The 121896-nt window shown below is 46.7% G+C and overlaps 5 protein-coding genes and 1 pseudogene across 5 annotated transcripts; 3 read left to right on the top strand and 3 right to left on the bottom strand.

Annotated features, from left to right (window-relative positions):
- Window positions 1-68473: 68473 nt before the first annotated feature.
- Eid2 (EP300 interacting inhibitor of differentiation 2) lies at window positions 68474-70929 on the top strand. The gene has a single exon (XM_041653279.1). The coding sequence runs from the start codon at window positions 68751-68753 to the stop codon at window positions 69438-69440; it is 690 nt and encodes a 229-aa protein (XP_041509213.1). The 5' UTR covers window positions 68474-68750; the 3' UTR covers window positions 69441-70929.
- A 6290-nt stretch (window positions 70930-77219) lies between these two features.
- LOC121450006 lies at window positions 77220-77684 on the top strand (annotated as a pseudogene).
- Window positions 77685-85763: 8079 nt separating this feature from the next.
- On the top strand, window positions 85764-87567 carry Eid2b (EP300 interacting inhibitor of differentiation 2B). Its single transcript, XM_041653917.1, has one exon. The coding sequence runs from the start codon at window positions 85838-85840 to the stop codon at window positions 86291-86293; it is 456 nt and encodes a 151-aa protein (XP_041509851.1). The 5' UTR covers window positions 85764-85837; the 3' UTR covers window positions 86294-87567.
- A 5448-nt stretch (window positions 87568-93015) lies between these two features.
- Window positions 93016-96236, bottom strand: Selenov (selenoprotein V). Its single transcript, XM_041653258.1, has 5 exons — window positions 95265-96236; window positions 93634-93658; window positions 93466-93519; window positions 93191-93265; window positions 93016-93093 (listed from the first exon to the last, which is right to left on the bottom strand). Exons 1-5 carry the CDS (start codon window positions 96062-96064, stop codon window positions 93016-93018), a joined length of 1032 nt encoding a protein of 343 aa, XP_041509192.1. The 5' UTR covers window positions 96065-96236.
- A 2853-nt stretch (window positions 96237-99089) lies between these two features.
- Dll3 (delta like canonical Notch ligand 3) lies at window positions 99090-107739 on the bottom strand. The gene is made up of 9 exons (XM_041654398.1): window positions 107623-107739; window positions 107206-107484; window positions 106148-106205; window positions 104400-104642; window positions 104009-104226; window positions 101968-102190; window positions 99801-100386; window positions 99500-99581; window positions 99090-99390 (listed from the first exon to the last, which is right to left on the bottom strand). Exons 1-9 carry the CDS (start codon window positions 107683-107685, stop codon window positions 99385-99387), a joined length of 1758 nt encoding a protein of 585 aa, XP_041510332.1. The 5' UTR covers window positions 107686-107739; the 3' UTR covers window positions 99090-99384.
- A 5416-nt stretch (window positions 107740-113155) lies between these two features.
- Timm50 (translocase of inner mitochondrial membrane 50) lies at window positions 113156-121178 on the bottom strand. The gene is made up of 11 exons (XM_041653984.1): window positions 121027-121178; window positions 120058-120208; window positions 119356-119387; window positions 119137-119158; window positions 116349-116407; window positions 116136-116255; window positions 115759-115863; window positions 115579-115677; window positions 114840-114996; window positions 114430-114536; window positions 113156-113775 (listed from the first exon to the last, which is right to left on the bottom strand). The coding sequence occupies exons 1-11, from the start codon at window positions 121132-121134 to the stop codon at window positions 113674-113676; spliced, it is 1062 nt and encodes a 353-aa protein (XP_041509918.1). The 5' UTR covers window positions 121135-121178; the 3' UTR covers window positions 113156-113673.
- Between the last annotated feature and the right edge of the window lie 718 nt (window positions 121179-121896).

A 121896-nucleotide genomic window follows, 5' to 3' on the forward strand; every position in this document is an offset into this window, starting at 1 on the left:
GGGACCAAGATCTCATCATCTTTCAAGGATTTTGCCTGCTTACATGGTGGTCTTCTCACTGGTTTGGATTGTTTAGATGATGCACTTCTCACTCTCTTGACCTGGTGGGATGATGCACTTATATCTCTCGTTGCAAGGTTGGATGATGGATCCATTTCTATCAATGCCTGGTTGGATGATGCTCTTCTTCTCACTCTCTTGGGCTGGTTAGATGAGGCTCTCCTAACTCTCTTGGTGTGGTTGGATGCTGCACCCATCTCTATCATAGCCTGATTGACTGGTGCATCCATCTCTATCATAGCCTGATTGGATGCTGCATCCATCTCTATCATAGCCTGGTTGGATGATGCACTCATCTCTATTGTAGCCTGATTGGATGCTGCACCCATCTCTATCGTAGCCTGATTGACTGGTGCACCCAGCTCTATCATAGCCTGATTGGATGATGCACCCATCTCTATTGTAGCCTGATTGGATGCTGCACCCATCTCTATGGTAGCCTGATTGACTGGTGCACCCATCTCTATCATAGCCTGATTGGATGATGCACCCATCTCTATTGTAGCCTGATTGGATGCTGCACCCATCTCTATCATAGCCTGATTGGATGATGCACCCATCTCTATCAATGCCTGATTGGATGATGCACCCATCTCTATCAATGCCTGGTTGGATGATGCTCTTTTTCTCACTCTCTTGGGCTGGTTAGATGAGGCTCTCCTCACTTTCTTGGTGTGGTTGGATGCTGTACCCATCTCTGTGGTAGCCTGGTTGATTGATGCATCCATCTCTATCATAGTCTGGTTGGATGATGCACCAATCCCTTTAAGTGCCTGGTTGAATATTACACACATCTCTTCTACTGCCTGGTTGAATATTGCATCCATCCTTCTCAAATCCTCATTGGATGGTATACCCATCACTACTGTTGCCTTGTTTGATGATGCGTCCATCTCTATCATAGCCTGGTTGGATGATGCACCCATCTCTACTGTAGCCTGGTTGGTTGATGCACCCATCTCTCTTGTTGTCTGGTTCGATGATGCACAAATCTCTTCCATTACCTGGTAAAATATTACACGCATCTCTTTTATTGCCTGATTGAATGTTGCATCCATCCATTTCATTTCACTGTCGGATGATGCATGCATCTCTACTGTTGCCTTGTTTGATGACATATCCATCTCTGTCGTAGCTTGGTTGGATGATGCACGCATCTCTATTGTTTCCTGGTTCAGTGATGCATCAATCTCCTCCAGTGCCTGGGTTAATATCACACGCATCTCTTTCATTGCTTGATTGAATTTTGCATTCATCCTTTTTATTTCATTGTTGGATGATGCACCCATCTCTATCAATGCCTGGTTAGACGATGCTCTTCTTTTCACTTTCTTGGACTGGTTGGATGGGGCTCTCCTAACTCTCTTGGTATGGTTGGATGGTGCACTGTTCTCTATCGTGGCCTGGTTGGATGATGCACCCATCTCTATCAATGCCTGGTTGGATGATGCACCCATCTCTATCAATGCCTGGTTGGATGATGCACCCATCTCTATCAATGCCTGGTTGGATGATGCTCTTCTTACTTTCTTGGACTGGTTGGATGAGGCTCTCCTTATCTTGGTGTGGTTGGATGATGCACCCATCTCTATTATAGCCTGGTTGGATGATGCATGCATCTCTACTGTTGCCTTGTTTGATGACATATCCATCTCTGTCATAGCCTGGTTGGATGATGTACCCATCCCTATTACAGCCTGGTTGGATGATGCTCTTCTCATTACCTTCACTTCACATTTGGATGTTGCCAAATGTGAACTCCACTGATGGTTTCTATGCTGTGTCTGAAGTTTGTCTCGCTGACTTTTAAACCATATCTGAGAACAAGAAAGGATGGATTGGGATCTTTATCTAAGAGCAACTCATCTTTTTTGAAGATACTATAATATATAATATATGTCTTAATAATATATATCTGGGTTTTTTAAAACAGGGTTCCTCTCTTTTTCCTTGAAGACCACAATGTTTTGAAATACACAGAGATATTATGCAGGAGAATTGTCTGTATTCTGTCAATCATGTTTTGAATAAATGCTGACTGACCAGGTAGAAAGTATAGGCGGGTCAACCAGACAGGAAGTAGAGGTGGGGTGATGAGAACAGAATGCTGGGAAGAAGGAAGCCCATACCTCCGGAGTCCAGCCCAGACTACTGAAGAAGCAACATGTGAACTGCCCTGCTGTGAAAGGTACTGAGCCACATGGCTAATATAGATAAGAATAATGGGTTAATATAAGCTACCAGAGCTAATAAGAAGCCTGAGCTAATGGGCCAATCAGTTTGTAAGTAATGCAGACACTCTGTATGATTTCTTTGGGGCTGAATGGCTGCGGGAACTGGGCAGGACAGAAATCCCGATAAGCAGGCCCTCGTGTTACAGAGATCCGCCTGCCTCTGCCTCCTGTGTGCTAGTATTAAAGTGTACACCAACATGCCTGGGCTTTTTGTTATTACTTTAATTATTTAATTATGTTTCTGTGCACATGAATTAGTGTTCATGGTGACCAGAAGAGGTCTTTAGATCCCATCAACTTGAAATTACAGGTGGCAGCGAGCCACCATATAGTGCCAGGAATTAAACCCAAATCTCCTACAACAACAGCCAGCGAGTACTCTTAACCACTGAGCCCTGTCTCCAGCCCCAGCAATTCTTCTCTTAATTATTTTTTGAGGCAGGGTGAGTTGATCCTTGCCACGGTAGGACTTAAGAATTTGCGCATTCGAAGCAATCACTCTGCTGACTGAACCTATCACCATTAACCTGAGTACACATTAATGAAGGGACCAGGGGAGAAATGCACGATCCTCAGGAATGGGGTGTGGGTGTGAGAAGGCTAGTTCCTAATCTCCTCATGTTTATCTAAATATGCTCTTTCTAGTCTCCCGTGTCCTGGATCCCGGAAGGTAGGTGTTGTGGGACTCTCAGTGGCTGAAACAGGAAGCCTCACAGACAGTAAGGAAAGACAGTTCAGATGTCAGGGACAATATTCTGGGTTATATGTGGTTGACACACAACTGTGAGATCACCACTTGGAAGGTAGACACAGAAAGGTCAAAAGTTCAAGTTAATCTTCAGTTGTGTTTGTTTGAGGTCAGCCGGGGTTAAACATGACCTTGAAATAGTGAAAACTAACCCAATCTGCAGTGCATTGTCTGCAAACACAGCACAAGAGGATGTGAGACCCAACCCCTCCAGAAAGGGTATTCTTCAGATCTGTGCACTGGAGTCAGAAAGATGTGGTTTGGAATTGCATATTCTGTATTTATAATCTTCTTCTATGGAGACTTAGTGTACCTAAATGAAATGAATGGTCATGAAAACAAAACCACTGAGTACATAGCATCATTGACTGGACAATATCATTGTCAATAAACAGGAACTATTAAAAAAAATTAAAGGACATGGGCAGTGGTGTTGTGTGACTATTCCCAGCTCTAGAGAGGCAAAGGCAGGTAGATCTCTTTGAGTTCAAGGCTAGCCTGGTCTACAAATCAATTTCTAGGATGGCAAGGACTACATAGAAAACCTAGTCTCAAAAAAAAAAGTCTGGAGTGATGGCTCAGTGGTTTAGAGCACTGGCTACTCTTACGTAAGACCCAGGTTCAGTTCCCAGCATGAGTCTCAAAAAAAAAAAAAAAAGAAAGAAAGAAAGAAACCCAAACAAAAACTGGATAGAAAGAGGGTGGAACTGGAGAGAGGCTCAGCTTTAAGAGCACGTGCTGCTCTTGCAGAGGATTCAGGTCCACTCCCAGCACCCAGCACATATAACTCTTTCTCCATGGGACAGGATGTCCTCTGCTGGACTCCTCAGTCACCAGGCATACACGTGGTGCACACACAGAAAAGAAAGCACAAACATAAATAAATAATATTAAAGCTTTAAATGACAGCGACAACGCTCACAGAAGCCTTTCCTAGTTGGCTACTGTGAGCCACGATCCACACACAAACCTTCACCGCTGTGTCCTTAAGCTGGAGCCTTGAAGCCAGTTCCTGGGTTTCCTGCTCTGTGGGGAACTTGTTGAGGTGAAAGGCCTCTTGCAAGACCCTGATTTGCTCCAGACTGAACATGGTGCAGTACTGATGATCTTGCTGGGGCTGTCCTGCTAAGGGAAGAGACAAGAGGACTTCCATTTTAAAACATTTAGTTTGGTTGGTTTTTGCTTGCTGGTTTGCTGTTTTGTTTTTCAAGACTCAGTTTCTCTGTATCGCCCTGACTGTGCTAGAACTCCCTCTGCAGACCAGGCTGGCCTTGAACTCATAGAGATCTGTTTGTCTCAGTCTCCCATGCACCACCACCACCAGGCACATTTTAAAACTTCTTAAATTACATTCATTTCTTTATTCTCTGTGTGTGCATACACATACCACAGCACACATGTTGCGGTCAGAAGACAATGGGGAGGAGTTGGTTCTCTTCTTCTACCATGTGAATACCAAGGACTGACCTCAGGTCACCAAGCTTGGTGGCTGCACACTTACTCACAAGCTATCCTGCCTCTTTTATTTTTAAATATCCCAATGTGGGCAGAGCATGGCGCTACATGCCAGTAACCACAGCACTTGGGAGGCTGAGGCAGGCACAGCAGTATATGATTGATAATCAAATGGAAAAGTATTCAACATCTCCAGCTATTAGGAAAATATAAATAAAACAACAACAATAGGAGAGATGGGTCACAGGTTAACAATACTTACTTGCCCTTGTAGAGGCCCAGGATTTAGGTCCCAGCCCTGATTGGGTGACTCATACTGCTGGCCTTTATCCAGCCTCCATGGGCACCTGTGACTCACATGCACACTTATGCACAGATATGCATATTAACACGGTCTGAAAATTGGGGCTAGAGAGAGGCAAGTACTCTACTAACTGAGCTACTTCTGCTCTTGCAGAGGTCCCTAATTTTGTTCCCAGCACCAACATGGCGGCTCACAACCATTCATATCGAGTTGCAGAGGATCTGATGGCTCCTTCTGATCTCCTTGGCACTTCACATATGCAGTGCACAAAGAAGCAGGCAAACACTCTTTTCAGGAATGTGACTGGTGATCTTCGTGTTCAATCTTACTACATCTGGAATTACCTGAATCTCAGGCAGCTGGGTACATTTGTGAGGTATATTTACTTTAAAACCAAGATTATCAGAGGTACAAGACCCACCCTAAATCCAATTTATTTGAGGGTAGAAAATCTACTCTGGCCAACCCACAATAGTACACAGCTTTAATTCCAGCACTTGGAGAGAGGCAGGTGGATCTCTGTGAGTTTGAGACCAGCCTGGCCTACATACATAGTAAGTTCCAGGGCAATCTGAGAAACACAGAGAAACCCTGTTAGAAAGAAAGAAAGAAAGAAAGAAAGAAAGAAAGAAAGAAAGAGGAAGCTACTAGCTCCATCCTGCCCCCAAACTTGTCTATGCTCCTGCAACCTTGGTGGAACTCTGAAACACAGCTTTTACAATATAGAGAGGACCAAGAGGTGAGCGACCAGACAGATGGCAGAACACCCTAGCCACTAGGCCCTCCACAGCGGGCCAAATTCCCGGGCCCGCCCCCACCTGTCATAACTTATCTAGTCAGACTCAAGAGAGTTTCCTGCCCAGAGGACCAAGAGAGAGGACCAAGAGAGCACAAGCTGTGACTGCATAGAGTGGACCAAGACACTGAAAAGGAGAGAAGACAAAGAGAGCAGGTTAAGGGAAACCTCAGAGGCTCCCCGAGACAGACATTGACAGTACAGACCAGACCAAGAACTGTTCCCAAATATGAAGGCAGCCACTGCAAGGATTGGACCATGACGCAAAGAAACTGCCAGCATCAATTAAAAGAAGAGATGGGTAGGCACCAAGGCAAGAATTCATCCAACAACTAAAAAAGCAGCATGGTAACACCAGAACCCAGTGATCACACAACAGGAAAACTTCCCATCTAGACCCAGAAGAAGCAGAAGAAAATAATTTTAAATATAACTTTATGAAGATGATGGACACCTTTAAAGAGAAAATGAAAAACTCCCTTAAATAAATGGAGGAATAGACAAATAAAAAATTGGAAAAGAAATTAATAAATCCCTCAAAGGAAGCCAAGAAAACCAAGAACAAGCAATAAGGTGAAGCAAACAGTTCAAGACTTGAAGACTGAAATAGAGAAAATAAAGAAAACACAAACCAAGGGAACTCTGGATATGGAAAATCTGGTTGAAAAAACAGGATCTACAGAGGCAAGTATAATCAACAGAATACAAAAGATGGAACAGAGAACTTCAGATATTGAAGACACTGTAGAGGAAATTGATTCACTGGTAAAGAAAACACTAAATCCAACAAATTCTTATTACAAAACATCCAGGAAATCTGGGAAACCATGAAAAGACCAAACTTAACAATAATAGAAGTAGAAGGAAGAGAACTCCAGCTCAAAGGCACAGAAAATATATATAACAAAATCATAGAAGAAAACTTTCCCAAACTAAAGAAGGATATCCCTATGAAGCTATAAGAAGTATGAAGCTATAAGAAGCTTACAGAACACCAAAAAGATTGGATAAAAAAATCCCCTTAGCATATAGTAATCAAAACACAAGGCATACAGAATAAAGAAAGAATATTAAGAGTTGCAAAGGGAAAAGGTCAAATAACATACAATGGTAGACCTATCAGAATTACACCCAACTTCTCAGTGGAAACCATGAAAGCCAGAAGGTCCTAGGCAGATGTACTGCAGACACTAGGAGACCATGAATGCAAGCCCAGACTACTATTCCCAGCAAAGCTTTCAGTCACCATCGATGGAGAAAACAAGACATTCCATGACAAAATCAGATTTAAACAATATGTATCCACAAATCCAGTCCTACTGAAAGTATTAGAAGGAAAACCCCAACCCAAGGAAGCTAACTGCATCCACAAAAACACAGGCAACAAATAACCTTCCACCAGCAAAACCCAAAAAATAGAAACACACAACCACTACCACCAAAAAAATAGCAGGAATATCTCTTAATATCAATAGACTCAATTCACCTATAAAAAGGCACAGGCTAGGGGGCTGGAGAGATGGCTCAGAGGTTAAGAGCACTGATTGCTCTTCCAGAGGTCCTGAGTTCAATTCCCAGCAACCACATGGTGGCTCACAACCATCTATAATGAGATCTGGTGCCCTCTTCTGGCATACAAACATACATGGAAGGAATGTTGTATACATAATAAATAAATAAATCTTTAGAAAAAAAAAAAGGCACAGGCTAAAGGAATGGATACAAAAACAGGACCCAGCATTCTGCTGTATACAAGAAACACACCTCAACCTCAAAGACAGATACTACCTCAGAGTAAAGGGTTGAGAAAAGATTTTTCCAATCAAATGGACCTAAGAAACAAGCAGGTGTGGCTATCCTAATATCTAACAAAATTGATTTCAAACTAAAATACATCAGAAGAGATGGGAAAGGACACATCATACTCATAACAGAAACAACCATCAAGATGAAGTCTCAAACCTGAACATATATGCCCCTAATACAAAAGCACCCACATATGTAAAAGAAACATTACTAAAGCTTGCATCGCACATCAAACCTCACACATTAATAGTAGGAGACTTTAACACTTCACTCTCCTCGCCAATGGACAGGTCCACCAGACAGAAACTTAACAGAGAAGTAAGAGAACTAACAGATGTCATGACTCAAACGGACTTAACAGACATCTATAGAATATTCCATCCAAACGCAAAAGAATATACCTTCTTCTCAGCACTGCATGGAACCTTCTTTTTTTTTTTTTTTTAATATTTATTTATTATGTATACAATATTCTGTCTGTGTGTATGACCGCAGGCCAGAAGAGGGCACCAGACCCCATTACAGATGGTTGTGAGCCACCATGTGGTTGCTGGGAATTGAACTCAGGACCTTTGGAAGAGCAGGCAATGCTCTTAACCTCTGAGCCATCTCTCCAGCCCCCTGGAACCTTCTCTAAAGTTGACCACATACTCAGTAACAAAGCAAACCTCCACAGACACACACACACAAAGGAGTAACCCTCTATATCTTATCAGATCACCATGGATTAAAGTTAAAATTTAACAACACTATTCTCAGAAAGCCTACAAACGCATGGAAATTGAACAGTGAACTATTGAACCACCCCGGGTCAAGGAAGAAATAAAAAAAGAAATTCAAGACTTCCTAAAATTCAATGAAAATGAAGGCACAACATACCCCAACCTATGATACACCATGAAAGCAGTGCTAAGAGGAAAGTTCATAGCACTAAGTGTTGCCCACATAAAGAAAGTGGAGAAAACTTATGCTACTGACTTAACAGCACACCTGGAGGCTCTAGAACAAAAAGGAGTCTCACCCAGAAGGATTAGAAGACAGAAAAATAGCAACTCCAGGGCTGAAATCAATCAAATAGAAACAAAGAAAACAATATAAAGAATCAATGAGACAAAGAGCTGGTTCTTTGAAAAAAAATCAACAAGATAGACAAACCCTTATCCAAACTAATCAAAAGGCAGAGAGAGAATATTCAAATTAACAAAATCAGAAATGAAAAGGGGGACATAACAACAGACACTGAAGAAACCCAGAGAATCATTATATCACACTACAAAAACCTGTACTCCACAAAATTGGACAATATAAAAGAAATGAACAATTTTCAGTATAGATACCATATAGCAAAATTAAATCAAGACTACATGAGCAGTTTAAGTAGACCTATAAACTTCAAGGAAATAGAAGCTGTTATCAAAAGCCTCCCAACCAAAAAAAAGCCCATGAACAGACGGTTTTAGTGAAGAGTTCCACTAGAACTTTCTAGGAGAGCTAAGCTAACACCTACACTCTTCAAAGTGTTCCATATAATAGAAATAGAAGGAACAGTGACAAACTCTTTTTATGAGGCTACAGTTACCCTGATACCAAAACCACAAAAAGACTCAACCAAGAAAAAGAATTACAGACCAATCTCACTCACAAACATAGATGCAAAAATCACAAAGAACAAAGAAGCAGAGAGGGAAATCAGAGAGACATCACCTTTCACGATAGCCAAAAATAGCATAATGTATCTTGGGATAACTCGAACCAAGGAAGAGAAAGATCTATTTGACAAGAACTTTAAGTCTTTGAAGAAAGAAATTGAAGAGGATACCAGAAAATGGAAGGATCTCCCATGCTCTTGGATTGGGAGGATCAACATAGTACAAATGGCAATTCTACCAAAAGCAATCTATCGATTCAATGCAATCCCCAGCAAAATCCCAACAAAATTCTTCACAGACCTTGAGAGAACAATAATCAACTTTATATGGAAAAACAAAAAACCCAGAATAGCTAAAACAATCCTATACAATAAAAGTATCTCTGGAGGCATTACCATCCCTGACTTCAAACTCTATTACAGAGCTACAGTAATGAAAACAGCTTGGTATTGGCACAAAAACAGAGATGTTGACCAATGGAATCAAATCGAAGATCCAGATATTAAACCACAAACTTATGAACACCTGATTTTCGACAAAGGAGCTAAAAGTATACAATGGAAGAAAGAAAGCATCTTTAACAAATGGTGCTGGCATAACTGGATGTCAACCTGTAGAAGAATGAAAATAGATCCATATCTATCACCATGCACAAAACTCAAGTCCAAATGGATTAAAGACCTCAATATTAATCTGACCACACTGAACCTGATAGAAGAGAAAGTTGGAAGTAGTCTACAACACATGGGCACAGGAGACCACTTCCTACGTAGAACCCCAGTAGCACAGACATTAAGGGCAACAATGAATAAATGGGGCCTCCTGAAACTGAGAAGCTTCTGTAGGGCAAAGGACACTGTCATTATGACAAAAAGGCATGCTACTGATTGGGAGAAGATCTTCACCAACCCCACATCAGACAAAGATCTGATCTCCAAAATATATAAAGAACTCAAGAAACTAGACTTTAAAACTCTAATTAACCCAATTAAAAAATGGGTTACTGAACTGAACAGAGAATTCTCAACAGAAGAAATTCAAATGGCCAAAAGACACTTAAGGTCATGTTCAACCTCCTTAGCAATCAGGGGAATGCAAATCAAAACAACTCTGAGATACCATCTTACACCTGTCAGAATAGCTAAAATAAAAAGCACCAATGATAGCCTATGCTGGAGTGGAGTAAGGGGAACACTCATCCATTGTTGGTGGGAATACAAACTTGTGCAACCACTTTGGAAATCAGTGTGGCGGTTTCTCAGGAAACTGGGAGTCAACCTACCTCAGGACCCAGCAATTCCACTCTTGGGAATATACCCGAGATGCCTAATCATACTACAAAAGCATTTGTTCAACCATGTTCATAGCAGCACTATTTGTAATAGCCAGAACCTGGAAACAACCTAGGTGCCCCTCAATAGAAGAATGGATAAAGAAGGTGTGGCACATATGCACTTTAGAGTTCTACTCAGCAGTAAAAAACAATGACATCTTGATTTTGCATGCAAATGGATGGAAATAGAAAACACTATCCTTAGTGAGGTAACCCAGACCCAAAAAGATGAATATGGTATGTGCTCACTCATAAGTGGATTCTAGCCATAATAAAGGACATTGATCCTAGAATTCGTGATCCTAGAGAAGCTAAATAAGAAGGTGAATCCAAAGAATAACATATAGTTATCCTTCTGGATATTGGAAGTGGACAAGACTGCCGGGCAGGGGTCGGGAGCACGAGGGTGGGGGGTGGGGTGAGGATAAGGGGAGATGGGGAAAGAGAAGGGAGAAAAGGAGGATAGGGAGAGCTTGAGGGAATGGGATGGTTGAGATGGAGGAGGGGTAGATGTGGGAGCAGGGAAGTAGATATCTTAATTAAGGGAGCCATTTTAGGGTTGGCAAGAGACTTGACTCTGGAGCAGTTCCCAGGTGTCCAAGGAGATGTCCCCAGCTTGTTTCTTGGGCAGCAGAGGAGAGGTGCCTGAATTGGCCTTATTCTATAGCCACACTGATGAATATCTTGCATATCACCATAGAACCTTCATCTTGCGATGGATGGAGATAGAGACAGAGGCCCACATTGGAGCACTGGACTAAGCTCCCAAGGTCCATATGATGAGCAGAAGGAGGGAGAACACGAGCAAGGAAGTCAGGACTGTGAGAGGTTCATCCACCCATGGAGACGGTGGGACTGATCTAATGGGAGATCACCAAGGCCAGTTGGACTGGGACTGATGGAGCATGTGATAAAACCGGACTCTCTGAATGTGGCTGATGGTGGAGGCTGACTGAGAAGCCAAGGACAATGGCGCTGGGTTTTGATTCTACTGCGTGGACTGGCTTTGTGGGAGCCTAGTCTATTTGGATGCTCACCTTCCTGGGCCTGGGGGGAGCAGGGAGGACCTTGGACTTCCCATAGGGTAGGGGACCCTGACTGCTCCTTGGACTGGAGAGGGTGGGAGAGGGGAAATGCGGGGAGGGAAGTGGAAGGAGGGGAGGAGGTGGAAATTTTCAATAATAAATAAATAAATAAATAAAAAATACTCGATAAAAAACTGGCAAACCGAATCCAAGAACTAATTGAAAAAATTATCCACCATGATCAAGTCAGATTCATCCCAGAGATGCAGGGCTGGTTCATCATACAAAAATCTATCAATGTGCCGGGCGAGGGTGGCGCACGCCTTTAATCCCAGCACTCGGGAGGCAGAGGCAGGCGGATCTCTGTGAGTTTGAGACCAGCCTGGTCTACAGAGCTAGTTCCAGGACGAGCTCCAAAGCCACAGAGAAACCCTGTCTCGAAAAACCAAAAAAAAAAAAATCTATCAATGTAATCCATAATAAATAAATGAACTGAAAGAAAAAAAATGTATGATCATATCATTAGACATTGAAAAAGCATTCAAGAAAATGTAATACCCCTTCAGGATAAAGGTCTTGGAGAGATCAGGGATACAAGAAAAATGCATAAATATAATAACAGCAATGTACAGCAAGCCAAAAGCTAACATCAAATTACATGGAGAGAAACTCAAAACGATTCCACTAAAATCAGGAACAAGACAAGACTGACAAAAGGAGATCAAAGGGATTCAAATTAAAAAGGAAGTCAAACTTTTCATTATTTGCAGATGATATGATAGTGCATATAAGTAACCTCTAAAACTCTACTAGGGCACTCCCCTACAGATGATAAATACCTTCAGTAATGTGGCAGGATACAAGATTAATGCAAAAAAATCAGTCGCCCTCCTATACACAAAGGATAAGGAAACTGAGGAAGAAATCAGAGAAACATTACCTTGCACACTAGCCACAAATAACATATCTTGGGGTAACACTCATCAAAGAAGTGAAAGACCTGTCCAACAAGAACTTTAAGTCTTTGAAGAATGAAACTGAACAAGATACCAGAAAATGGAAAGCTCCCCAAGCTCTTGAATAGGTAGGATCAACATAATATAAATGGCAATTCTACCAAAAGCATCCATAGATTCAATGCAATCCCCATCAAAACCCCAACACAATTATTCACAGACCTTAAAAAACAATAATCAACTTCATACTGAACAATATAAAACCCGGGAGGACAAAACAATCCTGTACAATAGAGGAACGTCCAGAGGCATCACCATCTCTGATATTTTTATTACAGAGCTACAGTAATGAAAAATAGCTTGGTATTGGTATAAAATCAGAGAGGTTGACCAATGGAATTGAATTGAAGACCCAGATAGTAATCTACACACCTAGGAACACCTGGTTTTTGACAAAGAAGCTAAAATTATACAATAGCAAAAAAGCATTTTCAACAAATGGGGCAGGCGTAACTGGATATCAACATGTAGAAGAATGAAGATAGATCCATATCTATCCCCATGCACAAAAATCAAATCCAAATGGATTAAAGACCTCAATATAAATCCAACAGCCCTAAACTTGATAGAATAGAAAGAGGGAAGTAACCTTCAATGCATGGGCACAGGAGACTACTTTCTAAATACACCCCAGTACCACAGACATTGAGAGCAACAATAAAAACATGAGACCTCCTGAAACTGAGAAGCTTCTGTAAGGTAAAAGACACAGTAAATGAGACAAAAAGACAGCCTACAGAATGGGAAAAGAATTTCACCAACCCCACATCAGTCAAAGGACTGATCTCCAAAATATATAAAGAACTCAAGAAATTAGACATAAGGTGAGCATCCAAACTGCCTAGGCTTCCACAAAGCCAGTATGTGCAGTATTGCTCTTCGAGCAGATGAGGGAGGGGGACTTGATTGGGGGAGGGGGAGGGAAATGGGAAGCGGTTGCGGGGACGAGGCAGAAATCCTTAATAAATAAATAAATTTAAAAAAATAAATAAATAAATAAAAGAAATTAGACATAAAAACACCAAATAACCCAATTAAAAATGGGGTACAGCAGCCACAGAAGAAGCAAGATGTCACTGCCTCACCAAATAAGGTACCAAGCCATGTGGCTAACATAGACAAGAATAATGGGGTAACATGTTATAAGATTTAATAAAAAGTCTGAGCTACTAGGCCAATCAGTTTATAACTAAAAATAAAATGGGGTACAGAACTAAGAAGAGAATTCTCTACTGAAGAATCTCAAATGGCTGAGAGACACTTAAGGAAATGTTTAACGCCCTTAGCTATCAGGAAAATGCAAATAAAGACAACTCTGAGATACCATCTTACACCAGTAAGAAAGGCTAAGATCAAAAACACCAATGATAGCTCATGCTGGAGAATGGAGTAAGGGGAACACTCATCCATTGCTGATGGGAAATGCAAACTTGTACAACCACTTCAGAAATCAATATGGTGGTTTCTCCAAAAATTGGGAATCAAATTACCTCAGGATCCAGCAATACCACTCTTGGGCATATACCCAATCATATTACCAAGACATTTATTCAACTATGTTTATAACAGCATTATTTGTAATAGCCAGAACCTGGAGAAAACCTAGATGCCTGTCAACCAAAGAATGGATGAAGGAAATATGGTACATTTACACAGTGGAGTACTGCGCAGCAGTGAAAAGCAATGACATCTTGAATTTTGCATGTGAATGGATGAAACTAGAAAATACCATCCTGAGTGAGGTAACCCAGACCCAAAAGATTAGTATGGTATGTCATCACTCATAAGTGGATACTACTCGCTATAAACAAAGGATATTGAGTCTATAGTTCTGACCCTAGAAAACCTAAATAATATGGTGAACCCAAAGAAAGACATATATAGAGCCACCTGGAAAGTCAAAATAGACAAGATCACCTGACAAAATTGGGAACAGAGTGGTGGGGGGAGAAGGGAGGGTGGAAGAAGAATAGAAGGGGAGAAGGGGAGAGGAACTTGAGGGAATGGGATAGTCGAGATGGAGGAAGGACAGAGATGAGAGCAAGGAACGAGATATCTAGATTGATGGAGCCATTATGTCTCAAAAACCAAAAAAAAAAAAAGACAAAGGAAGAAAGAGAACAGGGAGCACCATAGGAAAGAGTGGAAGACCAGAGTGGGAGTAATATGATCCAATGTGTACAAAAATATGAGAGTCGGAAGGGTGGTGGTGGCGCACGCCTTTAATCCCAGCACTCAGGAGGCAAAGGCAGGTGGGTCTCTGTGAGTTTAAGGCCAGCCTGGGCTATAAGAACTAGTTACGGAGAGAGAGGACTGTGACACAGAGAATCACTGGAAACACTGTCTCAAAAAACTAAAACAGAAAAAGAAAAAACATGTAGGCAGACAAGGAAAATTATATATGTTCTGTTTTTCCAGACAGGGTTTCTCTGTGGCTTTGGAGCCTGTCTTGGAACTAACTCTGTAGACCAGGTTGGCCTCGAACTCACAGAGATTTGCTTGCCTCTGCCTCCTGAGTGTTGGGAATAAATGTGTGTGCCACCCACGCCCAGCAATAAAAAAATACTTTTAAATAGATGGGCATTTCTAATAAATGTTTTATAGGACTGTAGAGATGGACCTGTGGTTAAGAGCACTTGCTAGTCTCAAAAAGGATCCAGTTCTGTTCCCAGCACCCAAATCAGCCGGTGCACAACTGCCTTTATAACTCTAAGGGTACCAGCAAAGATAAACTTGAAATCACCCCTACAGACACATACTTATAATTAAGATGTTTGAACTGACAGCTGGGGCATGGCTCTGCAGTAGAACCCTGGCTTAGCACATGCAGCTCCATGGGTTCTAGCCTCAGAAGGCAAAGGAAGTAAAAGGAGACAACAGGGTACCAGAGGTTATGGAACACGGAGAAACAGGACTCCGAGGCCCTGATGGGCTACCTCTCCCCAAATTAGACATCTCCCATTTACAGAAGCTGACAGCCATCCGCACCCCAACCCGTGCTCCCACCCTTAGCTCACCTGACATCGAATCGCTCTTCCGGTTGCAGATTCTGTCCAAGACTGTGTCCACGGCTATGCAGAGCTTGGAGATTTAAACAAAACCGTCTTCTCAACCCCTCTCTGAACCAGGATGGATAATCTTTTCCGGAGCAAGTTTTGTAGAACTGGCTTTGACTTGGGTTGTTCTGGGGGATGCAGGTCAAAAAAATATAAAGTCTAGAGTCATTCGAAGGGTGCAAGAACCCAGAAAGGTAGTCACATGAGCAAAGAAAGCTACAGTCCTGCCTGGTGGCCTATCATTGCTGTTCTGGGGACGTCGAGGGAAGAAGCATAAGGTCAAGACCCAACTGAGTTACGCAGTGAGGTAGCCTGGGTTCTTACGTCGTGAGGTTGTGAGCGCGTCTCAAAGTAATTTTCTTAAATAAGAGCTGGGGGCGGGGCTACACGCGCCTTTAATCCCAATATCCGGGAGCAGAGGCGAGTGGATCTGTTTGAGCCAGCAGTTGCATGAAGAAACCCTTTCCAAGATGATGACTGGTTAAAAGCAGAAAAATAGTGTTTCAAAAATATTTAAACTTCACTGGCGTCAGGGACTCACTACATAGCCCTCTCTTACCTGAAACTCTCCTCGGATGTCAGGCTGGCCTCAAATTCACAGAGATTCGCCTGCCTCTGCCTCCAGGCATTAAAGGTGTGTTTCACAATGCCTGGTGTGAAGCACGTGTTTATTTTTTCACGCCCAGTTTGTCTGGGTTTTGTTTGTTTGTTTTCCCTTGTTTCCAGGGTACTTAGGTGTCTTTATGGTTTTTGTTTTGTTTTCCAGACAGGGTTTCTCTCGCTCTGTAGCCCTGGTTGTCCTGGAACTTGCTCGGTCATTCAAATTGGCCTTGAGAGCTCACCACTCTCTGCCTCGTGGTGCAGGGACTCAGGCGTGCACCCCCAGTGCCACACCCCATGCCTGGAGCTTAGTGATTAAGAAGCCACACCCAGTTCCAGACTGCAAAAAGCCACTGGGCAGCTAATGTTATAGTGATGGCTAACGTTGTTTAGAGTTAAAAATTACTGTTCTTAAGAGAACTATAAAGTACTGGGCACTTGTGGGGCTCGCCTTTTAACCAGCACTGGGGAGGCAGAGGCAGGTGGATTTCTGAGTTAGAGGCCAACCTGATCTACAAAGTGAGTGCCAGGACAGCCAAGGATACACAGAAAAACCCTGTCTCAAAAAACACAAAACAGGCTCGAAAGATGACTCAGAGGTTAGGAGCACTGGCTGCTCTTCTACAGGACCCAGGTTCAACTCCCAGCACCCACATGGCTGCTTACAACTGTCTATAACACCAGTTCAGGGGATCAAGCACCCTCACAAGACATACATGCCAGCAAAACACCAATGCCCATAAAGCAAAAAAATAAATAAATTATAAAAAACAAAAACAAGAGAATGAGAAAGTCTTTTTTTTTTTTTTTTTGGTTTTTTGAGACAGGGTTTCTCTGTGGCTTTGGAGCCTGTCCTGGAACTAGCTCTGTAGACCTCACAGAGATCCGCCTGCCTCTGCCTCCTGAGTGCTGGGATTAAAGGCGTGCGCCACCATCGCCTGGCCGAGAGAAAGTCTTAAAGCAAAAACGGACGCACTGAAAGTAAAGGACTACCCAGACAGTGGTGGTAAACGCCTTTAATCCCAGCACTTGGGAGGCAGAGCCAGGTGAAATCAGTGAGTTTACGGCCAACCTGGTCTACAGAGTGAGTTCCAGGACAGTCAGAGCCGTTACACAGAGAAAACCTGTCTTCAAAAACCAAAAAATGAATCCATACATACATACACACATTCAAAATACACAAATACATTTATAAATAGGAGTAAAGACTAATGAGGGTTGTTTCTGAAACTGCCCCATCTTTTACAACTGCAAGACAGCTGTTGTTTATGCCAGATAATAGGCCACAGGATTAACTGTTGTTTTTAATTCTATAAAAAAAAAAAAAAGCTTTTTCCTAGAGATGAGCAGGACCCTTGCAAGACATCTATTTGCAAAACAGAATGTAACTGTATGTTGTTTGCCTTTAAAAAGCCCAGAGTATTGCGGTTAGAGCTACACTTGAGAATTCCCCAGTCTGAGTCTCATTGTAAACCTTGCTCCAGTATCTGAAGAATTCTCGTCTTTGTTAAAATATATTCATGGAAACCAGGTGGAGGTGATGCACCCCTTTAACTCCAGCACTTGGGATGCAGACCTCAGTGAGTTCGAGGCCAGCCCAGTCTACAGAGTGAGTTCAGGACAGCCGTGACTTTACACAGAGAAACCCTCTCTCACAAAACCAATATATATAGAATAATAGGAGATAACCAATAGTTCTGATTTTGTAAAAGAAAAAAAAATGTTTACTTGGGCAAAATAACTGAGGGGCATCTGCAAACATCTATTTCAACGTCAAGTCCTCCCTACACAAACAGGAGTTAATGCTGTGGGCTAGCCCTTCTGCACACTGTGAACACACACTGCTCTCATTGGTTGGTAACCAAAGCTGATTTGACTTATACCAAGGCAGAATAAGGCAAGGCAAGAAAACCAAACATAGATACACAGAGAAGATGGGCAGAAGGAATCAAGGGAGACAGAAGCCAGCTACCCAAGAGTATCTCCAGGGACACTTGAAATCACCCCCACACTGACACATATTTATAATTAAGATGTTTGAACTGACAGCTGGGGCATGGCTCTGCAGTAGAACCCTGGTTTAGCACATGCAGCTCCATGGGTTCTAGCCTCAGAAGGCAAAGGAAGTAAAATGAGACAACAGGGTACCAGAGGTTATGGAACACGGAGAAACAGGACTCCGAGGCCCTGATGGGCTACCTCTCCCCAAATTAGACATCTCCCATTTACAGAAGCTGACAGCCATCTGCACCCCAACCCGTGCTCCCACCCTTAGCTCACCTGACATTGAATCCCTCCTCCGGGTTGCAGATTCTGCCCAAGGCTGTGTCCACGGCTATGCAGGGTTTGGAGATTTAAACAAAACCGCCTTCTCAAACCCTCTCTGACCCGGGAGGGGTAATCTTTCCTTGTGCAATCTCTGCAGAACTCGCCTTCTCAAATCCTCTCTGACCCGGGAGGGGTAATTTTTCCTGGTGCAATCTCTGCAGAACTTGCTTTGACTTGGGTTGTTCTGGACGATGCAGGCCAAAATTTGTAAACTGGGCAAGAAGTAGCTACAGTCCTGCGTGGTGGCCTGTCATCGCTGTCCTGGGGACGCCGAGGCAAGAAATCAGTGAGGTTGCCTGGGCTCTTATGTCGTGATGACGTCTCAAAGTAATTTTCTTAAATAAGAGCTGGGGGGGGGGCAGGGCTACTCACGCTTTTAATCGCATCTGGGAGGCAGAGAAGAGTGGGTCTCTGCTCGATCCAGCAGTTACATGGAGAAATCCTTTCCAAACAAAATGATTGGTTAAATGAAAAAAATGTTTAAAAGTAAATAATATTTAAAAAAAACAATTAAACTTTCCTAGGGTCAAGGACTCACTGTGTAGCCCTGTTTGACCTGAAACTCCCCTTGGAGCCCATGCTGGCCTCAGATTCAGAGATCCGCCTGCCTCTGCCTCTAGAGTATGGGATTAAATGGATTAAAGGCGCGTGTTACAGAAATGTCACGTGTGATGCACATTTAAAAAAAAATTATTTGAGGCCCAGTTTGCTTGTTTTCTCTTGTTTTCATTGTGCTTAGTGATGTGTCTTTTTGTTTTGTTTCTGTTTTATTATCTAGACAGTTTCTCTGTGTAGCCCTGGCTGTCCTGGAACTCGCTCTGAAGTTCAGGTTGGCCTCAAACTCACAGAGATCCACTTACGTCTGCCTCTCTCTCGGTGCTGGCATTATGGCAGGCACCACCACTACCACATGCCATGCCCAGAGTCCAGTGATGTACCTAAGGAAGCACACTGAGTTCCAGGCCATGAAAAGCCACAGTGGTGGCTAATGTTATTTTGATGGCTATCTTTATGTTTAAAAGTTTAAAATTACTGTATTTAAGAGAACTATAAAGAGCTGGGCAATATGGCACACACCTTTAATTCCAGCACTCGGGATGCAGAGACAGGTGAGTTCGAGGCCAGCTTAATTTACAGAGTGAGTTCTAGGACAGTCAGGACTGTTAACAGAGAAACACTGTCTCCAAAAACTAAAACTAAAACAAGCAAACTAACAAACAAAATAATGGGCCGGGTGGTGGTGGCGCACGCCTTTAATCCTAGCACTCGGGAGGCAGAGGCAGGCGGATCTCTGTGAGTTCGAGACCAGCCTGGTCTACAGAGCTAGTTCTAGGACAGGCTCCAAAGCCACAGAGAAACCCTGTCTCGAAAAACCAAAAAAAACAAAACAAAACAAAACAAAACAGAATAATGGCCTGGAGAGATGACTCAGCATTAGAAACACTGGCTATTCTTCCAAAGGACCGGGGTTCAATTCCCATCATCCACATGGCAGCTCACAGCTGTCTATAATCCTGTTCCAGGGATCACACAGTCGATCTGGTAGGCAAAACACCAGTGAACACAAAGGGAAAATAATCAAAAAGCAAAAAAGAAAGAGTGAAAATTATAAATCAAAAGTGGACTTACTAATAATTTAAGGGTGTTAAGGGTTGTTTCTGTAATTGCCTGGTCTTTTTTTTTAGGTTTTTTTAATTTGTTTTATGTATATGGCTGTTTTGCCTGCATGTGGGTCTGTGTAAATATGTCAGATCCCCTGGAACTGCAGATACAGGCAGACAGTTGTGTACGGACATGTGGGTGCTGGGAATTGAACCCTGGTCTTTTGGAAGAACAGCCAGTGCTCTATGACCCTGGTCTTTTACAACTTTAACAAAACCATTGTTTATGCAAGATTATAGGTCATAAATTTAGCCTTTTTTTTTTTTTTTTTTTTTGGTTTTTCAAGACAGGGTTTCTCTGTGGCTTTGGAGCCTGTCCTGGAACTAGCTCTGTAGACCAGGCTGGTCTCGAACTCACAGAGATCCGCCTGTCTCTGCCTCCCGAGTGCTGGGATTAAAGGCGTGCGCCACCATCGCCCGGCTAACCATTTTTTCTTATTCTATAAAAAAAGGTTTGGACCGGGATCTCTGTGAGTTCGAGGCCAGCCTGGTCTACAAGAGCTAGTTCCAGGATAGGAACCAAAAGCTACGGAGAAACCCTGTCTCGAAAATCCAAAAAAAAAAAGTTTGTTTGTTTGTTTATTTATTTATTTGAGGTGACCAGGAACTGACAACCCCACCCCCCAAGGTGTCTGTTTACAAACCAGAATGTAACTTTATATTTTTTTGCCTTTATAAACCACTGAGGAATATAACTGGGAGCTACACTTGGGAATTCCCCAGTCTGAATCTCCAGTGTAGACCTGGCCCCAGCATCTGAATAATCCTCTTTGTTAAAATGTATTCATGGTCAGACTGGTACATATCTGAAAGATCCCAGATTCATAACACCAATACTGTTTCATTCTAAAAATTTTTACTTAAACCGGGTGGTGGTGGTACACACCTTTCATCCCAGCTCTTGGGAGGGAGAGGCAGGCAGATGTCTGTGTGTTCCAGGCCAGACTGGCACAGAGTGAGTTCCAGGACAGGCTCCAAAGCTGTATGTAGAGAAGCCCTGTTTCCGAACACAAACAACAAACAAGATCTTTACATCCTGAGGCCATTTTATGGAGATTTTCGTGTAGAGTGCTGGAGAAAGGTCACGCTCTCTTTCCTGAGTTGCTGTGTGCTAAGGAGTAAGGTCTCCTTCCCAGGGAGACGCTGTGACACTAACGTTACATTTAAGGTTCTAATCTCTGTCCTTTCATGGATTGGTATCGGTCCAGGACACCCCCAGACCAAGTTCTCAGCACAAAGGAGATTTATTTGTCCCAGAGGAACATAGGGCAGGGGCGAGGAGACAAAGGCAAGAGACAGAGGAAGAGGGATATTTGTTCCCCAATGGAGGACAAAGGGACTGGCTCTGGATAGAGAGGAGACAGACCTGGCACATAGGGAAGATGTGAAACCCGTGCAAGGATGAGATGTTTATTTTTAATTGGGCAATTTAATTAGATGAGCCAACAGGGGCTTCCGAGTGCTGAATTTCAATATTTTTAGCGCTGGACCTTGGTAGTCAGTCTCAGGAAGAGGCAGTGGTCAAATAAGGGACTAGACCTTGGTGGCTAGCTTTAGGAATGTAATCTAATGGTTTTTAGCAAGGCAGAGGGGATGGGCAGAAGGACACAGCTGTCAGAGTCATGTTTGCCATGTTTGGTATTTTCATAAAACGGGGCAACCATAAGCCAGTAGCAGGTGCCCTCTGGCGGGTAGCCTGAGGCCATGAAGGAGAGAGACAGGTATGCCATGCAGAGAGAGCTTGGGTATAGAGTTTATTTAACAGGTTATGGAGGGGGTGGGGGAAGGGAAAAGAAAGGAAGGGGAAAAGAGACAGAGACAGAGTGCCTCTCCAAAAGATGGGCAAACAGAGGACAGAGAGAGAGAGCACACAGGTGCTTGCCTTGGCAGTGGGATGCAGGGATTGAGAGTGGGCGGGGCTTGTCTCTTAAAGGGACAGGGTACCCAGGTGACAGGCCAGCAGATTACAACACTTGGACTGGCTGGAGTCCCTTCGATATTTATAATAAAACAAAAATGACGCTAGTGCGTAAGCCCGAGCTTGTGCAAGCTGTACCCTGTCAGTCAAATTCCTCTTTCCTGGAAGAGTTGGACTATTCTTAAATACTGCTCAGTCTAGGAAAACGCTTTACTGCTTCAGTATTCTTACAAGATAGAGGATCATGGGAGAGAACCGATTCTTCCGAGTGTGTAAAGACTGATGGCTTGCTCGAGATAACTGAGGGCATCTGCAAGCATCTACTGAGAAGTCAACCTCTGCTTACACAGCAGGACGTGAGCTGACCCAAGCCCAAAGCTGTGATTTGTCGAGTTCTGCATTTATAAACTGCTAAGTGACATAGCTGGTGTCTTCATTGTGGGAGCACTCTCCGGTGCAGTCCAGGAGCCAGGCCAGTCAGCATGGTGCCAGTATCGAAATAAAAGCCTCTTGTCTGTTAAAATTTATTCATGGTCAAACTGGTAAATCTCTAAGTGACCCCCCTACCCATAACATTGCAACAATTTCTACCCCCTCCTTATAAAATGGAAGAAAAAGATCAGCCCTCATTGGCTCAGGCAAAGGAGCTGACCCATAGTTACCCTTCAAGGTTAGGAGGAGAAAGGACCTCAAGACCACGGCTGGGTCTTGAACTGGGAGATCATGAGAAAGAAAAGAACAGTGGGATTTCAAAAGGGTCAATATGACTCAGAGAGAGGAGAGGCTTCCTTAAAAGCCTGGAGACGAACCTCATTTGGATTGACAATAAAGGGCTGGAGAGATGGCTCAGCTGCTAAGAGCTCTTGCTGACAATCAGAGTTCAGATCCCAGCACCCACATCAGAGGCTCACAACCATCTGTGACTCAGCTCCAGGGGATGCAATGCCTTCTTGGGGCCCTTGTGGGCACCTACATGCATGTAGCCAACATAAATACATTCATGCACACACACATACATAAACACACAAAACTTCAAAGCAAATATAATTTAGAATACTTTATTTTTATTTTTTGTGTGTATGGACAAACCCAATTGTTGTAATCCTGGAGTTGGAGTTACAGACAGGTATAAGCTGCCTGAACAACATCTGTATTCTTTTTATTTTTCAAAACAGGGTTTCTCTGTGACCTGGAACTCACTCTGGAGACCACTACCTGGAACCCGGAGATCTTCCTGCCTCTGTCTCCCAAGTGCTAGGATTAAAGTCATGTGCCACCACCACCCAGCAGGAGGTTGCTTCTTTATTCTGGCCCAGTGATGTCTGGGTGGGGTCTGATGTCATGAGGCTGTGAGTTCCTTTTTTTTTTTTTTTTTTTTTGGTTTTTCGAGACAGGGTTTCTCTGTGGTTTTGGAGCCTGTCCTGGAACTAGCTCCTGTAGACCAGGCTGGTCTCGAACTCACAGAGATCCGCCTGCCTCTGCCTCCTGAGTGCTAGGATTAAAGGCATGCGCCACCACCGCCCGGCGAGGCTGTGAGTTCTGATTGCTCCCCATTATGGTCTACCACCTTCAAGGTCCCAGTGACAAACACAATCAACTCCCACAAGATTCAACCTGGGGAGCCCATGAACATATTGGGATTATTTACAGAGCATGGTGAGGGGCCACTTACAAGATCCTGGGCATCCCAAAGCTGCATCATGGCAAAGTCTCACCTAGCTGGATGGTGACTGCCCCCCATCCCCATGGATGGAGTTCACTTCCACTAAGTTCACACTGGATGCCTCAGAACTGCTGAGACACAGATGACCACAATTAGGGCAGAATGGCAGACAGCTGTATGGAGGGCATCAGGTGCCATCTCAGGAGACTGTCCAGTGACTTTCCCTAAGCCCTCGTCCTCTGAGGGAGCCTCAGCATCCTCAACAGGTCCACTCTGATGGGCTCCAGTCATGGTGGTCTCCTGCAAGCCGGCAAGGCTGATCTGATGAAGACACTCGGAAGACTGACTTCTGTCCCTCACGTGGACATCCAGTTGAAGAACCCTTTGTACATCAGACCATCCCTTCTCCCACTGAAGGTCTTAGTACCTTCTCAAGGTCAGGTGACAAGGAGCTGGATGATGGCTCCACAGAACACCCTAATTGCTGCAACAACTGGACCCTGTCCCCACCCTATAGAGTAAAAAGCCGAAGATCTGGACTTGAAATCCCACCAATCTCCTCCCTGGAATTTTCACCCTGAAAAGATCCATCGCCCCTCTCCAGAAAACTTTATATAACTTCTACTCAGTTCTCTGTTCTTTCTTACCCGAGCAGAGGCAGCCAAACCTCCTTGGCTTTTCCCTCCCTATAAATCTTTTGTTTCAGATTTGGTGTGCAGTGTTACTGTGTGGTATTCCTTGCCTCCCAATTGCCAGGTCACCTTTCTAACCAAGCTCTAATGCCTATATTAACTCCTTTCAGAGCTAGGTCTAGGATTCAGTCTCTCAGATAGAAGCCATGAATGTCAGGACACTCAGAAACAAACTCCTTCCAGGAATATGAATTGGTATGAGAGTCATGACTCAGTGGCAGAGAACTTGCCTAGATCCCCCAGTAAAGGAGGGATGGGGGTCTGACTCAGTGGGCAGAGCCCCTGCCTAGAATCCCAGGGAGGGGGTGGGGGGAGATCTAGTGGTAGGGCCCCTGACTAGAATTCCCAAGTGAGGAGGGGCTGGGGGTGGGGTTCAGTTAGTAAGGTCCCTCACTAGAATCCCCTAGAGGGCCTGGGGTGTTTATATCTCTATAGTAGTATCCCCATGTATGGCACTCTAGAAGCCCTGAATTTTAGCCTCGGTACAGGAGAAAAATAAACAGAAGGCAAGAGTTTTGGTTATTGTTCTATTGTTATGAAGAGACACCATGACCAAGACAACTTTGATGACAATAAGCACTTATCTGGGACTTGCTTACAGTTTCATAGAGTTAGTCCATAATCCTCATGGTGGAAGCAGACAGGCTTAGCGCTGGGGCAGGAGCTGAGAGCTTTACATCCTCATCCTCAGGCAGCAGGCAGACAGAGGCTAGGGCCTGTCAAGGGTTTTGGCAAACTCAAATCCCGCCTTCAGTTACACACTTCCTACCCAGCCACACCCCTCCCGCTCCAACAGTTCTACTAACTGGAGACCAAGCACTCAAACATAGGAGCCTGTGGGGGTCATTTTCATTCAACCACAGCAGGTTTAATCAGTGCACCATTTTCTATGTATGAGTTAGCCAGGGAGGAAATTCTAGGAATTGTCCAGCTCTTGCTTGGGTCTGTGGGACCTCTACTGCCCCTGTCCAGCACAGCTGTGAATTTCCAGATCTTTCTTCAAAGCTACGGATGGGTTTCTAGGTTGTCTCAACCCTCTGTCTCAGTCCAGTCACCCTGTGTAGAGTTACTATTCAAAGTTATGGGGTCATCATCCCCAGGCAAGGCATAAATTTTTGCTAAAGTGTCTACATCAAAGGGCATGGTTTCCCAGGGAATCTGTACCAAGCCCAGGCTGGTTTGGTAAATGTATAAAAGCTCAGAATGCTCCAGGAACCTCCCAAAAGAGTCCCAGGCATCTTCAGGCTACTGTATTCCACAATTCTCCCATGATTCCTGTTGGCTGTTGTCTGAACTCCAGGTACTCAGTAGATGAGCATAGTCAGGCTTTGATGCTGACATCTGATCATTATTCAGGGAATTCACCCACTTGCAAGGTGCTTCTCCATCTGCCTCGGACTGGTTGGATGCTGCATCCATCTCTCATTACCTGGGTAGACGGTGCACCAATCTCTCTTGTTGACTGCTTCAATGATGGTGCTCCCATCTCTATCATTGCTCCATTGGATGATGCATGCATGTCTCTCAATGCCTGATTGGATGATGCACCCATCTCCATTATTGAGTGGTTGTATGGGACACTACTACCTTTCTCAGCAAGGTTCGATGATGCACACATCTCTGTCATTGGCTGATTGGATGATGCACATGCCTCTCTCTTTACCTGGGTGGATGATGCACACGTCTCTCTCTTTACCTGGTTGGATGATGCACCCATCTCTCTCTTTACGTGGTTGGATGATGCCCCCATCTTTCTCGTTGCCTGTTTAAATATTGCACCCATCTCTTTCACTGCCTGATTAAATATTGCATCAATCTTTTTCATTTCCTTGTTGGATGAGGTGACCATCTCCATCACTGCTTTGCTGGATGAGGCTCTTCTAACTCTCTTGGCCTGGTTAGATGGTGCCCTTTCCACACTCTTAGACTGAATGGAAGATGCATCCACCTTTATCATTTCCTGGTTGGGTGGTGCACTTGTCTCCATCACTGCATGATTGGGTGAGGCTCTTCTACCTCTCTTGGCCTGAGTGGATGATGTACTTCTCACTCTTGTTGCCTGGAAGCAAGATGTGCTCATCTCTATCATTGCCAGGTTGGATGGTGAACCCATCTCTCTTGTTGCACCTGTATCAATCATTGCCTGATTAGATGATGCTTTTCCTGCTGCCCTGAACTGGCTGGATGCAGCTGAAGGTGAAATCCAGTGATAGTTCCCCTGCTGTGTCTGAAGTTTGTCTTGTTGACTTTTAAACCACATCTGAGAAGAAAGAAATGATGGTTTGGGATCTTTGTTAAAAGAGATTCATCTTTTTTTAAAGGTACTTTAATATATTTTATATTATGTCCTATATATCATAATATAATTTATGATCATATTTTAGGGTCTTTTGAGACAGGCTTTGTCTCTACTGTCCTGGAACCCTGCAGACAAGACTGTTCTGGAATTCACATGGATCTGCCTGCCTCTACCTACTGAGTGCTAGGGTTGAAGTTGTCACCATTATGTTTGGCTATTTCATTTTAATTTTTAATAATGTTTTTGTCTGCATGAATTCAGAATCCATGAAGACAACAAGAAGGCATTGGATCCCATCAGCCTGGAATTACAGGTGGCAGTGAGCCACCATATGGTGCTAGGAATTAAACCCAAATCTCCTACAACAACAGCCAACGAGTACTCTTAACCACTGAGCTCTTTCTCCAGCCCCAGCAATTCTCTTAATCAATTATTTTTTGAGACAGGGTGAGTTGATTCTGTACCATGGTAGAACTCAAGACTTTCACAGACATTAAAAAAAGAAGTTCAGATGTCAGGGACAATATTCTGGGCCATAGGTGGTAGCACACACCTGTGAGGCCATCACTTGGGAGGTAGAGGCAGGAAGGTCAGTAGTTCAAAGTCATCCTCAGATATGTAAGTCTAAGGCCAGCCTTGGCTAAACAAGACATAGTTTGAAAAATAAAATAAAATAATAAACAGTGAAAAATAACTCAATCTGAAGCACACTGTTTTCTCAACACAACACAGAGCCTAGGATCTGCACCCTCTAAGAAAGGGTCTTCATTAGCCCTGTGTGCTGGAGGCAGAAAGAGTTGGGGTCGAAATGCAGATCTTGTATTTATTATCTTCTAGAGGAGCCTTAGTGCAACTAAATAAAATGAGTGGTCATATAAATAAAACCACCCACAGTCTAGCATCCTTGCTTAGGCAATACCACTGTCAATAAACAGGAACTGTTAAAAACACTGAGGTAAGCCAGGCAGTGGTGGCTCCGATTTTTAAACCCAGAACTTGAGAGGCAGAGGGAAGAGGACCTCTGTGAGTTCAAGACCAGCCTGGTGTACAAAGTGAGTTCTATGGACAGCTAGGACTGTTACACAGAAGAACTCTGTCTCAAAAACAAGAAATCGGGCTGGAGAGATGGCTCAGCAGTTAAGAGCACTGCCTGCTCTTCCAGAGGTCCTGAGTTCAATTCCCAGCAACCACATGGTGGCTCACAACCATCTGTAATGAGATCTGGTGCCCTCTTCTGCATGCATGGTCTCATGCATGCAGACAGAACACTGTATGTATAATAAATAAATGTTTAAAAACAACAAGAAATAAAAATAAAAACAAAATATTGAAGGTGAGACATGGGGGCTGTCATCTCTAATCTCAGTACTCAGGAGGCAGAGACAGAGGTAACTCTTTAAATTCAGGAACAACCTGATCTGCACAGCAAGTGCCAGGCCAGCCAATGAGACCCTGTCTCAAGAATAATGTAATATCAACGCATGCTTGTAAATCAGGCATGGGGGACATGTGCCCACAATCCCAGCAGTGCTGGAGGTGGACGATCTGAAGTTCTAGTCCAGTCTCAGACACAAGACGTGTTCTGTCATCAGATCAAAAAGCCAGGTGGTGATAACATACGCCTTTAATCCCAGTACCAGAGAGACAGAAACAGGTAGATCTCTTAGAGGTCAAGGCTAGCCACGTCTACAGAGCAAGTTCCAGGACAACGAAGACCACAGTAAAACCCTGTCTCAAAAAATAAAAACAAAAACCTGGACAGAAAGAGGGTGGAACTGGAGAGAGGCTCAGCTTTGAGAGCACGTGCTGCTCTTGCAGAGGACTCAGGTCCACTCCCAGCACCCAGCACATATAACTCTTTCTCCATGGGACAGGACGCCCTCTGCTGGACTCCTCAGTCACCAGGCATACACAGAAAAGCAGGCACAAACATAAATAAAATAATATCAAAGCTTTAAATGACAGCGACAACGCTCACAGAAGCCTTTCCTAGTTGGCTACTGTGAGCCACGATCCACACACAAACCTTCACCGCTGTGTCCTTAAGCTGGAGCCTTGAAGCCAATTCCTGGGTTTCCTGCTCTGTGGGGAACTTGTTGAGGTGAAAGGCCTCTTGCAAGACCCTGATTTGCTCCAGACTGAACACGGTGCAGTACTGGTGATCTTGCTGGGGCTGTCCTGCTGAGGGAAGAGACAAGAGGACTTCCATTTTAAAACATTTAGTTTGGTTGGTTTTTGCTTGCTGGTTTGCTATTTTGTTTTTCAAGACTCAGTTTCTCTGTATCGCCCTGGCTGTGCTAGAACTCCCTCTGCAGACCAGGCTGGCCTTGAACTCAGAGATCTGCTTGTCTCAGTCTCCCAAGTGCTGCAATTAAAGGTGTGCACCACCACCACCATCAGGCACATTTTAAAACTTCTTAATTTACATTCATTTCTTTATTCTCTGTGTGTGCATACACATATCACAGCACACATGTAGCAGTCAGAAGACAATGTGGAGGATTTGGTTCTCTTCTTCTACCATGTGAATACCAAGGACTGACCTCAGGTCTCCAAGCTTGGTGGCTGCCCATTTACTCAAAAGCTATCTTGATTGTTCTTATTTAAATATCCCAACTGTGGGCAGAGCATGGCGCTACATGCCAGTAACCACAGTACTTGAGAGGCTGAGGCAGGCACAGCAGTATATGATTGATAATCAAATGGGAAAGTACTCAACATCTCTAGCTATTAGGAAAATGCAAATAAAATCGACCACAAAGGGATGGAGAGATTTATGTGGGAAGTCCTTCTGTAACAGTCTAAAGTTGGGGCTAGAGAGAGGCCAACACTCTTCAACTGAGCTACTTCTGCTCTTGCTAATTTGCTTCCCAGCACCAACATGGCAACTCACAACCATTCACTTCCAGTTGCAGAGGCTCTGATAGCTCCTTCTGATCTCCTTGGCACTTCACACGCAGTGCACAGACACAGGTGCCGGCAAACACTCTATTCAGGAATGTGACTGATGATCTTCGTGTTCAACCTGGCTACATCTGGAATTAACTGAATCGCATGCAGTTGGGCACACCTGTGACAGATTTTTCTAGAACAACTAGAACATTAGAGATCAAGACGCACCCTAGGGGCTGGAGAGATGGCACTGACTGCTCTTCCTAGATGACCTGAATGCAATTCCCAGCAACCACATGGTGGCTCACAACCATCTGTAATGGGACCTGGTGCCCTCTTCTGGAATGCAGGCAGAACAATGTATACACAATAAATAAATAAATATAAAAAAAAGACCCACCTTAAACCAAATCATCTGAGATTAGAAAACCCACCCTGTCCATGCACTGATAGTGCACACCTTTAATTCCAGCACTTGGGAGGCAGAGGTGAGTGGATCTCTGTGAGTTCAAGGCCAGTCTGGTATAAAGTGAGTTCCAGGTCAGCAAAGTTACACACTGAGACTGTCTTTTTGTTTTGTTTTTTGAGACAGACCCACTATAGTGCTCTTTGACCTGGAACTCAGAGATCCTCCTGCCTCTGCCTCCCAAGCACTAGGATAAAAGGTGTGTGCCACCAGGACCAGCAACTGCTGGTGAGGACGGGAAAGGGCTCACTCTATACTATCAGAGGAAATGTAAAATAGTGTGACAACTGTAGAAACCAGCAGGGAAGTTCCTCAGAACACGAGAATTAGAATTACTGTATGATCCAGCTGAACTATTCCCCATAATAGCCAAAGCCATCTATGTCGGAATCCAGCGGGTTACCTGGACATCCTGTTGACTGTGGTCTTACTCACAGTATCCAAGAGATGGGATCAGCTTAGATGTGTCTCAGTGAGCCAGTGGATGAAGAAAATCAGGCTAGGATTGCTGCTTGATCACATTGACTAAAACTGGGATGTTTTATTTGAGGACAAGGGATAAGGAACTGTCATGTGCAGAAAACAGTAGAACCGGAGACTATTCGCTTAGCTAAATAAGCCAGGCTCACAGAACACCATTGCTCTGAGATCTAAATGAAAATAATGATAACTAAGTGGAACAGTGGCCAACTTTAATCACAGCCCTCAGAAAGCAGAATTAGACAGATCTCTGAGTCTGAGCCCAGCCTGATCTACACAGCGAGCTCCAGAACAGCCACTGTTAACTACAAACCCTGTCTCAAAACAAAAAAAGAAGACAGGGGCTGGAGAGATGGCTCAGTGGTTAAGAGCATTGCCTGCTCTTCCAAAGGTCCTGAGTTCAATTCCCAGCAACCACATGGTGGCTCACAACCATCTGTAATAATGTCTGGTGCCCTCTTCTGGCCTGCAGGAATACATGTAGATAAAATACTGTATACATAATAAATAAATAAATATTTAAAAAAAAGAAGACAGGAAGACAAAAAAGATGGACATAGAGAAAGAGAAAGGCAGAGAGAGACAGAAAGAGAGAGAGAAGGGAGGGACGAAGGGAAGGAGGGAGAGAGCAAGGGAGGGAGGAAGTAAAAAGAGAAAGAAAAGGGACTTGGCAGTGGGGGCACAAGCCTTTGATCCCAGCACTCAGGAAGCAGAAACAGAGTGATCTCTATGAGTTGGAGTCCAGTCTGGTCTACAGAGTAAGTTCCAGAGGAGTCAGGACTACACAGAGAAACCATGTGTTTATTGGGGGGGGAGGGTAAAGAAAGGAGAGCACCATAGGAAAAAGGTGGAAGGTATTTTGGAGATAAGAGTGGAAGAGTAAATATAATACAAAAATAAAAGACTCATTATTTCGTACAATTAATAGGTAGTAATTGATATTACAATTTTTTTAAACTGTAGTGCAAGAGATAGAAAAATAAATACTTTTGGGGCAAGAAGGTTCGAGACGAGGTTTCTCTGTGTAACTTTGGAGCCTGTCCTGGAACTTGATCTGTAGACCAGGTTGGCCTCGAAATCACAGAGTTCCACCTGCCTCTGCCTCTTCCTTCTGAGGGCTGGGATGACCTGTGCCTCTGCTGCCTGGGGAGAGCAGGCACTGTGGGCTTACCCTGCAGATGAGTAGCTAATAAATTTGCGGACGGTGAAAAAAAATACATGCACACATACATACACCCATACAAACATACATATTTTTAAATAAATGTGGGTTTTCTTTATTTTTAAACTGGCTGTATAGATGGCCCTGTGGTTAGGGAGCACTTGCTCCTCTGATAGAGGACCCAGTTCTGGTCCCAGAGCACACATCAGCAAGCCAACTGTCAACATCAAATTAAATGAAGAGAAACTCACGCGATTCCACTAAAATCAGGACTCCGAGGCCCTGATGGGCTACCTTTCCCCAATTAGACACCTCCCATTTACAGAAGCTACAGCCATCCGCACCCCAACCCGGGCTCCCACCCTTAGCTCACCTGACATCGAATCCTCCTCCGGGTTGCAGATTCTGTCCAAGACTGTGTCCACGGCTATGCAGAGCTTGGAGATTTAAACAAAACCATCTTCTCAACCCCTCTCTTTTTCCGGAGCAAGTCCTGTAGAACTCATTTGACTTGGGTTGTTCTGGGGGATGCAGGTCAAAAAAATATAAAGTCTAGAGTCATTCGAAGGGTGCAAGAACCCAGAAAGGTAGTCACATGAGCAAAGAAAGCTACAGTCCTGCCTGGTGGCCTATCATTGCTGTTCTGGGGACGTCGAGGGAAGAAGCATAAGGTCAAGACCCAACTGAGTTACACAATGAGGTAGCCTGGGCTCTTCTGTCGTGACGATGTCTCAAAGTAATTTTCTTAAATAAGAGCTGGGGGCGGGGCTACACGCGCCTTTAATCCCAGTATCCGGGAGCAGAGGCGAGTGGATCTGCTTGAGCCAGCAGCTGCGTGAAGAAACCCTTTCCAAGACGATGACTGGTTAAAAGCAGAAAATGTTAAAAAAAAAATAGTATTTCAAAAATATTTAAACTTCACTGGCATCAGGGACTCACTACATAGCCCTCTCTTACCTGAAACTCTCCTCGGATGTCAGGCTGGCCTCAAATTCACAGAGATTCGCCTGCCTCTGCCTCCAGGCATTAAAGGTGTGTTTCACAATGCCTGGTGTGAAGCACGTGTTTATTTTTTCACGCCCAGTTTGTCTGGGTTTTGTTTGTTTGTTTTCCCTTGTTTCCAGGGTACTTAGGTGTCTTTATGGTTTTTGTTTTGTTTTCCAGACAGGGTTTCTCTCGCTCTGTAGCCCTGGTTGTCCTGGAACTTGCTCGATCATTCAAATTGGCCTTGAGAGCTCACCACTCTCTGCCTCCTGGTGCAGGGACTCAGGCGTGCACCCCCAGTGCCACACCCCATGCCTGGAGCTTAGTGATTAAGAAGCCACATCCAGTTCCAGACTGCAAAAAGCCACTGTGCAGCTAATGTTATAGTGATAGCTAACGTTGTTTAGAGTTAAAAATTACTGTTCTTAAGAGAACTATAAAGTACTGGGCAGTTGTGGGGCTCGCCTTTTAACCAGCACTGGGGAGGCAGAGGCAGGTGGATTTCTGAGTTAGAGGCCATACATACATACATACAAAAAATACAGAATACACAATTACATAAAATAATAGGAGCTAAGGCTTGTTTCTAAAACTGTCTGGTCTTTTACAAATCTAAGACAACTGGGTTTTTTTATAGTTGATTTTTATTGATCTCTATATCTTTCTCTGATTTCCTCCCTGCTTCTCCCCTCCCTCCTTCAACCCACCCTCAAGGTTCCCATGCTCCCAATTTACTCAGGAGATCTCGTCTTTTTCTACTTCCCATGTAGATTAGGTCCATGTATGTCTCTCTTAGTGTCTTCATTGTTGTCTAAATTCTCTGGGATTGTGGTTTGTAGGCTGGCTTTCTTTGCTTTATGTTTAAAACCCACTTATGAGTGAGTACATGTAAAAGCGTAAGTCACAAAACAATTCCACACCAGTTTGGAATTATGATTAATAAAAGAGTTATTTATTTAAGGGGAAAACTTACAGATCACTGTCCTAGACAACAGCCCTCTGAACAACAAGAACAGATTCTAGCATCCAGAAGCAGGAGCTGGAAGCAAGAGAGAGAGAGCAAGGCTATGGCTGCTTTCTAAAGCAAAAGAGACCACATCCAATTAGGTTGAGTTGATCTTGTACCCTGCCACATCAATGAAGATATTTATCAGCTGTAGGAGTTCTCTGGTAGAGGTTTTCGGATAACTTATAAACACTACCATATCAAACCGGTCTGATCCAGTCTAAATCAGTCTTGTCCAGTCAGAAGGGGTCTAAATCAGTCTGGTCCGGTCTGGTCCAGTCTAAACCGGTCTGGCCTGGTTGGAATTCCCACCCCACTGTGAAATTTGCTTACAGTGGGGGAAGAGCTAAGCCCCTTTAGCAGTAGCTCCGTCCTTATCTCCACTGATAGACTGTAATAGTGTAGGGATTGCTGCCTGTAATACTGACCTGGATGTATGGTAGGTCATGTTGTATCCATAAGAGACCTCCATCCTTGATGTCCCTCAGGATGAGGAAGGTCATTTTGGTATATCGTACTTATCTAAAAAAATGTCCATTTCTTTCACATTTTCCAATTTTGTGGCATACAGGCTTTTGTAGTAAGATCTAATGATTCTCTGAATTTCCTCTGTGTCTGTGGTTATGTCCCCCTTTTCATTTCTGATCTTAATTTGCGTGTTCTCTCTCTGCCGTTTGATTAGTTTGGATACGGGTTTGTCAATTTTGTTGATTTTCTCCAGGAACCAGCTTTTAGTTTCATTGATTCTTTTTTTTTTTTGTAATTTTTTTTATTAAAAATTTCAGCCTCCTCCCTGCCTCCCTTTCCCCTCCCCCTCCCCCCACTTCCTACCCCCCCCCACTCCCCTTCTCCTTCCTCTCCGGTCCGAAGAGCAGTCAGGGTTCCCTGCCCTGTGGGCAGTCCAAGGTCCTCCCCCCTCCATCCAGGTCTAGGAAGGTGAGCATCCAAATAGACTAGGCTCCCACAAAGCCAGTACATGCAGTAGGATCAAAACCCAGTGCCATTGTCCTTGCCTTCTCAGCAGCCCTCGTTGTCCACCATATTCAGAGAGTCTGGTTTTATCCCATGCTTTTTCAGTCCCAGTCCATCTGGCCTTGGCGAGCTCCCAATAGATCAGCCCCCACTGTCTCAGTGGGTGAGTGCCCCCTCGTGGTCTTGACTTCCTTGCTCATGTTCTCCATCCTTCTGTTCCTCATTTGGACCTTGGGAGCTCAGTCCATTGCTCCAGTGTGGGTGTCTGTCTCTTATCTCCATCCATCACCAGATGAAGGTTCTATGGTGATATGCAAGATATTCATTAGTATGGCTATAGGATCGGGCCATTTCAGGCTCTCTCTCCTCAGCTGCCCAAGGACCTAGTTGAGGACATCTCTCTGGACCCCTGGGAACCCCTCTAGAGTCAAGGCTCTTGCCAACCCTAAAATGGCTCCCTTAATTAAGATATCTACTTCCCTGCTTCCATATCCATCCTTCCATTATCCCAACCATCCCATTCCCCCAAGCTCTCTCAATCCTCCCCTTCTGACTTGTCTTTCCCCATCTCCCCTTTCCCCCATCCCACCCCACCCCCAGTTCCCAATTTTTGCCCAGCAACCTTGTCTACTTCCATCATCCAGGAGGATAACTATATGTTTTGCTTTGGGTTCACCTTCTTATTTAGCTTCTCTAGGATCGCGAATTATAGGCTCAATGTCCTTTATTTATGGCTAAAAACCAATTATGAGTGAGTACATCCCATGTTCATCTTTTTGGATCTGGGTTACCTCACTCAGGATAGTATTTTTCTATTTCCATACACTTGCATGCAAAATTCAAGAAGTCATTGTTTTTTACTGCTGAGTAGTACTCTAATATGTATATATTCCATACTTTCTTCATCCATTCTTCCATTGAAGGGCATCTAGGTTGTTTCCAGGTTCTGGCTATTACAAATAATGATGCTATGAACATAGTTGAACAAATACTTTAGTGGTATGATAGGGCATCTCTTGGGTATATTCCCAAGAGTGGTATTGCTGGGTCCTGAAGTAGGTTGATCCCAAATTTCCTGAGAAACTGCCACACTGCTTTCCATAGTGGTTGCACAAGTTTGCATTCCCACCAGCAATGGATGAGTGTTCCCCTTACTCCACATCCTCTCCAGCAAAGGCTATCATTGGTGTTTTTGATTTTAGCCATTCTGACAGGTGTAAGATGGTATCTCAAAGTTGTTTTGATTTGCATTTCCCTGATTGCTAAGGAGCTTGAGCATGCCCTTAAGTGTCTTTTGGCCATTTGAACTTCTTCTGTTGAGAGTTCTCTGTTCAGTTCAGTGCCCCATTTTTTAATTGGGTTAATTAGCATTTTAAAGTCTAGTTTCTTGAGTTCTTTATTTTGGAGATCAGACCTTTGTCTGATGCCCATCAAGATTCACTATCAGTGATGTTGAATGTGTTTTTCTACATCAGTTAGCCACTCCTAGATCTTCTTTGAAGAAATATCTATTTGAGTCCTTTGCACATTTTAAAGAACAATTGTTTTATTTTCTCTTGGTGTTCAGTTATTGGAGTTCCTCACATATTTCATGAATTAACCCTTCATCTGAAGATGGTTGGCACACGTTTTCATCATTCCACATTGCCTTCTCATTAATCATTGTCTTTGCTGTGAAGAAGCCTTTTGTCATCCCATTTGCTCAGGTTTTTCTTCTTACCCACACTTCCGGTGTCATGTGCGAAAACAAGGCCAGTGTCAAGAAATTTCTCCCTGCGTCTTCTTCTATAAAGTTTGCAATTTTAGTCTTATTGTCAGTCTTTCAATCATTTTGAGTCAATTTTATGTACTATTTAGGAGAGAGGGGCAATTTCACTTTAACTGTTCAATTTATGTAGCATCTTTATGCCAGTACCATACTGTTTATATCCCTTCAGTTTTTGTGAGAAATTCTGAGATAAAAAGTTGAGTAACTTTCAGCTTTGATCATGTAGCTGGTCGATATCCTTTGAGAGTGCATAGGGATTTTAAGATGGGATGAGCTCAAAAGTAGATTGCTTATTTAACCCAAGGAAGTTACTTAGTTTGACCCCTAGCAATGCACACACACACACACACACACACACACACACACACACACACAGCTAACGCCATTGGAATTTTGACAGGGATTACATTAAATTTTTGAATTAATTCAGTAGTATTGATGTCTCAACAGTATTAAGTCTTCCAATCCACAAAGGAAGGATTTCTACTTATTTGAGTCTTTAATTTCTTCCAGCAATATTTTGTATTTTCTATTGTATTATTCTGTCATTTTAAGAATGCCACAGGTATGGAGGTCATCTAGTACATAACTTTTTATAATTAACTTTCAAAATACAGCTAGTTCTTTTGGAGAGAGTTGTGTTACTCACAAGGGTTTGGTTGTTTACATTGCTGAGTCGTCCTTCCTGGAATGAAAGTACCACATTGTAACTGTTACCTGTTGGAGGTATTTGATTTGCTTCTGTTTGGGGCTCAGATCTAAGCTTTTCCCCACTTTCAAGCCGGATTGTTTCCAGGTCTACAAAATCTAGAGCTACCCGGTGTAAATATCCACCGACTGGGCGTGTGAAACATCTGGCAACATCAGCTGTTTAACACAGACTTCATTTATGCCCCACCCCCATATCCCCCACTTGGTGTATAAATGATACTTCTTTGCCTCCATCTGGTGACAACTCTGACAGCAACTGTTCTGGGTTCGCTTTGATTGACTATGGCAGGAGCGCCAACTCTGCATGGTTCCCTTGCTGGAAACATGCTCATCTCTGATTTCCCATGGAGATTCGACCTAATGTGCACCTTTCCTTCCGGTCCCTGAAGTCTGTAAGGAGTACCCCAAATTTCTCACCTCAGGGAATCATTTCCTCTAAAAACCACACCGCTCTCAAATGAGGGCATCAATTCTCTAGGTTTTGTTTTGGTTTTTTGCCAGTGCTGCTTAAAATCTATTGTGTTAAGTACTTTCTATGCAAACCACCATAGATGACAGCAGATGCTGTCAGAGGAAGCTCCTGAAATAGTCAAGATGCTTTTGGGTTTTTATTTCTACACAGACTTAGTTTGAGAGGCCTGGTGTGCTGTTTTGACATGTGTATGTGCGTGGAACTGCTGAGTCTATCACCTATTGTTTCTTTGTGCTGAGACCATTTAAAATCCCCCCTTTTTGCTCTTTTTTCTACTGCATATTCCAGGCAAAACTATGGGAGATTTGGGTTAAGGCAGAGCTATAAAGAACTAATCAATCAGCATCATGCAACAGTTAGAAATGGCAGGATTTGGTATTGACAGAACAGGGGGTGGGTAAAGAAAGACACAAAAAGACTCTGAATTTCTGCTTCGTGCGTTCACCGAGCCAGAGATCCCTATAGAAGGAACAGATTACTTATTATGTGGAGACTTAGTGGGAGGACTTGGAGCTCCATTCAGCAGATAGGAGAAAATGTCAGTCAACAGTTGCATATACATTTTCAACCTTTAGAAGAAAGGTCAGGCCAGCAGATAAAAATTTTACCTTTAACAATGGTTTCCAGGGCCATGAGAATCATAATTAGGAGGAACAGAATGATTAGAGTTGTTTACGTTAAACCTAAAAGTTAAAGGTCGGTTAGGTGGTGAATCAGAAACAATGCTTTTAGTTATATATAATTAGGGAAACCCAGACTTATTTGAAACAAAAGGTGATGTAGTAGGAACTGGAGGATGCCTCCGTTGGTAAAGCATTTGCCTTGCAAACGTGAGGATCTAGGTTCAACTACAGAACCCATTTTTTTAAAAAAGCCAGGCATGGTGGCACATTCTTAAAATCCCAGTTCTAGGGAGGTAGACCCTGGAACTCGATAGGCAAGCAGTATAGTCTGCTCGGTTGGTTCCAGGCAGTGAGAGACCCCGTATCAAATAAAGATGCCCGAGGAATGACACTTATGAGATGGGCCAGCCCAAAGGGAGGTAGGCTTCCGGGTTGATTAGATGCAGTAGTTGAGCAATGCCATCGATTTCCACATTCCTTTCCACATCCGGGTACTGTTTTTATGTGGTACAAGTTTCCTTTCAGGCCGACTCCGTTATGAAGTTGCAGGGTGGCCGTCTTTACTCTCCATGATACATAGAACAAAAAAAGAATGTGTTTGTTATTTCCTCAGAAACTGTTTTATTTTTCCTTAAACGTTCCCAGAAAAGCCTGCCTTTCTTTCTCTCTTTCTTTCTTTCTTTCTTTCCTTCCTTCTTTCTTTCTTTCTTTCTTCTTTTTTTGTTGGGTAAAATTGGGTCACTTACTCATATCTGATCCCAATTTTGTTATCCTCAGAATGAGATTATATTGACTGACACATATTGAGAGAGGAGTCTAGTTCCTTATTGCTCATTGGTTGTGGCAGTGAATCTCGAGGCCTGCAGATTTGAACAACATCAGTTGAAATGTATCAAAATAAGGTAGCCTGAATTTGGGAGAAACAATTGCAACTGACCTATCAGAACCAAGAAGAAAGATGGATGGAGAGGCTGACGGTCAAGAACAAATGAAGACAGCCCCACATCATCTTCATGTTCAGAATGGGAGCCGTGGTTGACTGGGAGTTCCTACTGACTGGCCGGGCAAAAGGAGAGAAAGGGAGCTTTAGCTAGGATTGCTGGTTCCGAGGGGCCACAGTGCAGAGCAGAGGCAAATAAGGAGACAGGGTTTAAGCATCCTTTTGAGAAATGAGGATGGGAGAGATGCAATCTGCGGTAGAGAAAGTATTTGCTTGAATGCTGCTGTGTTCGCTTTGAGTATAAAAATTGGTGTATCTAGCGGGGCGGTGGTGGCGCATGCCTTTAATCCCAGCACTCAGGAGGCAGAAGCAGGAGGATCTCTGGGAGTTCGAGGCCAGCCTGGTCTACAAGAGCTAGTTCCGGGACAGGCACCAAAGCTACAGAGAAGCCCTGTCTCGAAAAACAAAAAAAAACAACAACAACAACAACAACAACAAAAAAGAAATTGGTGTATCTAAGTTATTATTAGAAGACTCTACTACAGAGAGGTCGTCTCTTCATGAGTAGGAGAACAGCACACGTGTGCATATATCCCAGTACATACTGTGTTGCTGGACCAGCATCCCTTGATAAACTGTCTAGGATGACAGGGGGCTCCTTGGTTGTGAGAAGGATTATTAGGCAGTGTTGCCTTCCTAGAGATGCCCTGCAGTACTGGTTTTCCTGTTTATACAACTTTCTTCAATAAGAGTCAGTTTCCTGCAGTGCAGTAAGGTGACTGGAGTTCACCACACTTGGTCACTTATTTTATAAAACAACTCAGACTTTGAAGCTTCCCAAATCAAAGAACTAATTGATCATCATCATCATCATCATTAGTGTGTGTGTGTGTGTGTGTGTGTGTGTGTGTGTGTGTGTGTGTATGTGTGTGTAGCTGACTGTGGAGGCCAGAACAGGGAGTCAGTTTCTTGGGGCTGGAATCACAGGTATACATGAGCCACCTGATGTGGGTAGTGGGATCCTAGTAAGTCTGGTCTACATGACAGAGCAGCAGGCTCACAGCTGATATGCCATTTCTCCAGCCACAGAAAATGATGCGTATTTAGGAAAGAAATACCAATGTCCCTAAATTTTTCATTACATATTAAATACACATTAATTATCCTACCATAACCTATAAATATATAAAATGATTATAAGTCAGTTAAAAATGGTTGGGACCGGTCTGGCAATAAACATGGCTCTGGCAGGTACCTCTGCCATGAGCCTGGAATCTCAGAAAGCTAAGGAATGGGCTGGATCCAGCTGTCAAAGCCACGACTTTAATCCTACGCATATTGCTTAGCAAATTAAAGACTCATGTGATCAGAAAAAGAGAGAGAGATACAGTAAAGAGAGATTCAAAGATGAAAAAAAAAACCTCTAAATGGTTTACAGTGTGTTAAAAACTAAATGCAGCCGGGCGGTGGTGGCGCACGCCTTTAATCCCAGCACTCGGGAGGCAGAGGCAGGCAGATCTCTGGGAGTTCGAGACCAGCCTGGTCTACAAGAGCTAGTTCCAGGACAGGCTCCAAAACCACAGAGAAACCCTGTCTCGAAAAACCAAAAAAAAAATAATAATAATAATAATAAATAAAATAAAATAAAATAAAAACTAAATGCAGGCTTAGGAGGAAAAAAAAGGTTAAAGTCTGATCCCCAAAATATATAAAGAACTCTAGAAACTGGACATGAAATTTCTAATTAACCCAATTAAAAAATGGGGCTCTGAACTGAACAGAGAATTCTCAACAGAAGAAGTTCAAATGGTCAAAAGACACCTAAGGTCATGCTCAACCTCCTTAGCAATCAGGGAAATGCAAATCAAAACAACTTTGAGATACCATCTTACACCTGTCAGAATGGCTAAAATCAAAAACACCAATGATAGCCTTTGCTGGAGAGGATGTGGAGTAAGGGGTACCCTCATCCATTGCTGGTGGGAATGCAAACTTGTGCAACCACTATGGAAAGCAGTGTGGCAGTTTCTCAGGAAATTGGGAATCAATCTACTTCAGGATCCAGCAATACCTCTCTTGGGAATATACCCAAGAGATGCCCAATCATACTACAAAAGCATTTGTTGAACTATGTTCATAGCAGCATTATTTGTAATTGCCAGATCCTGGAAACAACCTAGATGCCCCTCATTGGAAAAATGGATTAAAAAAAGTGTGGAATATATACACATTAGAGTACTACTCAGCGGTAAAAAAATAATGACATTTCGAATTTTGCATGCAAATGGATGGAAATAGAAAACACTATCCTGAGTGAGATAACCCAGACCCAAAAAGATGAATATGGTATGTACTCACTCATTAGTGGACTCTAGCCATAAACAAAGGACATTAAGCCTATAGTTCACAAGGCTAGAGAAGCCAAATAACAAGGTGAACCCAAAGAAAAACGTATGTAGATCGTCCTGGAAATTGAAAGCAAACAAGATTGCAGGGCAAAAGTTGGGAGCATGGAGTTCGGGGTAGGGATGGGGGTGAGGTTGGGGGAAGGGGAGAGGGGGAGAGAGAAGGGAGAAGAGAAAGACTGGAGAGAGCTTGGGGGAGTGGGAGGGTAGAGATGGAGGAAGGGCGGATATAGGAGCAGGAAAGAAGATATCTACATTAAGGGAGCATTTTAGGGTTGGCAAGAGACTTGGCTCTAGAGGGGATCCCAGGTGTCCACGGGGATGTCCCCAGCTAGGTCCTTGGGCAACAGAGGAGAGGGTGCCTGAACTGGCCTTCCCCCACCATCACACTGATGATTATCTCGAATACCACCATAGAATATTTGCCCAGCGACAGATGGAGATATAGACAGAGACCTTCATCAGAGCAATGGACTGAGCCCCCAAGGTCCAGTTGAAGAGCAGAAGGAGGGAGAAGATAAGCAAGGAAGTCTGGACCACGAGGGGTTGGTCCACCCGCTGAGACAGTATGCCTGTTCTAATGGGAGTACACCATATCCAGCTGGACCGGGACTGAATGAGCATGAGATCAAACTGGACTCTTTGAATGTAGCTGACAATGGGGGCTGACTGAGAAGCCATTGATAAAGGCACTGGGACTTGTTTCTACTGCAAATACTGGCTTTTTGGGACCCTAGTCTATTTGGATGCAAATCTTCCTAGGCCTGGAGGTAGGGGGGAGGGCCTTGGACTTCCCACAGGGCAGGGTTCCCTGCCCTCTCTTAAGGAGGGAGGGGGAGGGAAAAGGGTGAGTGGGGGAGCAGGAGGGGAATGGGAGGAGGGGAGGAAGTGAAAATTTTTGAATGGAAAAATAAATAAATTTAAAAAGAAAAAAAAAGGTTAAAGTCCTTAAAATAAAAAGGAAAGATGGAGAGTAGTTGGGTTTAGTGGTACACACCTTTAATCCCCAACACTTGGGAGACAGAGGTAGACTGACCTCTGTGAATTCAAGGTGTGGTGGCACACGCCTTTAATGCCAATGTTTGGAAGGCAGAGGCAGGTAGATCTCTGTGAATTCAAGGTGTAGTGGTACACACCTTTAATCCCAGCACTTGGGAGGCAGAGACAGCTGGATCTCTGTGAGTTCAAGGACAGCCTGGTCTACAGAGAGAGTTCCAGGACAAAGATACATAGAAAACCTGTCTCAAAAAGCCAAAAATTAAAAGTAAAAATAAAATAGAGGTTAAAATAAAGCCATGTAAAGATGAAAAATACACAGAGTCTGGATACTGTATGTTATTATGATCTCTTTGAATTGTTTGAATAATGAGGAAGGAGCAACAGCTGCTTAAAGATATTTGTTTATAAATGCTGCTAAATTAATCCAATATAAGTATTTTGAAAATACCTTGACTTCAAAATTGAAGTCAAAAGGTATGTTACTTTGGAGAAGACGATTTGCTTTTGTTTTCACAGGAAATGAAAGGCTATGGATTTATTCTGAGTTAAGAAAAATCAGGTTTTCCGGGCGGTGGTGGCACACGCCTTTAATCCCAGCACTCGGGAGGCAAAGACAGGCGGATCTCTGTGAGTTTGAGGCCAGCCTGGTCTACAAGAGCTAGTTCCAGGACAGGAACCAAAAAGCTACGGAGAAACCCTGTCTCAATAAAAAAAAGAAAAAAAAGAAAAATCAGGTTTAATCAAGGAAGACCACCTGAGAAATGACCAGTAGGAACAGATGTCCCGCATGTCTGATTTCTACATCCAGAACAGAGTCAAGACTGCTGCCTGAGATGATCAAGACTCACAGGATACTCCCTGTGAGGAAGTCCCTAGAGGGCTGGGGTGTTTACATCTCATGTATCCCCATGTATGGCACTCTAGAAGCACTGAATTTTAGCCTCGGCACAGGAGAAAAATAAATAGAAGGCAAGAGTTTGTTACTGCGGGCTGAGGAGGGAGGGGGACTTGATTGGGGGAGGGGGAGGGAAATGGGAGGCGGTGGCAGGGAAGAGACAGAAATCTTTAATAAATAAATAAATAAATAAATAAATAAATAAATAAGAATACACGATGAGCCCTTTCCATTCAGAAGCAGAAGCCAAACAAATCAATAATGCATGAGAAAAGACTCAAACAAAACAATTTCCAAAGAGATGTGCGAATGGTTAATAAACACATAAAGAGGAGAAAAAAAGAGTTTGTTACTGTTCTATTGCTATGAAGAGACACCATGACCGAGACAACTTTGATGAAAATAAGAACTTAGCTGGAACTTGCTTACAGTTTCATAGAGTTAGTCCATAATCTTCATGGTGGAAGCAGACAGGCTTAGCGCTGGGGCAGGAGCTGAGAGCTTTACATCCTCATCCTCAGGCAGCAGGCAGACAGAGGCTAGGCCTGTCAAGGGTTTTGGCAAACTCAAATCCCGCCTTCAGTTACACACTTCCTACCCGGCCACACCCCTCCCACTCCAACAGTTCTACTAACTGGAGACCAAGCACTCAAACATAGGAGCCTGTGGGGGTCATTTTCATTCAACCACAGCAGGTTTAATCAATACATCATTTTCTATGTATGAGTTAGCCAGGGAGGAAATTCTAGGAATTGTCCCGCTCCTGCTTGGGTCTGTGGGACCTCTACTGCCCCTGTCCAGTTAACTCCCTGAGGAGGCAGTTTGGGAACTCAGCCAGGAAAAGAGTGTGAGTTCAGCATCCTGGTAATCTCCCTCTGAAAAGATCACAGCTGTGAATTTCCAGATCTTTCTTCAAAGCTACAGATGGGTTTCTAGGTTGTCTCAACCCTCTGTCTCAGTCCAGTCACCCTGTGTAGAGTTACTATTCAAAGTTATGGGGTCATCATCCCCAGGCAAGGCATAAATTTTTGCTAAAGTGTCTACGTCAAAGGGCATGGTTTCCCAGGGAATCTGTACCAAGCCCAGGCTGGTTTGGTAAATGTACAAAAGCTCAGAATGCTCCAGGAACCTCCCAGAAGAGTCCCAGGCATCTTCGGGTTGCTGTATTCCAAAATTCTCCCATGATTCCTGTTGGCTGTTGTCTGAACTCCAGGTACTCAGTAGATGAGCATAGTCAGGCTTTGGTTCTAAGATCTTATCATCTTTCAGGAAATTCACCTGCTTGCAAGGTGCTTCTCCATCTGCCTCAGACTGGTTGGATGCTGCATCCATCTCTCTTGTTACCTGGTTGGATGATGCACCCATCTCTCTCACTGACTGCTTCGATGATGTACCCATCTTGCTTGTTGCCAGGTTGGATGATGCACCCATCTCTATCATTGCCTGGGTGAATGGGACACTTCTACCTTTCTTGACCTGGTTGGATGATGCACCCATCTCTCTTGCTGTCTGGTTGGATGATGCACCCATCTCTCTTATTGCCTGGTTGGATGATGCACCCATCTCTCTTATTGCCTGGTTGGGTGATGCACCCATCTCTCTTATTGCCTGGTTGGGTGATGCACCCATCTCTCTTATTGCCTGGTTGGATGATGCACCCATCTCTCTTGCTGTCTGGTTGGATGATGCACCCATCTCTCTTATTGCCTGGTTGGGTGATGCACCCATCTCTCTTGCTGTCTGGTTGGATGATGCACCCATCTCTCTTATTGCCTGGTTGGGTGATGCACTCATCTCTCTTGTTGTCTGGTTGGATGATGCACCCATCTCTCGTGCTGTCTGGCTGGATGATGCAGCCATCTTTATCGTTGCCTCAATGGATGATGCACTCATGTATCTTGATGACTGATTGGATGATGTACCCATTTCTATTGTTGCCTGACTTGAAGATGCACCCATCTCTCCTGCTGTCTGGTTGGATGATGCACACAACTCCATTGTTGAGTGGTTGAATGGGACGCTTATACCTTCCTTAGCAGGATTGGATGATGCACACATCTCTATCATTTCCTGGTTGGATGATGCACTCATCTCTGTCATTGGCTGATTGGATGATGCAGTCATCTCTGTCATTGGCTGATTGGACGATGCACCCATCTCTGCCATTGGCTGATTGGATGATACAATTTTTACTCTTATTGTCTTTTTGGATAATGCACTCATCTCTCTTGTTGCCTGGTTGGAAGAGTCTCTTCTCACTCTCTTGTCCTGGACGGGTGATGCAGCCTTCTCTATCACTGCCTGGGTAGATGGTGCACTCACCTCTACCACTGACTGGTTGGATGATGTACCCATCTCTCTCTTTACCTGGGTGGATGGTGCTTCCATCCCTTTCATTGCCTGTTTAAATGTTGCACACATGTCTATTATTGCCTGGTTGAATCTCACAGACATCTTACTCATTTCATTATAAAATGACGCATCCATCTCTATAGTTTCCTGGTTGGATGATGCCCCCATCTTTCTTGTTGCCTGTTCAAATGTTGCACACATCTCTTTCACTGCCTGATTGAATATTGCATCAATCTTTCTTATTTCCTTGTTGGATGAGGTGACCATCTCCATCACTGCCTTGCTGGATGAGGCTCTTCTAACTCTCTTGGCCTGGTTAGAGGGTGCCCTTTCCACACTCCTAGACTGAATGGATGACACACCCATCTCTGTCATTTCCTGGTTGAATGAGGTTCTTCTCACTCTCTTCGCCTGATTGGATGATGCACTTGTCCCTCTTGTTGCCTGGTCATAAGATGTGCTCATCTCTATCATTGCCAGGTTGGATGATGAACCCATCTCTCTTGTTGCACCCGTATCAATCATTGCCTGATTAGATGATGCTTTTCCTGCTGCCCTGAACTGGCTGGATGCTGCTGAAGGTGAAATCCAGTGATAGTTCCCCTGCTGTGTCTGAAGTTTGTCTTGTTGACTTTTAAACCACATCTGAGAAGAAAGAAATGATGGTTTGGGATCTTTGTTAAAAGAGATTCATCTTTTTTAAAGGTACTTTAATATATTTTATATTATGTCCTATATATCATAATATAATTTATGATCATATTTTAGGGTCTTTTGAGACAGGCTTTGTCTCTACTGTCCTGGATCTCTGCAGACCAGACTGTTCTGGAATTCACAGGGATCTGCTTGTCTCTACCACCATCAGACCTGGCTATTTTATTGTTATATTAATTATGTTTCTAAGCACATGAGTTCAGATTCCATGGACACTAGAAAAAAGCATTACTTCCCATCAGTCGGGAATTACAAGTGGCTGTAAGCCACCATACGGGTGCTAGGAATTAAACCCACATATATTGCAGCAACAGCCAGCGAGTTCTCTTAACCACTGAGCCCTAGGCCAGCCTGGTCTACAAGAGCTAGTTCCAGGACAGGCTCCAAAGCCACAGAGAAACCCTGTCTCGAAAAACCAAAAAAAAAAAAAAAAAAAAACCACTGAGCCCTGTCTCCAGCCCCAGCAATTCATCTCTTAATCAATTATTTTTTGAGACAGGGTGAGTCAATTCTGTGCCAGGGAGGGAACTCAGGACTTGTGTTCAAGGCTGACTGAACCCATCACCATTAGCCTGAGAGCACATTAATTAAGGGTCCAGTACAGTGGAGAAATACACGATCCTCAGGAATGGGGTGTGGGTGTGAGAAGGCTAGTTCCTAATCTCCTCATGTTTATCTAAATATGCTCTTTCTATGCTTTGTCCTGGATCCCAGAAGGGAGGTGTTGGGGGACTCTCAGTGGCTGAAACAGGCAGCCTTATACAATCCTAGGTCACAGACATTAAAAAAAATAAGTTCAGATGTCAGGGACAATATTCTGGGCAATAGGTGGTAGCACACACCTGTGAGGCCATCACTTGGGAGGTGGAGGCAGGAAGGTCAATAGTTCAAAGTCATCCTCAGATATGTAAGTCTAAGGCCAGCCTTGGCTAAACAAGACATAGTTTGAAAAATAAAATAAAATAATAAACAGTGAAAAATAACCCAATCCTAAGCACACTGTTTTCTCAACACAACACAGAGCCTAGGATCTGCACCCTCTAAGAAAGGGTCTTCATTAGCCCTGTGTGCTGGAGGCAGAAAGAGTTGGGGTCGAAATGCAGATCTTGTATTTATTATCTTCTAGAGGAGCCTTAATGCAACTAAATAAAATGAGTGGTCATATAAATAAAACCACCCACAGTCTAGCATCCTTGCTTGGGCAATACCACTGTCAATAAACAGGAACTGTTAAAAACACTGAAGGTATCCCAGACAGTGTTGGTTCAGATATTAAAGAACTTGGGAGGCAGATCTCTGTGAGTCCAAGACCAGTCTGGTCTACAAAGTGAGTTCCATGGACAGCTAGGACTGTTACTAGAGAAACCGTGTCTCAAGGAAAGAAATAAAAATAAAAACAAAAAAATTAAAGGTGTGGCATGGGGCCGTCATCTCTAATCTCAGTACTCAGGAGGCAGAGACAGAAGTAACTCTTTAAATTCAGGAACAACCTGATCTGCACAGCAAGTGCCAGGCCAGCCAATGAGACCCTGTCTCAAGAATAATGTAATATCAACGCATCCTTGTAAATCAGGCATGGGGGACATGTGCCCACAATCCCAGCACTGCTGGAGGTGGACGATCTGAAGTTCTAGTCCAGTCTCAGACACAAGACGTGTTCTGTCATCAGATCAAAAAGCCAGGTGGTGATAACATACGCCTTTAATCCCAGTACCAGAGAGACAGAAACAGGTAGATCTCTTAGAGGTCAAGGCTAGCCACGTCTACAGAGCAAGTTCCAGGACAACGAAGACTACACAGTAAAACCCTGTCTCAAAAAATAAAAACAAAAACCTGGACAGAAAGAGGGTGGAACTGGAGAGAGGCTCAGCTTTAAGAGCACGTGCTGCTCTTGCAGAGGATTCAGGTCCACTCCCAGCACCCAGCACATATAACTCTTTCTCCATGGGACAGGACGCCCTCTGCTGGACTCCTCAGTCACCAGGCATACACGTGGTGCACACACAGAAAAGCAGGCACAAACATAAATAAAATAATATCAAAGCTTTAAATGACAGTGACAACACTCACAGAAGCCTTTCCTAGTTGGCTACTGTGAGCCACGATCCACACACAAACCTTCACCGCTGTGTCCTTAAGCTGGAGCCTTGAAGCCAGTTCCTGGGTTTCCTGCTCTGTGGGGAACTTGTTGAGGTGAAAGGCCTCTTGCAAGACCATGATTTGCTCCAGACTGAACACGGTGCAGTACTGGTGATCTTGCTGGGGCTGTCCTGCTGAGGGAAGAGACAAGAAGGCTTTCATTTTAAAAGTTTTTGTTTGGTTAGTATTTGCTTGCTGGTTTGCTATTTTGTTTTTCAAGACTCAGTTTCTCTGTATCGCCCTGACTGTGCTAGAACTCCCTCTGCAGACCAGGCTGGCCTTGAACTCACAGAGATCTGCTTGTCTCAGTCTCCCATGCACCACCACCACCAGGCACATTTTAAAACTTCTTAAATTACATTCATTTCTTTATTCTCTGTGTGTGCATACACATACCACAGCACACATGTTGCGGTCAGAAGACAATATGGAGGAGTTGGTTCTCTTCTTCTACCATGTGAATACCAAGGACTGACCTCAGGTCACCAAGCTTGGTGGCTTCACACTTACTCACAAGCTATCCTGCCTCTTTTATTTTTAAATATCCCAATATGGGCAGAGCGTGGCACTACATGCCAGTAACCACAGCACTTGGGAGGCTGAGGCAGGCATACCAGTATATAACTGATAATCAAATGGAAAAGTATTCAACATCTCTAGCTATTAGGAAAACGCAAATAAAATTGACCACAAAGGGATGGAGAGATTGATGTGGGAAGTCCTTCTGTATATGTGTTGCTTTTACTGGTTAATGAATAAAGACATTTCTTTGGCCTCTTATAGGACAGAATAGAGCTAGATAGGAAACCTAAACTGAATGCTGGGAGAAAGTCGGCAGATTCATGGAGAAGCTATGGAGACAGAAGCTGGAAACTTGCCAGTAGGCCATGACATTATGGTCATGCACAGATTAATAGATATGGATTGATTAAAGATGTTAGAGTGATCTAGAAATGCACACACACTATTGAACAAACAGTATTGTAATTGATACAGATTTCTGTGTGATTATTTAGGGAGTGTGAGCCGCCCGGAAACAAACGAATGCCCTCCACCTGTAACTCACACACACACTTGTGCACAGATATTCATATTAACACGGTCTGAAAATTGGGGCTAGAGAGAGGCCAACACTCTTCAACTGAGCTACTTCTGCTCTTGCTAATTTGCTTCCCAGCACCAACATGGCAGCTCACAACCATTCACTTCCAGTTGCAGAGGCTCTGATGGCTCCTTCTGATCTCCTTGGCACTTCACACGCAGTGCACAGACACAGGTGCCGGCAAACACTCTATTCAGGAATGTGACTGGTGATCTTCGTGTTCAACCTGGCTACATCTGGAATTAACTGAATCGCATGCAGTTGGGCACACCTGTGACAGATTTTTCTTAACTAGAACATTAGAGATCAAGACGCACCCTAAATCCAAATCCAAATCATCTGAGATTAGAAAACTCACCCTGTCCAGGCACTGATAGCGTACACCTTTAATTCCAGCACTCAGGAGGCAGAGGTGAGCAGAACTCTGTGAGTTTGAGGCCAGCCTGGTATACAAAGTGAGTTCCAGGTCATCAAAGTTACACACTGAGACTGTCTTTTTGTTTTGTTTTTTTGAGATAGACCCACTATAGTGCTCTTTGACCTGGAACTCAGAAATCCTCCTGCCTCTGCCTCCCAAGCACTAGGATTAAAGGTGTGTGCCACCAGGACCAGCTAATAATCAAAAGAGAGCGTGCAAAATGCTGGTGAGGACGGGAAAGGGCTCACTCTATACTATCAGAGGAAATGTAAAATAGTGTGACAACTGTAGAAACCAGCAGGGAAGTTCCTCAGAACACGAGAATTAGAATTACTGTATGATCCAGCTGAACTATTCCCCATAATAGCCAAAGCCATCTATGTCGGAATCCAGCGGGTTACCTGGACATCCTGTTGACTGTGGTCTTACTCACAGTATCCAAGAGATGGGATCAGCTTAGATGTGTCTCAGTGAGCCAGTGGATGAAGAAAATCAGGCTAGGATTGCTGCTTGATAACATTGACTAAAACTGGGATGTTTTATTTGAGGACAAGGGAGAGGGAACTGTCATGTGCAGAAAACAGTAGACTCGGAGACCATTCGCTTAGCTAAATAAGCCAGGCTCACAGAACACCATTGCTCTGCGATCTAAATGAAAATAATGATAACTAAGTGGAACAGTGGCCAACTTTAATCACAGCCCTCAGAAAGCAGAATTAGACAGATCTCTGAGTCTGAGCCCAGCCTGATCTACACAGCGAGCTCCAGAACAGCCACTGTTAACTACAAACCCTGTCTCAAAACAAAAAAAGGAAGAAAGACAGGAAGACAAGAAAGACGGACATAGAGAAAGAGAAAGGCCGAAAGAAGGAGAGAGAGAAGAAAAGGAGGGAGAGAGAGAAGAAAAGGAGGGAGGGAGGGAGGGAGGGAGGGAGGGAGGGAGGGAAGGAGGAGGAAGGAAGGAAGGAAGGAAGGAAGGAAGGATAAAATAAGAAAGAAAAGGGACTGGGCGGTGGGGGCACAAACCTTTAATCCCAGTACTCGGGAAACAGAAGCAGAGTGATTTCTATGAGCTGGAGTCTAGCCTGGTCTACAGAGTGAGTTCCAGAGGTGTCAGGACTACACAGAGAAACCATGGCAGGGGCAAGGGGTGGAGATGGGAAGGAAGAAAGAAAGGGGAGCACCATAGGAAAGAGATGGAAGATATTTTGGAAACAAGAGTGGGGGAGTAAATATGATCCAATGTGTACAGAAATAAAAGACTCATTACTTCATACAATTAATACGTACTAATAAATGTTACAATTGTTTAAAAAAACTGTACTGCAAGAGATAGAAAAATAAATACTTTTGGGGGTAGAGGGTTTGAGACAGGGCTTCTCTGTGTAACTTTTGAAGCCTATCCTGGAACTCACTCTGTAGACCAGGTTGTCCTGGAAATCACAGAGTTTCACCTGCTTCTGCCTCCTGAGTGCTGGGATTAAAGATGTTCACCTCTCTCTCACCTGGGGAGAGCGGGCACTGTGCGCTTACCCTGTGGAAGAGCTGCTAATAAAGTTGCAGTACGTGAAAAAAAAGTACATACAGGGCTGGAGAGATGGCTCAGTGGTTAAGAGCATTGCCTGCTCTTCCAAAGGTCCTGAGTTCAATTCCCAGCAACCACATGGTGGCTCAGAACCATCTGTATAGTGTACATAAGCGACCCCAAAAATTCTACCAAAGAACTCCTACAGCTGATAAACAGCTTTAGTAATGTGGCAGGATACAAGATCAACTCCAAAAAATCAGTTGCCTTCCTATACACTAAGGATAAGGAAGCAGAGAGGGAAATCAGAGAAGCATCACCTTTCACGATAGCCACAAATAGCATAAAATACCTTGGGGTAACCCTGACCAAAGAAGTGAAAGATCTACTTGACAAGAACTATAAGTCTTTGAAGAAAGAAATTGAAGAAGACACCAGAAAATGGAAAGACCTCCCTTGCTCTTGGATTGGGAGGATCAACATAGTAAAAATGGCAATTCTACCAAAAGCAATCTATAGATTCAATGCAATCCCCATCAAAATCCCATCAAAATTCTTCACAGATCTGGAGAAGACAATAATCAACTTTATATGGAAAAACAAAAAACCCAGGATAGCCAAAACAATCTTATACAATAAAGGATTGTCTGGAGGCATTACCATCCCTGACTTCAAACTCTATTACAGAGCTACAGTATTGAAAACAGCTTGGTATTGGCATAAAAACAGAGAAGTCGACCAATGGAATCGAATAGAAGACCCTGACATTAACCCACAAACCTATGAACACCTGATCTTCAATAAAGGAGCTAAAAGTATACAATGGAAAAAAGAGAGCATCTTCAACAAATGGTGCTGGCAAAACTGGATGTCAATCTGTAGAAGAATGAAAATAGATCCATATCTATCACCATGCACAAAACTCAAATCCAAATGGATTAAAGACCTCAATATCAGTCCGAACACACTGAACCTGATAGAAGAGAAAGTGGGAAGTACTCTACAGCACATGGGCACAGGAGACCACTTCCTATGTATAACCCCAGCAGCACAGACACTAAGGGCATCATTGAATAAATGGGACTTCCTGAGGCTGAGAAGCTTCTGTAAAGCAAAGGACACTGTCACTAAGACAAAAAGACAACCCACTGACTGGGAGAAGATCTTCACCAACCCTGCAACTGACAAAGGTTTGATCTCCAAAATATATAAAGAACTCAAGAAACTAGACCGTAAAAGGCTAATCAACCCAATTATAAAATGGGGCACTGATCTGAACAGAGAATTCTCAACAGAAGAACTTCAAATGGCCAAAAGACACTTAAGGTCATGCTCAACTTCCTTAGCGATCAGGGAAATGCAAATCAAGACAACTTTAAGATACCACCTTACACCTGTCAGAATGGCTAAAATAAAAAACACCAATGATAGCCTTTGCTGGAGAGGTTGTGGAGAAAGGGGTACACTCACCCATTGCTGGTGGGAATGCAAACTTGTGCAACCACTCTGGAAAGCAGTGTTTCGGTTTCTCAGGAAATTCGGGATCAACCTACCCCTGGATCCAGCAATACCACTCTTGGGAATATACCCAAGAGAGGCCCTATCATACAACAAAAGTATATGCTCAACTATGTTCATGGCAGCATTGTTTGTAATAGCCAGAACCTGGAAACAACCTAGATGCCCTTCAACGGAAGAATGGATGAAGAAAGTATGGAATATATACATATTAGAGTATTACTCAGCAGTAAAAAACAAGGACTTCTTGAATTTTGCATACAAATGGATGGAAATAGAAAACACTATCCTGAGTGAGGTAAGCCAGACCCAAAAAGAGGAACATGGGATGTACTCACTCATATTTGGTTTCTAGCCATAAATAAAGGACATTGAGCTTATAATTCATGTTCCTAGAGAAGCTAAATAAGGTGAATCCAAAGACAAACACATAGGCATCCTCAGGAATATTAACCTTCATCAGGCGATGAAAGGAGACAGAGACAGAGACCCACACGGGAGCACCGGACAGAAATCTCAAGGTCCAAATCAGGAGCAGAAGGAGACGGAGCACGAGCAAGGAACTCAGGACCACGAGGGGTGCACCCACACACTAAGACAATGGGGATGTTCTATTGGGATCTCACCAAGGCCAGCTGGCCTAGGTCTGAAAAAGCATGGGATAAATCCGGACTAGCTGAACATAGCAGACAATGAGGAATACTGAGAATTCAAGAACAATTGCAGTGGGTTTTTGATCCTACTGCACGTACTGGCTTTGTGGGAGCCTAGGCAGTTTGAATGCTCACCTTACGAGACCTGGATAGAGGTGGGCGGTCCTTGGGCTTCCCACAGGTCAGGGAACCCTGATTGCTCTTCGAGCAGATGAGGGAGGGGGACTTAATCGGGGGAGGGGGAGGGAAATGGGAAGCGGTTGTGGGGACGAGGCAGAAATCCTTAATAAATAAATAAATTAAAAAAAAAAAAGAACCATCTGTAAAGAGGTCTGGCGCCCTCTTCTGGCCTTCAGGCATACAGACAGAATATTGTATACATAATAAGTAAATAAATAAATATTTTTTAAAAAGTACATACATACATACATTTTTTAAATAAATGTGGGTTTTTAAATTTTTTTTAAAGATTTACTTACTTATTATGTATGCAGGGTTCTGTATGGCTGCAAACCAGAAGAGGGCACCAGGTCTCATTATAGATGGTTGTGAGCCACCATGTGGTTGCTAGGAATTGAACTCAGGACCTCTGGAAGAGCAGCCAGTGCTCTTAACTGCTGAGCCATCTCTCCAGCCCCCAGGGTTTTTTTTTTTAATGGGGATATATAGATGGCCCAGTGGTTAAGAGCATTTGCTCTTCTCACAGAGGACCCAGTTCTGTTCCCAACGCCCACACCAGCCAGTTCACCACTGCCTTGAACTCTAACAGTACCAAATTAGATAACATTTTACTCTGGCAAATGAGTCCCAGCACCCAGTACCTCTGGCTCATAAGGGATCCCTTGCATGTTTCTGGTCTCCAGGGACACTCGAAATCACCCCCCCCACACACACACACACTGACACATACTTATAATTAATTAAGATGTTTGAACAGACAGCTGGGGCATGGCTCTGCAGTAGAACCCTGGCTTAGCACATGCAGCTCCATGGGTTCTAGCCTCAGAAGGCAAAGGAAGTAAAAGGAGACAACACGGTGCCAGAGATTGTGGAAAATGTGGAGGAACAGGAATCAAGGGCCCTGTTGGGCTGTACCTGTGAACCCCAAATTAGACACCTCCCATTTACAGAAGCTACAGCCATCCGCACCCCAACCCGGGCTCCCACCCTTAGCTCACCTGACATCGAATCCTCCTCCGGGTTGCAGATTCTGTCCAAGACTGTGTCCACGGCTATGCAGAGCTTGGAGATTTAAACAAAACCGTCTTCTCAACCCCTCTCTGAACCAGGATGGATAATCTTTTCCGGAGCAAGTTCTGTAGAACTGGCTTTGACTTGGGTTGTTCTGGAGGATGCAGGTCAAAAAAACGTAAAGTCTAGAGTCATTCGAACGGTGCAAGAACCCAGAAAGGTTCTTGCAAAGAACATGAGCAAAGAAAGCTACAGTCCTGCCTGGTGGCCTATCATTGCTGTTCTGGGGACGTCGAGGGAAGAAGCATAAGGTCAAGACCCAACTGAGTTACACAGTGAGGTAGCCTGGGTTCTTACGTCGTGAGGTTGTGAGCGCGTCTCAAAGTAATTTTCTTAAATAAGAGCTGGGGGCGGGGCTACACGCGCCTTTAATCCCAGTATCCGGGAGCAGAGGCGAGTGGATCTGCTTGAGCCAGCAGTTGCGTGAAGAAACCCTTTCCAAGACGGTGACTGGTTAAAAGCAGAAAAATAGTGTTTCAAAAATATTTAAACTTCACTGGTGTCAGGGACTCACTACATAGCCCTCTCTTACCTGAAACTCTCCTCGGATGTCAGGCTGGCCTCAAATTCACAGAGATTCGCCTGCCTCTGCCTCCAGGCATTAAAGGTGTGTGTCACAATGCCTGGTGTGAAGCATGTGTTTTTTTAATTCTTTAATGCCCAGCTTGTCTGGGTTTTGTTTTGTTTTCCCTTGTTTCCAGTGTGCTTAGCAATGTGTCTTTTTGTTTTTTGTTTTGTTTTCCAGACAGGGTTTCCCTCTGTGCCCTGACTACCCTGGAACACGCTCTGTTCAATTGGCCTCGAGAAATAGCCACTCTCGGCCTAGGTGTGTGGGGGGGGGCATGACTAAGGCAACACCCCCACAGCCACACCCCATGCCTGGAGTTTAGTGATTAAGAAACCACACCCATAGCCAGGTGGTGGTGGTGCATGCCTTTAATCCTAACACTCAGGAGGCAGAGGCAGGCAGATTCCTGTGAGTTTGAGGACAGCCTGATCTACAAGAGCTAGTTGCAGGATAGGATCCAAAGCTACAGAGAAACCCTGTCTCAAGAACATAAAGAAAAAAGAAAGAAAGAGAAAGAAACCACACCCAGTTTCAGACTGCGAAAAAACCACAGTGGTGGCTAATGTTATGTTGATGGCTAACGTTATGTTTAGAGTTAAAAATTACTGTTCTTAAGAGAACTATAAAGTACTGGGCCGTGGTGGGGCTCGCCTTTTAACCAGCACTGGGGAGGCAGAGGCAGGTGGATTTCTCAGTTAGAGATCAGCCTGATCTACAAAGTGAGTGCCAGGACAGCCAAGAATACACAGAAAAACCCTGTCTCAAAAAACACAAAACATGGGCTGGAGTGATGGCTCACTGGTTAAGAGCATTGCCTACTCTGCCAAAGGTCCTGAGTTCAATTCCCAGCAACAACATGGTGGCTCACAACCATCTGTAATGAGGTCTGGTGTCCTCTTCTGGCCTGCAGGCATACACACAGACAGAATATTGTATACATAATAAATAAAAAATATTTTTAAAAAGAACACAAAACAGGCTGGAGAGATGACTCAGAGGTTAGAAGCACAGGCTGCTCTTCTAGAGGACCCAGGTTCAACTCCCAGCACCCACATGACAGAAAAAAACTGTTATAACACCAGTTCAGGGGATCAAGCACCCTCACAAGAAATACACGCAGGCAAAACACCAATGCCCATAAAGCAAAAAATAAATAAATCATAAAAAACAAAAACAAGAGAATGAGAGAGAAAGTCTTAAAGCAAAAATGGACACACTGAAAGTAAAGGACTAGCCTGCGGTGGTGGCCAACACCTTTAATCTGTCTGAGTTTGAAGCCAGCATAGTTTACAGAGGGAGTTCCAAGACAGCCAAGAGAACCTAGAGAAATCCTGTCTCTAAACAAAGCAAAATGCTACAAGCCGCAACATTATATAGCAATTGCTCAGCCTTTTTTGTTTTTAGGTGACTTATCAAAAACAAGGGATCTGATAAAGGTTAAACCAGAAAGCAAGGCTTTGGGCACTATTGCTTTGTGAATAAAGGGGCTGCCCTTTGCTGTAGCTAACTCTCTTTCTCTTACATGTTTGGGGATTAATTTCCACAGTTAAGAACTGTTTTGTGAATACAGTTTCCCACTGCCAGGCCTCCGTTCCTCTCCCCTAGGTAAGCGCAGAGATCTGTCTTCCTGCAATTATTTTTATTAGCAGGTGTTTGGTCAGTATTCAGGCAAAGAGCATCCCATTTAAGATCTCCAAGGAGAGGCCGGGCGGTGATGGCGCACGCCTTTAATCCCAGCACTCGGGAGGCAGAGGCAGGAGGATCTCTGTGAGTTCGAGACCAGCCTGGTCTACAAGAGCTAGTTCCAGGACAGGCTCCAAAACCACAGAGAAACCTTGTCTCGAAAAACAAAAAAAAAAAAAAAAAAAAAAAAAGATCTCCAAGGAGATAGAATTACTTCCCGTCCAAGCTGCTACTCTGGTTTTACCTCATGACCAGAACCACTGATAACAGCACAGCCCAGGACTGATAATAATAATAGTAATATTATTTTAAAGTGAAAATAGGAGAGTCTGTGCCACCATGAGATGAACTTGGGGGAGGGTGCTCAGAAAGATCCCCAAAGGAAACACCTGACTTTTTAAGCTTTGGGGCCTGGTGGGTGATTTTTCACCATGTAATTTAGTTCAACATAGTATGCACAACAGAAAGCATGGAGGAACTAGGGACCACAATTCAGAGATGTTAGCCACAGAAGGTTACATTTTGAGGGGAGGATTTTCAAGACAGAGTTTCTCTGTATCCTGGAACTTACTATGTAGACCACTATCTCGAATCCGGAGAGTATGCCTGTCTCTGCCTCGCAAGTGCTAGGATTAAAGTCATGTGCCACCACCACCCAGCAGAAGGTTGCTTCTTTATTCTGTCCAAGAGAGAGTGGCAAAAGGTGGGGCCTGATGTCATGAGTTCTGACTGCTCCCCATTATGGTCTACCACCTTCAAGGTCCCAGTGACAAACACAATCAACTCCCACAAGATTCAACCTGGGGAGCCCATGAACATATTGGGATTGTTTACAGAGCATGGTGAGGGGCCGCTTACAAGATCCTGATCATCCCAAAGCTGCAGCATGGCAAAGTCTCACCTAGCTGGATGGTGACTGCCCCCCATCCCCATGGATGGAGTTCACTTCCACTAAGTTCACACTGGATGCCTCAGAACTGCTGAGACACAGACGACCACAATTAGGGCAGAATGGCAGACAGCTGTATGGAGGGCATCAGGTGCCATCTCAGGAGACTGTCCAGTGACTCTCCCTAAGCCCTCGTCCTCTGAGGGAGCCTCAGCATCCTCAACAGGTCCACTCTGATGGGCTCCAGTCATGGTGGTCTCCTGCAAGCCTGCAAGGCTGATCTGATGAAGACACTCGGAAGACTGACTTCTGTCCCTCATGTGGACATCCAGTTGAAGAATCCTTTGTACATCAGACCATCCCTTCTCCCACTGAAGGTCTTAGTACCTTCTCAAGGTCAGGTGACAAGGAGCCGGACGATGGCTCAGTGAATAGAGCACGGTAGCTCCTGCTCCAGGAGTTCTAGTACCTTCTTCTGGAGTCCGTGGCCATTCCCAGCCACGAGCACAAACCAACACAGAGATACACACACACAATGCAGCCTTTCAAAGGGGGACCAGTGAGATGACTCAGAGAGTAAAGGACCTTGCTGCCAAGCCTGACCTGGTGCTGGGACCAGACCTATTCCTTATATGTATCTTTCCTGTTTTTTTTTCTGCTGTTGATATTCAAAAATTATATTTCAGATTTAAAAAAAAAAAGTCTGAAAAGCCAGATGTAGTGATGCCCTCTTTGAATTCCAGTACATGAGAGGCAGAGGCAGTCCTATCTCTGAGTTTGAGGCAAGCCTTTTTAACAGTGTGTGTTCCAGGAAAATGCAGGGCTAGTAGAGAAACCCTGTCTCAAAAACAACAAAGAAGTCTGAACTTCTGACTTAAGCATCCAGTATTCAGGAGTGAGTGCGAGCGTGCACACATATGACGTTCAGAGAACAGCCTGAGTATAATCTGCTGTGCGACAATATGCTGTGCTTGCCTCCCGCTCTCGCAAGCCAGGCGCCCTCCGTGGCGCTGTCCATGGTGCTGACTGGCACTGCCGCTGGTCCTCTGCTTCCAAGGACTAGGCAAGGCCTGGAGCGACGACCCTGTAGTTAAGAGATGCTGGAAGCTAGCCAAGCAGCGTGACGCATGCCTTTAATCCCAGCACTCAGGAGGCAGAGACAGGAGGATCAATGTAAGTTTGAGACCAGCCTGGTCTACAGAGCAAGTACCAGGACAGTCAGGGCTACACAGAAAAACCCTGTCTTGACAAAGAGACAGACAGACAGACAGATAGATAGACGGACAGAGATACTGGAGTCATGCTCTGGCAAAGGGCCCAGGTTCAGTTCCAGCCAACTCATGAGTTGTCCCACAACCACTTCTGCCTCCAGGATATCCAATGATAGATAGATAGATAGATAGATAGATGATAGAGATAGATAGATGATTGATAGATGATAGATGGATAGATAGATGATAGATGGATGGATAGATAGATGATAGATGGATGGATAGATAGATGATAGATAGATAGATAGATAGATAGATAGATAGATAGATAGATGATAGATAGATAGATAAAAGGGGTTTCCATTTATAAAGGTCATCTGCTACATAAGGAGTCTCTACTCTAGAGCAGTCTCCTTCACTTTATAGAGGTCTCCCCACCCCCATCGAGATCCCCCATAAATGTCTCCCTGGTTTTATTTTTTCCAGTGGTAAGAATAGAACTCATGGCCTCATACATTCTAAGCAAGAGCTGTACTACTGTGCCACACCCCAGTCCCTCACTAGGGGACACTATTGCTCTGTTGTGTGGCAATGCTTTTCCTGGGGGGATGCTACATGAAGGAGACCACTACACAGTGGGGGCCCCCTCTCTGACCCTGGATTAGACACAAACCACACCCACCTTGGTGGCTAGCTTTAGGAATGTAATCTAACGGTTTTCAGCAAGGCAATGAGAATTGGGGGGAAGAGCAAGGCCTGCCAGAGCCAGCTGCTCAGGTGCGACAGTGTCTCTTCATTCCCATATTTGTTTTATTATTGGGTGCCTGGGTATTGGGTAAATGGGTGTCGTCTAGCTGGCTGCTTCCTGTTGACATTGGGGCACAGTTTTTAGGGGACCCAAGGAAGCTGGATTGTTGGTCAAAGTCTGGAAGAGCAGGCTGTGTCAGTCGACATCCAAGTTCTGCAGGGTCACCTGAGGCTAGGGACGTGCAGTCTGTGAGGCTAGATCAGCGTACAGATTTCAAGGATGGGGCCAGCACTGGAGCTGTCAGTAGTTGATCTGAAATCTGTCGGCACAGACAGACTAGGGACAGAGGTGAAGTTAAAAAGTTTAGGAAAAAAGATCTTATATGTACATTTGAAACTGTTGGATTCACCATTAGGTAGTTGGGAAGAGGAGACCCAAGACCATGGAAAGGAGGAGAGATCCCATCCTTAGTAATACACAGAAGGCAGGAAACCTTAGGCTGTTGGTTGGCAGGAGTACTTATCTGGAGTCTGTTGTCCTGGAGAGGAGCCAGGACAATTTAGATTGGCAATATAAGGCTAATTGGGGAACAGCTGTTATCTGAAGCAGGGTCTGGCTGTGTTGGGGAGAATACAATTGGAGAGGCAGAACTGTCTTTCCTTGGCTGTGCAGGTGGGTTCTGAAATTGGAATATTTTGGGAACATGGGTGACTGTGGAGATTTTTGCCAAAAGGTGAGAGGGACATTCTATAGCAGATTTTGGGGATTGGATAGAGAGGCTAAAAGAATTCATCTTTGACTCCCACAGGGACTTCAGATGGCAGAGATAAGTGATCATTGGAGGGGGTTGAGACTTGGCGACTGGAGCATCACCAGCAAGAGGAACTGTGGCCAGGGAGGGCATTGGGGAGAGGAACAGAAAACGCACTGGGAGACTCTGAAGAAAGTAGAGGGCAAGGGACATTTCAGGATATTTGAGGAAAGGAAGAAAAGAGACTCAGGAGTGTCCTGGAAACTATTGTGAAGGTGGGGCAAATTCCTTCTCAGACAGACAACTGCAAAGAAGACTCTTAGACCAGACCCAGAAACCAGCTGAGTCACTTGGAAAGGCCTCTCTCCAACCTGTTGAGCTGCCGGCGGGCTGTGCAGTGGGCTCCAGATTCCCAGGTTTGTGAGCTGTCACCATGCTGGGGTGGGTTGTGTTGATGAAGCTGTCTGGGTCATTTTTGTTCCTGTAGTAACTCCAATAAAACTCATATGTTCACCAAGTGGTCTTTGGTAATGTGGTGGTTTGAAGGGAAATGGCACTCATAGGAAGCAGCACTACTAGGAGGTGTGGCTTTGTTGGAAAGGGTGTGGCCTTGTTGGAGGAAGTGTGTCACCGTGGAGGCCTGCTTTAAAGTCTCATATTAGTTCAAGTCACACCCAGTGTCTCAGTTCACTTCCTGTTGCCTTTGGATCAAGATGTAGAATTATTTTTTTTTAGAAGAAGGTGGAGGCTTCTTTTTAAAAAATATTTATTTATTATGTATACAATATTCTGTCTGTGTGTATGCCTGTAGGCCGAAAGAGGGCACCAGACCTCATTACAGATGGTTCTGAACAACCATGTCGTTGCTGGGAATTGAACTCAGGACCTTTGGAAGAGCAGGTGATGTTCTTAACCGCTGAACCATCTCTCCAGCCCAAGATGTAGAATTCTTGTCTTAGGGTTTTTGTTGCTGTGAAGAGACACCATGACCACAGCAACTCTTAAAAGGAAAATACTTTTTAAAATTGTATTTGCTTATTTATTTTTTACTTACTAATCCCAGTTCCCCCTCACTCATCTCCCGCTTCCCCTGCTTTCCCCTACACTCCCCCCCCACCGTCTGCTTCTCAAAGAGGGTAAGACCTTCCCTGTGAAGTCAACTTAGTCTATCCCATTACCTTCGTGAGGCAGGACCAAGGCCCCACCCACCCGTGTCTAGGTTGAGCAAGGTATCTCTCCACAGGGAATGGGCTCCAGAAAGTCAGCTCATGTACCAGAGTTAGATTCTGGTCCCACTCCCAATGGCTCCATATACTGCCCAAGCCACACCACTGCCACCTGTATTCAGGGGTCTACTTCAGTCCTACGCAGGTTCCCCAGTTGTCATCTGGAGTCAGTGATCTCCCACCAGCTCGAGTCAGCTGATTCTGTGGGTTTTCCATCATGGTCTCGACCCCTTTGTTCATATGACAGCTCTGCCCTCATTTTGATTGTACTCCAGGAACTTGACCCAGTGGTTAGTTCTTCTGGAAGAGGGTCCTAGCTTTTCTGGGGTTGGGTATTGTAAGCTGCTTGTCCTTTGCTTTATGTCTGGTATCCACTTATGAGTGTCTTTCTGGGTCTGGGTTACCTCACTCAGGAAGTTTTTTTCTAGTTTTGTCCATTTGCCTGCAAATATAAAGATGTCATTGTTTTTTACCACTGAGTAGTGCTCCATTATATAAATGTACCACCTTTTCTTTATCTGCTCTTTGGTTGAGGGGCATCTAGGTTGTTTCCAGGTTCTGGCTATTACAAATAATGTTGCTATGAACATAGTTGAGCACATGTCCTTGTGATGTAAGTGTGCCTCCTCTGGGGATTTGCCCAAAAGTGGCATTACTGGGTCCTGAGGTGGACTGATTCCCAGTTTTCTGAGAAATAGCCATACTGATTTCCACAGTGGCCGTACAAGTTTGCATTCCCACCAGCAATGGAGGAGCACTCCCCTTACTCCCCATTCTCTTCAGCATAAGCCATTATCAGTGTGTTTGATCTTGGCCATTCTTACAGGTGTAAGATGGAATCTCAGAGTTGTTTTGATTTGCATTTCCCTGATGACTAAGGATGTTGAGCATTTCCTTTAGTGTCCTTTGGCCATTTGAGATTCTTCTGTTGAGAATTCTCTGTTTAGAACTGCATCCCATTTTTAATTAGATTATTTGGTAGTCTGATGTCTAGTTTCTTGAGTTCTTTGTATATTTTGGAGATAAGCCTTCTGTCTGATGTGGGGTTGATGAAGATCTTTTCCCATTCTATAGGTTGCCATTTTGTCTTGTTGACCGTGTCCTTTGCCTTACAGAAACTGCTCAGTTTCAGGAGGTCCCATTTATTAATTGTTTCTCTCAGTGTCTGTACTGCTGGGGTTTATTTAGGAAGTGATCTCCTGTGCCAATGCGTTCAAGTGTACTTCCCACTTTTTCTTCTATGAGGGTCAGTGTGGCTGGCTTTATGCTGAGGTCTTTGATCCATTTGGACTTGAGTTTTGTGCATGGTAATAGATGTGGATCTATTTGCATTCTTGTACATATCAACATCCAGTTATACCAGCACCATTTGTTGAAGATGCTTTCTTTTTTCCATTTTTTATTTTTAGCTTCTTTGTCAGAGATCAGTAGTTCATAGGTGTGTGGGTTAGTATCCGGGTCTTCTATTCGGTTCCATTGATACACCTGTGTGTTTTATGCCAATACCAAGCTGTTTTCATTACTGTAGCTCTGTAATAGAGCTTGAAGTCGAGGGTGGTGTTGCTTCCAGATGTTCCTTTACTGTACAAGGTGGTTTTGACTATCCTGGCTTTTTTGTTTCTCCATATGAAACTTAGTATTGTTCTTTTGAGGTTAGCAAAGAATTGTGCTGGGGTTTTGATGAGTACTGCATTGAATTTGTAGATTGTTTTTGTAAGATTGCCATTTTTACTACCCATGAGCACGGGAGGTCTTTCCATATTCTGATGTCCTCTTCAATTTCGTTCTTCAAAGAATAAAAGTTCTAGTCATACAGGTCTTTCACCTGTTTGGTTAGAGTTACCCCAAGATATTTTATGTTGTTTGTGGTTATTGTGAAGGGTAATGTTGCTCTGATTTATTTCTCGGCCTGCTTATTATCTGTATACAGGAGGGCTACATTTTGTTTTAGTTAATCTTGCATCCTGTCACATTACTGAAGGAGTTCCCTGGTAGAATTTTTGGGGTCATATTTCTATACTATCATATCACCAGCAAATAGCAAAAGTTTGACCTCTTCCTTTTCAATTTGTATCCCTCTGATCTCCTTTTGTTGTCTTGTTGCTCCAGCTAGAACTTCGAGTACTATATTGAATAGATATGGAGAGAGTGGACATATAAGGAAAATATTTAATGAGGGGGCTCACTTACAGTTTTAGAGGTTCAGTCCAGTGTCATCATAGCGGGAAATATGGCAGCAGGCAGGCAGATGTGGTACTGAAGAAACAGCCAAGAGTCCTACATCCTTTTTTATACATTTTTTATTGATATTTATTGAGCTCTACATTTTTCTCTGCTCCTCTCCCCCCTCTCCCCTCCCCCCTTCAACCTTCCCCCAAGGTCTCCATGCTCCCAATTTGCTCAGGAGATCTTGTCTTTTTCTACTTTCTACTTGCCATGTAGATTATATCTATGTAAGTCTCTCTTAGTGTCCGCATTGTTGTCTGAGTTCTCTGGGATCATGGTTTGTAGGCTGGCTTTCTTTGCTTTATATTTAAAAACCACCTATGAGTGAGTACATGTGATAATTGTCTTTCTGTGTCTGGGTTACCTCACTCAAAATAATGTTTTCTAGCTCCACCCATTTTCCTGAAAAATTCAAGCTGTCATTTTTTTCTGCTGTGTAGTACTCCCTTGTGTAAAAGTACCACATTTTCTTTATCCATTCTTCCATCGAGGGGCATTTAGGCTGTTTCCAGGTTCTGGCTATGACAAACAATGCTGCTATGAACATAGTTGAGCACATGTCCTTGTGATACAATTGAGCATCCTTTGGATATATACCCAAAAGTGGTATTACTGGGTCTTGAGGAAGGTTGTTTCCTAATTTTCTGAGAAATCACCACACTGACATCCAGTGGGGTTGTGTCAGCTTGCATTCCCACAAGCAATACAGAAGTGTTCCCTTTTCCCCACAACCTCTCCAGCATAAGTTATCATCAGTGTTTTTGATCTTGGCCATTCTTACAGGTGTTATATGAAATCTCAGAGTTGTTTTGATTTGCATTTCTCTGATGACTAAGGATGTTGAACATTTCCTTAAGTGTCTTTCAGCCATTTTAGATTCCTCTGTTGAGGGTTCTCTGTTTAGGTCTGTACTCCATTTTTTATTGGATTATGTGATCTTTTGGTGTCCAATTTCTTGAGTTCTTTGTATATTTTGGAGATCAGACCTCTGTCTGATGTGGGGTTGGTGAAGATCTTTTCCCATTCTGTAGGCTGTCATTTTGTCTTGTTGACCATGTCCTTTGCTTTACAGAAGCTTTTCAGTTTCAGGAGGTCCCGTTTATTAGTTGTTTCTCTTAGTGTCTGTGCTACTGGGGTTCTATTTAGGAAGTGGTCTCCTGTGCCAATGCGTTCAAGTGTACTTCTCACTTTCTCTTCTATAAGGTTCAGTGTGGCTGGTTTTATGTTGAGGTCTTTGATCCATTTGGATTTGAGTTTTGTGCATGGTGATAGATATGGGTCTGTTTTCATTTTTCTGAATGTTGATATCCAGTTATACCAGCACCACTTGTTAAATATGCTTTCTTTTTTCCATTTGATATTTTTGCTTCTTTATCAAAGATCAGGTGTTCGAAGATGTGTTGATTGATATCCGGGTCTTCTATTCGGTTCCATTGGTCCTCCTTTCTGTTTTGCCAATACCAGGCTGTTTTCAGTACTGTAGCTCTGTAGTAGAGTTTGAAGTCAGGGATTGTGATGCCTCCCGAAGTTCTTTTATTGTACAGGATGAGTCTTACATTTTGAAGGCAAGGGGAAGTCACCTGAGACACAGGGTGGTACCCTGAGAATAGGAAACCGCAAAGTCCATCCCCACAGTGACATTCTTCCTCCAACAAGGCCACACCAACCCACTCCAACAAAGTCACACACCTTCTAATAGTGTCACTCCCTGTGAGATTATGGGGGCTAATTACATTCAAACTACCACAGTTCTCCAGCACCATATCTGTCTGCATGCCGCCATTCACCCAGCTGCCTTGCTCCCCATCATGATGTTAATGGACTAAACTTTTGAAACCATAAAGCGCCACCTCAATTAAATGTTTCCTTCATAAGAGTTGCCATGGTGACGGCATCTCTTCACAGCAATAGAAACTCTAACTAAGACAGGTGATATCTGTTCTGGGGGAAGTTCTGCCCCAAGCCCCCTCCCCCAACTCTCTCCAAACCCTGCCATATCTCAGAAAGCCTGCCAAATGGTGACCACTCCCCCAGAGATGCTCAAGATCACTCCCACAGTGTATTTAAACTGCCCACCAGAAAACAGACATGTGGTTTTCCGGTCTCTCTTTCCTGTCTCCTATGGGGGGTGGGGGGGGGGAATGGAAAATCATCTCGGAGCATTTTACGCATTAAACCTGGGCTTTTTCTAATTTGGTTTGATTTGGTCTGATTTGGATTGCTGGGTCTATTGTGTGCTCTCCTTATCTGGGATAAGGAGATGTGTATGTACTGAAGGGAGTCTAGCCCACTCCAGCATGTGGCTCTGGCAGGCCTTGCCCTTTTCCCCATTCCCCCTGCCTTGCTAATAAAAACCATTAGATTACATTCCTAAAGCTAGCCACCAATGTCTAGTCCCTTATTTGGCCACTGCCTCTTCCTGAGACTGACTACCAAGGTCCAGCTATCAAAGTACTGAGTCCAGCACTCAAAAACCCCCATTTGGTTCGTCAAATTAACATGCCCAATCAAAATATACCAAGTGCTAGTACATTCTAATGTAGACCTCCCTTTTTTCTCCTCTTAAAATTACACCTGCAGCCGGGCGGTGGTGGCGCACGCCTTTAATCCCAGCACTTGGGAGGCAGAGGCAGGCGGATCTCTGTGAGTTCGAGACCAGCCTGGTCTACAAGAGCTAGTTCCAGGACAGGCTCCAAAACCACAGAGAAACCCTGTCTCGAAAAAAACCAAAAAAAAAAAAAATTACACCTGCAAGGTTATTTGGGGCTGTTTTTCTGCCCGAGTCTGAAAGCAGCCACTTTTAATTTTTCTTCCCTGTTTAATAATGAATCTCTGTGAAACAGGTGTTTGGGTGTGGTTTGTGTCTAGCTGGGGGTCTGAGGGGGAGCCCTGCTGTATAAAGGGGTAGATACAAACAGAACTACCAAAGCCCCCAAGTGATAACACCCCCTTCTGTCTTGACAGCCTTCCTGTGTTGTGGGAGAAACAGACGCAGTTTGTCACCCTGCTTGAGCAGCCTGCTCTAATCCCGTCTTTCCCGTCTGCGTCAGACCCTGAATTGTGCAATCTCAGCTAGACATAGCCATTAAAGTACCACATGGCCAGCATCAGTCAGTCTGGAGGTCAGAAAACCCTGCAGTTTCCAAAGGTGATTTCTCAACTTGGGATCTGATTTCGGGGAAGAGTATTTAAAGGAGTCCACAAAGAAAAATGGGTAATTGACTAAGAGAAAATGGTGACGCCAAAGAAGGGAAAGGCTTCAGCCTTGGCTGCCAGTACATGCCAAGCCGTTTGTTCCCACAGCTTCACCAGAGTTCAGCGCAACGTGTGGGCAGCGAACTCTCAGCAGACATCGGCTCTCTTTTAATGTTCAGTTTGTTGGTTTTTCTTTGTTTTTTTTTTTCTAGACAGGTTTCTCTGTGTAGCCTTTGTTGTCCTTGTACTCACTTTGTAGACCAGACTGACCTCAAACTCACAGAGTTTGCCTGTTTCTGCCTCCCGAGTGCTGGGATTAAAGTGTGAGCCACTACTGACTGGCTCGGTTCTTTTTTTGTTTGTTTGTTTGTTTGTTTGAGACAGGGTTTCTCTATATTATAGCTTTAGTGCTGTCCTGGAACTTGCTCTGTAGCCCAGGCTGGCCTCGAACTCACAGAGATCCACCTATCTCTGCCTTCCAAGTGCTGGAATTAAAGGCGTGTGCCACTACAACAGGGCTTTTTTGTTGTTATTGTTTTGGTTCTTTTCTTTACAATTATTTTGTGCTTGCACACAGGAAGAATTCAGAGAACTTCTTTTGGGAGTCAGTTTTCTCCTTCAAGGTCATCCTTGGCTGTCTGGGCTTGGTGACAAACTCTTTCAAAAACAGAACCTAGGGGTAAAGACGTGGCTCCAAAGTTAAGAGCACTGGCTACTCTGGTAAAGGTTCAGCAGAGGATCTCTCTTCCGACTTCTTCCGGCATTATATGCATACGGCGGACTTACAAACATGCAAGCAAAACACTCATACACATAAAATACAAATAAACAAGTCTTTAAAGACTAATTGAAACTAAAGCTGAAACTAGAAACAGATTGGTAGGAATATAAAACAGAGCCCCACCCTCAACCGAAAGGGTGCAACGGCTCTTCTGACCGCTAGGTGGCAATCTCAAGGCTCACCCCTAAGCGCCCGGACGAGACGCACGCGCACTGCTCCTCCGCTTCGCTGTTGGAGCTACGCCTGCGCGGGCGGCGGGGCACGCGCCGTTTTCCCGTTGCGCACTGCGCTCGTGTACGCGCCCTCGCGTGCACGCCCCGCGTCTCGTCGTCCCGTTATTCCCGGGTCTCCGCGAGCGGCAGTGCTGACCCCGCGGTCCGACATGTCCCAGCTGCCCGCAGTCAGCAGCGCCCAGCAGACGGGCGCAGCGAGCGGCGACCGTGGGCTCCCGCAGGCCGAGGTAGGCGGCGGGCGGCGTGCGCTCCCGGGCCCGGCGCGACCGGAGGAGATCCGGGGAGGCCCGATGGCAGCGGCCCGGGAAGGCCCCGCAGCCCCGGGAGTGGCGGCCAGGGGATGCCGGGTGGCTGCAGCTCGAGAAGGCCGGGCGGCGGAGGCCCGGGGAGCCCCCGCGGCGGCGGCCCGCGAAGGCCCGATGGCGCCGGCGTCCAGGGAAGCCCGGATGGCGGAGGTGGCCCGGCTGCTGGGCGAGCCGCTGGAGGAGGAGGCGCCTGAGGGCAGGCCCCGGTCCAGGGCGGGCGGTTTGGCGGCGATGCCGTACCTGCGCCTCCGCCACCCCCTCAGCGTCTTAGGCATCAATTACCAGCAGTTCCTGCGCCACTACCTGGAGAACTACCCGATCGCCCCGGGCCGGATCCAGGAGCTGGAGGAGCGCCGGCGGCGCTTCGTGGAGGCCTGCAGAGCCCGGGAGGCAGCCTTCGACATAGAGTACCTGCGCAACCCTCAGAGGGTGGATTTTGACATTTTAACGTTTACCATAGCCCTGACTGCGTCGGAGGTGATCAATCCTCTCATAGAAGAACTGGGTTGCGATAAGTTCATCCATAGAGAGTGAGGAGGCAGGCGAGGGTGGGCACGGCATCAAGAAGGCCTCGGCATCCAAGACAAACCCCATCCTACAACTTGGTTTTCGGAAGTCAAAAGGATCTTAAGAATAGTCAGCGTGCATCGTTGGAGGGAGGAAAAAGGCGTCAGAAATTTGGGGTGGGGGTGGGGGGGAATGTCCAAAGCATCTTTAGACTCCTGTGACGTTTCTTGAGTTAGGAAAAACATCCATCCATGTGGCTTCGGTAATGAGCAAAGGATGGTTTTGTAAAATTTTGAGACTGAAAGAAAATTGCCAGTAAAAGAGCCCACGATGAAGAAAGAGAGAGTTTAAACTGGTTTCAGGACCAAGTTTATGTCAAGTACTTGACCTTTGTTAGCACTCCTCTCATGTCCGAGGCAATGAGACTGAAGAGTTAAGACTCACTTTGTGTTTCTGAGACATTGGGAATGGCAAGCAACATAAATATTGTATATAGTATGTGATAAGTAGTGTTTTCAGACATATCAAATTTCTGGAATTTGGATTCCATTTTCCAAAAGTTTTTCTTTTTCTTGTTTTTTTTTTTGTAAGTCATCTATTCATAAGCACCAAGAATATGAAGACTGAAGTCTTTTGTCCTTCCCTTCTTGTCCCCATACCTAATGCTGCCCCCAACGTCAGTTTCCTTCCTACTTTTATTATATATACACATATATTTTTTTTATTTCGTCACAAAGTTGACGTATTTTGGTTTACATGTTGTGATTTTATTGAGGAAATATCTTGAAGAACCTTCCCAGCCAGTATATTTACTCCTTAAAGCTGTGTTTGCATTCTGTGGCTATGCTGTGATCAACCAGAAGGATGCTGGACGCTTGGGCCGTTTCCCATCCTCTTCCCCTCTGCCGGGCATCTCCAGTGTTTATCACCCGGTGCTGCTTTGGTTCTGAACTCATTTCTCATGTTTACCTTCTCAAGTTGGAATACGTCTTATACTTGATGGTGATAGAGACCACATTTTTCTTATTTTTCCTTTAAATCTCCATAAAATCGATGGTTCATCTCACTAGCTTCTTAGGCTTTTTGCTCTTGGTAATGTCTATACTCTGATTTCTAGAAGTGACTGTCCTGGGCCAAAAGGTTGCCTTTGTAACTTTACAGATACAACTGATTGATCTCTGTACACTCCCACCAGTGGTTGGTAAATGGATATTTTCTGATTGTCTCACCAATGTGTTCAACTGTCAGACATTTAGTGATTACCAGCCTGGAAAAGGGTGTATCAGTTTCAAGGATTTAACGTAAGCTATATTTTCATTTAAGAATCAAAAGGGGGCTTTCTTGGTGATAGCACACTCGCCTAGAATAACCTAATGATAGCACACTAACCCCACTGAGGGGCTGGGGACATGGCTCAGTGGTAGAGCCCCTGCCTAGAATCCCCCAGTGAGGGGCTGGGGTGTGGCTCAGTGGTAGAGCCCCTGCCTAGAATCCCCCAGTAAGGGGCTGGGGTGTGGCTCAGTGGTAGAGCCCCTGCCTAGAATCCCCCAGTGAGGGGCTGGGGTGTGGCTCAGTGGTAGAGCCCCTGCCTAGAATCCCCCAGTGAGGGGCTGGGGTGTGGCTCAGTGGTAGAGCCCCTGCCTAGAATCCCCCAGTGAGGGGCTGGGGTGTGGCTCAGTGGTAGAGCCCCTGCCTAGAATCCCCCAGTGAGGGGCTGGAGTGTGGCTCAGTGGTAGAGCCCCTGCCTAGAATCCCCCAGTGAGGGGCTGGGGTATGGCTCAGTGGTTGAGCCCTTGCCTAGAATGCTAAAGTAAGTCTCTAGGCCTGGTTCCCAGCACCACAAAAATCTGACTTTTCCTCTCTCATGACTGTCCACATATTTTGTTTGTTTGTTTGATTGATTGGTTTTGTTGTTTTTTGAAGCAGGGTTTCTCTGTATAGCCCTGGCTGTCCTGGAACTCACTCTGCAGTTGACTGGCCTCTGACTCTGAGATCCACCTGCCTCTGCCCTCTGCTTCCTGAAGGCTGACCCTGGCGGTCCTGGAACTTGCTCTGTAGACTAGGCTGTTCTCCAACTCTGAAATCTGCCTGCCTCTGCTTCCGGAATGCTGGGATTAAAGGTGTGTGTCACCACCACCCGGCTGACTGTCCACATTCTCTATCCATTTCTCCCCTCGATTTGTTTTTACTGACTCTAGTTGTTGATTTGTATTAGTGGCGTTAGGTATGACAATAGTTTGTGATATGAGTTGCAGATATATTTTTCCAGCTATTTGGCTGGCTTTTCTGAAAGATTTTTATCCTTGATGTGGGTTCAGGGGATCAAACTCAGGTCACCAGGCTTGTGTGGTACCCACAGAGTCAACACAACTGCCTGGATTGTTTACCCTGCTTTCCCTAGATTGTGCAATATTTTGAATCCCAAAGTTTCCTTAGAGTATGTGAAAGATGTCATTTTTTGTTTTTGTTTTGGGTTTTTTTGTTGTTGTAGTTTTAGGTTTTTCAAGACAGGTTTTCTCTGTAGCTTTGGAGCCTATCCTGAAACTAGCTCTTGTAGACCAGGCTGGCCTCGAATTCACAGAGATCCATCTGCCTTTGCCTCCCGAGTGCTGGGATTAAAGGCATGTGCCACCACTGCCCGGCAAAATGTCATTTTTTTCACTTGGACCGTTTGGGATTTATTCAGAGGCGTAATAGTCTGAGGGAAGGACCCACTTTTCACTTAGCAAACCAGCTCCTCTAACGAGCTCTAAGTTTTCTGATGCTGAACCCACCCATGCTCTCAGAGTTCCTGCTTGTTTTGCTCATGTTTACTTTGGGGGGGCATTGAAACGTTTCTCTGTGTAACTCTGGCTGTCCTGGAAATGATTCTGTAGACCAGGCTGGTCTTGAACTCAGAAATTCACCTGCCTCTGCCCATGTTTGTTGGGATTAAAGGCGTGAACCACCACATCCATTATTACTTTTATGTATTACTATTATTACTACTATAGTACTATTATTTCAGACAAAACTTTTTATTGGAATCATATTTCTTATAGCCAGGGGATAACTTCTGTCTTTAAGGTACTGAGTCTTATGTTGTTTTTTTTTTAAAATATTTATTTATTTATTATGTATACAATGTTCTGTCTGTGTGTATGTCGGCAGGCCAGAAGAGGGCACCAGACCTCATTACAGATGGTTGTGAGCCACCATGTGGTTGCTGGGAATTGAACTCAGGACCTTTGGAAGAGCAGGCAATGCTCTTAACCTCTGAGCCATCTCTCCAGCTCCCTGAGTCTTATGTTTTAAAGATTTTATTTATCTTCAATATGTATGAGCTGTTGTTTGCATTTAGGTATGTTTACCATGTATGTGCAGTGCCTCAGAAGGCCAGAAGAGGGCACTGGATCCTTTGGAAGTAAAACTATAGATGGTTATGAGTCACCGAGTGGGTGTTAGAAACCAAACCTTTGTCTTTTACAAGAGCACAACCTCTGAGCATCTCCAACCACTGACTCTTAGGGTGTGTTTTGTCTTGTTTGATTTAAGACAGAATCTCACTGTTAATTCACACTGGCATGAAACTTAAGGACTCGCCTGTCTCGGTCTCCAAACTCTGGGTTACAGGTACGAGCATCCTCATCTAGCAAGGAAAGAGGCTCTTCTAGCCAGGTGATGGCAAAGCCCTTTAATCCCAGCAGAGGACGGTGAGTCTCTGAGGCCGGTTGGTCTACAGCATGAGTTTCAGGCTTCGCAGAGAAACCCTGTCTCGGAAGAAAACATAAAGAGATGGAACTCTTCCTATGCAAATAAACTGTTTTTATACTTTTTACTTATTTATTTTGGCTTTTCAAGACAGTTTCTCTGTGTATCCCTGGCTGTCTCTGAACTCACTATGTAGACCAGGCTGGCTTCCAACTCAGAAGTCCGCCTGCCTCTGCCTCTGGAGTGCACGGATTAAAGGTGTGTGCTATTTCATAGTTTTTAAAGACTGCCTGAACCAGGTGGTGGTGGCTCATGCCTGTAATCCCAGAATGTGGAGGATGAGGCAGGAGGATCACTAGAAGTTTGGGATCAGCTTTGGCTAAATCTCCTGGCTCAAAAAAATTAGGGTTGGGAGGCAGCACAGCCTGTAAAATGTTTGCTTTTAAAGAATGGTGACCCAGGTTTGTCCCCAAAACCCAATGGAAACCTGCATGAGGTGTCATGTGCTTGTAGTCCCAGCACTGCTGACGTAAAGGGAGGATTCCTGAGGTTCACTGAGGACCCAGCAGCCCTGGGTCCCAGTGAGAGGCCTGTCTCTGACCTCCAGGCACACACACAAATTTTTAAAACTTCATTGTAGCCTTAAGTTGAGTATAAATGTTTATTTGGAGAGCACTAATACTGTTAAATGAATTTCCCTATTCATGGGTCTAGCCTTTTCATCTTTTGTCTGCATATATGTCTGTGTCCTTGAATGCCTGGTGCTCAAGGAGACCAGGAGAGGATTCAGATCCCCTGGAGCTGGAGATACAGATGGCTGTGAGCCACCATGTGGGTGCTGGGACTCAAACCTGGGTCCTGTGGAAGAGCAGCCAGTGCTCTCAACCACTGAGGTTATTCCTATTACGTTTACTGAAAGCTTCCATATCTCTTCAAGATGATTAGTTCCTGCTCGTTCTCAGATAGCCTGTCAGTGTACTCTGATATGTGTCTGCGGTGCACACACATGGGTATGTGTGTGCATATGCATATACACAGAGGCCAGAGCAGGACGTCACGTGTCTTCTATCACTTGCCAAGACAGTCTCTCACTGAACCTGGAGCTAGGCTGGTAGCCTCCCGTCTCTACCTTCCACAGTGATAGGGCCATAGGCATGTGACCATGCTCAGCTTTTTACATGGATGCTAAGATTTGCATTTCAGGCCCTCATGGGTGCAGAGTGTGATGGCCAATCTTGATTGCCAACTTGATTTATCTGGAGAGAATACCTCTAGCATATTGGCCTATGGGTAAGTCTATGAGGCATTTTCTTCATTGCCGATTAATGTAGCAAGACCCAGCCCACATGGGCAGTGCCATCTCTAGGAAAAGTAGCTGACCAAGCCAGAAGAGAAAGCCACTAAACAGCACTCATCCATGGCCTCTGCTTCCGTTCCTGCCTCCAGATACCTGCCTCGAGTTCCTGCCCTGACTTCCCTCCAAGATGGACTGTGACTATAGAGGGATAAACTGAAATAAACCCTTTCTTCCCGAGTCTGTTTTGATCTGTCTTTTATCACATCAGCTAGAACACAGAGTATGTGCTCTCACCCCTGAGCTGTCTGTCTGGCCCTCTCTCATCTCTACTGGCTCCTTGACCACTACATTCTATATAATAATCGCAATTCATGAGAATTCTTTCCATAGCCCCCCCTCGTGTGTGTAAGAATGGATGTTAGAAGTTGGGCAATGGTGGCATGTCGTGGTCCAGGTACCAGCCCAGGCCATAAATTATTTCTCAGACCAGCAGAGAGGCATGGGAATAAAGACAAAACTCACATGACTTTATCAGGAGGGAGTTTTTAGGGATCCCTCATGAAATCCTGAGTTCACATTCTGAAACACTCGCCTGCAGTTTTCCTCCAAACAGCTTTTATACCAAAACATAGACTGAGGGGGAAGTTCATTAGCATTCTGTTTCCTAGGTAACCAGGAGAATGACTGTGGTCACATCCATAAATTTCTATGCCCATTTTGTCGTCTTCCTATCTATGCCTGCTCTGTCACGTAAACTGAATTAACACTTCTTTCCCAGGCGAACTCCCAAATTACAAAGGAGCAGAGCGACAGTAACATATCCTGATCCTTTATTTAGGGTGGCATCAGTTTGTCTGGAAAGGCTAGGTGACCACCTTCTGTGTGGCCAGGCGCACACTGGCCTGAGAGTCTGGCTGCCGTACACTGTAGAAATATGGACCTGTAAGATGCCCTACAATCCACTCACCTCTTACTAATTTTAATAAAGTCTGCTTCTGCAACAAGACAGATTATCAAGTGTGCATTAGGCAAAGACTTCTCCATATGCCCAAATTTACCCATCCTTGGAACAGGCATTCCATTCATGCAAGCTCCTGTCTTAGGCACCTGGGGAGAAGAAGCTTCAAACCCGTCTCTGACTGCCAACCTCTGTGAACAAAAGAGATTAGGGGAGAGAGATACCTTTGGGCTCTGTGTCTCGGAGCCATACTTTCTAGTCAGGAGAGATCATAATGTTTTATGAACATTCATGCTCCTAAAGACTACAGTCTCCTCCTTAAAAGAGAGGAGGATCACATGAGTTGAAAATGTTCCTTCAGCTGGTCTAGAGCACCTCTTAAATTTTTTACATTGTTATCAAAATCTAAAATTCTGAACACATGCATTAAACCCAAACATTTACAGGGCTTGTCAAACTTTTCTCAACATCTTATAAGCAGCTACAAACATCACCAGGTCAATACCATAATTCTAGAATGGGGATTAACAATAAATCCACAATTAACATATCACAATCTTCTTAAATCCATATTAATCAAAAGACAAGAAAAGCTCTTCTGATGGGTGGGAACAATGACATTGGTGCTGTCAGATACCAGTTCCAGGCTGCGCAGCAGTTAAACCCCCAGGCTGCCTCCTCTAAGTGAAGAGGGCTTCAGCCATTCCTTATTGAGTCTTTCTTTCCCTGAGGGGAGAGCTTAGGTCTTAGTTCTCAGGTCCAATATTTCAATCAAAATGAGTTCTGTGTCGCAGAGACTAAAACAGTCAAATGTTCAGTCTGCCTCTCAGCTCCAAAGCAAACAGGACTGAGGCTGCAGAAAACTGCAGTCATTGCTGTCAGGTCATCTCAGTAGGGCCTCTGGGACTGTGTGTCCCGAGTCTGGCAGCAGCTCAGCATCTGTCCTCAGAGCAGCATGGCATCCTGCAGCACAGCGCAGAGCAGCAGGTCCCGCAGACCGGGCACGCCTCTCTGGGTGCCGGGGAGACTGGACCATGGACTCCTCTCCAGCCTCTATGGGGCGTTTGCAGCTGTGATGTCATCGGGTCTGCCACTCCTTTACTGCATATGCAGTCATCACACCCAGTTTATTTCTTTCTGTGAAAAAGCACAAACACATCCTCAGCCCCAAATTATTATAGGGTCAGGTCTTTTTATAATTCATTGCAAAGGCCTTTTCACCTTGCCTTAACAAAGGTCACCTTGGTGTCACCATGCCAGATATGTCTGCAACTTTTATCCGTTTGTTTTCAAGGAGCCATGACACACCCCACAATTCCTTTTCATTATTAACCATATATGTAGTTCTTCCATTGGCAGAGCCATTTGAAAATTTAGCATGGCATCCTTTAAGGGATCTTTAGCTATAACATTAGCAAAATATAGTTTTGTGAATAGCAGCAGCGGTCAGCTGGGAAAAGATTATTACTCTGGCTTTTTAATTGAGCACACACAACTGTCCAAGAATCGCCACCTTAAAATTATCCGTTAATCTGTTGCTTAGTATAAGGAACATTGACCATAGTCAGTTCTCTGCTAAATCATCTCCTAGGTCCATCCTTGCTCCTCTGTACTAGACGAGCTTCTGCTTCAAATTAAGAGTTTAACATCCTAACTGGCAAAATGGGAAGGTGCAGTCATAAAAAGCAGAGTGTTTTTTCATAAAACTGCTGTAGAATAAGTTTTGTACTTAATATACACATTTGCCATAGCTGAATCATGATTAATATACTCCACCTGCTCGAGTACCTGTCTGGCAGCTTTTGTAAGCTCTCTGTTGGAAATTGACTCATTGCTCCCTTTAAGAATTTTACAATCCAAGATGGCAACTCCCATGCATTGGCTCATAGCTCGGAGACAAGCTGAAGCCAATAAGCAACATGTATGAATGCTCAGGAAAAAGAAAGTACCTGCACAGGCCTTCCAGAACAGCCCAGCTGAAGAAAGCTTTAACAGAGAAAGAAAATAGATTCTTGCAGCAAAGCATTGGAGAGACTAATGTAGAGAGAAAGATCAAGAAGAGGTCTAAGAGTGTCACGAGTTCCAGTACCTCGAGCAGTGACAGTTCGGCCAGTGAGTCTTCATCAGAGAGCGAGACATCTGCCTCATCCTCCTCAGAGGACAGCGACTCAGACGACAGCGCTCTAGCTCCTCCTCCTCAGCTTACACCTCCTCGTCTTCCTCCTCCTCAGACTCAGACTCGGACTCCAGCTCCTCCAGCAGCAGCAGTTGCAGTACAGAGAGCAGCTCTGATGATGAGCCGCCCAAGAAGAGGAAAAAGAAATAGAACTCTCCCTGCACCGGACTAATGGACCAAAAACATCAGTTTGACTCACAGGGGAACTGAAAACACGCTCAAGCAAGCAAGTTAGCTGGTGAGCTTATTCGAATTCAGAACTTTCTACATATTCGCCATTGTATGAAATATTAATAAAAGATATTATATATATAAAGACATTTATTTTAGGAATGAATATTGTGTTCTTGCTGTTTTTCTTTCTTTCTTTTTTTTGCTATTTTTCTGTTTTTCTTCTTTTAAAGATGAGGGGCGGTGGTGGCGCACGCCTTTAATCCCAGCACTCGGGAGGCAGAGGCAGGCGGATCTCTGTGAGTTCGAGACCAGCCTGGTCTACAAGAGCTAGTTCCAGGACAGGCTCCAAAACCACAGAGAAACCCTGTCTCGAAAAACCAAAAAGAAAAAAAAAATAAATAAAGATGAGGGGGTTTCTCTTTGTAGGCCTGGCTGGCCGGAAACTAACCTATGTAGAAGAGGCTGGCCTTGATTTTACAGATCTACCTGCTTCTGCTTCTCCTGGAAATGTGCTACCATGTTCAGCTTTTGTTGTTGACTTTTTTTCCTAGTATTTTAAGTGTATCTGTAAAAAGATAAAGCTGAAAACCAGGAAATCTGTTTCAGTGATAAGGCATTTTTCTGCCTGTGACATGGATACTTTATGTGGGTATGTGGTAAGGAGTGTATAGGACAGGCTTTGAAGATACTGTATCAGAATATCAAGAAGTTGCTTTTTTTGCTGTGTTTATTATGTGAGATTTGATACATTGTTACAGCAAGTGTAGCTTTCCTACCTTAATAAATGTATTTATTTAAAAAAAAGAATTTTACGTAGTGGCTCAAGGTCTCCTATAAGAATATTATAACTAAGGCTTTAGCCATTGTATATCTAATTAAAAGTTTGTAAACTATCTTCCTTATTAGTTGCAAGTCTGCCTAGCTGATAGGAAAATGGAAAAAGGAAAGTATATTCAACTAATGGTGCTGGCCTAATTAGACATCAACGTGTGGGAGAATGAAAACAGATCCATATTCATCTCTATGCACAAAACTTAAGTTTAAATGAATCAAAGACCTCAGCATAAAACCAACCACACTGAACCTCATAGAAAAGTTGGAAGTACACTGGAATGGATTGGCACATCTCAAATACAGCCTCAGTGGCACAGACATTGAGAGAAACAATAAATAAATGAGACCTCCTGCAACTGAGAAGCTTCTGTATAGCAAAGAACACAGTCAACGAGATATAATATCAGGGGCTGGAGAGATGGCTCAGTGGTTAAGAGCACTGGCTGCTCTTCCAAAGGGCCTGAGTTCAATTCCCGGCAACCACATGGTGGCTCACAACCATCTGTAATGAGGTCTGGTGCCCTCTTCTGGCCTGCAAACATACACACAGACAGAATATTGTATACATAATAAATAAATAAATAAATAAATAAATAAATAAATATAAAAAAATATATAATATCAGCCTATAGGATGGGATATGGTACAGACCTAAATGAAACTCTTAACAGATGAACTTAAAATGACTGAAAGACACTTAAAAAATGTTCAGCATCCTTAGCCATCAGAGAAATGCAAATCAAAACAACTCTAAAGGGGCTGGAGAGATGGCTCAGTGGTTAAGAGCATTGACTGCTCTTCCAGAGGTCCTGAGTTCAATTCCCAGCAACGTATGTGGCTCACAACCACCGGTAATAAGATCTGGTGCCAACTTCTGTCTGCAGGCATACATGCAGGCAGACCACTGCATACATAATAAATAAATAAATAAATCTTTAAAAAAAAAAACTCTGAAATTCCGTCTTATCCCTGTAAGAATGGCCAAGATCAAAAGCCCTGATGACAACTTATGCTGAAGCAAATGTGGGGTAAAGAAAAACTCCTCCAATGCTGGTGGGAGTGCAAATTGGCACAGTTACATTGGATATACTAGTATGGCAATTTCTCAGAAAATTAGGCAACAAATTACCTTAAGACTCAGCAATATCACTTTTGGGCCTATACACAAAAGGTGCTCAACCATACCATTAGGACATGTGCTCAACTATGTTCACAGCAGAATTATTTTGTCATAGCCAGAACCCAAAAACAACCTAAATGCCCCTCTTGTACGCATGTGATAAATGAGAACCATCATCCCTTTACCATAGCCATAAACGCCATAATGTATCTTAGAGCGACTCTAACCACACAAGTGGAAAACCTGTATGATAAGAACTTTAGATCTTTGAAGAAAGAAATTGAAGACATCAGGAAATAGAAAGATCTCCTATTCTCTTGTGAAGGTAGAATTAACATAGCAACAAATGGCAATTTTTATCAAAAGCAATCTACAGATTCAATGCAAATGCCCATTAAAATTACAGCAAAATTCTTCACAGCCCTCGAAAGAATAATCCTTAACTTCGTATGGAAAACAAAAACTCAGGATAGCCTCATTAATCCTAAACCATCCTGTACAATCAAGGAACTTCTTTTTTTTGTTTGTTTGTTTTTTGTTTTTTCGAGACAGGGTTTCTCTGTGGTTTTGGAGTCTGTCCTGGAACTAGCTCTTATAGACCAGGCTGGTGTCGAACTCACAGAGATCCGCCTGCCTCTGCCTCCCAAGTGCTGGGATTAAAGGCGTGCGCCACCATCACCCGGCTTCAATTAAGGAACTTCTGAATGCATCACAGTCTCTGACTTCAAACTTCACCACAGAGCCACAGTACTGAGAACAGCTTGAAAAGGATGAGGATCAAAGGAACTGATAGCAATCCACACCTGCAAACAGATTTCGATGAAGAAGCAGAAATGTGAAATGCAGAAGGAAAGCATATACCTAACCTGCTTATTTTTAATTGTCCTGAAGCTTCGGTTCCCTGAGGCTACCTTTTTCAAACCTGCCTGTCAGCTCCTAGCTGAAGCGCGCGGGGTGGGGGGTGGGGGGGTGGAGGTGGTGGTGGGGGACACTACAGGACGACGACAACAGGGCACTCCTCTGTTCTATTGGGCGGCTCTGGGCTGCTGACTGTGTGGGGTTAAGTTTGCTCTCTAAAGTTGCTCCATCTCCTGGTCGCCTTTCACCCACAGGTTGGTTAGATTCAGCTGGCTAGTGCGCATGTGCGTGGACTGCGCGAATCTCAGTGGAAACCTAGGCGATACTTGGGCCATATATCCTTTGCTTTTCCTACCCGTTTAGCAGTGATAAAAGTTGTATCTCCGCGACTATCACACTTACAGATTCTAAACATCTCTGTCGTTTCTGTATCCACATATATAACTGAATACTCTTTCCTTGTCATATATGTGTGTATGTATGTCATATACATATGTATATATATCTTATTATTTACAAAATTTTTACTCCCGATTTAATTTTCCCGCTTCTCTATATTTCTTTAAATTCTGACCTCTATTTCTGAGCTCTCTTTATTCACCTTTCTACCTGTGGTGCAATTTTCTCTCGCGGGTTCCTCACGTTCTCCTCCGTATGTTTGGTCACTCCTTCCGTGTTCTGGTGCATGAATCAATCCCACATCCGGGCATTATATGTCATGGTCCGGGACGAGCACAGACCATAAATTATTTCTCGAACCAACGTGGAGGTGTGGGAATAGAGACACAACTCACGTGACTTTATCAGGAGGGAGTTTTCAGGGATCCCTCATGGAATCCTGAGTTTACATCCTGAAAATTCCTCACGTTCATTCTCCAAACAGCTTTTATACCAAAACGTAAACTGAGGGGGAAGTTCATTAGCATTCTGTTTCCTACGTAACCAGGAGAATGACTGTGGTCACGGCCACACCTTTCTATGCCCATTTTGTTGTCTTCCTACCTATGCCTGCTCTGTCAGGTAGCCTAAATTAACACCTCTTTCCCAGGCGACCTCCAAATTATGAAGGAGCAGAGCGACATTAGCAGATCCTGACCCTTTGTTTAGGATGGCATTAGTTTGTCTCGGTGACCACCTTCTGTGTGGCAGGTGTGAACTGTGGCCTGAGTCTGACCACCATACACTGTAGAAATATGGGCCTGTATAATATGGCTCTACAGTGGCACACACCTTTAATCCCAGCACTCGGGAGGCAGAGCAGGTGGATCTCTGTGAGTTCGAGACCAGCCTGGTCTACAGAGCGAGTTCTAGGACAGGCTCCAAAGCTACAGAGAAACCCTGTCTCCAAAAACTAAACAATTAATTAATTAACTGTGCATAGCTGCTCTTGCAGAGGACCCAGGTTCAGTTCCCAGCACCTGCATGGCAGTCCACACTCACAAATGTCTGTGACTCCAGTTCCAGGGGATCTGATGCCGTTCTGTCCTGCGCAGGCATCAGGCACACATGTAGCGCACACACATACATGCAGGTAAAACACTCATAGTCAGGGTCCAGTGCTAGCCCGGAACATAAATTATTTCTCTGGACCAGACCCCAACATAAACTATCTCTCTCTGGAGCTGCGTGGAGGCGCGGGAATCAAGACACAACTCACATGGCTTTATCGGGAGAGAGATTCTCAGTGGTCCCTCATGAAATCCTGAGTTCACATCCTGAAGAATTCCCCTGCTTTATTCTCCAATCAGCCTTATATATCAAAACATGAACTGAGGGGGGAAATTTCATTAGCACTCTGTTTCCTAGGAAACCAGGTGAATGGCTTTTAGTCACGTCCACATCTACCTATGCTTCCTCTCCTGTTTTTCTGCTCTGTGTGCTAGCTCAGTCACGTAGGCTGAATTAGCATCTCTATTCAGGCATCCTCCAAATTACAGAGAAGGAGCAGAGCAACATCGTGACCTTTTGTTAGGGTAGCGAGCGACAGCCTGTCTGGAAGGTCACATGACCACTTCAGGTGTTAATTGTGGCTTGAGAGCCTGACTGTCCCACCATGTAGAAATCTAGGCCTGCAACTCAGAAGCATAAACTTAAGAAAAGAAAAGAATGACTGTTGGGGCTGCCAGCTCAGCTGGTAGGAACATTCACTGCTCAGTCATGAGGATCAGTTTGCGTTCGCACTCAGGTGGGGCAGCCCACAACCACCTGTGACTCTGGCTCCAGGGGATCCTGTCCCCATTTCTGGTCTCCAAGGTCACCCCATGCATGTATGCATACACATGCACATAGAAACATCAGCACACACGTATGCATGAAAACTAGCATCTGTGTTTAAAAAGAAGGTGGTGAGCCGGGTGTGGCGGTGCTGCCTTTAATCCCAGCACTCGGGAGGCAGAGGCAGGCGGATCTCAGAGTTCGAGGCCAGCCTGGTCTACAGAGCTAGTGCCAGCCAAGACATGCTCCAAAGCTACACAGAGAAACCCTGTCTCGAGAAAAAAACAACGAAAACGTGGTTGACTTTGTCAAAGGCCTCTTCTTCAGGTTATGAGCATGTTGTACTTGGTACACACCTGTAATCCCAACACAGGGGAGACAGAGGCTGGAAGATGATAAATTGGAGGCCAACTTGTATTATAGTAGCAAGACTCTGTCACAAAACCCAGAATCTGCTGGGCAGTGGTGGGGCACACGCCTTTATTCCCAGTACTCAGGAGGCAGAGGCAGACAGGTCTCTGTGAGTTCATGAGTTTGAGGCCAGCCTGGTCTCCAAAGGGAGTTCCAGGACAGCCAGGGCTATGCAGAGAAACCCTTCTCGGGGGAAAAAGAAATCAAAACAATCTCTGAGAGTGATCCTGGGTTATGTCCAATATCCACGATGAATTGTGAAATCATGTCAAGAATAACTAATACTGCATCACCTTCATGTCTTTCAAGTTTACTAGGAAACGTGTGTGTGTGTGTGTGTGTGTGTGTGTGTGTGTGAAAGAGAGAGAGAGGTAGGGAGGGAGGGATAGACTCACTGTGTAGCCATGGCTGGCCCGGAACTCGTAGAGTTCCTCCTTCCTCAGCCTCTCGAGTGCTGCTGAGTCCAGAGCATCACCACTATCTCTGCTCCCAGTCAGTGTGTGTGCACATGCCACAGGTGTGCCACAGGTGTGCCACAGGTGTGCCACAGGTGTGCCACAGGTACCGTAGGGTCAGCGGACAACTTGCAGGAGTTGGCTTTTCTTCCACCATGTAAGTCCCAGGTTCATCACTCAAGATGTCACCTTTACCTACCGAGGCATCTCCTGCCCCCCCTCCTTTTATTTACTTTGAGACAGGGCTTTACTAAGTTGCCCAGGCTAGCCTTGAACTCAACCCTGTAGCCCAAGCTGACCTTGAATCTCATCTTCCCACTTCAGGGACCTAAGTAGCTGCAATTACAAGCTTGAGCCAAGGCCCAGCTGCCACAGTGTTGACAGGTTGGTGACATGGACTCTGGATTCATCAAAGGACAAGAAGGTAAGTACATAGTAGAACTGAATGACATGAAAAAGCTGCATTCCAGACAGAAACTGGGCCATTCGAGGGTGACTGGATGCAAATGGCTCTCACGTACTTCAGGCAGGTTTTCATATAGCCCGGGCTGGCCTCGAACCTGCCATGCAGCTAAGAAGGACTCTTCCTGCCTCCACCTCCCAAACACTGGGACTCCAGAGACAGCTCTCTCGGCAGTTGCAACCAAAGGAGAGCTTCCAGACAACAGCGTATCACATGCAAGTCAATGAAGTGCCGCCGACCGCTGAAAAGAGGCCACACGGAAGTACCAAGGGGACAGCCGCAAAAACCGTGAGGGGAGAAGAAAATGAAGGCCTTTCCTGAGAATCAAGAAAGCTACACAAGGGGGCTGGAGAGGTAGTTCAGCGGTTAAGAGCACTGGCTGCCCTTCCAGAGGTCCTGAGTTCAATTCCCAGCAACCACATGGTAGCTCACAACCATCTGTAATGAGATCTGATGCCCCCTTCTGGAGTGCAGGCAATGCAGGCAGAACACTGTATACATAATAAATAAACTTTAAAAAAATAAAAACTATACCAATAGACCAGCAAGATGGATCCCTGGGTGGAAATGCCTGCTACCAAGCCTAGCAACCTGAGTTCAGTTCCACATAAGACAGAACTGCCTCCTGAAAACTAGGTTGATCTCCACACACAAGCCATGGATTGCACGTGTGTGCACACACAACTGAGACAAGTGGGCACAGGAGCCAGAGAATGGTGCAGTAGGTAAAGGGCTTGTCAAGCAAGACCAGGAACCTGAGATCAATGCTCTGATTCCATGTAAGCGTGGAAAGAGAGAACCAGCTCTAAAAAGTTGACCTTGGCTTCCATAGGCACCCAGTTCCAGCTTACACATACAAAAATAAGCTGTAGATTAAGAGCACTTTTTCTTTTTTTCTTTTTTTTTTTTTCTGGTTTTTTCGAGACAGGGTTTCTCTGTAGCTTTGGAGCCTGTCCTGGAACTAGCTCTTGTAGACCAGGCTGGTCTCGAACTCACAGAGATCCGCCTGCCTCTGCCTCCCGAGTGCTGGGATTAAAGGCGTGCGCCACCACCGCCCGGCAAGAGCACTTTTTCTTGCAGAAGATCCAGGTTCAACTCCCAGCACCATCTTGTAACTCCATTTCCGGGGGATCAGATGCCCTCTTCTGACCTCCGTGGAACCCAGGCAAACGAATGGTGTACATATACAGATATGTAGCAAAACACCCATACACATCTTTTAAAGCAAGAGAAATTAGCCAGGCCTGGTGGCGAAGGTCTTTAATTCCGGCTTTCTGGAGGCAGAAGCAGGCAGATCTCTGATCATCTATATGATTTCCCGGCCAGCCACGGCTACCTAGTGAGACGCTGTCTCAAACAAAACAAAATTAGTAAAATTTAAAGTATGTGATGGAGCCGGGCAGTGGTGGCGCATGCCTTTAATCCCAGCACTCAGGAGGCAGAGGCAGGCGGATCTCTGTGAGTTCGAGGCCAGCCTGGTTTACAAGAACTAGTTCCAGGACAGGCCCCAAAGCTACAGAGAAACCCAGTCTCGAAAAACCAAAAAAGTATGTGATGGAACCCTTTGGTTGAGAGCTGGAGGCGGACGCGGCGGCAATAGCAGACGGCACCGCTAGAGGACGATAGAGGTCCAAGCACGGTGCTTGCGCATGCACACCGTTTTCCAGCGCGCGGAGGGCCGCGCATGCGCATGGCTTCACTGCCGCTGGAGCGGATGTCGAGCGCTCCTGAGCTCAGCGCTCTCTGGTGACCCTAACGGAGTCCACGGTCGGCGATGTCCGAGCTGCCCGGAGAGAGCATGGTCCCCGACCTGAGCCCCATGACTGGCATCGGCAACGTTCTGCAGGGGGTCGTGGGCGGAGGCAGTCGGGTCCCCGGGGCCCCGGAAGATCCGCTGGCCGGAGCCGCCGGGTCTATGCCGTGGGCCGCGGGCCCGCTTCCCAGGCGACTCCCCGGCGTGGCGGGCCTGATGGCCATGCCGCACGTCCACGCGCCGCTGCGCCTTCTAGAGCTGCACGAACAGCGGATGTTCCAACACTACCTGCACACCAACCCCCTGATCCCCACCCGGCTGCTCCGCGACATCGAGGAGCGTCGCCGGCTGTTCGTGGAGGGCTGCAGAGCCAGGGAGGCGGCCTTCGACGCCAACCCCCCGCAGATGGACTCGGACGCCCGCGCCTTTACGATGGCGCTCACCGCCACCGACGCCCGCGGCCCCACCGCCGACTGAGTGGCGGTGTTCGCCTCTAATCCCAGCCCTCGGGAGGGAAGAGGCTAGAGGATTTAGGGTTCAAGGTCATCCTTGGCTACTTGGCGAGTTGGAGGCCAACCTGGGCCACAGGAGACTCTGTCTTTAAAAAATAAAAGATTGGTGGCCAGGTGACTCTTAGGGTCAAGGGTAAAGGCAGAAGTCTGGGCAAATGTCATGAGGTGGGAAATTCACTCAGAGTGCAGCGATGAGCGCAGTGGAATGAAGCAGGACCAGAGAGAGGTGGACACTCGAAGCTAGCTGGCAGAGGCCCCTTCCGACTTCCGCCTTGTGATCATTAGCTATCGCTCACTACCCTCCACCCTCACCCCCTGGAATTTGTGGAAACTCAAGGTTGCTTCACTGTATCACTGTATAGGACGGTGGTTTTGTAAAGATGAAGTCTAAGAATTACCAATGGGGGAAAAACACAAAGAAATCAACCGAGATGCGGGGAGAAAGCAGGGAGACTGGTTCTTAGACACAGTTGCTCCTGGATTTTACTGGCATCAGAAGACTGTTGAGACAACCTGGACCTTTCAGAATTGAGGCGTCATCTCATCGTCAGCTGACAAGCCCAATGTGCTGTTAATTCTTGTGTTTGATGTTCTAGACAAGTTGTAAATACTCAGATAGGGGGAAATCGTGTGTGTTTGTGAGACCATGTGTAATTGTATCCTTGTGGGAGTAGATTTAATATTTAAATGATAAATGTACAATCAAGAGACTCAAAAGTAGCAAAAGATGCTATGGGAAGTTAAACTTTTCTCTCTGCCAAACTGAAAACTGTCCGAGCAAGGATCCATAGTCATTTGGGGTGGGGGTGGGGAGGTTGGTTGTAGGGTTTTAAAAACCGATTTCCAGTGCATATACGAGTTGAGACAGTAGTACTCCCCCGTGCTGAGTGCTGAGGACGGAACCCGGAGCCTTGCACACATACCACCTTGTTGTGCAGCGGCCTTCCCAGTCCTTTTCAGTTATACAAGGCTGGCGAGATGGCTCAGGGGTTTGAGGTGTTTGCTGCTGAGCTCTGTTACTGCATTTGATCCCGGGACCCTCCTGTTTCTTCTGACCATACACATGCAATGTAAAAAAAAAAAAAAAAAAAAAAAAAACCTCGATAGTAGGTACCTATATCAGTATCTTCACTTTTTATATTTTCAGTTATATTGGAAGTAATTTTATATTTTTTTCTTTTTTATTGACTGCTACTTAAGGCTTGTATCTTAACATATATAATGAACTAGTCTTCTGGACATCTGAACTGTTTGAAAATTCTTTTTTTTGTTTTAAAGATTTATGTGTGCATGTGTGAGCTCACATGAGTACCTGTGTATCATATGGGTGCAAGAGACTGAGGGGCTAGAAGAGGGTGTGGGAACCCCAGAACTAGCATTCCAGGCAGCTGGAAGCCCCCGTGTGGGTGCTGAGAACTGAAACCACTCCACTGAGCCATCTCTCCAGTCTGGGTCTCTCTGTTTGGTCCTGGCTGACCTAGAATTTGCTACGTGGTAGACCAGGTTGACCTTGGCCTCAAAAGATCTCTTGCCTCTGCCTCGTGCCTAGCGTTTTGTGTGTATGGTTTTTGGTTTTGGTTTTTTGAGACGGGGTTTTACAGGACTGGGGCTGATCGTGAAGCCCTGATCCACCCACCCCCCCAAGCTGTGGGACTAAAGGTGTGTGTCACCATGCCTAGCATTGTTTTGTAATGTTCTGTGCGTGTGTGCTTGCTCTTTACATAGAGAAAACTTAAGAATGGAAGCAGGCAAAGGGAAGGAGTGTTGGTATTTCTCAGAGGTATTGCCAGCCCCTTTGGGCCTCTGATAACTTCTATTTGCCCAGGAACTCGTGTGCATCCTTCTCGATACTCAGCCCAGTCCTTCAGACTCGGCTCTGTCAACTGTGTCTCGATACTCAGCCCAATCCTTCAGACTCGGCTCTGTCAGCTGTGTTTGCATTTCTGCGTATGAGGGGGACTGCTTTCCGTGTGCAATGGCCATTTTCTGTGAAACACTTGTCCGTCCGTAGCCTGTCACCAAACCGTCCTAGAAGGGTGTGATGGCACACACCCGGACAAGAAGGTCCAGCTGTGATAGCGCACACCTTTAATCGCTGCATTCAGGACAGCAGCAAACACATCTCTGTGAGTTCGAGGCCAGCCTGATTTATAATTAAGTCCCAGGACAGCCAGGAACACAGAGTGAGATCCTCAAACAATAAAAGATCTAGATTCTCAAGTTGAGACCAGCCTGGGCACACAGGGTTGGCAAGATTGCTCAGTGGGTAAACAGCTTGCCAGGAAGTCCGGTGATCCCTGAAACCAAATGAAGCTGTGGGGACAGACCCCTCCAAAGGTGTCCTCTGACCTACCCCTGGCCCATTACCACACAATAAATTTTTAACAAGTTACCCCTTTCCATGCAAAACGGATGGTTTCTGTGCTGACCACACTGACCCTTCTGCCCTGCAGGCAGGTGTTTATGGCTGCACGTGCTCAACCACCTTCCGTTATGGTTTCCAGACTGACTCACAATGGCTTTCCACATGTGGCCAAGTGTAGCAGTCACCTCAGAAAGCTGGGACAGGATGACTGAGTTTGAGGCTGCCCTGGCACCACACTGTGAGTGATGAATGTGGATTGGCTGGAATACTGGCATTGCTCTCTGTGTATCTGGGACACTTCCAGCTCTAGGAGAACTCTTCTCCAGATCTTCTGTCTCTTCCTTTTCTATTTGGTTTTTCAAGACAGGGTTTCTCTGTGCATCTGACTGTCCTGGGACTTGCTCTGTAGACAGCTGGCCTTGAACTAAGAGATCCACCTACCCTACCTCTGCCTCCCAAGTGCTGGAATTAACAGCATGGGTCACCACTGCCTGGCCCATTTCAATTCTTTTTATTAATTTTTTTAATCTATTTTACATACCAGCCAGTTTCCCCTCCCTCCTCTCCTCCCCTCCCCCCTCTTCCTTTCTACTCCCCTTCTCCTCTCCTCAGGAAGGGTAAGGCCTCCCATGGGAGTCAACAAGGCATGACATACTAAGTTGAGGCAGGACCAAGCTCCTCCGCACTGCATCAAGACTGGGCGAGGCATCCCGGCATCGGAAATAGGTTCCAAAACCCAATTCATGCTCCAGGGACCCTCCCCCACCCATTTCAACTCTTAACTATGTCAATATGATCTAAAGTTTTCCAAATATGTCTTAAGTTAGACTGTTGGAAAGGAAACCATGACAAAAGTAACAAGATGGCTTTGCTAGTGTGAGGAGCCAGGGCTGACCCACCAGGAACAACTGGTCTAGCCTAGACCAAGGAGACTGTATGAGTCATATTCCTGTCACTGGCATGCAATACTTGAGACAATTGATTTCCAAGGAGGAAAGGGTAATTCTGGCTCACAGTTTCAAAGACCTCAGTCCACGGCCAGTGTCAGTCAGTCCACGGCCAGTGTCAGTCAGTCCACGGCCAGTGTCAGTCAGTCCACGGCCAGTGTCAGTCAGTCCACGGCCAGTGTCAGTCAGTCCACGGCCAGCGTCAGTCCACGGCCAGCCTCAGTCCACGGTCAGCCTCAGTCCACGGTCAGCCTCAGTCCACGGTCAGCCTCAGTCCACGGTCAGCCTCAGTCCACGGTCAGCCTCAGTCCACGGTCAGCCTCAGTCCACGGTCAGCCTCAGTCCACGGTCAGCGTCAGTCCACGGTCAGCCTCAGTCCACGGTCAGCCAAAGTCCACGGTCAGCCTCAGTCCACAGTCAGCCTCAGTCCACGGTCAGCGTCAGTCCACAGTCAGCCTCAGTCCACGGTCAGAGTCAGTCCACGGTCAACGTCAGTCCACGGTCAGAGTCAGGCCATGGTCAGAGTTAGTCCACAGTCAGCGTCAGTCCACGGTCAACGTCAGTCCACGGTCAGAGTCAGGCCATGGTCAGAGTTAGTCCACAGTCAGCGTGGCCTTTACCTGGGCTGTGGCGACATGACACATGATGGCTCACCTCATGGTGGCAGGAAAGCAAGGAGAGAAAGGAAAGGTCTGGAGTCCCAATATCCCCTTCTGGAACTCACATCCAACAGCCTAACTTCCTCCCACTAGGGCCTCACCTCGTAACGTCTACACACACACACACACACACACACACACACACACGCACGCGCGCGCATGTGCACGCATGCACCACAAGCAGCAGCCCAGCCTGGGGACCAAGCCTTCGCGTGAACCTTCCCATCCTTCCTCCCATGCTCTGTGGTGGACCAATGGGGGAGATGCTAAGAGCACAGTAGCAGGTGACTGGCACAGACCTCAGGTGGAGCATGGTGACAATGGACATTGTCAGAGGCCAACACAGGGAAACAGATTATATTCTCTTTACTTTCCCCAACCCCGCCTAAGCCCCAGCCACCATCAGAAAAGGACCTGGTTTGGGAGCATTTCAGCCCTTCTCATCATCCCGCTGAGGTTCCTGAGATGGGAAGAAAAACAAAACAGTAAAATTCCCCATACAATATAAGTGTTTCAGTAAGGCTTAGTGTTCTAAGGCAGTCTGTGGATGGCGTTACTGAGTCCATATATATAGTTCATATATGTAGTTCTCTATATATATATACACTTATATATGTATATAGAGAGAGTCTGTATGTGTATAGGTATATTATAGGCCATATATGTGTGTGATCAGTATATATATAGTCCATATACAAGTGTGTATGTATATAGTACAGATGAACTCGGGTCACAGAACCTCCTCCCTCCACCTCCCCAGCACAGGCCTGCACTACCTTTATATGGTGCTGGGGATCAAATCCATGGCTTTGTGCACACTAGGCAAGCAGTCTACGAGTGAGCTACATCAACAGCCCTTTTGTAGTTGGCATGTTGGTGTATGTGTGCCTGTGTATGGGTACACGTGCTGTGTGCCTGTGCACATACATATAGAGGCCAGAGGACGATGTCAAATCTCTTTTCTCTCACTCTTCCTTATTTTTGTTCAGATTCACTTATTTTTTTATATGTATGTTTCCTGGTACATATGTTTGTGCACCATATGCATGCCTAGCACCTGGAGAAGCCAGAAGAAGATGCTGGATCCCCTGGAACTGGAGTTACAGATGGTTGTGAGCCACCAGTGTGGGTGCTGGGGAGAAACTGGGTCCTCCACAAGAACCACCCAGTGCTTAACCCCTGAGCCATCTCTCCAGCCCCCACCCTCACCCTATTTTTTTGTTTTTGTTTTTGTTTTTGGAGACAAGGTTTCTCTGTAGCTTTGGAGCCTGTCCTGGAACTCACTCTGTAGACCAGGCTGGCCTCTAACTCACAGAGATCCACTTGCCTCTGCCTCCCAAGTGCTGGGATTAAAGACATGTGCTACCACCACCTGGCATGGAATATTATTTTAACTGGGTAAATATGTGTTCCATTTGTTTATGCTACAGAATATAACTTTGACTATGTGAAAGTGTGTTACATTTGTTTAGCATTTCTTTCCCCTTGCCTGCCTAAGACACCTGGTTGGTCTAATAAAATGGCCAATTGCTAGGCAGGCAGAGGAAGGATAGACCAGGCTGGGAGGCAGAGAGAATAAATAGGAAAATCTAGGCTCAGAGGAGGAGGAAAGAATGAGGGAGATTACCCATCACTCTGGGAGTCCTCTCGTGGAACTGTCTCCATGATCTCATTGACAAGCCAAGCTTAGTGTTGCTGGACTGTCACCCAAGCTAATGGTAAGGGGGCAGGATTGCAAACCCAAGAGTAGCCTGGGTAATTTGAGGAGGAACCTATCTCAAAATAAGAAAGGGGAAAAAAGGGCGGTGATGGCACATGCCTTTAACCCCAGCACTCAGGAGGCAGAGGCAGGTGGATCTCTGTGAGTGCGAGGCCTGCTTGGTCTACAGAGTGAGTTCCAAGACGGGCTCCAAAGCCACAGAGAAACAAAGGGAGAGGGGCAATGGCTGCAGCTCCGTGGTATAGCACTCGCCTCGGGTGTGAGGCCCAGGTCAGTCCCCAGCACTGAGGAGACAGGAAGAAGGAGGCAAAGAGGGGTGAGGGTGTGGTGCAGCCGGCAGAATGCTTGTCTACACACAGGGCCAGGGCTCTGGCTTCACTCCCCAACCTAAGGAACTGGGAGTGGCGGGCACACCTGTAATTCCCAGAAACAGGGAGACACAGGCTGTGGACCAGCAGCTGAAGGTCATTCTCAGCTTCAAAGCATTTGAGGCCATCCTGAGCTACATGATTCCCTGCCTCAAAAAAACTGGGGTGAGGGTGTCAAGAGTTGAAGGGCTGGAAGGGATAGCTCAGATCTGTAATCCCAAAACCTAAGAGGCTGAGGCAAGAGGATTGCTGGGAGTTCAAGGGCAGCCTGAGCTACACAGTGGCTTCTAGGACAGCCTGGGCTAAACAGACTGTCTCAAAGGGGGAATGGGAGGCTGACCACAATGCTCAACGAATAAAGGTGCTTGTTGCCAAGTTTGGTGACCTGAGTTCAATCCCCAGAAACCACACTGTGGAGGAAGAGAACCCACTCCTACACGATGTCCTCTGACCTCCACATCTATGCCTCGACATTCGTGTGCCCCCCAATGTAAAATAAAAAGAAGTGCTGCGCCGCGATTTTAGGGTGAGGGCCGGCAGAGCTGGAGCAGCCTGGTTGCTGCCCCCTGCTCTCACCTCCATGCCTCCCCCGGCCTCCAGTGCACCTCGCTCATCTTCACTACTGCTGCTACCTTTTCTTGATCTCCTCATCGATAATACCCATGAGTTTCTTCAGACCGGTTTCATCCACAAACCCATCGCCTTTCTGGGTGCAGAGGAGAAAGAGTCCAGATGGGATTCCAACCTCCCAGTACCCCCAACCCCATTCTCTGACCCTGTTCAGCCCCCTCGCCCAGAATCACCTTCTTGGAATGGACTAGCTTCCCGTCCACAAACACTTCAAACTCCCCTGTTTTCTCGGTAGCTCTTTCCTCCTCCTGGCGAGGAAATGTAGCGGTGGAGGAGGCTGAGAGGCTCCTCTGAACCATCAGGGTCTGCGAACCCTGACCACTCCCCAGGACCCCAGCACACTCTTGGCGAGGGAATGTAGCGAGGGGTGGAGGAGGCTGAGAGCTCCTCTGGTCAGGGGCCTGGGAACCCTGGCCACTCCTTCTCCCCAGGGCACCAGCACACTTACAAAGTCCAGAAGGTTTGGAAAGTGATGCTCCAGGGTCTTTTTCAGAAGAATGAACTGAGAGGGAAAAGATGAGGTCATGGGGTCATGGGGGTCACAGGATAGGAAACGGACCCCCTTCCAGTCTTCACATCGCATGTTCCCTTACGTTCTGAAGAAGAAAAGACTCACCCGAAGGCCATAGCTTCAGAGGCCACTGGAAGCAGAAGGAGGGGGAGGAGGAGAGAGATAAGGGAGACACCATAGCAGCAGTGAGCCTGAGTCAGACCCCGTCCCTGACCCGCCTATAGCATATCCCCCACCCACCCAGGTACCATCTCAGGGAAAAACCGCCATCCTCCTCCTAATCCCTGAGTGGCTATGTGACTGTCCCCACCCTCCTTCCCTTCTCCCCCACCTTGTCCAGCTACAGAACCCTTCTCATTGGGCTTTTTGCTTTGTTGTTTTGTTTTTCGAGACAGGGAGACATGGGAGAGAAGGGAGAGAGCTGGAGGGAGGCAAGCATGTCAAGAGGAGAATGAGACAATGAAACGCTGTGGGGCGGGAAGAGTCGAAATGAGCTGACAGGAAAGGCTGGCAGAGCCAGAGGAAGGAACAGGGCGTGGAGAGGCACTGGGAAGACCGCCCTGAGCAGGTCCTATTCAACCCAGTCCCAGGTCACTGCTTGAGCCTGAGGCAGCATCCAGACTCCCCAGTTCTTGCTTCCCAGCTGCCCCACTACTGCCTGGCCAGCTCGGGAACCAGCAGTAAGTGAGGGGGCTCAGCAGACCATGTCCAGCACCAGTGGACCAGGCAGGACCCTCAGAGTCCTGGGGATCAATAGATGAATAGATGAATGAAAATGAATGGATGAAGGAATTAATGAATGAGAACGCAGTTTAGAGCCAGCAACCATGCAAATGCTGGATGAATGAGAGTAGATAAATGAAGCTCAGTGCTACTACAAATCATAAGAATGGATGAATGGATGGGAGTGCAAGCCGGGCGGTGGTGGCACACACCTTTAATCCCAGCACTCGGGAGGCAGAGGCAGGCGGATCTCTGGGAGTTCGAGGCCAGCCTGGTCTACAAGAGCTAGTTCCAGGACAGGCTCCAAAGCTACAGTGAAACCCTGTCTCAAATAAATGAATAAATAGAATAGAATAGAATAAGAGTGCATGCAGTCAAATGAATCATAGGAAGGAAGGAACGAAGAAGCAGGCATGAAGTCGAGAGGGAGGACTCCTGCAGATCAAGGAATTCTTTTTTTTTTAAAGATTATTTATTTATTACATATACAGTATTCTGCCTGCATGTGTACCTGCACCCCAGAAGAGGGTACCAGATCTCATTACAGATGGTTGTGAGCCACCATGTGGTTGCTGGGAATTGAACTCAGGACCTCTAGAAGAAGAGTTAGTGCTCTTAACCACTGAACCATCCTTCCAGCCCCAGATCAAGGAATTCTGACTGCCAGGTGGGAAATGCCCAGCAGCGATTGGCTAAAGGAGAACGCATGCAGCTCAGAGTCACTCACACAAACGTTTGAAGGAATAGGAGAGAAGGAATGAAGCCCAAAGACAGTAAACATGCAAATGAGAGAGAATGAGTGAACGAATCCCAGGAGCTGTGTGGGCGTGAATAAGGCAGCTGAGAGCCAGGGTGGGGAACTGAACAAAGCCTTCTAACCTCAAAGGGACAGACAGGTGGAAGTCAGAACTGCGAATCTGCCTCCCTGCCTAGGGCACACCTGGCCTGCACATACATGCCCAGAGCCCAGCAGCTGCCCGCTTCAGCTGTCACGGGTCGGGGGAGCCGCTCACCAGTAAGTCACACGAATCAAAATTCTGTTGGCCGCTGGGGAGTTGTCGCTGGTCGAGGGGACCGCCTTGGTGGAGATGAAGCTGGGTGATGGGGAAATTGTGGGGATCCGACCCAGAGCAGGGTCCTCCTTTAGCTGGGTGGTAAAGAACTGTAGTGCAGAGATGGGGCCCGGAGTGGGGCCCGATGTACTGGAGGCCTTGGCGTCTAACTGATGGGTGGAGCCCAGTGTCTTGGAGGCCACGGCAGTGAGCACCGGAAAGGGATCCTGGATGCCCTCCGCTGGGATGTGGGTCGAGGATTCCTCCTTTTGAGTGAGTGTGGGACCCTTCGAGAGGGAGCTCTCATGCCTGGAAGAAGAGGGCTGAACCACGGGTGAGGCCGAGTTCGGCAAGGACTCCCGGGCTAGTTTGGGAGCTCTGACAGGTGCTGGGGGTCGCACCGGTGCTGGGGGTCGCACCGGTGCTGGGGGTCGCACCGGTGCTGGGGTTCGCACTGGTGCTGGGGTCGGCACCGGTGCTGGGGACCGGGCTGGAGCATGAGTTGGAGCTGGGGTTGGAAACCGGATTGGAGGAGGGGTCGGGACCTGGGCAGGAACTCGGACCGGGGTGGAGGTTCGGATCGGACTCGGATTGTGGGCCATGGTCGAGACCGGGGCCCGGGTGGAAGTTCGGACCGGAGTCGAGTTATGAGCCGGGTTCGAGACTCTGACTGGGGTAGCGGTTCGGATGGGAGTCGGTGTCCGGGAAGGGGTGTTGGCCCGGGCTGGGGAGGGAGCGGGCTTCCGCGCCTGGTTATTCATGGTGACCAGGTGAGACCCGGGTACCCTAAGCTGAGAGTCCCGCTTTGCCCTGATCCTTGAACGGGAAGAACATTCGCACCCCAGGGTTCTAAAACGGAAGCAACCACAAGCAGGAACCGTTACACACCGGTTTCCAGTCAGACACAGGGCTCTGGGTCTGAGAGGCGGTTCTGCCTCCCGATCTCTCCGAACAGGCCCCGCCCCTGCTCGGTTCCCAGCACCTGCGGACACACACACACACACACACACACACACACACACACCCCGCCGCCGGAGCTTGGCTCCGCTGACTTTCCTGCGTTTAGCCGCTACGACCTTTAAGTGTTAAGTGCCCCCTTTGCGCTGGGGATTCCCAGCACCGAGCATCTCCGCCAACCCTGCTTCCAGCCCAAGATAGGAGCCACACCCAGTATCAAAGAGTGACAGCCTAAAGCCTGCAGAGCAGGGGAGGAGGTTAACAAGATCACGATCCCAGAGAGGAAGCACAGGTCTACAGGATCAGAGAGGATCTCTGAAGACAGGTTACAGCTCCAAGATCCGGAGAGAAATAGCAACGCCCCACACAAACAATGCAATTTACACAGAACCAGGAGCAGCCACCATTCTCACACCAGGTCGTGGATGCCCAAGTCCTGTGTTTTCAGCTCCCTGGGAAGGGTCCCTGAAAGTTGTCAAAGTGAGGACCTGTCTTCATGCTGTATCCCCAGCTCCTAGAACAAGACCTAGATCAATAAATGCTTGTGCAACCAGAGTTGGTGAGAATAAAAAAAAAGGTGGGAGGGAGCTTGCTGTGGTTGGGGGTTTGGTTTTGTTTTCACTCTCCGGGCCCTACTGCCCAGCTCTCCAAAAAATACAGAGACTTATTCTTTCTTATGAATGCTCAGCCTTAGCTTGGCTTGCTTCTAGCCAGCTTTTCTTTTTTTTTTTTTTTTTTTTTTTTTTTTTTTTTTTTGGTTTTTCGAGACAGGGTTTCTCTGTGGTTTTGGAGCCTGTCCTGGAACTAGCTCTTGTAGACCAGGCTGGTCTCGAACTCCCAGAGATCCGCCTGCCTCTGCCTCCCGAGTGCTGGGATTAAAGGCGTGCGCCACCACCGCCCGGCTTAGCCAGCTTTTCTTAAATTATCCCATTTCTCTTTAACTACGTTTTGCCTCTGGCTTTTTTTTTTTTTTACCTTTATTTATGTCTTTCCTTCTTACTCTGTGTAGCTGTGTGGCCCCTAGTATCCTCTCCTTCTCTCACTTCTCCCCCTTCTTTTTCTCCTCCTATTCATTCTCTCTGCCTTGCTATTGGCTGTTCAGCTCCTTATTAGACCAATAGGTGTTTTAGACAGGCAAAGTAACACAGCTTCACAGAGTTAAACAAATGCAACATAAAAAAATGCAATACATCTTCGCATCATTGAACAAATATTCCACAGCATAAAGAATGTAACACATCTTAAACTAATATTCCACAACCACTTGCAGGAAAAAAGGGGATGGGTTTGGGTTTTTGTAGGCGAAAACCAGAGGTGGCAGGGATTGGAGCCAGGGACAGTACAGTGTAAGCAAGAAAGACCTCACTCTGAGGCCGTGGGAATCACAGAAGAATGTTTTGATAGAGGATGTGGCCAGTTGGTAGAGTTTTCATAGCATTTACAATGTCCTGGGTTCAAGCCCTAGTCCTGGCTGTAGTCCCAGCACTCAGGGGCAAGCAAATCAAAAGTTCAAGGTCACTTTCAGGTACATATAAAAAACTCAGGATACATATCACCCTGTTGATACCCTAAAAGATGTCAGTCTTTGCCCTTGGCTTTGAGGCAGTATATCTAAGCCAGGGAACATAGTCCTGATAGGTGGGGGTAGAGTAGGGAACATGTACCAGACAGCCAATGATAATGTGGATGATGGTGAGAGCTTGGGCCACACTCTGTTAGCTCAGCCTTGGGAGGGCAATTAACCCGTGGCTGCCTGACCAGGATCCCTTGGAAGCTCTGGGCTCCAGGATGAAGGTGTGCTTCCCACTGTGCAGTATTCCATATCCATTATCACACCCGCAGTCCATGGATCCACCAGCGAGGGCACCCAGATGTTTGTGCTGGGAACTCAGCTGGATCCTGGCCCATACCCTTCTCCTAATTGGTTGAGTTTTATGTTTACTTTTTGTTTTGATTTGCTTTCTGTTGTCTTTGAGAAATATTCTTGCTATATACCTTAGGCTGGCCTTGAACTTATGATCCTCTTATCTCCACCTTTTTTTCCCCTTTGTCCTGAGACAGGAAACAGGGTCTCACTATTGTAGCCCTGGCTGGCCTGGAAATTGCTAAGACCAGAGAGGCCTTGAAAACACAGCGATCCACCTGCCTCTGCCTCCCAAGTGTTGGGATGAAAGCCTATGACCCAAAGCAGACTTCCTTGGCTGATTTCAATCTGTCCTTCCCTGTGCTGCACCATAACCATGAGCCTAACGTCTGGTAAACCTTTCTATCAAAGGGCCAAGGCTAGCCCAGAGTGGGCGCACATGCCTCTAATTCCCAGTATGCATGAACCAGAAGTCAGGAAGCTGCTGCAAATTTGATGCTAGTTTGGCTCACAATTCAGTGGTCCTCAATTTCCCTAATGCTGTGACCCTTCAGTACAGTTCCTCATGTGGTGACCCCAACCATAAAATTATTTCATTGCTACTTCATAGCCGTAATTTTGCTACTGTTATGGATTATAATGTAAATATCTGATATGCAGTATATTTGATGTGTGACCTTGAGAAAGGTTCATATGACCCCTAAGGGGGTCTTGACCCACACGTTGAGAAATGCTAGTTTACAGATTCCAAGCCATAGCATCCTGTCTCGATCTAAAAACAAAACAAAAAATAAGTCGCCCAGCATGGTGTCACATGCCTTTAATCCCAGTACTCAGAGGCAGAGGCAGGTGGACCTCTGAGTTCGAGGCCAGCCTGGTCTACAGGGCAAGTTCCAGGACAGCCAGCTGCTACACAGAGAAGCCCTGTCTGGAGAAAAAACAAAACAAGAAACAAAACCAAAGCAATTCTATTATTCTCCTTACGAGACATCTCTCTTCCTTAGTTCCAACATCAAAAACAAAGTTCTCAGCCTGACGTAGTAGATCGAAATAAGAGCCTTTATATAAATGCCTCTTGGGAGATGAGAAAAATTAGGTTATAAATAAGCATTATATACAACTTCCAACCGCAAAGTCCTCCCAAACACACTTTCCAGCCTCCAGTCAGTGTGTGTGTGAGTGGGGGTAGAGACTGGACACCACAAAACAAACAAAAACATTCGGGCTCCATCTCCAGGCGATGACAGAGAAGGGGCCGTATTATGCCTGAAAAGAAACAAAATGAGAAAGAAGCATTAGAAAAGACACATGGCAGGGGACAGCCTCCGAGCCAAGTGCCCAAGGCCTGGAGCATGAGAACCTGGGACTCAACTACCTCTCGAGCATAAATGGAAGGGGCCGGTATGACATAAATGGATCGAGAGTCTCCGTCTTCAGGGTGATTCCAGTCAGCAGAACTGTGGGAGGAGAGAAGGCAGGGACCACTCAGACCCCATGAGTTCTCTTTGTTTTCTGCACCCATTAAAGAGGGGAATCACAGATTGGCAAGGGGAAATTCTGCAATGACCCCATCAGAAGAAGACTAGAACATCGGGGTAAGAGGGTCCAATCGGGAAGATGCATCAAGGAATCAGGACAATAGAACTGGCCACAGTGACAAAGTTTGCCGTCCTCACCTGGGGCCGCCCCCAGCACCATCTTGTATCCTCAGATTGTTGAGTGCATCGGGCAGCGTGTGGACTGAAGGCTCCCGGGTCCCAGACAGCAAGCGAGTCCCCGGATCCCGGGCAGGGCTTCGGCGACACACATGGACAAGCAAGAGGGCGGCGCCGGCCAAGCCCGCAGCCACCAGCAGCCCCAAGGCAGGAGGCAGAAGGAAGCGCTGTGGGTCTGCCTGCCTCAGGCCCCGCGGGACCGTGGGCACCCCGTCCGCACCGTCGAGGCGCACCGAGAACTCGCATCTCACGCCCATGTAGCCGGGCGCGCAGGCGCAGACGAGGCCGGAGAAGTGGGCGTAGCAACGGCCTCCGTGTGCGCAGGGGCGAGAGGCGCAGGGGTCAGCGCGTTCCCGACAGTCGCGCCCGCCGAAGCCCAGTGCGCACGAGCAGCGCCGCGCGCCGCCGCCGCCGCCCTCCACGCACGTGCCGCCGTTGGCACAGGCGCGGCCTGCGCAGTCGTCCAGGTGGTGCTCGCAGCGCGGCCCCGCGAAGCCTGCGCGACAGCGGCAGCGCAGCGCGTGGCCCAGGTCCAGGCAGAGGCCACCTGCAGGGAAGCGGTGTCAGCGTCCGCGGGTCCCCTCCCGCCCTTCTGCTCTCTCTTTGACCAGACTTTGTAAGTTCCCGTCTCAAGAGCCACGTCCTTGAATCAACTGGCCTCAAATTTTGAACAGGTCTTAATATGTAGTTGGACAAATGCGGGGGTTACAGGTGCAGGCCACCAAGCAAGGTTGCCCAAGACTGCTTCTGCCTAGTCCTCACTCCTTCCTTTTCTCCCCTCTACCGCCTTCTTTTCCTTCAGGTCTCTGTCGGTTCATAGGCCCTTACCTTCGGTTCAGCCCAGAGCCACGGTGCCCTGAGCCTCTCTCTTGAGTTTAGTGGGCAAAGGAGGAGCCCCTGAGAGAAGGCAACTGGTGGTACTTGCCAAAGGGCAGAGTCTAGTCCTGTCCCTCCTGTCACTCATTCCAAAGGAAACAATGGATTTGAATATTAACTCAGGCTAACTTTGAACTTATGATCCTCTGACACAGCCTCTGGAGTGTTCAACTACGCAACCATGTGGACTGGCTCAGAGGTTAAGAACACCGACTGTTCTTCCAGAGGTCCTAAATCCAGTTCCCAGCAACCATACAGTGGCTCACAACTATCTATAATGAGGTCTGGTGCCCTCTTCTGGCATGGGTATACATAATACATAAATTTTTAAAAAGCAAAACAAAACTATGCAACCATGCTCAGCTGCAAACCGTATTTTGGCATCACCATATCTACCAGACTGTTTACATGTCATGGTCTCATTTAACCCTTTATTTGGTTTTGGGTTCTTCGAGATGGCCATGCAGTCCGTGCTGCATGGAGCTCGTTATATAGCCCAGAATAATCTTGAACTCGTGCTCCTCCCGCCTCTGCCTTCTTTCTAGAGTGCTAGAGTTATAGGCCCAACGCAGCCTCATCTAATCAGTAATACATCTGTCAAACCAGGGTTCTCTAGAATCTTCTGGTGGCTCCACCTCACTCAAAGGAAAAACAAGAGAGCACCTTCCCGCAGGGCGGTACCTCTAATCCCTGCATTTGGGAGGCAGAGGTAAGTGGATCTCTGTGAGTTCAAGGCCAGTCTGTTCCACAGAGCTAGTTCCAGGACAGCTAGGGCTACCCAGAGAAACCCTGTCTCGAAAAACCAAAAAGGGGGGGGGGGGGGCGAGAGAGAGAGCACCTTCCCATCAGATCCCCAGCCCCCCCCACCCCCCCGCCGTCATGTGCCGGACCTTATCTCTCCATACTCACACACTGCCCTCACTCCTGATCCACAACAAGCTAAGCACACCATCTATCCTATCAGCTCCAAAACCCGCAGGGGTTTGGCCTTCCCTCTCTGCTACATCCTCAATGCCTAAGTCAAGGCCTGACAGACAGTAAATTCTCAACAAATATATGAGCTGACCATTCTGCCCGCTGAAGAATGGACTAGGTAGAGGGAGAAGGGTCAGGTCCCGAGGACTTAGGGCCACATAGAGGCAGGATTCCCACCCCATCTGAGCCATGCAGAGACCCCACTCCGACCCCCTCCCCCAACTCTATATCCTCATCCCTCTCCACACCACTGGCCACTCTGGCTTCCCCACCTCACCATTCTGACATGGCTGCAGGCTACACCGGTCCACCCTCTTCTCACAGTTGGAGCCTTGGAAACCAGGCGGGCAATGACAGACATATGCAGAGTCAGGTTCTTCGCCACCAACACACAAGCCGCCATTGAAGCAGGGTCTATCTGCGCATGTCACCCCGCTCACCTCACATCGAAGCCCATAGAATCCCCGGGGACAGGTACATTCAAAGGAACCGGAGGTTTCCTGAAGGGAGAGAAGTTGGCTTTGGGCAGGAGGCTCCTTGGAGCCAAATCCCTTCCTTCTCCTTAACCACTGTGGGTGGCTCTTTGTCCAGCCCCAAGTCCCACGGTACAGGACGTCCCCACGAGTGCCGCTCGCATGCCCTTCAATCTACTCCATACTGTATTCTGCATGTGGAATCCCAGACTGTGGGAGGCTCTGGAAGCCCAGGAAGCAAGCTGTTCCCACCAGACCTGCGTCTACCACACAACACCCACCCGCTGTGGCCACTCATACACACACACACACACACACACACACACACACACACACACACCAGCTCTATGCCCACTTCCCCCATGAAAGGCAGGAGCCCAGGATGGCCTGGAACTCAGGATGCTCGGAGTCCCAACTGCTGGGATTACAAGGGTGAGCCTTCCCCTAGGAAGGCTTCTTTCCTGCCCCTCCTCGAAGACCAAACTCAGCACCCTCCATGTGCAAGGCAAGGATCAGAAACCGAGCTACAGTCCTCGTTTCCCCACAAGACTTCTTGGATTAAACTCTGGGCCTCTTGAATGTTAAAAAGGCACTTGACGACTCCTGAGCCAAGACCCCAAACCCGCACTGGTGGACAGTGGGCAACTGCGCTTCTGCTGAGTCACACCCCCAGCTCCTTATTGGAGGATTCTAGGCAGGCCTTCCTCTATTGGCCCACGCCTCCAGCCCCTCCTCGGGAAATTCTAGTGGCGATATCTCCAGCAATGAAGGCTCTTTGAGCTCCCTTCTCCCATTCTTTCTCTGTAATCTGAGTCTCGGTGTCTCACCTACAATCAGCATCAGAAAGCCCGCGGGATTCTACTCTCAAGGCATCCTCCTTCCCAGCTCTGTTCCTTTGCTCCCTCATGCTCTTTCCTAGCCTGCCATCTCTAGTTGCCGCCTATGGTCCAGCCTTGGGTAGTCCTCAGGATGAGCTGTCCGATGCCTCCACCCGCCATATGTGTCCCATGCCAAACCTTCAACTCACAGCGGCCCCACCGCGCTCCGTTATTGCCACTCACACACCTTGTTACACCACACTGCCCACGCTTTGCTCTTCAATAACATTCTCATACCCTAACCTACTTTAAGGTCTAAGATGCAGGCAAGACACCGCCAGGAAGGCTTCCCAGATTGCTGCTACCTGGCTGGGATTGCAACCTCGCAGGCTGCAATGTTACAGAGCCCAGAGAGGGGGAGATCTGTAAAAAGTTCTACTCCTGTCAGACATGGTGACACGTGATACGCACCTGTAATCCTAGCAATCAAGGTGCTAAGGCAGAAAAATTAGTTCTGGGCCAGCCTGAGCTACTCAAAGTTCTTGTCAGGGTTACATTGCTAGAACCTATCTCAAAGACATCGGTGTGGGTGGGTTTGCCAGAGGTGATAGCACACCCCTTTAACCCCAGTGCTCATTAGGCTCTCCATGAGTTCAAGACCTGCCAGGTCCACAAAGTGAGTTCCAGGCCAGCCAGTGAGACCCTGACTGGGAGGGGGCACTGAGGAGGTGGTTCAGGAGGTAAATGATTTCTGTGGCAACATGGGGACTTGAGGTCAGACCCCAAGCACCCACGTGAAAAGAGGACTTGGCGGCGCACATCTGTAATTCCAGCAGTACTGAAGGATAGAGACAGAAACCTGGCCCGGGCCCCCTCTGTGCTCACTGGGAGACCCTGTCTCAAGAAATTAAGTGGAGAGTGATAAAGATACTGGTCTTCATGCACATGTGCGCATGTACACACACACACACACACACACACACACACGGAGTTGTAAATCAAGATGAAGTCGGAAAGAGATACTGACGCTACAACTGCCCCCGTTGGCACATGGGTTCCCATCACAGGGCCCAGGTCCAGGTAAAAGGCACCCAGTGCTGGCAGGACCTGGGACCCTGGAGTTCAGGCAGCTGCTGGTGGAGACAGGGACAGTGCAGAGGGGTCCAGTCCAGCCCTCTAGGCAGTGGCATTCATCAGGCTCTTCACAATAGCCGTGCTCAGGGCTGCAGCCCTCTCGACATATGGCTGAGGAAGCAGAGGAGAGGTAGAGAGAACATGATGTGAATGCTAGAGCAGGCTGAGAACCAGGGCCCTCGGTTCCCTGAAGGATATGGATGAGATGTGGGAGGGGACTGGGATCCTCGCTTAAACAAGAAGGGCAGGAGAGAGTGCGGGCCACGCCACCCAGAGGGACTCACGTGGGGCTTCGCACTCTTCTGGAAAGGGCACACAGGGGAGCAGTCCCGGGGCACACCGCGAGGGGGCACTGCGCGAGCGGCACAGGCGCACGCAGGCGGCTCCTACAGCAGGGGGCTCGCAGCGTGCACGGTAGGAGAAGTGCAATTCCCATGCGCCAGCACGCTGCACATCACGGGCCCACGGACCCCCAGCTGCCAGGCGTCTGCGGCCGGCCACACGTGCTAGCAGGTTCCAGGCGGGTCCTGCGGAGAGAATGGAGGGCGCTGGGACTCAGAGAATACCCATCCTTCCTTGTCTAACCCTGGGAGTTCCTTGAGAGATGAAGGCTAGATGCTCTCCTTAGTAGGCATGCCTGCCCCCTTCCATAATGCACCCAGGAGCCTGCATGTCACACTTCATCTAGTGTCAGGATAACAAGTTTCTCAGAAACCAAATTACACCCATATTTGTCCCAGAATGCTTGAATATTAAAATAGGAGACTTTTAACATCTTGTAACATCAATAGCTAGGGACGCCTCCGGAAGTGAGGTCATAGCGCCCCTGCATGGTCTTCCAGTTTGTAGTGGTTCTGCTCACGCCTGTAATCCCAGTAGACGTCTCAAAAAGAGCAAAAGGTCGACCAGACGGATGGTCCAAGGCCTGGTATCAATAGAGTAACTTTATCTAGAAAGCTGGGAAGCGACAAGCCCGAAGCGGTGGCTCGTGTTATAACATCAGCACTAAGGAGGCTGAGGCAGGAAAACGGTGAATTCCAGGACAGCCTGGGATATACAGTGAGTTCAAGGTCTGTCTACATTATTCTAGAACCCATTTCAAGAAAAAGACTTAAAATTTAAGCCCAGCACAGTGGTGACAATTCCTGTAATCCTAGCACTTGGGAGGTTGATGGGGGGGGGGATTAATTCAAGACCACTTAGGTTATATGGCCATTTTGAGGCTGTCCTGGGCTAAAGGAGACATTTGTTTCAAATACAAAATCAGGGCCAAGTAGTGTGCCTAAAATTTACCAGTGAGGGGCTGGGGGCAAGGCTCAATGGTAAAATCCATGCCTAGCATACATTACAAAAAATAAGATCAAATAAATGGCCGGGCGGTGGTGGCGCATGCCTTTAATCCCAGCACTCAGGAGGCAGAGGCAGGTGGATCTCTGTGAGTTCAAGACCAGCCTGGTCTACAAGAGCTAGTTCTAGGACAGGCTCTAAAGCTACAGAGAAACCCTGTCTCAAAAAACAAAAAAAAAACAAAAAAAAACAAAAACAAAAACAACAACAAACAAAGAAAGAAAAAAGTTTAAATAAATGGATTTTGGAGCATTTTAGATGTCTCATTTTTGGATCAGAGATGCTCAACCTGTACCGTTGCTACCATTAGGACCCTTAAATAGATTTATTTAGTTTATGTGTATGAGTATTTTACCTGGACGCATGTAGGTGGCACAGGAAGAAAGCATTGGAGAATTAGAGACATGGATGTGAGGCACCGCGTGGATGCAGGGAACTGACTGAGCCCAGTCCTCCACGAGAGCAACAAGCACTACCAACCAGTGAGCCACCCTCCGGGACTCTTCTGTACCCAAACTGCCCACAGATTTAGAGCCACCATCCCAGCACCACATCTCAGGTCATCCCTATGATGACATCAGAGGCCTGGGAGTCCCATGAATGCTCCACCGTAGAGGCAGCCCATGTCTGTCCTGAACCCCACATTGCCCCAGCCTACCGAAGTTCCAAGATGCAAGACACTCACCTCCAGCCCGCTCTCCCAGCTGCTCTCTCCAAGTTTCAATGATGAGGGAGAAGGTGCCCTGGTTGGGTGGAAAAGAAAGAGGAGAAAGAATGGAGGCTAGTGGTCAGAGAAGTCTCTCATGAAGGCCAGAACACGGCATGGAGTCTGGAGGCCAGTTTTGGGCCTGAGTAAGGAACACTCCCAAAGGAGCACTCAAGAGAGCCAGCAACATTTTGGCCTCATTCCGGATACCTATTGAGTCCCTCAAAAAGGTCATTGTGCCAGGTGTGTTTTCACAAGCCTGTAACCCCAGCACTCGGGAGGCTGAGGTAGGAGGGTTTCGAGTTTGAGGTCAGGATGGAGTACCTAGCAAGACCCTGTACAAAAGGAAAGTACCGGGCTTCCCCCTCACAGGTGAGGAAATCGAGGATGGAAAAAGTGAAGCCCAAACTTGTGTAAATTCCAAATACGGGCCTGCTCCTTTCTGAGCTCTGCAAGCTGCACGGATGCCCGAGGACTCTGACCAGGACCCGGTAAGGCGGGTCCCAACCAGAACTGAAGTTGAAAACTGGAGAGATTAGGGGAGTCCAAGAAAGCACTTGAGGATCTCTGGATGCAAGGAGATCTAGAATGAAGACAAAGACACCCCCTCCCAACCCCAGCTTGCTGATTGCATGCCTATAATTCAGGAAGTGGAGGTGGAGTAGGAGGCAGAATTCAAGACCAGGTTCAGAAACACAGTGAGCTCAAAGACAGCCAGGATGAGGAGATAACACCAGATAATGATAGCCTGAAATGAGAGTTCAGTCCCTGGGTCTCACAGAACTGACCTGACTCCCACAGATTGTCTTCTGATATCCACATGTCACTGTGGCACATGTGTGTCCCCCTCCCCAACTAAATACATACATACATAACCACAGAAAGATGAGAATCCCAGCTTTTAGACATTCCCAAGGATGGGTGCTGAGGGTTCTGGGAACGTGGGTTCCAGGGGTAGTTAAGGTTGTGGGGCACGAGAAGGTGTCGGGAGCTGGGGATAGAAGGAGGGGAGGGCTGGGTAGCAGGGGTGGGCTCACCGGCCAGGCATCGCGGAACGGCACACGGACGAGGCCGTCGGGTAGCGGCAAGGCAGCAGCTGGCGCTCTGGGCTGCTCCGTGTAGACAGGACGAGTGCTCGGAGCTGCGCCTAGGGCGCACAGGGACTCGGCGGTCTCCTGGGAGGCTCCCGGCTTCAGGCAGACCCTGAAGAAGAGGCGGCAAGGGCCTCGGGCGTTGCAGGGGGACCTCGGGGCCCCGGGGCCTGGGCCCGGCCCAAAAGAAATAATCTGCAGCTCGAAGACACCGGCTGGCAGTGCCTAGGACGGAGAGGGCCACAGGGTTAGGGGACCTCGGAGACCTGGGCATCTGTCTGCCCAACGAAACCTCCCTAGGACCTCCAGGTCTCTGCCCGATCCCATCTGTCCCTTTCTTTTCTGTATCCCGCTGAGTCTGACCTGGGGAATGAGAAGAGCCAGGATAAATGTCTGGAGAAGCAGAGCCACCTGCAGGAAGACCATTGCTTTTGGGGACAGGGTTGGGGACAGCCTCGGGAGTCGCAGCTGCAGAATCCCGGAGCCTTATATCTGAGGGGACGCCCCGCCCCCTAAGCCAGCCCCTTGGCTCCCAGGGATCGAGGGGGAGAGGGTCTTAGGGGAAGGGACACAAGAACTCTATGTGGGCGGCTTGATGGGGTTCATCCTGAGCGTGACTGCGGGCGCCAATCTGAGAGCGACAGGAGTTGAAAGTGACAATCTGTGTGCCCAGCGAAGGCCTACTGGAAGACGAACTGACTTTGTGTGTTATGTGGCTCTGCGGTGTGGGGTGTTAACACGGATGCGAGGCTGTAACAGATTCTAAGATTCTGTGTCTTCCCAAGCGGGAGAACTGAAGTTCGGGTGACTTTACTATGTGGCTATGTGCAATCCTCTCTGTTCTGTAAGTGAACCTGTGAGGGCTGTGTATGCGTCTCCAGCTGGCTGTGCGTGAGGCTCTAAGTGTTTGGGAGGCCCACGGACGTAACCACCTGAGTTAATACGATGAAGATCCTGGATTCTTGGTGGAAGGCCCCACATATGCTTACATGAGTGTTTCCCCCTCAAAACAAAGCCTCTCTTCCCCAAATCCAGCATCACTAGACTCATCAGACGCCAGGCCAGGAGCCTCGCCTCGGAGGGGCCTCCCAGCTGTATGTAAATGTCGCCATCTGCCGGGCGGCCGCGCCCCTCCCCCTCGGGCCGCAGCTGGGCCTCCCGTTTGGGCTCAGGAAGGTGTGAGGGGCAAACGGGCAGGAAATGAGTCTTCAGGCACCAGGGGTCCGCTCTCCACCCCAGATAATGTAGCCCCCCCCCCGAGGGGGGTGGAGGAGGGAGGAGCCCTTTAGTATTCCAGGATCCAAGCAAATAAAATCACTTATGTGCAGATGCCCAGTCTCTAATCATTGTCTCTGCGGTGGGTGCTGAGCAAAGTTGCTTAAATGGAGGAAACCCATCACACACACACACACACACACACACACACACACACACACACACCGGTAAAGAATAAGTTAATACTCAGAGCTAATGATTTTAGGGAAAACACGAGTTACACCAATACCCACGTTTGTCTTACAGAGCGGAGGTAGTTATAGACCTGCTCAGTAATTATTTGGTAGAAAACGAGCCCTGGGTAGACATGGTGGGGCAGGTCTCTGATCCAAACACTGCAGGGCAGGACAATCAGGAGAAAGAGGCCAGCCTGGACTTCATGAAACCTTTCCCAAAATACATCACATACCACAAAAACCCACCCCACCTGAGCTTCACTCACAAGGCTGTGGGTTCAGTCAATCCCCAGCATCATAAACTCAACCACAAGGCAAGATAGTTTCCAGAACTCCACGGCACACTGGAAGCGGACTTTCCGGGGTTTCTGAAAGGCTTCTTGGCTGTTTAGGACTTTTCCTTCTGTAGACATAGAGGCCCTCTGAGGTGACATCTGTGTTAGGGTCTGAAGCCAATGCCTGCAGCACACCGGGACATCTGCTGTCTCATTGCATCCGAGGCTGTTCTCATGCACCTTCCCAAGAGGTCTTCCACGTTATCCAGCTAATCTAAACCAGCATCTTCTGATTAGTTTGGTGGCTTAGCTGAGGTGCTTGCCTCCAAGCCTGTTACCTGTGTTTTATCCCTGATCCACATGATGGAAGAACTGACCCCAAATGTGACGGCATGTACAGACACACCCTACCCCCATACAAATAAAAGTAATAATAGCATCTCCAAAGCCCCAAACCACTGCTTCTCTTCTGCATACCTGTTAAGCAAGCACTCTACAGCTGAGCTACACTCCCAGCCCTTCTCTATTTTGAGAAAGGGTCTTGCTAAGTTACCTAGGCTAGCCTGAACCTTCCCAGCCTCAGTTTGCTGCATAGCTAGACTTACAGGCTTGTGTGTTTAGCCTGCTCCCCTCCTTTTTAATTTAACTTGTATTTTAGGTATGAGTGTTCTACATGTATACCTACGTGTCAGAAGAGGGCATCAGATCCTATTATGATGGTTATGAACCATCATGTGGTTGCTGGGAATAAAACTCAGGACCTCTGGCAGGGTAGCCAGCGCTCTTACCGGCTGAGCCATCTCTCCAGCAGCCCCCACCCCGTCCCCTTTCGTCTTTCTTTAGGCTCCTGAGGATGGCCTCATCGCACCTTCCCCGAGGTAGCAGCACAGTGGGACTGTGCTTCCCATCACCGTTGTTCACTGCTGTCTTCCAGGAGCCTGGCAGTCGGGGCCAGCGAGTACTTAAGCAAATGAGTGCAATAAAACGGGAACTGACTTCCCAGAGGAGAAAGATGCTCAGGCCTTGCCCAAGGGTGGAACCTGGAAATCCAGATCCTATAACTGTGCGTGGGGGGGGGGGGGGGAGAAGGGACCTGGTTACACACAAATGACTCCAACAATAAAGCAGGCATTGGCCGGGCAGTGTTGCTGCATGCCTTTAATCCCAGCACTCGGGAGGCAGAGGTTAGCCTGGTCACAGAGCTAGTTCAAGACACCTAGAGCTGTTACAGAGAAACCCTGTCTTGACCCATCCCCAACCGCAAAAAAAAAGAAAAAAAACAAAACAAAAAAACCAAAGCAGTCCTCAAGCACAGGGCACTTGGAGTTAAAATTCCCAGGCCCCATCATATGGGCATTTTCTGAGGACTTCTGCACCTATGCCCAATTCTCTCCTCCATGTGAGTGGACAGGACACAGGGTCCAGGGCACCAAGGTGAAGGGAGAGATCTGAACGACCCACTGGATGCTGAAGCAGGCAGCACCCAAAGTACCAGAGCCCCGATCTCCAGGGCAACGGAGCAAACTTCTTCCTTATGCTGCAGGGAACAGACTCAAGTCACAGTTAAAGTCCATTCTAAAAGGGTGTGCAGCACCTGGCTGTAATCCTAGTACTCAAGGTCAAAACCAGTCCCAGCTCTACACCAAGAGTCCCTCAAAACAATGCCCTCATTAAAGGGTTCTGGGAGTTCCCTCCATGACAGCCCATCCCACCGAAGACCCTATCTCACACCACTTTGTCAAGCTTTGTCCCGCCACTGTTCCTTCAGACTCAGCCTCCAACTCAGGGCTCCAGATGCAAAAACAAGCATTCCTTAAAACAGAATCTTAGTCAGATGTGGCGGCACACACCTTTAACCACAGCACTCTGGAGGCAGAGGCAGGCTGTTCTTTATGAGGTGGTATCCAGTTTGGGCTACACAGTAAAGTTCCAGAGTGAAACCCTGTCTTAGGAAAAACAGAGGGAAGTATTCGGGACGTGATAGGGTACTCCTCTATTGCCCGGTTGCCCAAGCTGCGAATTCTGCTGTGAACTATAATTCTCTGAGTCTTGCTACATGACCAGTCATGCTTCAGACGTGGCCATTCTCCCGCCAGGTCTGAATCTTAAGTGCTGAAGTTACAGCCCTGTGGCACTACACCAACCCTTCCTACCAACAAGGACATTTTAAACAGCCACAGTGCAGCAGCTAAACTGGTCCATGGTTTCAAATTTGTGAAAGCATCATTATTATTGCAGCTGGGACAACACAGATGCTGGCTGGGGCAGAGAGCTTGGGTAAGAGACAAAATGGACACCTCACCCTACTTTAGACAGGAACAAACTAAGACAGAAGCACCTTGCCTAAGGTTTGTGTGGCCACTACACAAGGGCCTATCAATTTGGTAAGAGCTATTATTGGTGGGCTGGGGAGATGGTCAGCAGTTACGAACACTGGCTGCCTCACCAAGAGACCAGCATTCACAAGGCCTCTGGGAACCCCAGCGGACTCAATGTCTCTCTGGTTTCCATGGGCACCCTAAGTACATGGGGCGACAGAGTCCTCATACATAACAGAAAAAAGAACAAGTAGTGGGACTAGACAGATCAATCAGCAGTCAAGAGTATATACTGCTCTTCCAGAGGACCCAAATTCAGTTTCCAACACCATGCTGGGCAGCTTTCAACTGCTTGTGAAGCCCAGCTCCAAGGGCTTGGATGCACACTCTGGTCTCCACAGATGCATGTACTCATATGTGCACTCGTACACAAACACAATCAAAAATAAATCTTTCGGGGCTGGCGAGATGGCTCAGCGGTTAAGAGCATTGCCTGCTCTTCCAAAGGTCCTGAGTTCAATTCCCAGCAACCACATGGTGGCTCACAACCGTCTGTAATGAGATCTGGTGCCCTCTTCTGGCCTGCAGGCATATATACAGACAGAATATTGTATACATAATAAATAAATAAATATTTCAAAAAAAAAAAATCTTTCTTTCCGGAGACAGGGTCTCTCTGGGTAGCCCTGGCTGTCCTGGAACTCACTTTGTGGACCCGGCTGACCTGAAACTCAAGAGATCTATCTACCTGCCTTTGCCTCCCAAGAGCTGAGATTAAAGGCACCACCATGGCCCAGCTCAAAAATAAATCTTAAAAAGAACTATGAGTTTATAGATGCTGAAACTGACTTCCAGAGAGGCTAAGTAACTTGTTTGGAATCACAGCCAGCCAAGAAATGAATGAGCTTGGATCTGCACCCATAGCTGGAACTCATGACTACACACCACACAGCTATGCTGTTTAAAGCAGAAGCCAGTGGACTCACATGCTTATTAAAATGAAGAGGCTCGGGGGGGGCGCTCACTGTAGAGTGCTTGCTTAGCATGGAGTGGACTGGGTATGGTGGTGCACAGCTGTAATCTTGGCACTCACGTCGAGGGAAGATCGGGAGTTCAAGGTCATCCCTGGCTACATAGCCACTCCAAAACCACAGATGACCCTGTATTAAAGCAACAAGCCAAAATCCCACAAAAGAAAACAAAAAACATGGGCTGGAGAGGGGGTTCGAAAGTTAAGAGCACTGGCTGCTCTTCCAGGGGACCTGAGTTCAATTCCCAGCAACTACACGGTGGCTCACAACCATCTGTAATGAGATCTGGCGCCCTCTTCTGGCCTGCAGGCATGCATGCAGGCAGAATGCTGTATACATAATAAATAAGTAAATCTTAAAAAAAATAAATAAAAAAGAAAGAAAAACAAAACCACAACAGCTCAGAAGGGAAAAAGAACTTGCCACTCAGTACTGACTGGAGTTCCATCTCCAAGACTCACACGGTAGAAGAGATTCCCAGGTTGTCTTCTTGTACACAGAGACACACGCACGATCTGGGTTAGGATAGGGCTCACTAGCTGAGTCCCTGCTTGGCAGGTATCAGGCTGTACATTCCAGCTCTGGTACCACTGAGATAATAAAAATAAAACTAGAGAAATCTAATAAGCGTTTTTTGTTTTGTTCTAGCAGGGAACAGTGGCACATGCCTCCGGTCCCAGTTATTCAGGACAACTGTTTAAGCTATGTAATAAGAACCAGCCTCCAAAAGAAGAAAAATGGGAGGGGGCATAATGGTGAACACCTTTAATCCCAGCACCTGGAAGCAGAGGCAGGCAGATCTCTGAGATCAATGCCAGCCAGGTCTAAACGGTGAGACCTCATATTCAAAACAAAGAAAAAGAAAAAAAAAAAAAGTGATCCTGCTTTCTAGCTTCTATGACCTGTGGATGATCAAGAAGCTCCGGGACCATCTTCCCAAGGAGCCACTGGCAGCAGCTAAGGCAAGCGGCCGTTTCTGGTTCTCCAGAGCCACACTTCTCTTTATTTCCATAGCACACAAGGACTCCAGAGCCAGAGAGATGCTTTCTTTGCAGCTCATACAGTGAATGGGAAGACATGGTGCGACAGAAATTCAGGCCTTCAGCTTCTCTGGCTGGCACGAGCCCTGAATCACAAGGCACTCACTCTGCCTGATGGTGGTGGTCACTGTGGATGATGACCCGAGTCCCGGACCTCACCCCAACGCCCCATCTGGACTCTCTGGACACAGGCATTGTGGCATCTGGGATGCGCTTTATTGGACATGTGGCTGTCCAAGCCTTGCTCTGTGAGGACCGGAGCCTGGGGCCCAGACACCAAGTCTGAGGAGGCCTAGCAGTCAAGGCTGCTTGGATCGAGGCCACAGGCGGCTGGTGAGTGAGCCAAAGAAGAGGCTCTGCTTGTTGGATTTGGAGAGCTCGGCCAGGCGCTGCTGCTCCTCCTGGGGTTGGGGGACAGAAAAAGACAGGAGTCAGCATCGACACAGAAGCCTGCCTTCCTTTAGACTTGGGCCCAGTATAGAACACTAGCCCACACGGGAGGATCTGGACCCTGGCAAGAGCAACTCCAAGCCCCAGGGGTGCAGGACTAGCATGCAAAAGGTACTCTTCTATCCCTAGCACAGTGAAAAACAATTGAAAAGTCAAACGCTACCAGCCAACACTGTCAGATGTGGTGAAACTACACCTGTAAACCCAGCATTCAGAAGACTGAGGCAGGAGGACTGAGAGTTTAAGGCCAGCCTGACTATAATGAGATAGTGTCTCAAAACCAAAGCCAATGAAACACTTTCCCCAGACTCTGAAGCCACGCATGCACACATCCCTGTGAACTAGCTCTAAACCACAGTCCACCACGAAAGGCCATGGAGGACTTATCTCAAGCGCCGACTATTTCCTGTCTCCTGCTTCTGGCCCAGGCTGTAAAACCATTAGAACAGCCCTGCAAGACAAGCTGTGTGAGCCCCGGGTCAGAGGCTGAGGCCAGCCAAGACAGTGCTCAAGTTCACACAGACATCCAGCGGACGGGCAGATGCTCCAGGGCACCCCCTCTTTTGGGGGGTCTCAAAAGTGACCAGTGGGGATTGGAGACTAACCTGCTCGAGCCGGCTCTGCCGTTGTTTGAATGCCTCCAGCGGGTCATCCTCTAGGGCATAGTGCTCCAGTACAGTCCGGACGTCCTCCACTTGGTTCAGTGCTATGGCTGTAGGCACAACAGGTAAAGGGGTGCTGGTTAGTCAGGCTCAGCACGACCCAGAGTGAGAGGGTCAGCATGCCCTAGAATGCTGTCCACACTGTCCCATGCGCTGAGAGGGCTGCTCCAAACATGCCCAAATAGCCCAAGAGGAATGTCTGGGTATTCCAGAAAGGTCCAGAAGACTCCAGGATACTCATAGGTCTCCTCTACTCATAGCTCGGTTTGACACTAAGGACAAGCCAGAAGCAAGCGTCTGCCATTGTCTGCACAGTCAAGGGCTCTGGATAGGACACCAGGGGTCAGTCTCACTCTTGAGGAAGGCAGATAAGTCCAGCAGGACCCGGTCATCAGAATTGCCATCCCAGGGCCTCAGGGCGACACCGTTGAAGGGTTGTAGTCGGAAGGCCTCCTTCTTGCAGTCTACGACTACTACTCGGGCTGGGTCGCGATTCAGACAGGAGATGTCCTGGAAGTAGGTGTGACAGGTCAGGGTCACCAGGGCCCTCCTCCTGCCGACCGCAGAGGGACAGACACAGCACCATACACTTTGGGGTTGGCGTTGCTTGTAAGTCTCCTGAATACAGGCTCCAGTAGGTGACCTCGGGCTTCTGGGAAACTGGGGAGCTGGTCACCTGAACACCTAAGCCAGGGGTCTGGAGAGAACATGGGTTCTGGTGGGTTCAATGTCTCCCCAAGTCTGTGACAGGCTACAACTAGACCAAATACAACCCAGGAATTACAGAGAGGCCCTTGTCAAAGTCTGAGTTCTACCATGCAATAACACAAACCCTTGAGTCACTGACACAGAAGAGAACCTAACAATACACAGTTACTAGGGGCCTGGTCAGCATGTTTAGATGCATGGCTGGCGGAAGGAAGGAATTCTGGGACAGTCCCGAGCACAGCCTCTTAGAAGCCATTTACAGCTCCAAAAACACCCAAGCTGGAGGCAAGCACTGACATCAGAAGGGGCAAGGCCCCCATTCTCTCAGCAGTATAATCACCCCCAGATCCATCCCAGAGGCCCGCTGTGACCCCCACATGGCACCTTTACATGGTGTCCTTCCATGTATCTGGTGGCGTCCCGGAACAGCCGGTAGGAGATGAAGCCGTGGGGGTCCACACTATCAATGAGTGGAAATGCAGTCTGCAAGGACGGAGGGAAGGTGAGGCTGGATCCCAGGCCCCTGCGTCTCACCCACCTGTCACTTCCGGCTCAGAGCCTCACCATGCCAGTCTCTGACGTGAAGATGACGATTTCATACAGAGGGGCAAGCTGCTGGAACAAGGTCTCGATGCCTGGACGCTTCTTAAACCTCCAGCCGGTGGCCAACTAGACAGTGAGGGTGGGGAGCATTGAGACCCAGCCTGAGGGCCCCTAAGCAGGTTTCTCTTTGCTCCTGGGCCTGTGGGAGCATTGTAGCTGGGCCTCACTCACATGGCACATCTACTCTGAGCCAGGGCAGACTCATCTTTGACAACCTAGAGCAGGTACCAAAGGACGCAAAGGCAGCAGAGGAAATACAGCAGAGTGAGGCTGACCCCTACCACTCCCAACCCAGCCCTCCAAGAGGAACCCGACCCACTGTCTTCCACAGGACACACCGACCACTCCGGATGCAGGAGGACGCCGGTGAGCTCCAGGACCAGTGTATAGGGTGGCTGGTAGTAGGGTTCCCGCAGAGGGTCTGGGAGAAGGCAGGGGCTGGTAGGCTCAATGATCATCTGCAGAAAAGGATGGGCCACTCACATTCAGAAACAGAGCTGGGCACGGGAGCATGGGGGCTGAGCCCAGCACACATACCACCCCCCACTCACCTGTCTGTAATCTTTGAAATATTTGTATGTCCGGCGCAACTGCTGAACCAGAATCGGATCTAGAATACCAGGCACAAAGGGATTCCAAAGTAAGCCACTGCTCCACCCCCCAAACAGGTCAGTTTATTTATTACTTCTTTATTTGCAGAACAAACATAGATTTCTTAAGGAAAAGTAGGAAAGAACTCCCAAGAGGGAGAAGGATTTTAAGGGAAGAATATGTAATTTTACTGTTCGAGATAAGCTTCACGTGGCCCAGGTTTGTCTTGAACTCCCAATCCCCCTGCCTCTACTTCCCCAGTACCAAGATTACTGGCCTGCATCAGCAAGCCCAGCTCTAAGCACACTTACAGTCTACTAGACCTGAATAAGTCTGCACACACACACACACGCTTTGTCTAATGTAGAAGATAACGTATTTCCCCTGCCCAGCTTTACTGTGAATACTTCTATCTCCACAGCACGCCAGGTATAAAACAGAATGTCTACCTATCAGCCCACTTAAAGAACACAAAGCCGGGGCTGGAGAGATGGCTCAGAGGTTAAGAGCATTGCCTGCTCTTCCAAAGGTCCTGAGTTCAATTCCCAGCAACCACATGGTGGCTCACAACCATCTGTAATGGGATCTGGTGCCCTCTTCTGGCCTGCAGCATACACACAGATAGAGTATTGTATACATAATAAATAAATATTTAAAAAAAAAAAAAAAGAACACAAAGCCCTCCTGCGCAGACACTTGGTTTCTGTTGTTTTAGAAGACGCTGAAATTCTTGTTTTTAACATCTGTGTGCACATTGTTTGAGTTTAAAAGAGAGCTTCTTGCCTTTGTCTCCCAAGTGCTAGGATTTAAAGTTTCATGGAGATATTTTGGGTTGTTTTGTTTTCTGAGACAGGGTTCCCTGTGTAGCCCTGGCTATCCTGGAACTCACTCTGTAGACCAGGCTGGCCTTGAACTCAAGAGATCCACCTGCCTCTGCCTCCTGAATGTTGGGGTTAAAGGCCTGTGGCACCACTGCCCAGCCATGAGATATTTTTAACGGTCATAATCTAGTGTCTATGAGCGGGTGGCCCAGAACACTGTTAACACATCCCACAATGCACTGGACAGACTGGAACCAAGAACTACTTGGTCTGAAGTGTGAACAGGGCTGGGTTGCAGTAGCACAGGCCTGTATTCCCACTACTTGGAAGGTTAAGGCAGGAGAATTTACAAGTTCAGGGGCAGCCAGGATTACACAGTGAGCCTGAAGTCAGAATAGGCAATTTGCAAGACCCTGTTGATCTGGCATGTCCTTCTATATATGTGTTGGTTTTATTGGTTGATGAATAAAGCTATTTCAGCCAGTAGCTTAGCAGAGTAAAGCCAGGCAGGAAATCCAAACAGAGACAAAGAGAGAGTAGGTGGAGCTGAGGAGACAGAATATTACTGGTAAGACACAGCCTCTTGGCGATCCATAGATTAATAGAAATGAGTTAATTTAAGATGAAATCATGTGTTAGGAACACGCCTGAGACATTGGCCAAACAGTATTGTAATTAACATAGTTTCTGTGTGATTACTCGGGTCTGGGTGGCTGGGAAACACGAGTGCAGTCTCTGTTTACACCCTGTCCTACAAAAAAAAAAAAAGGAAGGGGTGCGTGTCAATGTTATCAGGCTGGAGAGCTGGCCCAGCAGTTGGGAGTCGGCACTGCTCTTGCAGCGCATTCGAACTGGAACCCTGGCACATCAGGAGGACGACAAACAGCTCCAAGGGCTCCAAAACTCCTATCTAGCCTTGGAGGATACTCACATGCCCCCACAGACACACATATATACACATAATTTAAAAATAAAACCATGCTGGGTGGTGGTGGCGTACACCTTTAATCCTAGCACTCAGGAGGCAGAGGCAGGAGGGTATCTGTGAATTTGAGGTCACCCTGGTCTACAGAGTGGGTTCCAGGACAGCCAGGGCTACACAGAGAACCCCTGTCTTGAAAAAAAACAAAAAATAAAATAAAATAAAACCATGCTGGGGATGCAGATGAGTGGGAGAGCCCTTACCTAGCACCAGTCTTCCAACCCCAGAACCCACTGCTCTAATACAAACCATCAGCGTCAAAACAGGCAAGGTGAACACTTGGCCAAATGAACATATGACTGCAGTGTAATGCCCTAATGTGGCGTTTCTAATTTAGCTCTCTCTGAGCTTGCCTCTTAAAAGTCTCAGTGTTGAAGAAGCCAGTATAAACCAGTGAACACAGGTCAACCTCCCATGTCTACCTGTACAATTTAAATAACTTGCTTAAACCAATGGGGAGTAGGGGACGGTGGGGTACAACTTTAATCCTAGCACCTGAGAGGCAGAGACAAGGGATCTCTGAGTTCGAGGCCAGCCTGGCCTACAGAGTAAGTTCAGGACAGCCAGGACTACACAGAGAAACCCTGTCTCAAAACCAAATAAATAAGAAAACAAAACAAGCATGGGTTGAATATAGGTATTTTAAAAAAACAAAAAAGAGTCTGTCATAAGAGGTCAGGGGCTGCCTGCAGATGCTCAGATCTAAGGCCCAGGAAGCCTTGTGTCTGGGAGGGAGCGCTGGGGCTCCCTGCCCCCATCTGTTCCTGACCATCTGCTCCAGGGCTGAGGGGCTTTTGTTATGTCCCTCCCCCAAGCCATCTAATTGTTGCACCTCCGTGGAAGGAGGAGGGGTTGGGGTGCAGAATACGGGAACAGCACTCTAAACAAACGAAACAAGAACAAAGACGGACACCAGGGAATTCGAGTTTGTGTTTACTCACTCACCATTGTCGAATTCATCAGGAATCTGGGAGAGAAAAAGAAAGGTTTGAAATGACAGAGGTAGGACCTCAGTACATCCACTCAAGGGGGTCCAGGCTGAGTAGGCAAAGGTCCCAGGGAGGGAGAGAGAGGCTCACTTCAGACTAAAAGGAGCCTAAACCAACCATAAGCAGCCCACCCGCTAGAACAGACTCTAGATCACTGGGTCTTATTCCAACTCACCTTAGTACCATTTTCATCCACAGGGTTGTTTCCTGCAAGGAAGAGACGGTTGAGAGAAACTGGACTCTAGCCAGCTGGGTCTGGAGGTGTAGGAGAATGAGGCTTTGGACTCCCCACTCAGAGAGAATACTGCTAGAGGCACAGCTCCTGGCTCAAGGGAGGAAGAGGCTGGAGGGCAGGAGTCCAAGATATTTGAGAGAAAGTGGGTTAGCCGGGCATGCTGGCGCATACCTTTAATCCCAGCACCTGGGAGGCAGAGGCAGGCGGATCTCTGTGACTTTGAGGCCAGCCTGGGCTACAGAGTAAGTTCCCAGGGCTGTTAGACAGAGAAACCCTGTCTTGAAAAATAAAATAAAATTAAAAAAAAAAAAAAGGAAATAAAGAAAGAAAAGAAAAAGGGAGAGAATGTTGTGTGAGGCTGAGACGCAAGGGAAGGTTAAGTTTTTGCTGCAAAAGGAGAGACAGAGACATAGCTAGCTTCAGGCACTGGGACAGCCCTATTGTCCCACAGTCCCTTAGTTCCTGAATTCAGGTACAGGAACCAACTAGAGGACAGAACTTTAGGTACAAGGGGTAGAAGGGAACTTGTTGAGTTTCAAGGTCAGTATTGAAGTTGATAGGGGATGAACATAGTTTGAGGAAAGAAGGGGAGGTTTCACAGTAGAAATCTGGGGGTCACCAAGCCAGTGGTATGTCTCTCACCAAAAATATAGACGATGCTGACAGTCCCACCGGCCCCAAGCAAACCAGCAAGCCAGAGAGCAACTTTTTTGGCATAGCTGGGACCTTCTGAGCCAGGCTGATGCTGTGGCCCCTGGGCCTTCGAGCCTCCACGGCCGGCGATCTCAGCAACCTGAGTGGAGGGGGAGGAGGCGAGGTCAGCTAGGAGAGAAACTGCAGGATACTCTGACCTCTAATTTGGTCCAAGTAGACTCAAGATCAAGGGCCAGAACACCCACAGAGCCCCAGAAAATTATGTCCCTGGACGAATAAGTTGAAAGGTTAGTCCCCTCAGAGGGTCAAAACAAAACTGTTCAGAGGATCACAGGGGTTCAAGAGATGACAGACCGGATTGCCCAAGCTGGAGCCAGGAAGAATAGGGCAAGGAGAATAAGGGATGGTGGGAAGAGCAAAACTACGGGGTCAGAGGGCACACGAGAGACAGTTAAGACATTCGGACACCAGGGCCCGAGATGGAGGGGTAGGCAAGGGAAGAAAACAGGGGCGAGGCTTACGGAACGGCGAGTGATGATGGACCTAGAGGTCAGAATGGCTAGGTCGAAACGGAAGGCAAGCTGGCTCCCTCCAGGCTCCCTCGCTCCCCACCACCGATGCGAACGAAATGTCCCAAAGGCCAGCCTGGGACCCTGGCGCCTGGGCCCCTCCCCCGTGGAGGATCACCTGAGTGTTCACTGACACCAGGAATAGGTGACCTCGCCCAGCACCCACGTGGCTAAGACATGGGCTGCAGAGGATGCACTTGGGACCACCACACTCCGGCCCCGGGGGAGCAAGTGTGGTCCACACGAGAGGCACGGGAGCACCCCAAATCGCGGGCTCCGTCCCATTCAGCACCCTAAGGCGCGGTACTTTAGACTCGCCGGGGTGCGACCATACGCCCAAAACTTAGGGAGGAGCCCCGAAACGGGCGCCGATCCCGGTGCCGCTCACCTGCTCTGGGGTGCGGGGAGGCGGCGTCGCCAGCCGCGTGCACAGTCCCCGCGCGCCGACCCGGAGCCCGCTCCGCAAGCGCGAGAACAGCGCAGCCGAGGCCGCCATCTTGCGCTGACGCTGAGCGGCCCCGCCCACTTGCTCGCTCTCTCCCGCCCCTGGCAGGAACTGCGACCAATGGGATCGCTGAGATAAGGCGTGTGGACGGGAATCCGAGAGGGACACAAAGGTGTGTGCGGAGTTCCTTAGGTGCGCTCTTGGCTGCTGCGCTTCACACTGTCCCCGAGCGCACTAAATTGGAATCCAGTCACCTGGCACCACGCCCCCTGGCGCCTTAAGGACGGCCACCATCCAGTCTCGGAAATAGGAGTTCGCCTCTCGTCGTCAGAGATGGACCGAGGCTCAAAAAGCGAGGTGAATAGGCAGCCCTCACTTTTTTTCACGTGGATCAGAACCTGGACCGGAGTTTGTTCTCTCGCGTCCTCCGATCCCTTTTGACTCCTGCCACCATGAGTTTCTAAAAAGGACTGGAGATCCTACCACTCATTCGGATTCATTCACCCAGAGGAACAGTGCATGCTGACTGGTCGAGGCTTCATAAGAATCAGTGAATTTGAGGTACAGGAAGTCGCAATGAGTGTTCCCCAAGACGTTTTTAAAAAGCCAGATTTTTTTGCCGGGTGGTGGTGGCGCACACCTTTAATCCCAGCACTCGGGAGGCAGAGGCAGGCGGATCTCTGTGAGTTCGAGACCAGCCTGGTCTACAAGAGCTAGTTCCAGGACAGGCTCCAAAACCACAGAGAAACCCTGTCTCGAAAAACCAAAAGAAAAAAGCCAGATTTTTACACTTAAACTTAAAACAAAACAAAA

This window comes from Microtus oregoni, unplaced genomic scaffold, assembly GCF_018167655.1.
Source record: "Microtus oregoni isolate MIOR12 unplaced genomic scaffold, Mior012 000006F_ref0000085, whole genome shotgun sequence".
NCBI classification, from domain to species: Eukaryota; Metazoa; Chordata; class Mammalia; order Rodentia; family Cricetidae; genus Microtus; species Microtus oregoni.

What these genes read in the sequence shown, in the direction of transcription:
- Eid2b (XM_041653917.1), top strand. Translation starts at nt 85,838, where the DNA reads ATGTCCGAGCTGCCCGGAGAGAGCATGGTCCCCGACCTGAGCCCCATG.
- Timm50 (XM_041653984.1), bottom strand. Translation starts at nt 121,134, where the DNA reads ATGGCGGCCTCGGCTGCGCTGTTCTCGCGCTTGCGGAGCGGGCTCCGG. An exon ending in TGGATGAAAATGGTACTAAG is followed by an intron (nt 119,159 to 119,355) that starts GTGAGTTGGAAT and finishes TTTCTCTCCCAG; the next exon opens with ATTCCTGATGAATTCGACAA. An exon ending in ATTTCAAAGATTACAGACAG is followed by an intron (nt 116,256 to 116,348) that starts GTGAGTGGGGGG and finishes CCTTTTCTGCAG; the next exon opens with ATGATCATTGAGCCTACCAG.
- Dll3 (XM_041654398.1), bottom strand. Translation starts at nt 107,685, where the DNA reads ATGGTCTTCCTGCAGGTGGCTCTGCTTCTCCAGACATTTATCCTGGCT. An exon ending in CGTTCCGCGATGCCTGGCCG is followed by an intron (nt 106,206 to 107,205) that starts GTGAGCCCACCC and finishes CCACCCAACCAG; the next exon opens with GGCACCTTCTCCCTCATCAT. An exon ending in GCTGGGAGAGCGGGCTGGAG is followed by an intron (nt 104,643 to 106,147) that starts GTGAGTGTCTTG and finishes TTCTCTCCGCAG; the next exon opens with GACCCGCCTGGAACCTGCTA.
- Eid2 (XM_041653279.1), top strand. Translation starts at nt 68,751, where the DNA reads ATGTCCCAGCTGCCCGCAGTCAGCAGCGCCCAGCAGACGGGCGCAGCG.